At 39.6% G+C, this 144,179-nt stretch overlaps 3 protein-coding genes and 1 long non-coding RNA gene across 4 annotated transcripts; 1 reads left to right on the top strand and 3 right to left on the bottom strand.

The window, feature by feature from the left end:
* Nucleotides 1–3,899: 3,899 nt before the first annotated feature.
* LOC119728757 lies at nucleotides 3,900–18,524 on the bottom strand. Its single transcript, XR_005271140.1, has 3 exons — nucleotides 18,424–18,524; nucleotides 17,318–17,728; nucleotides 3,900–4,038 (listed from the first exon to the last, which is right to left on the bottom strand). It is a non-coding gene; the product is annotated as an uncharacterized LOC119728757 (long non-coding RNA).
* Nucleotides 18,525–19,260: 736 nt separating this feature from the next.
* Nucleotides 19,261–86,665, bottom strand: LOC119727498 (inverted formin-2-like). Its single transcript, XM_038199385.1, has 18 exons — nucleotides 86,025–86,665; nucleotides 80,329–80,935; nucleotides 75,104–75,219; nucleotides 53,015–53,174; nucleotides 49,333–49,366; nucleotides 43,363–43,507; nucleotides 36,211–37,008; nucleotides 33,137–33,268; nucleotides 32,544–32,605; nucleotides 32,236–32,338; nucleotides 31,809–31,894; nucleotides 31,436–31,536; nucleotides 29,578–29,648; nucleotides 28,163–28,270; nucleotides 27,732–27,802; nucleotides 26,904–27,033; nucleotides 26,431–26,595; nucleotides 19,261–25,990 (listed from the first exon to the last, which is right to left on the bottom strand). Exons 2-18 carry the CDS (start codon nucleotides 80,843–80,845, stop codon nucleotides 22,079–22,081), a joined length of 6,711 nt encoding a protein of 2,236 aa, XP_038055313.1. The 5' UTR covers nucleotides 80,846–80,935; nucleotides 86,025–86,665; the 3' UTR covers nucleotides 19,261–22,078.
* A 4,662-nt stretch (nucleotides 86,666–91,327) lies between these two features.
* On the top strand, nucleotides 91,328–97,892 carry LOC119727859 (progressive ankylosis protein homolog B-like). Its single transcript, XM_038199933.1, has 12 exons — nucleotides 91,328–91,446; nucleotides 92,154–92,367; nucleotides 92,708–92,826; nucleotides 92,943–93,026; nucleotides 93,628–93,795; nucleotides 94,165–94,299; nucleotides 94,902–94,994; nucleotides 95,395–95,481; nucleotides 95,659–95,788; nucleotides 96,828–96,951; nucleotides 97,360–97,462; nucleotides 97,878–97,892. Exons 1-12 carry the CDS (start codon nucleotides 91,363–91,365, stop codon nucleotides 97,890–97,892), a joined length of 1,356 nt encoding a protein of 451 aa, XP_038055861.1. The 5' UTR covers nucleotides 91,328–91,362.
* Nucleotides 97,893–127,746: 29,854 nt separating this feature from the next.
* LOC119727499 (kappa-type opioid receptor-like) lies at nucleotides 127,747–131,890 on the bottom strand. The gene has a single exon (XM_038199386.1). It carries the CDS (start codon nucleotides 131,720–131,722, stop codon nucleotides 130,619–130,621), a length of 1,104 nt encoding a protein of 367 aa, XP_038055314.1. The 5' UTR covers nucleotides 131,723–131,890; the 3' UTR covers nucleotides 127,747–130,618.
* Nucleotides 131,891–144,179: the final 12,289 nt, after the last annotated feature.

Below are 144,179 nucleotides of genomic sequence, written 5' to 3' on the forward strand. Positions count from 1 at the left end.
ATCGAGAGGGGAGGGGCGGTGGGGGGGGGGGAGACAACCCTTCGAAACACTAAACACTGCATATTTAGAGTAAACGTGTAACTATCTCTGTCGATTTTGAAAGAAGAGATAGTGTGTTTCAGATTGCAGTCGGCAGGGGATAAACATGTTTTCCTTTTATGACGCATCGAATGATAATAAAAGGATAACTTTGTACTGGTTTTTTTTAGCCAATGCGCAACAGTTAGGCTGTCGATCGATGAAGTATCTGCATTGCAACAGACTTCAAAATCTCCTCAAGGTCCCGGAGGTCTTATACGGATGACAAGGGGTACATCTTATTTGTCACAGCTCTTTAGTCTCGTCTTTTATGCACCAAGAAAACCTTATAAGTGCCTACCCTCGAGCGAGCTTAGTCTCCAATGGTCCGCTAAAAGAGAGAACAGGGTGTGACTGGGGTACATTTTCACAGCATGGAAAAGGTTGCATTGCACCATAGAGTAAAATCCCTTCCGTGCACGTTTCAAATGGAAAGTCTTTAAAGCTATCGTAAAATCAATAAAAGGAAAAAATATCAATACTTTTTGCATTTATACAGTTTCATTTTGCTGAAAAAGGACAAGGTATGGTAATTGGTATCTGCATCGGTCGGGGTGTTCATTTTACTGGTATGTATTAAAGCAGATTTCGAAGTCATTACAAATTCACTACCCATAGATATTGAGTCCTGTGCAGTTAAAGTAAGAACCACTGTGAATTAAGTTGTTTTGTGGTTAACAAAAGTTCACGGATGCGTAAAGAAGCAGACGAAGTGAAGGAGTAATAACCGCTTAGATCACAAAAGCAAAGATGATTAATAAGACTCTATACTGCAGATTCACTTAGGCCTAAACCAAATTATCAAGCATGTTTCAAATTAGTCAGCAAAGATGCTGGTTGTGCATCATTACAGTTGGCAGTGCATGCAGCGAAAGCGCGCGGCAGGAAATCTCTTTTGACTTTCAATAAGCCTAGATGCTTATTACTTTGTGAGTGCACTGGTTTGGCGCGAATACTTGGCGCCGATCCTTAGTGAGCATACTTTGTGATGCCAAGCGTGCCGTTTAGTTATTAGGTCCAATCTCAGCCAAATGATAATGAATTCCCCATTCGAAATAAGCGCTCTTTGGCAGAACTGCACCATCTTGTTGAGGTCGTCAAGCTTTGCATGCTTTTAAATTTATTACAATTGCTCCAACCCACTTTCGCACGAAGCATAATTAATTTTTTCATGAGGGCCGCTATCGAAACAACGCTCATTAAGTGTAATTTTTGAAAGAAGATTCTGCTAAGGCAATACATTAAATGGCAAATCAGAATTGTTATGCAAATTAAGTCTAGAGGGTAGGTTGATTAAAAATAAACGCATAGGCCTAACAGATCTAAAACCAGTAATAAAACTAAAACAATTGTATTTACATGGCACTTTTATTCAAAACAGAAAGTGCTTTGCATACAAGTCGACCGAAAGCCATATGGCCGATGAATATGGATACACATTTTAATTTCCTTGGGATCATTCACACGCACCTTAGGACTTTTAATTCATCACCGTCTTACAACAACACCCACGCTATAACCCAACCTGCCCTGCAGGTATTTGGAAATAGAAACAATTGCGTAAAAGGACTTTCTGCCACAGTGCAGGCATAACAACATCAGAAGAGAGCCATACCAAGGATTGCAAGGAATACATAACAACCATAGAGAAAGGACACACCTTGCTGTGACCAGTCCTCCATGCTGTGACGTGATTTGAAAACACTCCAGAAGTTGTCAGTTTCCGTGGTAGATTTTCTTTAAAATATACTCATGAACCTCACCCTACATCTGCATATGACAACAAACACGAACAAATGGGTTTATGGAAGATCACGCTCTAGAGAAACAAGTTACAAAAATCCTTTTCGTATCTTTTTTCTAAATGAGTTGATCTGACTTTAAAGGAGATTTGTAGAAAGCCTCTGTTTTTCCTTCAAATAATATTAAATGTTTAGCCAAAGTTGCTACCGAACATATTTCCAAGTTATACTCACCGATATTACGCCAGCAGTTAAAACTTCAAGCAGCGATGAGAATGAAGGTGCGACTGTCTGGCAATCCTATGAATTCGTTCAAAACTCACTTGATGCAAAGTCGGAAGTGGTCAGGGACCGCGCAAATTGTACACGATGCGCACTTTCCCCCAATGCCAGGGGAAAAAATATATGTAATATCCCGTTGATCCTATACGTGCAAAGCCTATCGTTAGACACAGTGCTTGCTCTTTTATACTCGGGACCGCACATAAGGCTACCGCCCACAGCGCACTGTGCTATGCTGCTGGCTGTCACAGTGGTATGCTGGCTGTCACATGCACGCATCATCCCACGACTTCATTGGCTGACGCAGTGAAAGCAGTGACACTAATGATGCAGCGTACACACCAACATGCTCTGCCGAGAAAAGGTTTCCCTTCGGATGGAGAATGTAGTTTGAAGTGGGCCGGCCGGGAATGGAGAAAAATTCACCAATTTTTAGCAGGTGCAACGCTTGGATTGACAGACAAGCCATTAGGGACGATCAATTAGAGAGAGAAAGACAGTCAAACTGACGGCAAGAATTAATTCCAAAGAAACAACGTAATTAATGATTTTTTCCCTTTGCGTTGGGGTTCGCGGTATTTTTTTTCACCTGAAGGGGTAAAAAGTTCATGGCACGTGTTTGAGAGTTTGCGTCAACAATTTCTCGAGTACAATGTCAAGTCATAAGATACCTCAAACTTGAAACAATGAGTGAATTTGTCAACTATGGGGACAACTGCGTCTGCCAGGTCTGACGCGTAGGCCCTGTATACAGTCCATGCCGATAAGGATTTGATTCAGTATTACATTTGTTGCTCATCTGCACTCATACCATAAATAGGGCTAACCCTCGAAAGCAACACACCTTTTGAGTACTTGGCCTGTTTGGACATTAAAATACTCGTATCTCATCGAATATATTGCTTATAGTGCAAACCAGTTTTAGCAATGAGAAAAACCATTAGGATAGGCCTAAGAGCCAATATTTTCATGTAATGCACGTTGCTTTTAAACTGGATACGCCATATTTTCTGCTTAGCGTATAGGTATATAGCGGGCGCCATGAGTAAAACCTTTTCCTATAAACCCATAACACATAACTCACATGACTTTATGTCCCCACAGGCTGACTTCTATAGGCTGGAAAGAGACTAACTATGATTAAGAAGTCCTTGTCATGTCACATTGGCTTACAGTTAATTCAAAACATGCGAGTGTTAATGCCCTCGACGAAGGCATAACTTTCGACACCTTAAGACGTCCTTTTAACTCTTGCCATCTTCAGGAAATCTTCTGCGTATCAAAATTAATTTGAAAAGACGCCATTTGATACTCAAGGTGTCAGCGAGGAATGAGGGGATGACACAAGGAGCTGACATAGCCGTAAATATTTTAAAACCTATGTAAATCTCTTTGGAAGTTTCGCGAAGGTACCAACGTAGCTGATTTGTATTAGCGCGAGTCATGACAAGTGACACATGGCCAAAGCACCCATGTCCTTGTGAAGCATTAATTAGGAATATTTACCCGGTTCGATTAATTACAATGCAATTATTATTTTTATTTGCGATGCGAAACTAACTTCAGTGAAGTCCTTCAGCAAATTAATAAACGCTTCATATTACGATTGATTTCAGTTTGGACAGAATTAGGAATGTAAACATATATTTGACATAATTTGAAATATTGACGTTATAGACTCGACCTTCAATACAACGGGTCGTTACCAATGGGAGGATGCCAATAATTTGCTACATGCACATTCGTGGGCAAAAGTAGTAATGCTTTCGAGTTCAAATAGAGAAAAGGTACTCACATTTTTTGCAGTCATGTTTTTGCCAGAAGTTACCAAACTTGACGATAACCATGCATCGAGCTCTCCTTCATCCAGGGAGGATGATTTGATGGAACATTTCTGGCACAGGAAATCAGTTTCACGTGAGGTTGGTCAGCAAACCTGGAATGTTTGAAGGGAATACGTAAAAAAACATCAGTTTGTTGCCAAAGGCTGTTTTCTTCTTCATGTTGAGAATTGAATGTCGGACTCCGTGGTTTACCTTTACGGGAGGTGTAAGGCATTGCGCGGCTCAAATGGTAAGTCTAACCGCTTCTGTTAAAGTATTGTAAAATAAAATAAAAAGAAAAATAATAGAAAACGATTATCCTCAAATAATGGTGTAAAAGAAACAATCATTTTTATTGCAAGTTTTATTTTTTTTTAAAGGCACTTCTTCAATTTCCCCTTCCTTTTCGTACAGTCCGCTCCGCGGCACTCATCTATAGAAAAGGGGATTTTTTTTTTATTATGGAGTGCACTTTGCGCAAGGGTGATACTTTCTGTGAAATCTATACAACCCGTTTAACATCGATCAAAAGCTGCCACTTATAGAACGCAGCTGACATCAAATATCTTTTTCCTTTGACCTGATTTCAACATTTTAAAAAAGGAATAAAATCTTTCCATTTTAGGCCAGCTGCGCATTCTTCACTCGTTTTAAACGTGGGCACACATATTGGTATGCAATTAAAATGGATACCTTTTATGTGCTACATGCCTTGTAGCAAGCTAAAGGGATATGTGTACATAAAGTTGAAATTGAATTTGGAGACGGAGCATGCCAAGCCAAAAGCACAGGGTTTTAAATTAAGAAATAGAATGAATGGCGCTCTGGAAATCATTACTAAATATGTCTCCATGGTGTCGTGAGTTGGGGATTTCGTGTGTCTTAGTCACCCCCGCCTTAGATATATTCCAAACGGATCGGAAATCAAAACAGGTGTACCGATGTTTGCTTCACTTTGAATTGATAAAGTTAAGTAAACTCTAAATGAACAGTTTCTAAAACTCTTTTGTAGATTCCATTTGGGGTGTAGTTTTCTATTTTAATAACGCACAGTGCAGACAATCAGTACAGATATCAATACTTGATAACCTTTTGTTTTGTTTAGCTTTCGAGGTTTTTCCAGTACTTGAACACGAGAAAGAGGCAGCTGGTCGGTTAAGTAACAACTAGACCTAATGTATGTCTATAAAGTGAATTCATATTTCAAAACAAAAGAGTGACTGATTATGTTTGAAACAGGTATTTTAACGACAGTAGGGCCTACTCTGAGTGTCTTACTTTCCTAGTTATCAATTGCAAATGTATACTATAGAGAAAATGACGGTCAGTGAATTCATTAATTACTGTTTATAAAACGCACGATTTGTTGTTGGTAAATATTGTCGTGCATAGTAATACACGAAGAACACAACATTTGACCAGTGTCAAAAAAATGTCAAAAACAATAGCAACAAACTTGAAACAGCAAGTAGCAGCAGTTGCAGCACCATGTACTATACTACCATTTACTTGCAGATGCAAGGCAAGTATCAGCAGCAGAGTAAGCACAAACATTATTATTAGTTATTGCAACATCAACAGCAAAATAACTTATATGAACTCCACAAGTACCAAGAAAAACTGCATTATACAAACTTGCTTTGGGAAATAAATGTACTCCTTTACGACCGTATCAAGGATCAGGACACTGTATAAACCAACAATTTACTGAAAACAAAAACCTTGTGCCATAAGAAGATTCAACTGTATTTGTTAAGTTACCGAAAGCAATAGCCAAATCACATTGAGATATTATATCCAAGATAATTGCAATTAAGAAACTGCTACCGAATAAACGACGACTCCCAATAACTGAGATTTCTTTTTTTGGTATAGACCTATAAAGAGGCTTCTCCCCTCCTCGATCCCTTTCTAAACGGTCATTGTACAGTACGCGTGTTAAATGATCGATGAAAACCCGTTGTGTCCTTGGCGATGTGCGTTTTGATAATAAACCAAATCAGTTATCAAAATAAAGATGTTGGCACATTGCGGAATGGAGCGCCGGATAAACGTATACCATGCTTTAGCTACTTGAGTAAATTGCACCTTCGAGCGCATAAACTAATAATATTGTAGCAGTATTGTTTATGGTAAACAAACTGTTTTCGTTTCTCATAAAGGTCGTGCCGATCGACAGCATCAGATTTGCAATGGAAAACGGAAATGATAAAAGACGAATCGAGACATGAAATGTCTTGTTATGGATGGGATGGCTTCCTATTTTTGATTAAAGGGTAAGTGCAGTATATAAAAGCATCATCCCTCATGTTCTATTATTTTTTTGGCAAAAAATAACGAGGTAAAATAACATCTTTGAAATTGAAAAAGGAAAATCTAATAATTTAATTTTTATGGCATGATTAATACCTTTTATTATAGAGCCTGCTAACTTTTTTGTATTGATAGACCTGGAGAAAACGAAAAAAACAATCGGGCGTGTTCATAAAAATCTTTCAATGCAAAATTTAACTTACTTCTTCGCCGATGCAATACACGCCAATTATTTGCTGTGTTCTTATTTGAACTTGAATAACAATCCCTATTACTATACCTCATACATATTCATGATCGAGAGCCGAACTCTCACTGGTCAATTCACGCACAGGGTAAATACGCATGCGTACTAGATTGTCGCACGGGTTACCGGTGCGGCAGTCTACTACGCATGCGCTTTACAAAGCAATCGTGGAACTGTCGCACGGGTGTAGTACGCACGCGCGAACATCGCCCAAACGAGCTACACACTTACGAAGAGATGGTTGCACGGCACGTTATTTCCCGAGCTCAATGATGCCAAACTAGAGAATATTTATGGACAAAAGAGATGCATCCTGTACAAAAGAATGTTGTACACACTGTATTTACAGCTGCACTGCATTGTAAACGTACTGAACTATATAGTGAATTTGAGCAATACGATTCTAGTGGTGAACTGGACAAGTTTTTCAAAAAAACGTTTTTGAGGTGCATACTGCAACGGAAAAAACAAACATATCGGCGCTGCATATGTATGAGGCATAGTACAACAAATATAACATGGTTTATTTCGCCTCGGGAACTAGTTTGTCAACTTTCAATACCTATGGGAGCGAATATCGACTGTCCACTCTCAAACCATGTTATATTTGTATATTGACAAAAAATATCAAATTATATGAATTGTGAAGATTGCCTTGAGATTTTCACTAAGATAAAGCCATACAAATTTCTCAGTGTGCAATTTTAAGACAAAATGAAACGGTCAAAATGGGAAAACAAAACGAGATACCTAATTGTGTCGATACCTAACATTTTGTCGACACAACGAAAACAAAATCCCGAAGGCATAATGTACACGATGCGATACTTGTTCTCTGATGCTGTTAAACATGCACACAGCACCATCTCAAGTCCTTTCTGAGACCATTGCATGATAGAGAGAAAAAAAACATTCGAAAGAAGAAGACAAGATACGGGACTGAACTTGTATAAGTTCCATCGGGCATGATAGATGGTGATAATGTGCCTCGAAGCAGTCACGTTATATAGGAAGGGACGTAATGAAACTCCAAATTACGGATAGAGGCATTGCAATGGCAGGATCCTGTGTTCTATTCTGGCATCCACTATACAACCAGGCATTGCAATCTCATCCCATGCAATCCTATCAAGGCATCATACAAATGATAAGCGCAATACAAAAGACGGGTTTAAATTTGGATGTCAATTCACAGTGCAAAAACTACGAGTGATTTTGATAAGCACGTTATGCAACTATTACAAAACTTCACATATGTTCCTGACAATTGAGATAAAATTGTCGAAGCGTGAAAAGGCAAGTATTGCTTATCTGATAATCTAACAATGAACAAAAACTAAGATGTGTGTATTTTGCATAGGCTTGGAATTACTTTTAAAATGTCAGGTTTATGATGATTTGGGTCATTTAGCCCGAGGCTTTTCATTTAAATATACTGAAAAGTCATTATAGGTGAGTTACGAATTATCGAGATCGAGGGTGAACTTGATTTAAGTAACCGCGCACGACCGTCTATTAAATTATCTAGCGTCGGATAGAATAGAATGATCGAATTGACAGCCAGTGCACAGTGAACTCATAAAGTGCGCGGTTTTTGGATGAAACAATAGAAAAAATCTCAAACAAATAAACGAACCGAAAGATAAAGTCAATAAATTCAACTTAATTTGAATTGTGAGTATTGCGACATATTTAACATGTCATAAAATGCAACTCGATAGTGCGACAGACGCAAAAGGGCAAGTTACGGACGGGAGTTGCACTTAAAATACACATTTAATCATAAGCTAACAACAAAGAATAAATGATTGATACAGTTGCACTATTAATTTTTTGTTCAAATCTTTATGCCTGTCACATTATATATAGCTATTCTAACGCACAATCAGAAAACTATTTCGTTGAGCCTTATATTATATATTATACATGGATCTGTGTGTGTGTTCAAGGGAGATCTAACTGCTCGTCAGATATGTTCATTGTCACGATTCTGGAGGGGAAATTGCCTGGAGCTGATCTAGAGCAGTTTGTGATAGTTAACGATTTTAAAATTGCAAGATTTTGTCCTCTGAAAACCTAAGCTTAGATTAGTGGTGCAATCTGTCACCGTGTTAATGTTCTCATGTGCCGTAGAATGGTATGTGTAGCCTCCGTACACTGACAAGTGGAAATCGTATGGTAAAAGGATCCGCCAGCCACAGGGACCCGGACGCGATAATTCCCCGTTCCCTGGACCATCCCGTACCCCTAGGCTGAAGCTTTTAACCAGCCAGCAGTGTCATGTGGCGAAGAAGGCGGGATGAAATTTTACGCATCATATGATGGCACCCAAGCTTCACAAATTAGCTCTAGATTCAGGCTGCATGTGTGAGGAAAACTCGCAGTAAACTCAACTCAACCTAATGTAATTCCTTACATTAGGATTTCTAAACTCCATGTGAGTATTATCATGTTACATGTTTTCACGGCGAGAATGGATACACATCATTAACAATGAATGAGAGGTCTACCCATGCGTATCACTGTTAACGATTAAAGCACTCACCTCGAAGACGGCCGCAGTGCACACGATCTATACCGAGTCATAGCGCTACCCCCGTATAGCACCTGTGTTAGATAATGCAGAAACTGCGCACTGGGCCCCATAATTTTCTGGGCAGTTTTTCTCCCTTTTTTGGCAGTTGAGCAGAGAAAATACTGATGTCAACAAAAGCAACAAGAAGATGTATTCGCATTATATGCGTCATTATTGAAATGACAACTGCAACATTTTCCATGTGGCTATTATACCAAGCAATACGCCTACACTTTACATGGCACATTATTTATCTGTCGACATCGCATAAATGATTATGCATATATCCATTTCCCAAGGTTATTATGATGATTATATCGTCGTTATGAAATGCAACCGTACGACCCCAGCGGACTTCTCAATTTCTAACACTTAAAATAATTGCTTAAGACGCATCGGACAACGTTTGCTATTCGATACGGACACCAAATACCGGCAGACCCCTTACGTACGTCTGTCTATAGTTCCTAGACTGGCGCCTGTAGTTCTGTTTACCTTTGATTACAAGGAGCGACCTTTTTAATTTCGAATTGTCAGTCCATATGCATTATTAATGACAAAACGTAATTGTATTGAATGATATCGGCTATCATGAAACGGGATCCTACAAGTAAAATATGATACTAAATAAGTGAGAACTAAATTATGTGACCTGCTCGCGTCGTTTGGTGACCCATTAATTACCTCCAATACCTTCTCCGGTTGTACGAGTGTTGTTTACATTCGACGCGAGATTGTTTAACCGAATCAAACGAAAACCGACAAACCGACAGGTGCGCAAAAAAATTGAAGGCGATGATAAACATCTGAAATTACTCATTTGGCTTGTGTATACATTTATAACAACGCCAGGGTTTAACTGTTCATATCGTGTGTCTTTGCTCAGGTGGAAGTAGCCTTCAATGAAGTAACGAGACAAAAGAGACCATTCACTTCGTTGGTGTGATAATGGTTTACATCGAAGACCTCTTTTTTTTTTACATCTGTTGCTCGTAACTTTTTCCGAACCCTCTCATATTTCAACTTAAGATGTACCGCTCGTCGAACTGCTTTCTCTTACGTATAAGAGAACATAAACGTTTGAAAATTATTAACATAACATCTAAATATGTATAATGGAGTGAATCCATCCCGAGTTTTTGATTACTTTCCAAGCAATACACAACTGATTTATATTATTGTGATAACCGAATTCTTATCAGGCGATTAGAATAACCTTAATGTCAGTTCGAATTATGTCATGGAACATAAAATGATACAATTGGAATTGCACAATTCCGTGTTCACTTATGCATTGCCAAATCAAAAAAGGCATTTCAATGCTCCGTCTTCGATCTCTGAATGTCCGTGACCATAAAACTCTCTCACAAATTAACAGACGCCATTTCAAGCATATCGGTGATGACAAAACATGATGGTGACTTAATGATGGATGGCGTCCATCCTTTCATTCATCCAGAAATTCCTTCTGTGTCTGCTCGGCGTGTTACGTTGCGGAAGATAAAGTGCGGTGTCGGTACGTGTCATGTTACGCGATGATAGCTTCCAATTTACATCTCTCCGTAAAAAAATAGTTCTACAGATGGTTTAATTACACGGAATTCACTGATTGAAGTAAGCCTAATACAACTTAATATATTCAAATAAATCAAGTCAACAACCTCCACATCCATACTAAAACAACTTCTTATACTTGCATCAGGGCTCGAAATTAGCGGGAGCAAGTGGCTATAAGGCCGCGACGCGGTTATTCCCCCCCCCCTACTTTTTTCCCCTTCAAATGTCGGCTGATGTTGCAGATGACGCTTCCATCCCCTTAAAACTTTCAAAAATATCCTTCAGGGTGGAGCTTGAGATGACCTCAGTAAGGCCATAAGGATTGAAAATTCTGCACCCACTTACGATTTCGACCGACACGAACATTCTTCGGGAAATTTGGATAGTCAAAACAACAATCAGAGAAAACGGTAGTAACGTTAGACCATGCAGCGACATCGACATCGTGCTTGAGCTGCCACGCTGGTCTTTAGTCTGCTCCCTTTTACATATTGCGCTAATTAAAAGCGATTACAGGTTCCATTGTACACGACCATCGCTCCCACAGTCTGGCTTCCAGACGCACAATTAAAAAATTACAACACGGTCTGCAAATGGTGCCCGACTAAATTTAGTGCAAAATATATTGGAGTCCAGAGAGGCCACATAAAGCTTATACGCGATCGTAACCCAATCTAAAAACACGTTAAGATTATGCAGCAGCAGGATTCCAGTCAAACCAATGAGTTTGGCGGTTTAATAGTTGAGACATTCAAAAAACAACTTTTTAAATTTTGCCGACGCGCATGGCTATTATAGCGACGCGCGCGCATACCAGAAACCGGAAGCTTTTTTTGGCCTAAAATGCGTACGTAAATCTCTAAAATGCTCCTACACGTTCTGATGTCGAGAGGAACCACCTATAGTGCCCGTCTCCGTTTCACCATGGAGGAACTTCCTGACTTATTTCATTTGCGCTACGAAATCGACACTGACACACAAAAATTTGCTTTATTAATATAGAAACATATTTGAGGTTGATGATTCTTAAGAATAATGGATAATTTAATTCGTCCTGACCAAAATGATTCTTAACGTTAGTCACAACGGCCGATGGACAACACCGTCCTTGTTGCTCATTATCAGCGTGCATGCATACTGTAACGGCAACGAAGCACGTGCTGCGGTAGAAATTTCACGGAAACACGAAACGCTGTATCGCTTCAAGTACGAGCGGAAAAACAGCGAGATGATTACATTAAATTGAAAAAATTACATACACTGAGATTAGAGATTACGTTCTGTGAATGTGACACGCAGAGCCACAGAAATATTCGTTTTCCATCGATGTTTGTTTGGCATTTTTGCAATGTCAGATTCGATATGTTATGCTATGTCGGCCATACACTGGTTCCTGTCCTTAGCTTCGGCCATTGTAGCGCGCAGCGGGAACCAGTCTAACAATGCTGCATGCATGACGCATGTGTGCTTTCACCAATGCGAAGCTTGCATGCTGCAGGATCGCGTCGGGGAAAAAAAAAAGGTTTCCTTCCGAAAATAGCGATAAGTAAGCATTAGAAATGTTACAGTCATTTTGATGACAAAGTTGTTCAGAAGCGTTTTTGTGAAGACATGATTTTTGTTTCTAACTTGCCGATAAAAACGGGTACAATTGTGTGACTTGCGTATTGCTAGAGCAAGTGTTTCGTCGGACAATGTGAGTTCATTTACACATTTTCATGAGGTTTTCAATTTTTAAAATAAATTTATTCATTTTACTTTCATGCCCAAAAAAGTATATTCGCCGACTCTATGTGCGGCCATTGTTAACGGTCGGTCTGGTAATACCGGAAACAAAACTGTTTTTTTGGCCTAAGCATGAAGCTGCAGCTGTGAAGCAGGTGTCTTGTTGGCATAGTACACAGATAAATATACAGTTTCAACAAGTTGATAACATTTACTTTTTCAAAGGGGTCTTTCGGTATAACAATAAAACAAATCGTTATTTCATGAAACTTCAGATGCAGCATGCAAAATTACGGTTCAAGGTCAACTCATATCATGGAAAGCATTTGACTGCGCAAGTAAAAGGCTTTCAGTTCGGCTCTTTCATTTTTTTCATGACTGTATTTTATATCACAGAAGTGAACTGGCTATGTGTATTGGATTGTCTAGCCGCATCGATATTTCTCACGCATATAAATTGGAAATTACTTTTTGAAAGCAAGTGCGCAATACCCACCTGTTCTTTAATGCAATCGTTGGCAATTTTTTGTTATAATTTCAAAATACTTTTTTCCTGGTTGTTTCATCACAGCTTTATGAATTTGTTTTTTTTTCTGCGGGAACGTGACGAAATCAGGCGTGGTGTGTGATCCAAGCAGAAATATGGTTTATCTCTTTTGGGCAGAAGTCAAAATTTACGGATTCACAAGAAAAGACACGAATTTCTGCAAATACAGTGATCAGATTTAAAGCTTTTTTTTTTTAATTAACATTGTAGTGAATGTTTGGTTAAGCCTCCTGCATATAAAAAGCCTTATTTGTTATGAACATGTCAAACAGACGAATCTTAAATTCGTCGCGAAAACCTTATCAATAAAAAAGTACTGGACTCAACAAAATGCTTGAGGAAAACACCGCCGGTTTTCCACTCAATTTTCAAGAAGATTATTTTCAGGGTTGAAGCTTATAATTTTCCTCACCAATTATACGCTTGGGCGTCATTTCTTAAGACGTCCATGGTATAAGTAATGGATTGCCACCTGCAAGCTAAATACCCATACCGGCTTATGCCCCGCTGATACTGGAAATACTAGCGTTTCATAGGGTGCATTCTACCCAAACCCGCGGCTTGTGAGATTCGATACGTGCTGAAGAAATTGAAAACTTGTCTCTCTGATGGATCAAGCCGATAGCAATAGTAACGCTGCAATCGGACACCAGATATTTAAGACACCTCTGTTTTTTTCTCAAAAGTTAGAATGGAGAGTTTAGAAGAATTTAGTCACTTCACGCTGTGTATATCGATCCGTAAACTCCTCCAAAGTTGTACAATGCGGAGCCTAAAATCACAGTTGTTATACCGTTTTCTGTGATTCCAACCGTTATGCTGATATTTGGAAAAGGAACTTATCAACTCACTTTCGAATTCAGCATATTACATCATACTTTCCATCGTGCAATAATTTTACTACACAAAAGGCTTGTAGTACAAAATTGATTTCAACGCGTAACCTATATCGTACCTTCCACGAATGATAAAATTAAGGGTATACCAATCAACATTACTATGATGCATCTTAAACAATATAAATATGGTTATACCAAGCCTTGCCGACAGCTAGAAACACCATCTGCAATTTTGTACTCTGCGATTGGCGACAAAACCTGGGCAATGTGTAAAAATCAATTGTCCGAACTTTCCTTCGGTCAGCACGCAACCTATCTATAGATTTTGCATCTGACCTTTTCATTAAAAGCTGATTGATTTTGATGCTGATGGGCGACACCTTTTTCCATTTTACCCCAAGAATTTAGATCTCGGTGAAATAAACGGTCCCCCATCCTGGCAAGAGCGGCATAAACTTTATTACTATCGATTCTCCGCTGATAAACTGTTCCTTCACCTAAATGTTTAAAAGTCTGGTTTCAGATTCCCCGACCCGGCCTATTTTGTAAATTTCACATCCGTGACACAATGTTCAGTCGAAAAAAGGGTGTATATATAAAGCAAAAGCAACCCATGGTAAGAACTAAGAACCCTTTTGAAAGGGTTACAGACACCCCAAAATAGTCTTTTACCACGTTCGTTAAAATAAAATCTTTAGGAGAAAACTTGATGACTTCATTTCACCGTTCTTTGTATCTCGCATATTCTCAACCTACATTCCATATCACCGTGACACAAAAATCAGTCTAAAACGTGTACCAAACTTTACTCATATTAAAAGACGTTCTTGTGGGCTAACAAATATTTAGGCTAGCTCTACAAATATCTAAAAAGAGTTCAGTTTGCAAGGAGCAGAAGAAAATTTCTTACTTCCAAAGATGAAATATTATCTCTCAGTGATTTCCTGCTACCTGCATGCTGCCTACGGCACATTAACTTTTTCACTGCACCTATTGGAAACGCCTCGCTTCGTATCGAGTTCAAGGTATGTCGTTTTACCTTTCTAGGTGGGTCAACATTTCAGCGCCAATGCTTTGTGATTCATGTCGAGAGCTTAATGGCCCGTTCTTCGCTGGTATGGTAATGACAATATGCGACGGTCCGTTACAGTAATGACCCATATTTCATCCCGATGGATGGATACTGAAACTCGGCATGTGCATTGAAAATGTCCAGACACTTCCAACACTACTCTGTAGTTCTACAACCTATTTGAAAAGAAAACGTACTTTCTTTCAAACAAAAGACTACACAATGAAGCTTCCGCTGTTTGACAATTATTTCTCGTTCACATTTTGAATTGTATCATTAAATTACCAGATTATCATTCTTTTTGGGGGGGGGGTTGCTTTTGATGGAATAAAACAGTAAACATGAATCTTGGGATTTTTGTTACAACGATTGATATGCTACGTCCAGCATTGACTTTTGTGCTTTATTATTCTCATTAAATTACCATTCACTTCAGGATGATAATTATATTATTAGCTGATACATTTTGTTGTAGTTGTTTATTAGGTAATGTATCAGTAAAACTGATTTGACAAAATGGAGGTTGATTGACGGGGCATCATTCAACAAAAGCCGTTTCCACGAATTTAAGTTTTGACCATTTCAACAGGTTTGTCAGGGCAATGCTTTCATGCAAGCTTTTTGTTTGTCCACCTGTATGGACTGAACGTGCATTTCCGTTCTCTCTCTGCCCGCGGACGATATGGCTTTACGGTTGAGTTACCCGAGATGTCATAATGGTGTATTATTCATAGCCATAAGCCCCAGCCCCAACATGCTAGGAATGATTGATGGCTAACTACTACACCCATTTACTAACTACTACACGCATGTGATGAGTGCGGCACAGTTTGAACATCATCCACATCCATACACTTCACGTCTGCATCAGGTTTGAAGATCACTTGTTCTGTTAATAATTAGCTCTCGATTTCCAATAAGATCTGAGCGAGAAATCTAACTCTCGCGAGAAATAAGCCAATTAGATATGTTCCTTTAAGACTTTCTAGGAGTTTTTAAGGGATAGGTATATGAAAAGTTTATGAAAATCCGTTGCGTTATCTCAATTTTTATAGTTGACAATTTACATAATCTTGAAGAGACAGGCACTTTGAGCACCCTACTTGGGGTGATAAAAAAATAATGGATTTGCCATTATCTAGCGAGAGTAATTTCAACAGCACTTCCATCCATAGTTAACGACAAATCATTATGCCTTAAGGAGCGGTTTCTTCCTGAAAATCTTTAATTGTGTGATCCATCATTCTCCACTCTGTAGAGAGCAATGCACGGTAAAAACAGCGGCATCGGTATATAATAGTGCACGACACGCTTCGTTGCATGACCAGAAAAAAAAAGAACCCTGCTCCTCTTGACCCAAGTGTGACCTCGAGTTATACCTGTGAAAATTGCTGTCTCAAATTGGAGTTGTAATTTTATTTAGTTACTTTTACGTTTAATTGCTTGTTGAAACAGTTAAAATCTATCTCTGACAAGGCCAACATCCAAGGCTTTCTGTTGATTAATTGCCAGAAGAAGCAAAGGGGGGAATTAATGCAGCATGCACGGTGTTTGAATATTGATGTGCAATTTTATCCGGGTCGCGCTTGTGTTCATTTCGTGGATGAGTAACCAATACTGTCTGTATCCCCAATCCCTTCGCACCGATGCCAACTCGAGATTGAAATGGTTCCGATGTCGAGCCATCCAATTACTGGCAATCGACCTCGAATCGTGTAGCACACGCGGTAAATATTTGCCCTCTCTCATTTTCTGACGATCACAAATTAAATACATCTGTTTATACAGGGAGATGGTTTCGCCAAAAGACAAAATGACACTGTGCAAACTTATCTTTTGTTAGTTTACTCTAGTTGATCACTTTCATCTATATCATCTGTCGGTCTAACTTTTATACGATTCCATTTTAAGTAATCTGTGTAACACTTGACAATGATTGGTTTGTTAACCAGTGCTGCTGTAATGTGCTCTTCACTCTACTATCGTGTGAGGGCGCCCTGCGCAAAAGTAACAGCCACATGGGCGAGGCATCCTTCATTCAAAATTAAGGTATCCGTGCACAATCACCCCTCAACGGTAACAAAAGTGAAACACAAAATGTCCCTATTGAAAGATACAGTATTATATACTGATATTTATCCGCAATGCTTATATTGTTTCGAAATTTGTTTCCCCCAAAATTGAAACTGTAACACATGCACATTATGTTTCAGACTGCGATTTATTTTCTATAGGGGCCTATCCCAATTTAAAGTTAATCTTTTTGGCGAAGTAAGCCACAGAAACTTAATATTTTACGGAAAATTAGCCTGACAAAATGAAGGAATGTTAGTAAATTTGATGAAACACCGTTATTTAAATACATTAGGTGCCGCTCCAAAATGTTTTGACAGAATGAAACAAACTACCTCAAATGTGAAGGAAAAAATCACGAGCTCTGCCCTAATTTGACTATTTTGCCAGAAAAAAGTACACAACTTAAATTATCCATGGAAAACGAGGGAAACGATATCTTACCTCCAAAATCTGATCCTCGTAGTTCAACACGGCTTGGACATTACCACCTCAGAAAGTTCAATCACACTACACGTAATGATGTCATTAATCAGTTGGCATACAAAGTATTTCCTGAGGACAGTTCTCGTTTTGTCACGGCTCCCTCTGTCGATGCATCTGTTGGGTTTCACAGTCAAAGGCTTTACAACCCGAAAATTAAATACGACGGGTTGGAGAAGTCAGGCTCAGGGATGATAAATTCATACAATTCCACGTCCAGTCTAGTTGTACTCCATCCATAAATATCCACGATTAGATGTGTGCTGGGCTTTTCTCAACGCTTAGTTAATCGTGTAGGTCCTTTCCAACTGTCTAGACAGTCCACTGCGAGCATCACAACCGTGGGCATGTCTGCAGCAAAGCTCAACTTTCCTGTGTAACAGTACACCAAAACAAAGCAGAAAACTAATGGTCAACTCACAACTCCGACACCTATTAAGCTAGTTCTTGGCAGCTTAATGTGTTGTAAACATGGTGAGACTAACGTGTTTCACTAATACCTCGTATATAGGCCATGCCTCGGAGGCCATAGCCATTGCAAAGGTTTAATGGCAACAATAGCAAAATAATCGTAACAATAAAAAGAATTTGACAGTCGTTCTCAATAGGCCTACTTTAATATGTGTGTGTTCAAACAAGTGGAGCACATTCTTTACAAAGCTTGTTGTTTACTCGCCTGGAAAAGACGTACATATCGATATCGTTCAAACATCGTACGTTTGGGTCAAGTGAAGATGGTATATCATAACGTTTAAAACCTTCATATTCCACTCTTCCGCGGGAAACTTGACGAAATTTGCATTGATATATGTTCCGACTTATCCCTCAATAAGGAAGAATAAACAAAGAGCAATTTCCAGTAACATTAGAGTATAGGTTAGCGGGGTTTAACTCACACAAAAGTATTATGGAGGCGTCATGCGCTGAAAACCACATGCCAAACACACGGGGTATGTTTTTGTCAATGTTTCGATTCGTTTCGTTTAAAATTCTGAACTCCAAACACTCAAAAGTTAACTTCAGTAGCTCAGCAATAATCTTTAATGAAAAACCATCATTATACTCACCAAATATCTAAAGCAGAGTCGTTTCAAGCTCACAATTTTGGTAAGAAAATTTTCGACGCGAGGAACACTTTCGGCCGACATTTTACAAAGTTCCGTCTCCATGCAAGAAATACGCATGCGCAGGGAAAAAAAAGCGCAATGCGTCTTTTGATTTCACAACAGGTGTTAGAACAATGGAACAAATATGCGGGTTTACGAAACTACGGCTTCGTCCCGCCTTCGGATTCCTCATGCTTAACATCGTTTAGAATGAGGCCTGCATCAAGTGGCGATACTCTATAATTGACCACATATTACATTTTTTGATGTTTGTGAAGCACAGCCTGTACCAATATGGGGTCACAGCCCCCCCCCCCCTCAAAAAAAGCTAGGGCCTTAAACCTTCTGAAGCCTAACCGGAGACGAAGCCGAGATTTTGATAACACCCACAGTTTGTGTTCCTGTGTCATATTCCACTGAACAAAGACCCGGATTGACATTATTTACTTATAAAACTTGGTGTACAAGAATGGCTTCTTCAGATTTTGTTTAAAAAAGTAGGCCAAAAAAGACTAATTCCATATTAAGCCTCAGAGAATTTAACAGTTGATTTAAAACATTACTGATACAAGCCCCGCCCCCCCCCCCAGGGTACCCGCCCACTCTAACATTACTCCACTGATTCACATGAATGAAACCACTAGTAACATTTTGTTAGTGCATGTTTTTACCTCATGATCAAATATTTTCAAACCTTTCAATTTTAACTGTTATGTCAAATTATTAAAAAGGGAAATGTAGGGCCTAAATGACATCAATAAATACAAAACAAAACAAAAATCGATTTCAGATCCAAAATTTCATGTAAAACACATCACAACCCTATGGGTTTAATATACATCATGCAGTTGTTCTTTTTTCGGTAAATATACATTAAATTTAGTTTGCATAAATATATAAAGTCATCTCAATAACAATGGAGGCAGCCGCTAAAATAATATCTCCATAAAATCAAAGCAATATTTCTTTAAAAACAACCATATTGTTCCCTTTACGCAGCTGAACATGACTCAATGAAAAATGTGACTACAACATAAGGGAAAGAAAATAACTATGTACATTTCAAAAAGGATAATCTTGAGCGGTGAAGCAGTTTCTGTGATGCAAGAAAATCAACCGAGAGGCTTTACTTTATCATCAGGGCGCCACCAACGTTAATTGTTTGCCAAGGTTTGGAGTATTAAAAAGTTCAGTAGAGTTAATAAAACTAGGAGCAGCATGACATTTATATGCATGCCTAAGTGGAAAGGTTATACAACTGAACTGTTTGGGTAACAACCAAAGATATTATAAGGTTTCAAGTGTTGCCAGTAATTACTTCCTTAATTCAATTTACAAATAGTTTACAATTCAGACGATTTTACATAAAAGTCTCATATTGTTACACAAAAGAATTGCTAGTTTATCGGCACAATATGGCTTAATTTATCATGCATTACAACCACTGTTCCATCGATTCGTGAATTTACTCTTGGATCTAAAATAAAATTGTATTATCTGTGATACTTTCTAAAGTACCTTTCGTCATGGATAATTTGTAATTAAATTAACCTACTATCTCAAGCTAAAAATAAAAAGGACTATAAGGAAGACTATAAGGAAGTCTAACTTCTAAAGTTCACCCCCTGTTAAGTATAAGCAATGAAATAAATATGTTTAAAATCTATGTAAAAACAAAGCTGTATGGAGAGTATATATTGTTTTGCTGACTATTAAGGCTTTAATATGTAATGGCCACTGGCGATTTTAATCTTAATTCTTAACAAACCCGTAACCCTTCACGATAGTTTATGGCATTGTGTTTTGCGCTTAATATAATTATATTACTCAAGACAGCGTTTCAATACAATAAAGAGCAATAAACACTTCAAGAAAATTGGAAAATTTTTAACAAAAAAATCCCAAGTAGCAGAAAAAACCTCTTAATTGATACAAGGCATGTATTATTGCTTTTCAAATTATCACATCCGAATTGCAGAATTTAAGTACATTTAAATAATTATGAAAGAACAAGTTTACAAAACAAACTAAAAAGAAAGCATACAAGCAAAGTGAGTCAACAGTTTAAGGGAAAAACCTATGCAGTCTCAGGTAAACAAGCTACTTTATAGGGTAAGCTATTAAAACAATGTGGGCCTTTATAAGTAACACATCACTTAAAAATAATATTATATTTTTGTTATATCAGGGGTTACTTTCATGGAGTCTAAACATTCACACAAGAAACTTTGGCTTAGCAAAACCACACAACTAACGAAAACAGCATGAGATATGAATTGCTTAACATTTTTTTTGCTAAGGAGCTTTATAAACTGGCTGAAAAGGTGTCATCTTTTATGAGCAAAGAATCATGCACCAAACTGGTGTATATAAATGATATCTCATATGAATTTTTTTTGTGGGCACATGGTGCTCTCTGGGTGTACATGTATTTCTTTGTGAAGTTAACAGAAAATTCGAAATCCCACTGGATTGTGAAATTACTGTCAAATATACTGACAGTTTCTAACTCAAAATATTAAGTAACAATGATGGACCATGATGGACAATAACAAGAAACTTTAAAAGCTTGGTTAACTAATAAAAGAAAAGTCCAGCGTAACAGAAAATACACATTTTTTTTTACATGACCAAAAAGCAGCTGAAATGTCTAAGCACAAACACAATACAATGTAAGCTATGACTATAGGTAGGTTCAGGATTTTTTCTCTCTCTATTCTCGATCTCCAGGGGAACATTTCTGGGAAAAAAATCTATTTAAAAATGTGTTCAATACTTATATTTTTAGTAATTCTGGTTGCACAACAGAGATAGTAGAATTTGGTTTAGGATACTGAAATGAGCATTCGGAATTTTTCAGTGAGAACAACTTTATCTTGTAAAAACAAAGACAGAAGTTAAATATTCAGAAAGTCCAGTTATTCAGAAAGTCCAGTAATTTAAGAAAAGACAGTGCAGTTACGAAAGATGGAATAAAACCTCACTTTTGAGGGAAGATGAAAAATGTTAGGATTGAACACAACACCTGCCTCCTTATTGCTGTTACACACCAAGTCTTTTATAAACAAAATATCTGCGATTAAGTTCCAAGTCTCTGATTATGCCTCAAACAAAAACTTCTCTCACTCAAAGGTTTGATGTTACTCTTTGAATTTGATAGACTCTTTTACTGTTTAAGACAAAATTTATATAAATTGGAAAGAGTTATCTTCTGATATTGTTATCATCTTTACTCAAGTTGACGTTTTTTTACCAGCAATGTGACAAAAAAATATTCTCCTCTGAGGCATTGTTTCCAATGGGGTTGGATATAATTTGCGAATTCAGAATTTAGAATTTCTGAGGCAGTTTAAAATGCCTCTTTACTGCACAAGAAATGAAAATTCCATAAAGCCAGTCATGGTGGAAAATAGCCCCGAAACTTGTCGAAATTATTATTTTCATTCTCACATGAGTTCAATTATTCGAGAAATGTCCGGAAAAAAATCTCAAAGCAGCCTCCAAAATAAAAGAGGGAAATCTCTTTTGAATACAATTGCTGGAAACATTTTTCAACACAATTTCAGATGTTTCATTGTATTATTTTTTTTGTTTTAACAAAACTGAGGTTCACATTTCACCTAAAGACTGGTTTCTTACTTGTGCTGCTGCTGATTTTCCTTCCTGTGGTAGAGGGCGCTTTAGTATATTGCTTGGCAGCACTTTGAGACGATTTTCTCCCTAGAGACACAGTCCTTTTCACTTTTGCTGGAGAACGTGGTGCTTCATCCAGTGAAGGGGTACTCCCATCTGTGCCAGCCTCATGCGAAGAGTCCAGGCCTTTGTCCCCCTTACGTCCCAATTTGTGAATAATTTTACTCAGTGTCCCTTTGTTGGTTTTCTTTGCTATGTCACTGTCCATTATTCCACGCTTACGCATTTTCGGTGGGAGGGAGGCTGCAGTTTTCCCACGGCTGAACCTGCTACTGGAGTCGGACTCATCAGCTGAGTCTTCAGAGACCGATATCGGAACTGGTTTGAGGTTTGCGTAAAGGGATGAAGTGCGTGGCATGTGTCGGGCCTCGTTGCTTGCTATGCTTCCCTCCTCCTGGGCCGATGCGTCCTCTTGGGACACTTCCCCTAAGGAGAGAGAGCTGATGCTACGAGTCTCACTACCATCGCCACTCGCTTCTACATCCATCATGCCGGTATCCACCGTGCTGCTCTTAGAAACATCTGATGATGATGCCAGATTCGAAGAAATGCTGGAATGTAATTTTGAGCCTCGCATCCTGCTTGGTACAGTGCTTGAGGAGGCTGGTTCTAGCTCACTCAAGCCAAATGTGGCCGTACCCATTTTCATTGGGCTCTTTGTCACTTGTGTTGCCTGTGTGGTTCTTGGTGACTGGGTTCCAGCTCTGGAAGCTGGAAGAGTTTTGGATGGTGTACTTACAGGTTTTTTGGTCACTGACGGAGAGTGGAAGCTATTGGGTTTTTTAACCGGTGATACTCTTGATGGATCTGAAGAGGCAGGTTGATTTGTTTTTGACTGTCCAGCAGGCTTAGGTGAAGTTGATCTTTTTGCTGGTGACGAACCAGTCTTACTGTCTGTTCTTGCTTTGGCAGTGTCAGTAACTGTTTTGCTAGGTCCTACACGACCAGATGATCTCACTCCACTACTTGAAGGTGTTTTGTTGGTTGAGGGAAGCGTGCGCCGTTCTGGTGCTGAACGTACAAAGGGCCCTGTCCTTTTGACACTTGATCTTGGCGTAGGACTGGTAGCTTTCAAGGTTTTAGCAGATGTTGGTGATGTTCTAGAACCAGTGCTCTTGACACTACTAGTCGAGTTGGTGGATCTCATACTGGAAGAACGAGGTTTGGGATCAGATCGAGAGTCAGTGCTGCATGATGAGGCGGCAGAATTTGACCTGCTGATTCGTGTTGTCACTGTTTTGGTTCCTCTTGGAGAGCTCAGGTTTCTGCCATAGCCAGAGGACCTCATGGAAGAGTTGCTTGTAGTTGAGACAGTAGATGAGTTGCTTTGAGACGACTCGCGCCTTTGTCTGGTCTCTGAAGGTTCTGACTTTGGAAGGGATTCTGCACTGCCTATGGAAGAGCGTAACATTCCTGACGCTGGTGGTGACTGAGCCGGTGGTGATTTTACCTGGAAATTACGGGAGTTCTTCCTAACTCGAGGGCTAGATCTTGGCAATGGCGCATTCAAGTTAACTCTTAGTGGTGTACTTTTTCCTGGGTAAACCCTAGGACTTGTGGATGTCTGCCTCTGCGTAATTTTGCCTGTGGTTGTCTTAGCCACAGTTCTATTCACTGCTGGACCTTTTTTAACATTTCCAATTTGAGCTGCGGATTTCTTAGGAGATTTGGACGATGATGACGATGGAATTTCATTTGCATTCTCATCACTCTTAGTTGGGAGAGAACTCCCATTTATTTTCTTGGCTTTCTTTTCAGCTAGTGTTTCAGATGCAGTACGTGGATGAGACTGGTCTTTCAGAACGTAAACGTCATCATCAGTTATTTTATAGACTGTCTCAGTTGCTTGAGGTTCAGTGGCTTGGGGTTCAGTTGATGAGACTGTTACTTCAGTTGATGCCGATGGAATCTCCTGACTGCTCTCAGCTTCAATATCCTCCACGTGAAGATCATCCTTAGTATCTGAGAAAGTTTTGATGTCCAGCAGGTCTCGTCTTATTTCCACCTGTTGTCGATCAATTGATGCCCATGTTTCCTCTTCATTGAATGCCTGAGCCAGTGCCTGCTTCTGTCTGAACTTTGCTCTTAGCGCCTCTAACCCTTTCATCCTTGATAAGTCTGAGGAGATTTTCCTCGGGGACAACGGACCATCATCACCATCCTCAACACCAGCCATGATCTTTTCAATGGTACGCCGCTCTTGTCGGATCTTCAGGCTGTAAGACTCTGCATAAGATTCCAGCCCTTTAGCTAAACCTGCTTCAATGGGTCTATCCAAGAAAACAGTGCTTTCGTGATCTTCATAGATTGTTGAGGCTCTCCTTTTTTCCGTACGCTCTTCTTTGTTTTTAGGAGTGTCCCATGTAAGGCTTCCTGTTCTCCACCTGGCATATCGTTGCTTCTGTGTCCTGTCGCCGTCAGGTGTGTCACCATCCCTGGAACGATTCTTCTCCCGGGATGATAGCTGTGACTCGACAGTATCAAGAGCTGCTTCAACATCCATGTCCTGGACTTTGCTTTGCCAGTTGGAGACCTTGTTGTCAACTGACATGCCTCCATCGGTTTCGTCCGTTGGAGGTGTGGTTGTTGGAGACACTCCCTCACTTTCTTGGGCTGCTTTTCTCAGTCCCTGCGCAGCTTTCCTCACGTCCTCAATGCTAAACTCACTTTGGCTTCGACGAAGAGGCCGCCTCTTGGGCCGAGGAGCATCTGTGGGGGATTCGGAACTATTTACAATACTTGGCTCTGATTTTTTATCCAATTGACTCGATTCATGGACAGTTGATGTGGCAGAGCTCTCAGCTTTTGCGCTTGGCTGGAGCTCTGCTGATGCAGAATCCACCATCTTGCTGTATTTAGCAAGACGGTCCTTCCTGATTTCCGCACTTGCTTTATCTGAACTCTGCTCCAGAGATGTATTTTGAAGCACATGATCAATGTCTGAGGTCGATATTTCACTACGAGATCGGCGACTCATATTGAGTGGTTGTGTTGGGTTCCTTACATCACCTCCTCTCATGAGTTCCCTAATCCTGTCTTTCTCTTTACTAAGAGAATGAGACTGAGAACCTGATTTCTGTGAGTCAGGAGATTCCGTCTGCTCAGTGTTCAACTTGTTTCGTCTGGACAATGTTGGTGATTGACTCGGCGAATCCTTTCGTTCACGTGTGTCACTGTCTATAAAGTCCACATTGTTTTTCTTGGCACGCCTTCCCCCACTCCTTCGTATACTTCCATCTCTTTTGAGAGTCTCAAACTGTGCCAGGGCCTCATCTTCATTACCCTGTACCAGCATGTCAAAAAGAGAATCATCATCGGCTGAAAGCGGTCGAGTACCCGAGGCTTGTGATCGCTGGCGCCTGACGACCATTGTGTTTCCAGGGGAGTCTTCACGACTACTAGTGGAACTCCACGTACTGAATCCACTAGATGTACTCTGCCTATCGTCTGAGTCCAACATTCCGTCAGGGGCATTGTTACCTGATTCAGCAGCACTCTCTGTAATGGCGTTCAGGTTCTGCTCAAATTTCTGCTTGGATCTTCTGATAGGTGTGCTCCTGGTGATCACTCCAGGTTGATCATCCTCAGGGCATGGAGACTGGGGTCGACTGGCGTCGCTAGAGTCACCATCCACCTTGGCCTTCTGATGAGAGAACCCTCCCTTGATTCTGCCCAGTAGTTTGTCCACGATGGAGCTGGTCTCCTTCCCGCCGGGAAGGCTCTGGCTCCGTGGAGCCTTGGCCTTGCCATCTTTCCGACGCTGAGATTTTTGCTCCTCACTGCGTTGTCTCCTCTGTTCCATCTTCAGCTCCTGAAGCTGCCGCGTTTCATTTTCCTGCATAGATTAAATAGGAATAGATAAAAATGACTTTAAATGCACACTTGTCAATTACAGTTATGATCCTGTAATGATGAAACCAGTACATGTATTTGCGAAGTAGTTATTTTTTTTTGTTATGAGAGTCGCCCATCACAAGGCCCTTAAGGGCCAATCAAGGTGAGGTATACACAAAGATGTGAAAGAAAAGGAAATCTAAAAAAAAATGCAAACTACTTCAAGGACTGACATTACGCTTGTACTGGGAAGTATTTCACCCAACACAAGAGGCAGTGATGGAGCACACAATATGCACTGGGTCACAACCGTCTATGCATAAAGTGTATGTTCAACTTATTTTCATGTGAATGCCTACAACCCAAAGCATCTGGGATTTCAAAGAGAAAAAGTAACAGAGGAATTTCCTGATGCTGGAGGTTTTCTGCCAATCTACTTACCATCACGGCTTTCTTGAACTTCTCACAGAATATCTTGAAGGTCATGATGCACTCCTCCAGTTTGAAGGTGTTAGTGTCCTCACAGAAATACTCAGCAATGTTAACTCTCATCTTCTCAACAAAGGCAAGCATCTCGCGCACTTCCACGATGTCATCTTTGGCTGTCTGTATGGATAAAAAGGAAAGTGGGTGTAAGAAATCTAGAGAACAATTATGAACTTTAATACTTGAAACAGACTTGTGAAAATTTTTCACATTTCATCTATGCTAAATAAAAGGACAAATTTAAAAAACAAAATTGTTGCTATTCTTCTTCACTGTAAGGTAGATGTTTCCCACTAATGCTTCCATTACACCATTGTTGTTTAATCCTTCGATTGGTCAATTCAGTTGATTTTTATAAGAGGTAAAAAAAAAATCTTCCTTAACTTTGTCACCCTTGATAAGGCTGTTTGTTGTCAAGTCATTCTTACCTTAAGAAAGGACTCGACTTGCTTCTTGACTTCTGAGATGGCTTCATCTTCAACTTCAAGCTGTGAGGCAACCACATCGACTTTCTCTTCTAGAACCTTGATATCTGATGCAAGCTGATCCAAGGAAAACCTGAACCAGGACAAACGACTATTGTTACCCATCTAAAACCTTGGATAAAAAAATGACTTCTTATAAAATTATAAGGCACCACCAGTGGAGGTTGTGAGTTTATCCCTGACTGACTTTGAACTCTTTGCATCTCTTCAAACGAGATGCTTGGATAAAAAGAGAAAAAAAAACTGTCTTTAACCCTAAAAGGGCCGGGGGGAGGGGCGGAATGCCCCCCTCAACTTTTTCCGTGATAGCCCTGTAAACTATTTTTTTGCAACCCGAGCTGTTATGACTTTTTAGCCTCGAGCCTTGCGCATCTTTTGATACTGAAAACATAAAAATCAGACCACGGGTTGCTGCGCAGCGAAAAACTTTTCGTACATATGAATAATTAATTAGCCATTATTCCAAAACCCTTTGACCTATAGTCATGAAATTTTTTGGGTATGTTCATGAAGAGTTGCTCTATGCATGTACTGAGTTTCAAAATATTTCGTCACTCGGCAGCTAAGATAGATGGTCAAAATAACCCGGCCCTTTTTAGGGTTAAGTGAAGCTTAATTCCTTAACCAAGTATCACATCCCTAATGTTTAAGTCAAAGGACTTGTACAGCTTGTCATGCCAACAATATCAACAAAATACGTCCTGAAATGTAGGATCTTTATGAATTGAAAACAAGATGTATTCAGGAATACTGTGTGGATTTGCTACACACCTCGAACCTTCTTCCATATGAGTCAACTCCTCTGGAAAGCTCAATAGCTTCTTGTCTTTCTGTTGAGCTTGCTGTAAGTACAATCAAAGGGTTAAAATAATGGATGTGATTCAAAGACGAGTTAAGAAATAAATGATAAATGCCAAGACAAATGTTGTAAAAATGGAATTAAAAAGGCTGTTCATCAGGGCTGAAAATTACAGTCTCTGAAGGGGGATTTTTCTCTAGACTCTTTTTTTGTTTGCAAATCATGAATTTTGCATGCTACTTTTGGCTTTTGATCCATCACTTGATAATTTTACAGATATGGAAGGACTGTCTCCCCCCCAAAAAAAATTCATAAACATTCTGCTTCTTTTGTCATTGTCTTTAGCAGTGGTTTCATCATTGAGCAAATGACACACAATTAATTTGTATAATGCCAGACTTACCGAGGCAACATAATGCATGAGATTCATCCGTGGTTTGTTGGCTCTTGTCTCCACTAATTTCAACAGTGATGAAACTTTGAAGCCCACAGCATTCCCGGCATAACCACCCTGCAATGCAAGCAAAGGCATCAACATGAACCACACTTGAAGTCACTCATTCAAAGAATTCTCCATCACCGTGAGTTACTAGTTGAAAGTTACTTGGAGGACATGATGACACGCACTGGCTGTTTTAATACACAGGCACGGCTGACGGGTTAAGATGTCAAGATTGCCTGGACTCGCCTCCGGGTGACGTCTAAACATGCTAATCCCTCATTCTTTATGTACACACACACAAAGTCTCAGAAGTTGTGGAGTCGGACCGTGTGTTGATCTTGAATTGGCCGTTGTGCACGGCCTATTGTTGTACAATTTACGCTCCAGTGCACACCCCCCGAGTATTGAAACATATGAGGTTTCGGCAAGAAATATCGTACAAATACTGTTGAAATGACCCAGTGCGATTCATTATTTGTGGCATTTGGTTGTATATCCAAATTTGGCTGGAAACTTTTGCCTTTTGCGAAAATCAAAATTTGCGGCAAAAATAATCTTGGCGCAAAGTGGTTAAAGGGAATGTATAACATTTGCTTTTGCTGCAATTTTAAGCAATAAATGGATTTGGAAGATTAGTATGTTATAGAAAATATTGTTAAACTGACTTGTTTCACGTTTTGGGCTTGAAGATGCTGGAAAAACCAAAAAAACCTATCATGTTCTTGTAGTCTGGCTCCCTGACCCCACTTAAGATGAAACGGAGCAATTAATACACTTTGGGGAATTGTAAGGTCAGAGAATCAGTCTAGCAGTCTTGTACCTCTTCACAGGTGTGTTATCAATTGCAAAGAAATGTCAGAATAACTAAATATGAAAAATCAGGAAATGTTTTTGCAAAAAGCCAGTTTTCTCCAACGCTGGTCGGCCGACCAGCGCTGGAAAAATACACTTTTTCTTGAAAATGTCAGCACACCAGGAGCCACGATTTTAAAGGATGCTTTAGACCATCAGTCCCTAACCATTCAGTAAGGTATTTCGTGATAATTTGATCATTTCGTTTTTTGATGTTTGCAAATGATGTATCTTCCCTTTAACAAGGAAGGTCCTTTTTCTGTTCTACACAATTTCGGAGTTTGATTTTAAGACAAGGGTGATAGCACAAGACCCTGCAAGTTTTATTATATGATTGAAGTTTGCTCTCTAGTCGGTAAGTACTGTGAAGCAGCTGTTTTAATTTCTGATGAATTGCCACTTTCTTCAAATTCAGATTGAAAGCAAACGAGGATATGTTTTACGCAAACGTCAAAAGAAATATATTAATAGTTTTACCCTGAACATCCTTCATTTTGTAACAATTGGAAGTCTTATAAACTTACAGCATTGAGGAAGTTTCCAGTGAGAAGTACAAGGTGCAGGATCTCTCTGAGGGATGACGAGGACAGGATTTCTAGAAGAGAAAAAGAACAGTTTTAAATAGATACCAATACTGGGACTAATGACTCATTCATAAATACCTCAGACAGTTTAGCTATTCCTATTGGTCGAGAGCCCGTCACGTGGCCGGTCTTAAACGGATGATAAAGACATGGCTAGCTGGTCTTAAACACTTTTCCAGTGTCACAATAAAATGTGGACTCCTAAAAATCAGTGCCTCTTACCGTTTCATTGGTTGAACGTTCACAATCCTCACGTAGGCATGCGCAACACTACAAGCGAGTCAGAATTTTATAGTTCTAAATTCAAAACGCAACGCCCCAGGTGCGTTCTGCGTGACATCGCGCAGAACATGTTTACATCTTACTCGTCAGCTTAACACTCCATTATTTTGCTAGAGGGATGTTTCAAAAAGCATGAAGTGAACTTGTTGAACAAAATCGGGATTTTTTGAACGAATTATTTGATATTTTTTTACGGATAAGGTATTTATGAATGGGAATAAATATGTGCTCAGTCGGTATTTATCACTCTGTTTAATACCGCTTAGAGTCTGGGTGCTGATAATTACCCTCGCCTCCGGCTCGGGTAATTATCAGCTCCGGCTCGGGTAATTATCAGCACCCAGACTCTAAGCGGTATTAAACGAGTGATAAAAACCTCCGGAGCACACATTTATTCCCTTAGTAATACACGACTCCTCCCCATCTATTCAATTTCACAAGAAAAGGTTAAACATGAGCCATGCATGTAGCCAGTGCTGTGTTATGGTTATGGTACAGCTCCCAAGCATGGCATACACAGCCCACGACTGTTTTTTTGCACTTTTGCAGCCTTCAAAACATATACTGTTCCATTTCAAAGAGTGGATTAATTGTTCCACGAGTGTAAGCACCCAGGCATATCCCCAAAATACACGGTTTCAGGGCAGTGCTTGATTTACAGGTAAATAAACCTGCTATCAAAACAACATGGCCCCGGCCTCATTTGCTGTTATTTCATCCATGCAGTTTTCATGTGAAATGAAAAAAAAAACAGCAGAGGACACAACTTGAGTTTATCTTTCTCTCAATGTCATTAACCGTGCTAAAAACGCTTTGTCAATATAAAGAATAGTGAAATTGATTAGAGACCAGTGCTAAATTTTGTGGATCTGCAAAGAAGCAAAATATTTTAGTTGTGCTTCTGCACAGCAAAGCCATGAATTTGACTCCAGTTCACTGATTGTAGAGTTAGTTTTTTTGTTTTGTAAGTATTGTTAGAAGTTAAAGGGAATATACATCATTTGCTTTTGCTGTCATTTTCAGAAATGGATGGAATTGGGGGGTTGGAAATATATAGCAAATATAGTTACACTGACTTTTTTGAGGTTTTGGGTTCAAAAATGCTATAAAAACCAAGAAAAACAATCATTTTCCTGTAGTATGGTTCCCTGACTCCATTTAAGAAGAAACAGAGCAGTTTACATACATTTGGGAATTGTAAGGTCAGGGAACCAGTCTAGCTGGCTTGTACCCGTTCATAGGTGTGTAATCGATTGCAAACAAGTGCGATGGTCAATTGGGGCCAGTATTTGAAAAAAAGCCAGTTTTTTTTTCCAACGCTGGTCGGCCGATCAGCATTGGAAATTGATACAAAAATACCACTTTTCTTGAAAATGACAGTATACCAGGTGCCATGATTTTACAGGATGCTTTACACTGTCATTCACTAACGGTCCAGCAAGGTATTTCAAAATGATTCGGTAGTTTTATTTTTTGATGTTTGCAAATGTTGTATTTTCCCTTTAAGTCCCAGTACCTTGGCATGCCTCGATGATGCAACCAATAGAGGGAATCAGGTAGTCCATGTTGGAAGCAAACTCCTCCTTCAGTAACATGCTCTCCACACGTAATTTGTAGCTGGAAAGATAATGTACACACAAAAATAAGAGGTTATGTAAACAATTTTATGCGACAGGTTGCGAGACTTGCACAAAGTTGCCTACAATGAAGATAATATTGGTCTTGGTTGCAATTGTTGAAAAGAAATCTTCACCATGATTTTAACATGAGTATATCACACGGCAAAAGCCAGTAATCAGCTGTTTATCTCTCTCATTAAATGTTTTATCGCTCTAAGCCAGGTAAGGTTTCACGGATGAACCACCCATACATGTAGTGCCAATACTTACAATGGGATTTCCATGAGCATCAGATAGAACTGCTCTGCTGGTCCTAGTCTGGATCGGTTGCCATCAAAGGAGTTCAACATTTCAACCTTTGCATGAAGACAAATAAGAGAATAATCAAATTGTCTTCAAGCCAGACTTCAAAAGGGAATCTTCACACATACCCTTCCACAAAGAGAAGTTGTTAAGTCAATTTATTTACACTGGGTATTTTATTTTCAAAAGTGCAGATTCTTGAAAACTTAAGCTTTGATAAGAAAACCAAGAAAAACACTTGTGCTATTTAGGTTAAATTGCAAACCTAAGCAACATTATTCGACTGCTAATTATTGATTGTTTTAATGCATGTTTGCATAAGGTTTTGCCTCTATACTTTGGCTGCAAAATATTTGTATAAGTCCCAAACAATGTATAACTTTGAACAACTCACTTCTTCAGACTCCGGAAGAACTTTGATTAAACTCTTGAGTTTTTCTGCTCCGATGGCCTCGCTCTTTCCTTGCACTATGAGCCGCACTATTATCTCATTGGTGCTGAAAATCAATCCACAATCACAGCTTATTAATTTCGTCAAATAATGCAATGAATGCAAAATGCAAAAGTAAAACAAATGAGTTTGTTTAAAAGAGATTGTCCGTTCAATATTTTAAAGATGCAATTAACATAAACTGACAAAATATTTTGTTTTTTTCATGAATACATGAGACATTTGTAAAAAAGACTTTAAATTTTAACTACCTCTTGAACTGTCTCAGGAAGATGTTGACGTTGAGACTTCTTCTGCCATCAAGAAGATTAATCTAAAAAAGAAATTAAAGAGAGAAAAGAAAGAAACAATTTTTTTCATGAGTGCGAATTCTTTCACAGTTGTGCGAAAATTTGTGACAAACATTTCCCATTCTTGAGTAAATACATTTAGTCTTGACTAGCAAGCAAATGAGATGAAGAGGAAGACGGTTCTTCTACAGACATTTCCGATTCACCTGCTTCTGTTGACTGTAATTGCCCAAGATCGTGTCTCAGGTTTTTTCATCAGCATTATTTTTTTTCATAAGCTGCCATCTGAGTGTCATGAAAACACTTGTATTCCTGAAAATTATCATTTAATCCATTTCTAAATTCTTTGTTATCATTTTATTATATATTGAATTAACTTAATTCAATATGAAACACTAAAATTGTGCAAGTCTCGAACATTTCCATAAATGTATTCATAGTTTTAAAAACAATTTTGGAAGTAAAATCTTACAAAAAACACTGTTGTTTACTGTTTAGTTTATTTTACAAATGGATGACAGACATGATTTCTTCCACTTAATCGTTTTGCTCACCATTTCCACTGATTCTTTCTTCTTTTTCTGAGATTTCTCATCAGTCCCATCAACCTGTGTCTTCTTAGCCAGATTCTGCTGGCAGAACAATTCCTCCATTGTCTCCCAGTCTGCGCTAAAACCATTCTGGATCTGAAAAGGGAAAATATTCATTAAAAGTATTACTAGTAATCATCATGAAAATCCCCTGGGCTTTATTTTTTTTCCTATATAATACATGTTTGTTAATCAACACATCCACCCAATTTGTTACTGAAGCCTGTATCATATCACCCAAAAGTCAGAATTGTTGCGTTTGTTTACGGTGTACACACACGTGCAACATCATCGGTGAATCGAGGACAGGAACCAAATCGAGGACGACCTCGATTAGAAAACGTGTACAAAACCAATGAGAGCTGTACAAAGGAAAAGGAAGAGGAACAATAAACAAACGTTATTGTGTGTTCGTGTGACTGTATACTTCTTGTGTGATTTTTCTTGTTTCTGCTTCCTGATTTGGGTAACTCAATGCTGTATTCTGAGTTAAGATTCACGCTTTGTACTTCTGTACTAGTGTAGGAACATGTTTGTGACTTGTGTGATCTTTTTTATGCACTGATAATTTCATAACAATTCATGCAAACACAATTCTTAGGAAACAAGAAGTCAATCAAACCAAAACCTAAACTGAACGGATGGATAATCAAGGATATCAGGATTCTGAAGCAAAGATCCGTGATCCAAGGCCATGCGGGGGAAAAAATCGACGCATAAATATTTTAAACAATAGTATTGTTCAAAATATTTATTTTGGTCTGTCCCCATTGGTTTTTCCCCTATTTAATTCCTCTTTTGTGTTTTTCTCCCAACCCAGCGTGCTTGTTTGTCCCCTCCATGTTTGTTTCTTGTACCATTGTCATTTTGTCTCCAAAAAAAACCTTGTTAAGATCGTGGAAAGGCATGGCCGCATGAAGTTGATAAGCGTTGTTTAAAAAAGTTTCAGTGCTTGATTGATTCAGAGCATGATTCCTTAACTTCAACATTCTTCTTCAACTGGTAGAACTCTTTCAAAACTATCCTTTTATATTTCTGTACGGTTCTTGACATTTCAATTTTTCTTTTCATCACGTTAACTGTACAGGCATCTCCCAAGCTAGACTATCTTTGTTCACGAATATCTCCAGCGCAATAAAACAAACTCCCACTTTGTTTAATCTACTAAGAAATCTCGTCCATAAACAAAATGATGACAAATATAACTCATAAATGCCCATTATATTTGTAAGTTGTTCCTTACTACCACTCGGCCATTGGTCAAGAGTTTAACTGGCCATTAAGATTCAAAAGACCTTAGTAGGTTAACCACCCCACATTACTCCATGATGACTGGGGGGAAAACCCACACCATAAAACTCAAGCCATTATCAAGCTACAAACACAAACACTGTAATTCCCCTTGTGTGATTATAAACTGTTATTACACATGCTTGAAAACTGCGGTCTGTTTGTATTAGGGGATTTACTGGTGGGGGATGGGCCAAGTTGGTTCCGGTACACTATTTAGCGGTGCCGTTTGTAGCGGTCACGGGCCCCTATTGGGTGCGCAGTGTGTGTTTGTTTTAGCCTGTAAAGGCTGCAACTTTTGAGTCAAGTTTCCGTAATTGTATAGCCTAGTTGGAAATAATAAATCCAAAGGTAAAGTGGGCAGTAGTAAGTACATAAATAAAGAAGGAAATCGGATGGGAAAGGGCAATTAACATTTTTGTGGGGTGGTATAAGTATACATTTACTCTGCGAATTCCAAACTCTCATTATGAAAGTCGTGGTTCGAATAAATTCACAATGTCCAATTGTCCTGATGATAAACATTGATTGTCAATGCCATTCTACAGGTCAGAGCTAACATTTCCCACCGAATTCCTCTTCTAACCAATGAAGGTCAAAACATCTATATAGGATGACTCAACAATTTACACTCTTGTGTCATTGAGGCAAATCCTGCATACACAAATGCCCGGCCCTTTCACATCGGCATGCCAGTAACTGAATACACCACAGGTGCTATTAGACCTGCTGTTACAGCTTCGATCAGTGCCATAGAATTCCAGCTAGGTCAAGGGTATACACTGAATAAATGACGGCATCCGACTACCTGAACAAATTCACACATAATGGCTTGTTTTTTGGGTGAATACAATTGCTGAAAAATAATTCCAGAAATATATAGAAAACAATTATATCAAACGTCAAGAGTAACTTTTTCATGAAAACCTTACAAGAGAATTGATTGTTTTGACATGACTTCATGTATACATGTACTTGGAATTTATTCCAACACATAGGACTTCTCTAAAATCTTTCCTCGAAATGGGCAGCTTATTCTTGTAATGATTAAGTAAAAACCTTACAAGATAATTGATATTTTGATGTCTAGCCGTACACAGGTAGTTACTGAGAATTTATATCATTGCAACACAGAATTTTATTTCCTTGTTATTTCCGGCTTATTTTTGGCTCGAATTTCCAAATTCCCATTTGTCAACTGATCCATGAAAGGTTAGGTAAGGTTACATCCAGAGAGTTACATTTCATTTGCAATGTTCTCACAGTCTGTTTCATGTTCATTATCAAAATCGGCCAAATTTTCTGCACACAAAGACCACCGACAAAAAAACCCAATAAGGCACATGCATTATGTTCTAACTTCCTAATGGTTTTGTGTGTTCGATTGTGAGACGATTGGTAAACAAGGTGTACAACCATCTGTTAAGGCAATTGTGTAAACAATGGTTGTGGTTTTAATGAACTATTCAGTGGACAAAAGACAGCAGTAAGCGGTATCATCATCTTCCTACTGTGCTGTGCATAAAACTCCTCCGTTTTATACTCGCACGTTATGTGTTTTATAGCTCCATGATTCCAGGAAGTATTATTTCCCAAGAAGATGATTGATATGGTCTCAGGAATGCTTTACAGACGAAAGCAGAGGCAATCATTATGTAGCTGCCTGCACACCATCTTTGTGAACTTATTTATGTATATTTTAACAAATTTTATGCGCATTTAATATTAGTATGTGTGTGCAGACTTACCATGTTGACTTTGGCCCATACACTGTTCCCACTCATCACTTTATGAGGTGGTAGTTTACTCCAGTTTAATGTCCTCATCCTCATTTTGGGTTTCACGGTTGGAATGGCTGATGAACTAGGAATTGTCTGAGCGTGAGGTGTGGTCTTCTGCAGAGCCCCTCCCGGAGGAGGTGGGGGAGGGGGCATTCCCCCAGGGGGTGGGGGTGGGGGTGGTGGACCTCCCCCTGGGGGTGCAGGTGGTGGGGGAGGCGGTGGGGCACCCCCAGGGGGTGGTGGTGGAGGAGGTGGTGGAGCAGGTTGCAATGAAGGTCCAGGTGATGTCACAGTCTGTGAGGTTTTCATAACCTCAGAATCCTCATCACCCTCAATCCTACATACATGAGGTTGGTCCTCCTTGTTAATCCCCATCATTCCTGATGAGCTTATTGCACTTTCCTCTGCTGTACTGCCAGACATTCTCTCATTATCTGCAGTAGTCCTTGGCCGGTTTTCCGAAGGGGGCATGGTATCACTCGAACCTCCAGCAGATTTATCTGACTGTCCATCCCGTGCCTCGCTCGGTTCAGCTGAAGCACTGCTCTTAAACTTGTCCTTGTATGAGGCCACAGCCTTGACTAGGTCTCGATCGCCCAGTTTGAGCAGCCGTTCCAGTTGGTTTTTGTTCTCCAAGAGCACGGCCTTGTGGACTAGTTTCTCAGCGGCAACCCACACTGTGTCACTGATGGGATCCCTGGGCTCGATCCGAAGCAAATGCTGCAGGATGGTCAGGAAGGGAGTCACGTGGGGTGTATCGCACACCTGAGCAAAGAAACCAAAGAAAATTGATTCAGCTTCAATCAATTAGCATGGACTTGTGGACGTGAGCTGCGGACTGAAAATAAATGTCGACGTGAGGAAGTTATATGAGGCAATTGGTGGAGTTGTTTTAAACACAATAGCCTTCATAATGCTTGAAGTACTTCCCGTGTTGGTGCAATATTAACCGTTCTGCCTATACTCTCTCATACTCGTAAACAGTTTGAATGACAAAGCAAGTAATGAAGAATGAAAAAACAGACATCGTTTCCTGATTACTTAATTTCAAGTGTCAAACAAATGTTGCAAGCGAACTTCGTAAGCACACTCGTCACGCAAGTACAATGTATATTTTGATACTGTACAGGTTAATACTTCAGACTTTGGAGATTAAAAGTTGGACAAGATATATAGACATGATTGGGAAATAAAATGGTTGGATATTTCATATACGGATATACGGTGTCACGTTCTTATATATTACCATGAAAGAGAACGGATACGCCGTGGCAGGATGATAGAAAGCGAAACAAACGCTGACATGAAAGCAATCATGAACTGAACTGAACAAATAAGTCATTTGTATTTCCTCGTCCATAGTTAATCCATATTATTATAGCCTCATTGAAAATATTCTAAAAATCCCCGTTTACTTGATGACTTTTCAGAAGCTCACAATGTTTGACATCAGGACCTAAAAAAGTGCATATCCGTCGATCGGATCTTTCTCAACTAATTTACGCAGTTGCAGCACTATGCAATTCCCCCGCCCTCCCCCCCCCCAAAAAAACCCAATTTTTTTTTTAAACATCGATAACGAAATCTAACATAAAACACCGAGTACAAGGAAAAGTAAGACAAATTGGAGCGAAATCAGAGTTTTCAATGAACCAACTTACCGTAACAGACGGAGAAGAGACAGTGGTAGGTTGATATCAAATTTAAAAAAAAAATCTACATTACGTATTTTTTTTTAACTTACCTTCTTGATTTTGTATAATGCAAAACAATTCAGATAAAGCTTTAATTATCTTAAACTTACAGCAAGCTTTTTTTCACAACAGGTTGCAGTGAGATTCGTCACTCAAACAGTCAGACATAAGTTACCTTCAACATCAGTTCACAATATTCAATCTATACTCTCATAATAAATACTAGTAAAGAAAACTTCTGGCCGCCTCTGTGATATTTCTGTGATAATAAAATGCCGGTAGCATGCTGGTAGCATTCTGTCATCAGACCTCTATGAACCGGGCGGGATCGACCAACAGTGATGACTCACGGGCATATCTATGACGTCAATTACGTCACCAGTCACTGATAATATCAGTCATACGATTGGTTCGGTGGCGCGAACAGTGAACACGTCATTGGAATGGGCGTGATGTGACTGGTCCACTGAACAAACTGTATGCATTATGCATCAACATTGTCATATCTATGGCATGCGTGAACAATTTATAACGAACCTATTGTAATACTGAATTTAAAAGAAATTTACAAGTATTTAAAAGAAATTTCAATACTGGACATTAAACAGAAAGAATTTAGAGCAGAGGTGAATCACATGACATACGATAATGCTGCTTCCACTGTGCCCGGTCCAAAAATAAAATACAAGTTTCCAGAAAAATTATAACCTGTCCAGCTTAAATAACAAATTTCCGCTTGATGTCATTATGTTGGATTTCGTTATTGTTAATTACTATTTTTTGTTAAGTCTTCTCCACATTTTTTCTTTGGTATCAACATATCAGTTTCTAACATTATAAATGTTAGATGCTTATATCCAATTATAAAAAGCAAAAAGTATTGATTTGAGATTCGTCTGCTAGATAGACGCAAAAGCTGCAGGTTCATTCAAACATAGAGCAAGGAGGTTCCTTGCTCTATGATTCAAACTTCCGGACTTCCTGAAGTGTCGTTTGACGTATAAGGTCTACAGTTACACGTACAAAATCGTCCGACTTTCGAGAAGTATACTCGGCAGTTATTTTTCCCTTCCCCCAATCCCTTCAATCATATAAACTCAATAAAAACTTGTAAACAGCCTTTACAGTACATTGATTGACTTAGGTCCTTGACTGAGGTTCGACTTTCAAACTGCTCTTCAAATTCGAAATGGGCATGGACTATTAAGGCTGACATTTATTACTCGCAATTATCCTAGATTTGTTTTGCAACGCCCTTGATTTGTGGATGAACTGAAGTGAACAATTGCGAAGTTCAACCTTTACAGTATATTCATTGAGTTTTGAAGGTTAACGGGTAGACCTATGCATTTATTGGCAACACTATCAACAGCAGCACTGTTGCGAAAAAAACCCAGCTATGATGAATCTACTTACCAAGTACGGTCAGTCTAAACGACGTTTCCCCATTGTGATTTTTTCCTCCAGATTTTCCATAAATAAATGAATAATGAAAGACTCAAACTCAGAAAAACGAGAAGCAAAGCAAATGGGAATCAACGCGCTTCAAATCGCATTTCCTCGTTAGGATTATTCAGAACGCCCCCACAAAAATGATAACATTACTGTTATTTCCAAACCACAAAATATAAAAACATCGTTTACCCATAAGCTATATTTAGTTATAAAGAATTCCCCAAAACATTTTGCAGAGTCACAAGCAAATCGAAACCAGTATGTGCGTCCAGTGATCCACTCACACTTGTGGTAAAGTTGAAAGACACATGATTGCATTGACACCAGTTGGTTATGACTGGACTGTGATTTCTGACTGGTAATTGTTTCGTCTGGGTCAACTTCCAAAATAACTAATGTATTAGTCAGCATGTATCTCACAATGATAATTAACTGAAGTGGATCTAATGTGATACGTGGTTTGTCATGCCATACAATCTGACCAATAATTCTGCGATAACATCCCCTGCAAAATATCTCGATACACGCCCGTCTACCGTTCTATAACAATGAATCTTTAACCCTTTCCTTACCATGGGCGACTTTTGTCGACAAGAAGTACCCCCCTGCTGGTTCCCATGGGCGACTTTAGTTGACCAGGAAACCACACACAAAACACCCTCTACACAGATATATTCACTACTTTTCAGAAAGGCGGCATGTTGATATGTTTGGCCGCCCATACATCAACTTTACACCAGCTGAAAGAGTATTTTCGGATCTTTCTATTGGTGTGGTTTATTCATAGTGTTACCATTACAAAAAAACGAGAAAAGTGCTTCAGAAGTATCCACGCACAATTTGAGGTATGGAGTGCCATTTGGTCATGTGGTGAAATGGCTTGCAGTTTGATAATTGGGACCAGATAAACAAAAAGGCATAACTTTCTTATATTTGCACGTATGGACTTCATTTTTACATCACATAAAAGAGTAAGGTTCAAGGAACAAACTTTACACACAACACCTATGATTTTAATCACTCCTTGGCAGTGAAAATCTGGGTTGAAAAAAGTGAGTTTTTGACTCGTGCTCATTTTTTTCACGCTCTAGTGATTTCCGCATGACTGAGCAAACAATTTGGTCCTGGGGAGAGCCAAGTCAATAAACAATGTGGGCATGAAAGGGTTAAGCGCTAAACCTCAAAGGGCCCCATGCAATGTAATTGTTTAATGCAGTCATTGAAAAAAAACCTTTGTGTCGCATTTAACATTATTTTCAATTTTTAATTTACCATTTCAAGGGTATTTTGGGGTTTCATGCTAATGCGAATTTCCATATTCATGAGCAAAAGTGTGATGTCATCTCAGGCAGAAACCTCACTGTTACAGTTATTTCAGCACCAAAAGTTGCAAGAATTTTTGGATATTTTGCTGTCGTAAATGTTGTGTTCTTTGGTGATTCGTTGTTGTGTCAGTACATGACAGTAGGGCAGTGAGCACACTTTTTCCACAGACGTTTTCAATTCTGAGCAAATATTTGAGTTCACAATAAACAAAAAACCCATAAAGTGAACAGTGTCTTCCTGAAATGACATCACAGCAACAGCGCCCGCACTTGTCTGGAAAAAAAACATGGACATTTGTAAATGTTTAAAGAAGTGCACTTTTCCATAAAATTAACCAAAAAGGGATATCAAAATAGTTTTTCATACGTCCAATATCGTCTTCAAACGATTCTCAAAGCATGTACCTTTATGAGAACAAATCCCAGCTCTGTTAATTTGGAACATAACACTACACGCCTTTAACTTAACTACCAACCACCGGACAGAGTAATGCCCCCCCCCCCCCGCAAAAAAAGGGGAAAAACGAAAGTTAGTAGAACCATTTCACACATTGTAATAATTAATCGTTCAATGTTCTCCTTCAATGTTCTTCTTCACCCCTCCCGTGATTTGTTTTTGTGTGTGCTAGATTTCGCAAACTTGTTTGTAAGTTGAACGAAACATGCATGACCGCACCGTTAGACAAATTATTTCTACACAATGACACATCCTACGCGTTTTCGGGAACAACCATACGTCATTACGTTTAAAAATAGCCAACATTGCAAAACATCGACAACTTCAAGTACATATTTGTGGTTCGATTGACCGAACATAGTCCATGTTGATGAATTCGGGGCAACGGACTTTAAGACAAGGATCGAAATAATTCAAACAGAGTAACAGATGGAAAATAATTTCTAAATGTTGAACTGTTAATGATTAAAACCGATTGGAATTTTATCTTGGTGACGTTATGTATAATAAAAAATAATCTCTAATTGGTAATTATTAAGAGTTGAGTGGAAATTTCTGAATTCAACTTTTGTCCACGGCTACAGACACACAATATACATTAAAACTGATGCGAGCTCATGCATCTCTGCATAACTTAAGTCAAGGTATATCTGTCACAGTCTTCCAAATGTAAAGCTGTACAATCATAATAACATACATGTACATACCCGGCATGCCCGGTGCCGACAAACGCCATTCTCTGGCCAATGTGCATGAACACACGGGCCAACTGGCCAGAGGCATCACAAATAACTTCATTATTCCTCTGCGAACATGACCCATTCCAAATCAAGCCTTCTCATAAAGAAATACTCCTGCAATCGAGTTCCCGCAAAGTTGAAGTTCATTTACACATGTATAGCTCTGCATGTATGATCCGCAATGCAGATACATATACACACATTTCAGTCCTCTAGTCTCTACCTTTGGCAAATTGACAGAAACTGCTCAACCATTTAGCGGCACTTCCTGCTTTTAAATACACGCGCATACAGCTCAGGCCAACCAACCGAATCGCCACCGCACCCAGCAAGCCCCAAACACCGCAGGATAATTTCTCTTTTTCTAATGAAAAAATAAAGAACTTCAAGTTTCCAAGAGATGCAGTCCCATGTGCCCTACGGCTTGCGGCTCAGAATTCCCCACCGCGACCAAAATTGATTGGGACATCGGCAACCTTAACAACCACTCCTGTGTTCGCTTCAAATACATCTCAAAACAGCTCATTCCTTGTATTCAAAATTAATAGGCCTATAAGTTCACGTTCTTGGTAAAAAAGCAAAACCACAATATCTGCGGTGAGTGCCGTGAATAGAGGAGGGGGCCCAGTTAAACTCAGTTTGTCGATTGTATCTTAGCATCTATGAAACGAATCAAGTATTGTATTGATTAGCATGATAATAATGACCCTTCTCATATCAACGCACTTTCAAATGCATTCCAGGTTTTTCGTGTTTGACCACCAACCGTTTGCATGCTACCAATTATGAAGGTTATATTAATTTCAGTGGGCGCTGACATATTGTACAACTTACAAGTTTGATAATTGACGAACCATATACGTTGTGGTAAAGGTCAACCGCGTTCGGATCGGCCGCACTGTGGTTAATTCAGCACGCCGTGCAAAATACTTACCGTAAAATGATATCTTTCTAGTTTTATAATAAAAGACACATGCACCACGGTTACCAATCCTTACTTCTTGAATGATCCCACATCAAGGGCGCTTTTTGCCTTTTTCAAGACATTTCATCGCTGGGTTAAAACAATTAAACAATTGTTTTTTTTATATACACATTTGTTTTACATCAAAAGAGTAACAGGCGAGATTCATGTGTGGCTTTAAAATGCCACAACTTCAATTGGTGCGGTTACGTTTGCATAAAAGTTACCCTTTCCACATCAATCACTTTGATTGTGAAGGAGCCTTGTTGGAATAAATTAATAAAGTCATCCTTACGAGCATCTCTCAATCCTTGAAGTCTCTGTGTAAGGCAATACAACCATCAGCACAGACTCAGGACACGCCCATGTTGCTCCATCATCCATCCCAGGCTATAAGAAATCTTGAGGGGAAAGAACACTGCCAAATTGATGGGCAGTAACAAATCAAGCTCTATAAACAGACACCTGTCTCAATCATTCTCACCTGTTTGTATATTGTGTTGAAGACATCCACGGGATTATTAAGATCGACATCCTGAGGTCCAGTAAACTGCTCATCATCGTTCACTTTGTTCTCATCAAACACGTCGAGCTGAACTAAGAGGTCTACATCCTCGGGCTCTGATTTCCTGTCAGGTCAAAGGAATGTCAAAGGTCAGGTACCAAAGGTCAAAGATCAAAGAATATAAATGACCCGCTGTAAGCAGAGTTTGACTCTGAAATCACATCACCAATAGCAACAATTTATCAAATGTGTAGGTGCAGCTTTAGCATTGGCAGTAATGGATGATTGATGTGTGGTTTGAATCTGTTAGAATCTTACAGCATCTTTGGGTTCTCGACTTCATTTTGTACCACCTTGGAGGTGGCATGCCAAAACTGGCATCTGAACTGGCACGTACTAACAGACCTTTAAAGGGAATGTACATCATTGGCTTTCGCTGTAATTTTCAGAAATGAACTAGTTGAGGGGGAGTATAATAGAACAAAATATTGTTACACTGACATGTTTGAAGTTTTGTGTCCGAAAATGCTTGAAAAACCAAGAAAAACAAAAATGTTCAAGTAGTCTGGTTCCCTGACTCCACTAAAGATGAAATGGATAAAGTTATAGATGCCGGAAAATTGTAAGGTAAGGGAACAAGTCTAGCTGGCCTGCACCCGTTCATGAACATGTAACCAATAGCAAACACAATTTGGACTGAAACAAATGGTAAATATGGAGCAGTAGTTGAAAAATAGTTAGGTTTTTCCAACAGTGGTCGGCCGACCACCGTTGGAAATGCATACAAAAATACCATTTTCTTGAAAATGACTTCACACCAGGTGCCATAATTTTACAGAATGCTTCAGACTGTCATTTACCAACATCCTAGTAAGTTATTTCGTAAAACCTTGGTAGCTTTATTTTTCGATGTTTGCAAATGTTGTATTTTCCCTTTAACTGTAAAATTATGCTTGTGTGAAACATTTACCACCAACAACATGCTGTAAAATTCAAACTTCAGATTGTACAATAATAGAATCATGACTGCACATTCCCTCAATGAACATGAAAAGTCACACAGGGCCGTATATGGTCTTCGTTGTACAGCTTCAAGTGCTAGCTTTGCGCTAGAATGATGGACGGTGGTCTGCAGCTTTGGAGACGTTTCTTGCCACAGAGCAGAAGTCAAGGCTTTGCTCACCCACGTGTTGGTTCATTATTGGTTAGTGCCCTCCCCCTTTGACATTTAGAAACACACGAACTGCAGACTAATACCCCCAGCTGATAGCAAGACACACGATGAAATATGGGAAAATATATTGAATTGGAGCTCGCACAAAATAGACGGCGAGATGACAATTATATTGGACTGTCAAAAGTGATCAGTCTGTATATCAATTTAGCTTTTTGTCTCATGCATTCTATTTTTACACATTAATATACTCTCTAAAAACTAAGTTGACATTTTTTTGTAGAGGAGAAATACATGTCTCAGCCATTGATGGAATAGCCATTGATATGGTTGAGAAAAGGCCCCAGCCATCCATATTTTGAAGACCATAATGACTTAAAGGGAATGTACATCATTGGCTTGTGCCGTAATTTTCAGAAATGAACTATTTGAGGGGTTAGTATAATAGATCAAATATTGTTACCCTGTCATGTTTGAAGTTTTGTGTTCGAAAGTGCTGGAAAAACCAAGAAAAACAAAAATGTTCAAGTAGTCTGGTTCCCTGACTCCACTAAAGATGAAATGGATCAATTTATAGATGCCGGAAAACTGTAAGGTAAGGGAACCAGTCTAGCTGGCCTGCACCCGTTCATGAACATGTAACCAATAGCAAACACAATTTGGACTGGAAAAAATGGTAAATTTGAAGCAGAAGTTGAAAAATAGTTAGGTTTTTCCAACGGTGGTCGGCCGACCACCGTTGGAAATTTATACAAAATACCACTTTTCTTGAAAATGACTTCACACCAGGTGCCATAATTTTACAGGATGTTTTAGACTGTCATTTACCAACATCCTAGTAAGATATTTTGTAAAAATGTGTTAGTTTTGTTTTTCGATGTTTGCAAATGTTGTATATTCTTTTTAAAACATTTTAACGTCAAAACTACACTGTGACTATACAACTATTTGGTTATTTCCGATGAGTCTTTCCGTATTTCCGATCGATTTCACATTCATCGTTTCACTTCATTTCTTTAGTTTGGTATTTCTTGGTCGTCTCACGGAATATAAAAGACAGTGGATACCAAGCAACACTACCGAGTATACAAAAATTCCTCTACGGTCACCGGCCTAAATTTAACCCTCGTCCAGCGCTCAATAACACCCCTAGCCTCAAGCACCGCAGACGTAACCCTCGCGACCTCCAGAAATTGACAGATATTCATGTCCGATTCTCCTGGAAGAGTTTCACGTCTCAAGGTCTCATCCATCATTTTATTGTGTTTCACCGAATTTTACAAAGGGAAAAGTACGCGAGCAGCAAGTAACAAAATGACAAGGTTAAGGTCATAAACAATGAGTGACTACATTTAAAGGCGAAAGTTTGTTTGGGTATTGTCTTGTTTTCTATTTTAAAGTCCAAAAAGGTTAATGGTTGTTTTAGCCTTCAACAAGTTCCAGCCAGCTCATAGCCACCTGCATCTGCCTTAAACTTAACTGTTCGGCTATTTAGTTTTCGCCCTTCAGATACACTGCTCAGTTTAGATGTACTATTTTTTTTAACTTAGACCTTATTTATAAACTCAACTTTCACAAGAACAATTGAAATCTGGAGGTCAGGGGCAATGGGGGTTTACGATAGTCACAATTTTAAGTGGTTGGCGAGTTTGTGAATCGTTCCGTCCCTCTGGAGACTGGGGAGGGTCATAAGTAACGGTGACCTCACACTAGCGACAGGTTGAGGCTAATTGCATCAACTGTTGAAATGTACATTGCGAATTACTGGGGAAATGATGGAATGTTAAATCACGCTGCAGGTGGAACCAGGTTGTCCCTGAAATACTTCGACATTCTAAATACATATGCCAATAAGAGTTCAGACTTCCTAATTTTCTTCATTCCGTCAATCTCGCTAATGCGAATGCAGACCGTGCCACACCAAGATTAGGTGCTTTGTTGAAATCGATGAGAGGAATCAATTTTAGTTTGAATTGTTTGAAACGACTACCTTAGAGTACTAATTGACTGATTAATTGAAAAATGTTATCGATCGCTACCATCCTCGCCAATGCATTTACACTTTCTAGGGAGCATGAAATCTTTTAAAAATGGACCACATTCTGCAGGTTGAGTGGATTTTTTGTCGGAGCTTGTTGCCCCTTTAAGTCAAAATAGGTTAAGTACGCAGAGGTTTTCCACACACTTGCATAAAGCGCCCTCTATGACATTAGAGCGCCCGAGTCTCGTGAAGTCGGGATTGCTTATACATGTATATCTCGAAAACGCTTTATTCGATGCTTTGCATTAGTGCCTTAAAAAAAACCTTATTTATCAAATTCAATACACTAGAATAAAAATCCGGAGAGTCACATGTGTTAGATCATCTGTTACCTTCGTAAGAAGGACTTTAAATCCCAGGTGTTAGGACTACATTCCAGCATTTTCGGAACCCAGGGTTCGGGGTACTAATGTACCTCCCCTTTGTTCACCGCCAAGAAAAAAATGTTCTAGAAAGTCCTCATGGGGAAAACGGTATGTTGATGACAGACCAACTTAAAGGGTATGTACCTCCATGGACAGCTTTTCCTATCCGTGCAGATAAAACACAGTCTGGTCGAAAATATCAGAATCAGTTGTCAAAATCTTACAACCTAATGAAACCAATCAACATCGATGCATGATGCATACACCTGTTTTAATATCTCATCATTATCCGTACAGACAAAATGATGACTACATTTGTACATTCTTATTCTGATCATCTGTTCAGACAGATTTTCCCGTTAAATGGCAACCTTCCGTGTTTGCAGACCCCAGGGTTTTGTCTTGTTTGCCAGCATGGCAAGGGACCTGAACGCAACAGGTCCCGGGCCGTGAAAGTGTTGAGAGTGATGCATTGATCTCTCACTTATACACAATCTCTCGCTCCTTTTACCAGACACAGCTTCTGGCAATTTCTAGCTTACCCTCAATAAAAAGGTGGGTCGGTGCCATTACCCCTACGTTTCGTATACATGTATAAAGGATAAGCAGTACAGTCTCCAGTGGTCATCAGAAAATGACAATGCAGGAATAAAGAGCTTCAAATTTCCGCTTTTTCCTAATTTTCTGTGGTAATTTTGTAGACATGGCTTGTCCGATCCTCTTTGCCCATGTCTGTCGAATGCCGAACTCTGCGACGCAAAAATCCTCACTTTCGCTGTACCGAAAAAGTGCAAAGGGAAACGAGGCAGAGACGTTGAAACCCCGCGCACAGTTGTGACAAAAACGCAGTGAAAGTACAAGTCCGAGCAACAGTTCCTGCGCGAATGTTTCGACCGTTGTTACTAATCTTTGGACAATTCATGGACTTACGACTCGAGTCTATGCCGAATTAGCAATGAAGTTTCCTGGTGGAATTCTGTATGTATGTACATGTATGTACAGTATGTATGTTCACAATTTTCCCCAGAAAATGTTCCTGTGAGAGCAAGATCTATGACCCCTAGTGACCCTTTGACATCACATACCCATTGTTTGGTAAACAAAGACGGGACCAGTGATTGAATGTACCATCAGAATATAATGATAATTGCACGGACGCTTCTGCCATCCGATCGTTTATTTGTCTAGAAGGCACGTGTGAAGCCTCCCAAACAATTGCCAAAAGATGGGTTCTATTTTGTCACGTTCGGCACGTTCCTTAACGAGGAAAGTGACCCCCTCGGAGCACCTCTGAGAGGTTTCGTTATGCTACGCCCTTGCCGTGGGGTACATGCGGAGATAATACGGAAAGTGGACAGAAATCAGCAGGGATGTCATTACCCTAGACTACCACCAGTCAGTGGGCGTGGTTGGAGGGGTGTCGGTGGGTGGACGACCTCCTCTCCAAACAACTATAGAGCATGAGCAATGAATGGGCTCTATGGAACAACAGATGTTTGTGGTGGGATATTTTGTTCCATTTGTACTGATTCTCCATGTAACCGGTAGCAGTATCACGCGTCTGTACAATAAGTTAGGCTGTATTTTATGATTATAATAAAGTCCACAGTACAAATATAACTCTATAAAAGTTTGGAATGATACTTGTGTAAGTTGTGTTACACATCTAACAGGTACTGGACGTGAAAATATATATAAAGATCAAATACGGTACGTCTAATGTGTACTTCCTGCTTCTGTTAAAAATATTGCATGAAATACAAGTTATATAGATAGACGTCCAGGCAAACAGATCGTCCCTGTTATGTATCAATGTAGCAAAGACTGGGGCCCAGGCTTGATAATTAGATACATTCCAGTCGAACAGGTGTGGAAATAATTGCATTCCGGAAATCCTATAAATATAAATACAGATGTATGTTCCCAATGCAATATTGCCAATCAACTCCTGTATTTATGAGGCGTACACAAATATAACTCATGGGTCAATGTCTTTTCGGAACTTCTAGTTGGAATAAGAAATGTTACCAGTTTTTGTATTCACGTGAAAATATGCGGGCTCCATAGTAACAAATCCTCAGTGCTAGTGCTACATGTACTACAGTTGCCACATATAACAAACATGTTGTAAGCAATTATGATCATAAAACGAACGCAAAAACGGTCACGCAAAAACGAACAGGCAAACAATGCGGTTCACAGTGTCATAGGCCAGTGAAAATAATAGGCTAATTTCCCAAGACGGGCCTAATTAACATTTTGAAAACATTCCGCCTAACAGTAACAGAAGTAAATTGTCGAAATAAAGTTGTAAACTTGTAATGAATGTGTTAAGATTTTCTGAAATAATCTCAACTTAAGTAACTCACCTGAGTGAAGTCAGTACATCCAGCAGTTTGAGTCCTGAATCGGGAAAAGAGCAAGAAGATTCCAACATTATTGTCAAGATCAAAGGAAACAATATTAAAACTCCCAGGACCTCGTCGGAATTAGTCAAATCTCCTGCTCTCAGAAAACCTCATCTTCAGCTTGGCATCCCAAAAATGTTTCCGAAGTTAAAATTCCAAGATTAGATCAGCGAAGGAGGAGTAAATGTAATAAGCAGCTCAGTTTGAGTTGCAAAGACGACTGGAAACTTCACAACGACTCAGTTGTTGTAACAGCGGGAGCGTTATCGGCGCATGTCGAGCTCCGATTGCGAAGCATGCGGGATCTGGCATTAATGTTCCCCGCTATGGCATGTGCTTTGTGTACCGTACCAACCACCGCTCTCCAGGAGTTGGGATTCTTGTGTTCTACCCCCACGGCAACTCGGAGGTCAGAGGGGGTTGGTTGGTCATTAGGGGCCGGTTGTTGGCCCTGTCACTGCCACCCTTCGCCAGCCATCCATCCACCGACAAGTGGTTCGGTTTGCTGGAATGTCAGGCTGGCTCCCGTCTAACTCGTTACCATGGTAACCGCCCGTGTATAACGCACCCACAGCTGACTAGGGTCAGACCCTGACCAGACATTACGTCCTTTATGACTGTTTTTGTTTGGGTGTTAAAAGAGGAATCTACCCCCCAAAAAAGGCTGTGCATAAAAAAGAGTTAACATTTCTTCCTTATAAACTAGACCAAAATCTTAAAATCTAATGAACACTCGAGATGAAAATAGTTTGTACAAGGAGGAGAAATGATTTTGCAATTCCCTCGGAAATCTTCAGCCTTAGATCTTGGATTTTTTGTCACCATAACAGACTCGTCAAAGCATTCCAATGGGAAAACACACTAATAATTCATTCTTCAATGGCATCAACAAAACACTTTGAACCACTTAAAATAACGCCACGTGCGCGTCGTCAACGGGCTGTTTATTATTTTGTTCCTTGATTTTTCCCTTGTCGATCGATTGATTATATATGTCCATAAATGGTGCTGTTGTGGATGATGTTTTCCTTTTGTTCTTAACTCTCGGTTTTATATTTCCTTTTGTAATATATAAAAACGGACGTTTTAGACGAAATCTGCTCATATTCTAGCTTGCGTTTGGGTTTGGTCTCGAAGGATTTCAACGCAATTTCTCCTTACGTTCTTGGCTTAAAGCTCGGGTTCTTTAAAGTTCAAGGAAACACACACAGCCTGAGGGTTGAAGTGGAATGAAATATTTCCGAACGACCTTGACTGAATCGCAGAGAATTTCCTCCACGATCGGCTGAGAGACAAATAGAAAGACAGTCTAGGATTTTTGTGAGACAGGTATTTTCATTAAATGTCAAGTAAGCTATTTGAAAGTGATTGTTTTCCATCTCATATAGCTTAGGGTGTTTATTTTCGAGGTGTACGTTTAGCCTTGCCCCCCGGCGCCCCCCCCCCCTCCCCCCCCCCAAAAAAACACAAAAAAGTGGAAATCAAAAGGAAGTGGCGATTGCCGCACCGCTTAACACTTTTCTTGATGACCAGGTGAGGTGCCTGATCAGCAAAATGAAGTGAAGCATGTGATTGTGTCTACTGGCTATCGTTACCATGATTGCTACTTCACATGAAGAGCCCCCCTGTAGACTGTAAACAGGTATATGGCAGGCGCAAGAATCAAGTGCTTCAGCCTTGTTTGGATTTCCATGTCATTTCTATTTCTTAGTGCTACTGGAATTGTTATATTTTTCAGTGAGCAAATCAGTGATTTAAATGAGAATTTAAAAGGTCCTTTTCTAAGCACCAACCGTGACAAATCAAAGCTTGGGTCAGGACCCCAACATTCTGGGGGATTCCGTAAGGACTATACCCTTTACCCTGCATCCATGACCCGTGTACGTGACGATACGCGCGTAATCCACCCGACTCTTCTCTAGGGAATATTGATAACCTTATTCCAGTTTATTGACAGTTTTATACGATATCAATTCGGGGGCCTGAGAGTCCGTGATAAAACGGCCTGAACTGATTTCGCCACAAAAAAAAGGAAGTTTCGATGATGGACTGCAATGATCGGGAGTGGACCTGTTGGCTCATTTATCACAGCTCACTGGATTTCCCCTGCCGTATGAGGACGCTATTCAACTTTCCAGCGAACATCTGAACACAAAGTACGGCTCTGTTGTTGTGTGACGTCTTCATCTACTACTACTAGTGTTTCATGAAAATTGCAGGTTTTTAATTGTAAAACATTTCAGTCTGTGGTTTTCAAGATGACTCAACCGATTGATAAACAGTATATCAGTGGGGGTCCAGTGGGATAAATTCCATCAGTTTTTGTTTGACCAAGTTTAGTCAAAACAGAAACATTTACTTATTTACAGTCATTGACTGTAAATAAGTGAGAATTCATTCCACTGAGGTAAACCCGACTAGCTACCAGACACAAGGAGAAAGTGTTACCAATATTTGGCATAACTGAAATAGTTTGATTTCAAAACATGTTTACAGGAAAATGTCGCAGATCGCACCGTCCTTGGTCGACTCGATCCACGTGTAGTAAAGGGGCGTAGCGCCATGACACCTAGCGTGATTCTCATTGTGATGGCGCCCTATCAAAATACCGTCCATTCAAACCATGAGGACCAACAACTCGGCTGTGTTACTTCCACTTCATCAGAGTTCAATGATGCCCCGACGAAAACAGTTCCAGTTTTGCCATGGTTTCCACACAACAGTAACAATTTTCGCGTGTGAAGGTACCTTCGGCACGATTAGAGTCTATTTACTCGCAGTTACAACTCATAAAATCGTGAATGCATTTTCACCATATTCAACAACTCTAAATAGAACATGTTTCTAGATATTGAATTCGTAAGGTACTGATGCGTGGTCTTCTTTCAAGGCGTGGGAGTGTCCGCATATTTGCAGTCACAGCAGGTGTAGGGCGGGGTGTCAATGCTACCCATACCTGTTTTTTTATGCTGATCAAAGCCTTTTGCTTATTTAATCTGAGATATTGACATTTTTTTACGAAGTACAATAGAAATCATGCGGGAACGGTACTTTTGTGGTATGTTTAACTTTTCTTTTTACAAACAACCTTTCACTGCATTCTTCAAATGTCTGAAATCGAATATAAATTTTTGAGGACGCAAACTCACCTCCAAACCTCATTGCTCAAAATCAATCTAAACATTTAAAATTTAACATCAAGGCCTATAACGTCCGGTTTCCACTGAAGTTGACATCTCTTTATGTCAATCATTCAATCGTTGACCGCGTCCCAGTTCCTTCAACAAACGGAGACAATGAAAAGATGTCCAGAAATACACGCATAAAATTTAAAACAACTTTGTTGAGCTTTCTTTAAATGGAGGAGTCCAACTCCAAGGTTGTCTTCACACTATTTTCTGGAACACAGACTAACTGCGGAAAAACTGAATGAGCGAAGTTGTATTTTGATTCAAGGTGCACATGTTGTGGGTTTTTGAAGATGAAAAAAGAACACTCAAAAAGTTGACAGCAAAAATATGAAATAATTTGTGCATGGGGTACTTTTTCATTGCCATTTTCCCTAATTTGTATTAATTAAACTGTATTGATTTGTGCAAAAGTGACCATGTTTTGAGATGGTGTTTAGATGAAGATAACTCACCTATGAGTTCATTTCGTAACCTGATCCTGTCTGGCAGGCTTTCCGTTGCTATGAGAACGCAGTTGATAAACGCCACCAACGTTGTCTTGTAAGACGTAACCTCTGACCTCTTCAGCTCATCCAAGACCAGACTGAACCGAAACCTCTGATCTTTGAGATTCTGTTGAGAAACAAAGTAAACAAACTGAGGAAATATTCTCGCAAAAGAACTTTGAACCCAACTTCGCCCTTTCCGACGCGGGAAAAAAATGTACATAACGTCTACGAAACTATTTTTTCAAATGATGATTACTCATGTTTGCGGCTCCGTCTTGCCCACCGTTTCTTTTTATGAGGAACTAAAAAGGCGACTCAACGATTTTTCTTTGATACCAAAAATTACATACCACAAGAACACCAAAACACATTTTCAGTATCAAAGATAACATTTCCGCAGCTACAAGGAAGTTCTCGATTCCAATTTGTTAGATTTTCTTTTTACCGGTTGACAAATAGTGCCGTGTGTTAAAGGTTAAACCTCCAGGCTTTACGCCTAGGATTTACTTGTCAAGTCTTACTCAGAAGCCAGTAGGATCAGTGGCCTAAAATTGAGTTATGGAAGGATACAATGGAACTCAAACGTATAGAGAAGACAATAAATAAGCGGTGAAAGTGGTATAAAACTGATGGAGAAACACACGTTCCACTTTGATTTTTATATGCACCGCTTTAGGAAGTGCAAATATAAACTGCATATATGTAAAATTACTTCCGAATAAACACTCGTGAACTTCAGCTGCATTAATAGATTTAAAATAATTAAGAATTACATCCAAATACAGTCTAATTACTGAGATTTAGCTTGCTGCAATATCATGCAACGCTACGATACCAAAATAGTGCGATTTCATGGCATTGATGGTAGACATTGAACCCGAGTAGAGAGACAGACACACCCCCAGAAAATGACGTCAAAACATGAGTAACGCCAGCCACCTCAAATAATGAATACATTCATGCAAATGTCGCGTGCACATTCAATTTATTTTCCTGGGTCTCAGGTTTTGTGCTTGAGTCAACACAGCAGGTTTTTCTTAGCATTGTTGATGGGATTTTCCCATACCCCATTCAGTCGCATACTGAGCCCTGGATGTCACACGTTTGGAGGTTATACGTCTATTAAACCCATTTTCGTGACACAGACACATCACAACAAGAAACTTTTATACGTGTCCTCGTTTTTGGTACATGGTGGAGATTTGTTATACCGCCCTCTTGTGAGAACTCGCTGGCAGCTAGTCTTGAAACAAGAAGTCATTTCCTTTTAAGTTCGAAGCGGCACTGGCCGAAAAAAGAGCCACTGTCTGTAGAGTGTGTATATTAGTTGGCAGTCTTGTCAGCAGACTAGTCCTACTCCACACTCTTTCTTTCGAGACAGAAAGACACTACCGTTTTTTGTAATCATTGCTTAATTTGCTTTTTACTGTTTAAATGAGTGGCACTGCACTGCTTATGATGGCAGTATTACGAAATACAATGGATCTGAAAAGTCCAAAACAATTCGTTGAAGACAACCCTCACAATCACAAGAGAAACCTAGTGGGCACAGCACTATACCTCAAGTCTTGGCACCAATTATACATGAAACTGAATGTAGGGAGGAAGGCACACAACCTCATGCAGGCCACGGTAATTACAAATCATCCCACTGGCACACAACCACTGATTCAAATCATCATTACATTCCCAAAGAAACCGACTTATTGTGTCTCTATACGGTCTCTAATAAACACTAACATCATCATTCAATAATATTGATCTACTCCTATTTGTCCAAAAATCCACAGAGACCGACAAAATCTTAAGCCCCCTCTCGTCTCGCCTCCTGGCTTTTGTCCATCGCACACCGACCAGGGAAATTGGACCTAATTGGGTACCCGGGATCGGGTCTCAAATCAAGGGGAGATTCCAGACTGTTTGCGCGGTGGTTCTTCATCTTAATCCCCGGTCTTTTTCTCCTCTTTTGCTGTTAGTGTCCTCAGTCGGCCACCCCTATGGTTCCTCTTTGACATGCTAAGTCGACCGTCCTTGGTTTTTCTCACACGTTTCTCTTCTAGTTAGGATCTTAGGATCATTCGTTGGCCTCAGGGCATTCTTGAAGTCCTTTGTGAAGGTGTTGGCGATCGTTATGTAGGTATTAGCTCGTGATTATCGAGAGAACACTTCGAATTTCATTGCTTTGAAGTCTGGGCGACATAATGTGATAAATTATAACATGTGAAATACATACAATAATGCATATTTTTCAGTAAAGAATACGGTTTGTAATCAAAGGATGGAAAGTGTTTTTATAGCAATGTTATGATTTGCAGCCTGGCTTAAAACAACTCAAGAATTGACATATACCATTACAATACTGAAGCTTTGAAATCGAATAGTAATAAAGGTTTGCTGTTATTTCATTCAGGTACATCATGGTCCACAATTATACATGTACATTAGTGTAATGTGGAGAGATTAGACAAAACAGACATATACACACACACAAAACTGTCCCATATGATTTTATGCTGGTAATCATGGCAGGTGATTATAAATCGATGTAGGGGGGCTATTTTTTTCCCGCCAAAAGAACCGAATCTGTGTCATTCCATGACAAAGTCTATGATGTCACTCATAACTCTTTTCATGTTGCCAACCCTCACAGGAAAAAGAAATTATCGCTCGACAAATGGGTGATAATCCCGTACTTATATTTCCTAATCCCGGTTGAACCCTGAGGGGTGATGTGGGGTCGGCTAGAAAGGACTCTTACACCCCTCTAACTACTGACGTAAATATCTGCAAACGAGTAAACATTTATGACAATGAGAACACTCCAAACGGCGCCTCCGACTGGAGCGAATTGTGTCAGGGATTCACCAGGTATGCCATAGGTCTACATAGTTCGGCCTCTGTGCATTGTGTGCTCGTGCTCAAGTCTAGTCCAAAACGGTGTTGTCACAAGAGACCACTTCAAATTTTTGGAGGAAATCAGGAATATTTCTCTGGCAATATGCTAACATCGACGGTATGCACTTTTATTGACGCTTTGCCCAAAGGCACTTACGTTTAAACAGACATAAGGGACAAATGTTTTCCTTCAGGTAAGGCTTCGTATTCAAAACAAGCTTCGTTTAATTAAAAAGATGACAAACAACTTTGTAGGGTTTCGCTCAACAATTTGAAGGATTTCACATCTCATTAGAGGACCTAGGCCACTGGTACGTGGTGAAATGTAGCTTAAAAGTCAATGTTTTTATGACCTTCCAATCGAATCCATGGACTACGAAATATAGCATAATTAGAAATATATACTGAGCGTAAGGTGAACGACCGATCATCTTTCTAATCATTTTATTATTTTTCCCCATCAATTACTTTATTCAGACAACTTTTACAAAGGAGAGACTTCCTCCAAAATAACAACATTTTAGATCAAAGAAACCGATATCAACGGGGAATAAAGCAGATAAAACGGCTGAGTGAAGAACAGAGAAAATCTCTACGCTAGCAATAACACCATTCATATATCAGGATTTACTTTGGTGGCACTTTTCACATAATATCCCATTGAACTTCAGTAATCCATCGCCACAAATCCCACGGCCAACGCGGGGGGAAGTTTTGCCTCCCGCAGGCTGACAATATTCAATGGGGAACTAAAAAAGGGGCTGAGAAAGAAAAAGGGGAACGGCATAGGGGCTATACCAAGCTGTCTGAAATGAAATAAATCACTTTCAGAATACGAGAAACTGTGGCTGCTTAAGACAGTTGCGCATTGGGTTTGTGTTGTACAAAATGTGAATTGTCCAATGATAAAATGGTATCAGCGTATTAAAAACGGCTGGGCAATATATCAAACATTGGGAACTCGTGACAAGGAAAAAGTTGTGCTTTTGACAATCTTTTGTGCCTGCGGTTTTCTTGTATAGGGGGCTAGGGAAGTTGCTCCCGATAACCGTAGGCCTACCAATTTATTTTCAAGTTGTCTGATTGTCATCATGATTTATGCAACATTAATTACTCCTTACCCTACCTTAAAAAAAGGTAAGCGACAGGTGTGATATTTGAATGTTACAATACAATGTCAGTGCTGGTAATGTTTACATTAATGATGGCCTGCTATTCTACCTAGACAAGGATGAGAATTGAATGCAACATCAAATATCAATTAATTATCGTTACAAGTACGATTGAATTGTCTGACACGGGGTGGTTCTACTTTCTGGGGAGGGTTTTCCTGCGACGACCTGGTATGTGGCGGTTAAGCCTCCATGAGACAACCACTTCAGAAATTCTATGCAACGGATTTTTTTAGGTCAATATTTTCGAGAGAGGTAGCATACCGCATAGCAAATGTAATGTAGAATTACTAGTCAAGGATTGCAAGTTTGCAAGTTTAAAGCTCAATCATCCTTTGTAAATATAAAAAATGGGTCGGAAGTTTCCATATTTAAGTGGGGCAACGATTAATAGGATATACAAAATGGGTACAAAACCCCGGAAGGTACCGTATGAGGTTTTACCTTTTTATTAAAAAGCACCTGAATAGCACAATATGTTATTCAACGCCGCGTGGGCCACTGACATCAATTAAACCATGCAGTTCATGGGACAGGATTTCAATTACGACGGGTCATTGTTGTAACACTGTAATAACTTTGCAAAATCGGTTCTATTTTTCCTTAGAACTCCGCGAAATAAAATTTACAAAGTGGGTCCCCCCAAAAAACTCCAAAATACAGGGATATTGATTTTCCGGAAGTTCATACCAATACTCAACTTGTAAGTTTAACCGATGCGGTTTATGTCAAAGAGGATATTCCATGGCGTAAACTTTGGCTTTTAAAGGCATTTTGACATGATTAACCATTAGTTAGCTATGTATTTTCGCACTATAGACACTTTCTTCTATAATCCTCTTAAAGTTAGCACAACCGTGTCTATGTAAAACGAAAATCCACCTCATATTCAGCCCAAGCGGTCTCCTGCTAGACTTTTTATTTGCAAAATGAACAAAGGCTTGTCACAACTTATTACTGCAAATCCAAGAGTAGCTGAATACACTGTGAAAAGGTTATCCACAGAATTTTGAATCGCGCCCGTGGCCCTCTGTAAAGGTTGTTAAACTGTTTGTTAAACTGGTCTAGGGGCTTGACTGTTACACCCTATGAGATACGATCTGAGATTGGTCCTGATACGATTCTGATAGGAAAATGAAAACATTCCTTTCATTATTCCTTCAAAGTTTGCAGGAAGCTTGACTATACAGATTCATTTTCGTGTACTTTCGTCTGCTGCCCGTGTTATTTTCATGTGTAAATGTATTTAACTATTGTGTAGGGAGAATTGGCCAACCACAGACTAGGAATTGCTTATATTACAAGGCCAGAATATCGTTGTGTTTAACTAGCTGTATCCAGAGAGGGAAAAACAAAACAAAAAACGGGCTTTAGTGAAAGCTCAGATGCCCTCCAAAATCATCTGAACAGGTGTAAACACGCGTAGGTCCGTAATGAAAGGACCAATTTGTGGTCGTATTCATTCCAGATGCCTAATCTATACAAGGATGGTTTAATTGGATATTGGTTTAGCCAAGACAGACAATAGGACACCCATCTCATCCTAGGAATGCATCCCGTGTATCTCTTTGCTCCTCCTGAGCTGTACTGCCTGCCTCCCCGGCGCCTGAGCAAACACGGAGACTGCAGTAATTACAGATGATGCGGCTCCAGGGATGAGGCGCTCAGTCTCCGTCTATTGATTCGAGATGCTGCAGTGTGGGTTTTTGTCACTGTCAAGGTCAACGTGTAAAATGGGATGTTTTGGCGGTGGGGTGATTTGGAAAATGGTGGGCTTTATGAAGGCGAGCGTGCATGACCTTGATCATGCTGAACACTTAATGGATACCGGATTCAGGGGGGGGGGAAATATGTAAAAGAGCAAATTTTTCATTTTGCTGCGCTGGAATCCGCCCTGGAAATCCAAAATGCCACTAAGAATGCCACATAAAGAAATACATATCCCAAAATTGTGGACAAATTTAAAGATGGAGCGCATGGCATGTATGTGTTGGTAAACATTTAAGATTTTTACTGATAGACTGATTGATTGAATTCAAAAACATAAACTGGTAAATAATCCGACACACCAGTAACATGTACTTTCACTATCAGAAAACATGATTTTGGCTCTCGACAGTTTTTTTTTCAATAATCCCATGAACACGCGCGCTACCTTTAATTGAAAGTGACTCATAGTTCTTTGACTAAGTGAAATGAGTGATGTTCTGTCGAGGCAATCACAGCGGAGGATGGGCCCACTGGAGAATATTCTTATGAATGGACGAACGTGACGAAAATAAGACACCACGTGACCAAAACACACGACTCTGCGACTGGTCAATGATATTATTAATCAATGCAGACGGGGTTTTTTTAAGTACGGTATTTTTGCTACTGTTGGCGCACCGTAGATTAACTGAAATGGATTTTGATGAGCTACTGGGCAGTGCCTCACTTTAATACGTGAAAATAAACTGTCGAGAGACGAAATCATGTTTTCTGATAGAAGTACAGCAGGTTACTGGTGTGTCAGATTATTGGCCAGTATATGTTTTTTTTTTAAATCGATCAATCAATCAATCAGTCAAAAATCTTAAATGTTTACCAACACATACATGCCATGCAAAATGAAGGATGTGCTCTTTTACATAAATTTGATTTGGCAGTATCCCTATCTTATCAAGACCAACGTTTTGCTGAAATGTCAAATTCTAACTTAGTGAAGAAAGATTTATTACATAATCATTTCAATTTCCATTGTGAAAAAAAATGGCGAGAAGCACGAGAGTTACAATTGGACATTCAGGCTATACCCGCATATAAAGCTAGCTTTTCGGTCTATCTATAGATATCGACCTCTCTGTTATACTTGCTGTTTACACGGTAAACCATTTCAGCAAAACGCTGGTCTTGATAAGATAAGGATAAATTGCCAAATCAAATTTGTGTTCCTCACACCATATGTCTGCACTCTGCACCTTTTGGAATGAAACTAAGACAAATTCTGGCCGATTTGCAGTGATACCATTTGACAAATCCCGTTAAAAATACTCACAATTTTCGGCCCCTTTAAATCAATTGGAACGATATGCATACACCCAGCATGAGGCGATTCCAATTTTGAAATTGCCACGCTGTAGGTGCTGACTCACAGGCTTATTATACTTCACTACACACACCAGTCCCCAGACAAATCTACCTGATAATGTCGGATAAATATTAAGTTTCTGACTCATGACGCCCAAATATAGTACATTACGTACGCCATCTGTTCAGTTTTCTGCAGACATCATAAAAGGCAAAACTGCCTAGCGGTGCGTGTCTAAGGCAATGCAATTATGTGTATAATGCAATTTGGTGTCAAATTTACCATTTTAGATATGTTCTTTGGATTAAAATAAGCAGGCCAACAACGTGCAATGAATCTCACTGTCGTAATAAGCACTTGCAGTGCGAACCTAGGCTATACTGCTACATAAGGTTCAGTTCAAACTCATCACTGAGTATATATTTGTTTTCAAATTGCAAATACCCATGTAAGGTTAAAAGCTTAAAGTTCGTTGATAATATAAAACAACTGTCATTCCACATAGCTTATAGTTAAGAATTGAAGTAAGATATCGGTGCGCCTTTAAAGGCGCCGAATTAGATTTAGAATTGATAAACACATACGTGTAAATGTTTTTGGACCACTTTTCTTAATTTGTTCCTTTCCATCTTTATTAAATGAAGTGTTTGTTATTATTTGTGATTAATTGCCACTGGCAATCCTTTCTTGTATCGATTGTATGTGCTTCCTCGTTGTGCATAACGCCAGCAGGGTCTATTTGAAGTGTGTTGTGCTGACGTCACGTGTCTGTCGCGCCCGTCTTGTCCGTAGCCTTTGGTGCTATCGTACCCCGATGGTAACAAACAACCAAGGGTTGCATGTTGTGTTTTGCCGAAATATTGCTCTCTATAATTATTTATTTTTTAGGCGTTGGCCAATGTAGGTACGCCATAATCCAACTCACCTCTGTATATAATATAATTTGACATCCAATATTTTCATATAATTTAATAGGCCCATTGACATGCCCAGGTACTAAGTAAAGGTATTTATTGTTCAAGGTAAATGGACAGGCTCACTGAGGTATCATTATAAGCTTTTCAAAAAGAAAGGCATGACGACGTAAAAATAAAACAAAAAGATGGAGGACGGACGGGCCAATCAAGCAAAAATCTATACCAAAATTGTTTCGATATTATCTAACGACGAATTTTAAAGATAAAAATTGAGTTTCTGGAACACATGGGGGGGGGGGGGAATGGAGAAAAAAAATTGAGTGGAATAATGTAAGATGTTGAGTTGAATGATTCACCATTTTATACAAAGGGAATACATTATTCGAATTATATAAGTAGGAAAACCGCCGTCTGCCGAAAGACAATGGCAGTTTACTTGGAAAATGACTATCCCAGGGTACTGTTTTTTGTTTTTCAGAAACTGACAAGGAATGCTCTAAGCTAATTGGCGAAGAAGCAGACCACCAAAGTGAGCTAAGGAGCCGTGCCTAATCGCGTTATGCCCTTCATATGAGGCGGGGATGCGGAGGTATATCGCCCCGGGCGATAGGCCTAGGCACTAGGTCTGCTTCCTACCGATAACTCGCATGATTAAGATATGATTTGCAAGGCGTATACCAACCGAAGGCAATTATATGCTCCATACTGGTAAATAACCCACATCAACTTACGGCGTGTTACTGTGTAAACTCACCAGACTTATTAGCAGCTCAAAAGTGCAGTCCTTCCAGACATACCACCAAACTAAACCCAGTGACTTCTTAATCATTTAATCAAGTTGGCCACTTGGGAAACGGTGAACTCCTCCTAAATACTGCCAGAGCTCAATTCCCTACCACCTCGACAAATCCGAGACAAACAACATTATTGCTCCATTAATGTTTATTATGCATATCAAATTGGAGTTAAAATAGTGAGCCGTAAATATTTGCAACATGCGCTTCACGCATGGCAGTAATATCCAGTTTGCCGAGGATTCGGAATAATTCACAAGTCACAATACCTGAGCCTTAAACAGTTTATGAAAGCTGAACAAATAATTGGAGACACAATAGCACCGGACCGTTTTCACTTAAGAATAAGTCTGAAAAATACTGGGTTGTAAGGTGATGCAGCACTGACAATGTGAATCTCGTTAGACCTCTTGCTAAACCTTCCATTAAAGCGTGTTGTAGGCATGCCTCAACAATCACCTGAATTTTAAAATCACCAAAATGCTTGACACTTTATTTTAACATGACTTCAAGCCAAACTGACGGCATTCTGTGAGCTAGGCAAGCCTGGACAGTTTGCCGGGAGGCCTTCGGTGTGTTTTCTGCCTGACTGGACTGATTCGAGAGAGCAGGGCAGAAAATGCGTTTGACTTTGCAGAAAGCAGCCAGGTAAATTCGTCAGTCTCGTGGAAAAGCAGGGGAAAATTTGCCATGGTAGTGGGGTAATGATATGCGGTCCTTGAACTTCCCATGAACCTTGAACTATAAACGCCCCGTTTTCCACAATTACATATTGTATTGCTCAGCAATACAATATGTATTGGGGGGATTCCTTCTATTTGTCAGGATTCAATGCTGCACAGGAACGCCAACACAATGGTTCCTCTGACAAACCTTATGAAGAGAGTCGTTTGGGACTCAGTCTAACCCCAAACGGGGGGAGGAAAGCGAGAAATTTCATGAAAGAAGTTTTGCGAGTGACGTTCAAAGGTTTCTGCATCCAGCCATTATAATTTACTGAGCTTTCATTGGTCATTTTCCTTCGCACTCCATACCTGACGATGACAATCTATGTAGGACCGTAACGACACACTGAAAAATTGCCTGGGTTAATTTTACCCAAGAAAGGGTGAAAACTGCAACTACCCAAACTTGGGTTTGTTCTGTAATCAATTGTTTGGGATAGAATTTTTAACCAAAATTTGTGGTAAAAAAGACCGGATTTAATTTGGTCTTGTATGACTACAACTTTTTGTTGAATTTAACAGAAATTCTAACCCGAACAATTGGTTATAGAAAAGCAAACCCAATTTTGGGTAGATGGAGTTTTCACCCTTTCTTAGGTAAAATTAACCCAGGCAATTTTTCAGTGCAGACATATCGCAGAACCATGATGATTAGCCTAAGGAATATCAATTTCGTTAGGTATGCTCAGTAACAATTTAATTCAGTGATAACTAATAAGTTAATGCTACTTTTTGAAACCAAAGCACATCAAATCTACTACTACATGTAGCACCGCACGTAGTAGGGGTACCACCCCTAGATCGCACCAGACGAGGACATAAGGCGTGCGAAGTTATCTCACACGTTGGTGATAAATCCCATACACTTGCAGTGCATGCTTGGCCATTGATGGGCAATGAGCTGCCCTTGGGCCTTCCTGTCAACTCCAAAAGTCCGGACAATAGGCCTCCCACCGGACCCCAAGGCCAAAACATTCCGGCTGGAATATTACCTGGCGTCTGCTGGTCGCATCGGTTGACCGGTCTCTGGCAAAAAATCATTATGATTTCTGAGCTACAGGTAAAAAAATGATAAATTGCTTCCTGGTCTGAAGGATATAATCAGCAGGAAGTTGAGTAATTAGCTCAGTTTTTTTGGGTGAAGATTGTTTGCTTTATCTTATATTCCGTGTAACGGTCACAAAGGCCCTCTGTTGGCAAATGTGGACTACGTGTACTCGGCAAATATACGGATGACAGTTTCTGGTTTTGGTAACTGGTGATGTTGTCGAGTTAGGTCAGTTTGCATCAATTCGAACCGTTCATTTTGATTTCTGTACTTTCGTTCTTTTGAACCAAACACACAATTATCAAAAGAAACCAGATAAAGGACTGCAAAAACCACAGAAATTCTGACAAACACCCGATTTGGCCTCGCACAAGTTGTTTTGAATCAAATTCCAATAATTGGAAAACTAATGATGAAGGTGAACTTGGGCGGACCTAACACGCTGGCCAAATGGAAGCCCACGGTATTATCAAAGAAAACAATAATAATTTCTACCTAAACACACGATTGTCAAAATATCAGCTTGTATGGTCATGGTCATATTACGGACAATATTATGGACAGTTCATATTATCGACAGTCCACTTGATTAAGTAAACTCAGTCCATCACCCTTTTCTCTAATCTCTTAAATTAAAAAAAAAATCCTAGGTTCGGCCAAGTATGCCATTCTTATGATTTCCCACGTTACATTTTTCAATGGTTCAGTTTCTGGATTTTCATCATCACCGTTTACTGCGCGTTCCAAGTGTGACTCGGACAAATTCTTTCAACCGTGGATCACGGAGAGAAAAAAGTGCTCGTGTTAACTGCAGCCCTCCTTGGCGGAAGTTGCGCGTAAACGTTACAAAGGGTACAGCACCAATAAATGAATTTATGACCACTTCTTGCATGTCGACAAACATAGATAAATCACGCAGGTTGTCATGCAGGGTAATAAACTGCACGCCTCAGACTACTGGTATTACGCACCTATATTTAGCATGATGGAACACTATCCATAACTTGAAAACCGTGCACATCCAAGGCTGATATTATAAAACATCCAGGGACAATTTTATGAAGATAGGTGTGACCATAGATGGATTAGCAGTGCATAACAACCAAGAAATCACTACGGCAAATACGAATGTCTGGGAGTGGTCCCTCAAAACATGGATTATGTTAAAGGAGGTTTTAAAGAGGAAACATGTAAAGGAGTCTATTGAGTGTATCGGCAACTCAGCATGTGATCTAAGTAGTGAAAACAATGCCTAGATGGGTATTATCATGCATTGTTTAAATTGCATAGAATGAACCGTAAACCTATTGAATCACGTGACTGCTTTCATTGAGGCTCTTAAACGTCTTTAAACACTCCATCTATACCGAAATTAATCTTCTAATCGAAATTTGGAATCGTTCACTCTAGACTTTCAGAGTACATTCGGTTCATTAATTGCTTGTACATGTACAATCTCTGAATATCAGCTATATTACCAAATTTAAATTGCAGGTTGGTCAGACGACTTATCTCAATTCAATAGTATTATATTTACCCCTTGCCTGGTGTGTTGTAAATCAAAAAAAGTTTGCAATTTCTGCAGGTCGGGAAATCCTGCACAGAGGAAACAAATGTGACTATAAAACAACAGAGAGCACATCAGGAAGACATCCTTCAATAAAATGCCATGCATGCGAGTGAAACAATCGCCCATTTGGAGTACTCGGCTTATTTTTGGTAGATGTAACTTCAGGCAAAGAAGCTAGGAAAAAATGGCTCCTCAATTTTCATTTTTGGTTAAAACACTACTTTCAAAATAATAACTCTAGCTTTGTCAGCATCCTAAATAACCACACCAGTATTACCTCAAAAACATGACACAAATACGGCTATGCGCATGCGCACTTCATTGCGCAGTACGTGAATTCCACAGTGTGAACATCTCCTATAATGGTGATATGCAGTGCACAGATTCAAAGTTCAACAATGAGGTTAAATCTATAGAATCTAGCCCAACAATGTCAATATTTGAATAACCCATGCACACCTATACGCTGGGTTATGGTCATGTTTGAACGTCCAGGCGACGGAAAACAAAACGGAGATAACGGTGTCAACTGTACTTTAAATACGCGGCAGGCATTAAAAGTAAACCCCATTTAGAACATATGATGTTCACCCACTGTCGTTATCATGATAATGGTCAGATGCCAAAGGGTTGTCACAAAAATCGACCGACTTAAAATATAACACAATGCACCAATGTACAACATTTTTACTAATTAAAAACGAACAGCATGACAATTTGCAGGTAAAGGTCGTTTCCAATGGCTGAAGTTTTCGATCACATAAATCGATCATGGCCATCAACACCATAAAACATGATAAAATATGCAACTATTTTACATATTTTATTAGTAATCAATACAAACTGCATTCCAATATCGTTGCTGTGAAACTAATATTAGCGCCTTGATCTTGTTTTGAAAACAGCAGATGTAAACAACATGTGCAAAATGGCATTATGCCAGTTTCAACGTATTATATCAGTTAGTGAAATATAACAAACAAATGTCTGGTGATATCACTTACAAGTTCCAGTAACGGTGAAGCCGATCTCAAAGTAGGTGGATGATCAGCGGTAGGTTTTCTCTTTTAGTGTTCTGCTTAAATTCTGGTGAAAATGACATCATCATCATCAGTATCACCCTTCGCACACTTGAGACAGGTGTCATGATAGGAGAGCAGGGAGCACACTAGACTTCCACTTGCCCCAGACAAAAAAATGTGTATCTTCTGGGCTCTCCCACAGGGTTCAAGCCTGACATTAACTTTGGCACGAACATGACAAAAGATCGCGTTTCTAGCATGCATCGGGTTGGCGTCCCATGCAGTTTTGGCATGTAGAGGGATAAATCTAATTAAATTTTATTTCCATAAGTCGTGTCTCATTGTAGTCACCTCCTTTAAACTAGACTTCACTTCAGCCTCCTGTTTTTTTTCAGTTGAAACTCCCAGAAGGCTTGAAATTGGATGCCAAGTAAGACCTCTTTAATATTCCACCACGCCCACCCCTCGTGGCCTCTGTGATGTTACTAATCAACGATTGTGTCAGGTGGTGTAGTCTACATCTCAAGAACTTTCTAAGACCCGTGCCCGCAGGCCTGAACTGCATAATGCATGAAACACTTAGGATTATTCACCCATCCCGTCCCTGATCATTAGGCGACGGCAGGGGATAAGACTAACATATAATTGCGTTTTACCAGCACTTTGGGTTTTAGAGGTTGTCAGTGTAATAGAATCTCTTTTGTCTGCGGGACCTGGATAACACGAGAAGGTAGAACTACTGGATCGAAAAACCACGTGAATAAAAATGCGAAAAACCTTGCCATATGGGGCTAGCTAATGGGATTTGTCTATTCAAGCCCGCGTCTCTCGGTAGGCCTTGTATTTAATGCAATATTGAATCCGCAAGGAAATGGGCCATTTCCTTGAGCCTCGAAGGAAAAGGAACAACATGCCTTATAAAATTGCAAAATTTGAAATATTAGATTTTTCCCCGCCTGTCTGCACAACGAAATTATGGTGAAAGCCTACATTTAAAACCAGCTTTAATAATGCAATGACAAAGTAGTGTATCTAGTACTTCAAATCACATTTTGAAGAAAGGATTTCGTGATATTTTAGGACGACTTGATTTTGTCATATGCATTCCTATGGAGGACAAATTGTTTTCTATTTGAAATACAATCTGCACATTCAATGTTAATGTATACAATAAGTAAGCCATGTTGAAATGTAAATCTCCTTCAATGCAACAAAATGAAAGTTCATTTTAAAACGCGAATTGCAAAAAGGTCTCTCGTACTTTTCCTCATCAAAGTATTTCTTGCAATCAGCTCTCTGGGATTGACATCTGAAATTGGTTCCAATAGTGAAGTAAATACCACAACAATTCATCGAAAAAAAATTGTCCACGTCATGATTTTGTAACTTTTCATGGGCTTTGACCCTTTGCAACCCCCAACGAAAAGGCAATGTTTGAATGGACACAATCGTCAAACACGAGGAAATAATATTAAAATCTTACCAAATAACAATCTTTCTGGTGCACATGTGAACGTCAGATCGTATAAGAGCCAGTCACGGTTAAAGATCCAATTCGACAGTGCATATTTATGATGATAATGATGATGATGTTAAATATAACACTCTCGATTAAACCCTCCAGACATCTCGTTATACGTGTGCAAAGTCCGATTCCCGAGGCTCAATCTAACAATGGTATCATGCCATGGCTTTGTTGTGTCTGCTGGTACACGACAACATGATAAGCGCCTGGTTTGCATCATTCAGACTGATTCTCATATTCACTCCAGGGAGACCGAAGATGCGAACGAGAATACGAAAATGAGACTGCGGCGACTGAAGTGTGCATGCTTACAGCGCCCGAATGGCTACCACACGTGCCTGGGGTTTTCGGCGTAGCTACAGACTAGTACATGTCTAATATTTAGTATTAAAAAAAAGATGAGGTCATGCGGCTTTACGCTATGGACATTGTATGCCGTTGGAGGCGGCGCTCGTGCACGGCCTGGGAATTAAACAGGTCGGAAAATACGTGGAAGATGCTGAATCATTGTTTGCAGTGAAAGCTCACAGATACTTGCTGCTGAATGCAGATAGTGCGAGAAGCACAGTGCCACCGATAGATGGCGCTGTGCATGAATCACATCACTGTAAACCTCTAAAACAATGACTTGTTTGTGCGATACTTTTTGTTCATATCTCCCCTTTCAAACGTAGGAATCAAATAGTTCTTTGTCAATTGGACGAAGAGTGTTGCGATTTTTGGTACATCAAATCCTTTACATAAAACGTATAACATTGATGTTCAGTTCAGCGTGGGGTTATTACCGCACCAATCTAGCGAATATCAAACTTTCAAAATTGTCAACAACCCGATAGGCCTTAAAGTGCATTAGTACACACACCATTTCTCTCCCCCGAACGATATTTATTACCTAGACGAATCGTAAAGTTCACTCGAGGCAATCGAGTTTTGACAATTATTTTCCAGTCTTTTGGCTCCCTGTTCCCGCCTACGTACACAGAGTTCGTCTCCAGTAAGAAAAGGGAAAAATTGTTTGTATGGTTTAGAAGTCATTTCAATTCAATATTTTGGGGGTTTGAAAGAAACTTGAAAAGTGCATTTCGGTTCACAGTACTTGAGCTCATAACGTCAGCATAAAGAAATTGGAATTGATCTGGCTATAATACCTCGTACGTGAGACTAATATGTATGCACCTCTCTGTACCATGGCGGTCGTTATAAACAGCTTAAATTAGGTTAGGGGTAAAAAAAAAAAAAGCGCCAAAATATCAGTGTGTACTAGGAAACCCCAAAGTACCGCCAGCCCCCCAGAAGGGGCTTGCATCGATAAGAACAATGACATGTCGGCCATGTTGTTGGTCTTTAAAACAAACCATCCCAATGTTAGTGGTAGTGACAACGTATACATTGTCCGCCAAGTTGCATATGTTGTCATTTGCATTTGGGATCGGAATTGTTCGAATGTTTGATTTCTTTATCGATTGGTTTAAGGTCCACTTGAGTGTACATTAAGCCGACGTGACAGGGTTGTACAACACAGTTCTAATAATATCATGTTCGTTTTCCATTATGTTTTAGTGACTACGAAGTTAGCTTACATGTTTACCGTTAACTTTTTTTCCAATTTTTAACTGACGCTATTCGACTGAATGTGCGGATCTTTGATCAATGAAAGGAGAGGGCAGTTTATCGTAAGAAGAATTTAGAGTTCAATATGACGAATGACTGGCATGGGCCTTGCCAGGATTTTTTCTAGGGGGGGGGGGGGGGCAAAGCACACTTTTCCCCAAAATCCTTGCACTTTCTCTAGCATATTCTGAATGGAACATTTTGTCGAGGGTGGGCGGGGACATTTACCCACCCCACCCCACTGACACCTCTGCACAAGCCCATTTTGTTAAATGTGTATTAAATTAATAATAAATACATCATACATCTTTTCGCTCTTTGCTTTTTCTTTTTTTTCCTTTTTTTTCCTCACTTTTTGTTCAATCTTTTTTTTTGGCTTTTCCAGGGGGCCCTAGCTTGCCCCATTCCGGCGACGCCCATGGTGGTGTGATGTATAACGTATTGGATTTTTTTCGGATTCCGATGTAAATACGTCTGAAATCCCAATTAAGTCAGCGTTAAGGCTAATCATATGAATATTATTTGTGCTTCAGACATTAGGCCCTAGAATCAATTACTTAACACGCAATCTCACACGTAAACTGTTTGTCGGCAACACTTCAAAACAAGTCTCCATAATAGGAGTCACAGACTACGGATCCCTTTGTTCGTATTTGTATACAAAATCAGCAAAGAGGAAAATTAACTATTTTGGTATTTCTCCCATGATACATTTCGGTATAATTAGATTGACTTGACCACACATAAATTTGACACGCAATTTTGCAAGGAAAAGAAAACGTTTATCGCCGACACCTCAATAAACAAATATCCATAATATGATGACACAGGTCAGAAACTATTTTGTTCCATTTCAATAGGAGTGCAGGCATGCAAAATATTAACTTTTTTGCTCTCTTCTTGCGCGGAGAATTGTCTGTAATTGGACTCACTGCATTCCAGCCCTGACGTTTGTAGAGCAGAACTGAAGTTCACAACTTTGACAATTTAGACAATCTAAACTAATACGATATTCAATTTAACAGTCATTAAAATAAGCATTGAAACCCAAACAAAAAAATCTAAGGAAGGCTAAGGGTGTAATAAGTTCAGGAATGCAGAGTATTGACTCTGGACGCCTATTTTCAAGACTAATTTCGTTCTGGACGGTGAACTTCAAACTACAGTTTGTGAAGCAGAACAAGAATTGACAACTTCAAAAGACTCTAAACGAGCAATCTCACACGAACAACTGCTTATCGTTGACACCTGAAAACAAATCAAGTAATATTGAGACACAGATCACCGGTGATTTTCTTCAGACTGAATACAAGTTCAGGCATGCGGAATAATTAATCTGGGCGCATATTTCCATGCAGAATGAAGGATAATTAAACACGACATTCCAGGCCAGAGTTTGTGAAGAAGCACAGAAATTAAAAACTTAAGAGCAAACACCTCAAGCAAATACGATATCCAATCTGACAGCCATTAAAATACGCATTCACAACCAATCAAGTTAAGGCCAAAAAAAAATTAAGTCGGTCTCTGGTCAGCGCACGCGTCGATTTTAATCATGCGCGTCAATCTTTTTTTCCAAAATGTTCCGCGGTAGCTCCAACAGCGCCCTCTATTGCCGCACCTCCTCAATTTTTTTTACCAAAGAGCACCAAGGAATGGGAAATTACACCACGGCAAATGATCGAGAGCACCAAGGCAAATTATGGAGGACACCGATGTACATGAGGACACCAAAAAAGCAAAATAGTACCCCACCTTGTCTGTACAATCCAAGTTTGAAGAAAGAAAAAAAAGAAAAAAAAAAGAAAAAAAAAAGCCGCGTTCCCGCGTCAATTCCGGAACTTTGGTCTGACCACAGACCGAATATTTTTTGGGGGGGGCCTAATCGTACAAAATTAAACTTTTCATCTTTGATTAAAGCGTTATCCATTGTTAATGTTATTTAAACGTAGGCAAGCAAGAAACTGTCGAAAACAAGCCTGGTGGTCCGTTTGATTAGACAGGCAAACTAGAAGACGTTTACTGGAAACCAAGTTAGAATCTGAGACTGGTGAGAACAGTGAATTGCGAGGAAGTCCATGTGTCTACGTTTACTTGTACAAAATAAACAGGTGCCGCTCGGAGCGGAAAAATAGAAATTCGAAGTTTCTCGTGTAAACATCGCTTCATGCCCTGGAATGCTGGTTTAAAGGCTTCATGCTCTAAATGCAGCTTATACGACAACTGCAAGTTCAGGTTGAAAGTTTGGCCATAATGGGTAACGTCAGCTATACCCAAATAAACTGTAAAGGTTAGGTACGATACACACTAGCGACTCGATTCTGATCCATTATGGCGATTCTGTATGCAAGCGACTGATTGATTAATTTGTTTAATTGCTACGTATATGGAGAGTAGAGCTGGAAACAAGTGGAGGTATGCTCTCTTTAAATGATCACAGACATGACAGGTGCCTCATCACTAATGTTTACTTCAAGCTTTACTCAGCTGAGTCCTACACTAATGTACACTGGACCAAGGGTCAGACAGTCAGACACCGATGTTTATGTTATACCTCCCTGCTCTAATATTTCAAACCAACATACCTGGTCTTCATCGTCTTGTTGCCGCACCGGACAAAGGTCTATCGCAAGGTGGTGAGCCATAACGATTTGAAGCAACGGTCCCTACTCCTCCGAATCTGTCCCTTAAAAAAATCACTCCCCACCAATTCCCAACTCTGTCAGAGCTAGAAATGATCCCATTCTCAGGTGAGATCCCATTTTAAACATCGGTAGACTCTGTGTGTATTCATCCAATGAACAGTTTGAATTATCTGATGATTGAGAATTGCGTGGATATAAATATTCTTCCATCTACAGTCACTTCAACAACAAAGGTCTTACTCCATAAAATTAACTGCGGAACTTCAAAGGTGCCAAAAAATATGTAGAAATTTAGGGGGTAAATACAGAGAAATTGTACAGTCTTGTGGAATTTGTAGATGATTGATATCTTACTATTATGTATAAGCTGACAACTGTGACTCCTGTCGTACTGTCAAGGGTGATAGTGGTGACAATATGCAACAATGCAAGGGTGGAATATGGAATGTGGCGGTTCGACTGATTCCAGGAGATACTGAACCGCAAAGTCAATTCACTGAAAATTGCAAGTTATTATTCCGATGAAATGGCAGCGTTCCTTTCTTTGCCTTCTTTCTGTATATTACTCGTTTAAACGGGGGGGGGGGGGGGGTTTACGCGAGATAGAACAAGCTGACATCTAACCTGTACGAACCATCATACGTCATATTTTTTTATTTAGTCGTAAACTTTTGTTTGAAATGTGTAGGCCGAAAACCAAAACTCGCCAGAAGAGTACGATCACACATGAATGTTATTTTTCATATTCCCAGCAAAGAGCTTCCATGCTCATCCCGATGGTACACAGAGAACGAATTCGTTTTAAAAGTGGTGCTACGCTAAGAGTCGGTATTTGAAAAGGTATATTTTCATGACCAATAAGGATAATTCCATTTCTGTCCACAGACATACCTCTAGTACAAACATTAATATGATGAACTTAACCTGCATGTACGTGTTAGTTTCCCATTAGCGTCCACTGCAAACGATGGACTGCTTTTGTAAAACTCAGTTTAACAGAAAGGATTGAAAGGTGCATTGTCATGAACCTGACCGGTCACCACTGGCCAGTTGTTGATTTGTACCAAACCCTCTGCGTGGGAGACGTCTATCAATCATTTCTTAGTGTATTATTTAATTAACAGAGTGTGTCCAGTACCAACAGTACCAACAACTTTGTCACGGGAAAACTTTGCCGAATCATATTGCTCAGATCGATTTGTTTATTATGAACCCCGGATGTGTTTGACACAATATTGGCAAGCACGTACGTTTGGAAATACATCATGTAAAAATCATAGATAAAGTATGTCACATAATTATCATAAGCATATATTAAAGACATAAGATTAGAGCTAGAATGTCCACATTTTGTTATGCTAACCTAATGACAAGAAGTGATCCGGGACTGGATTAAACGAATTATTTCCAACTTTCGTGAGAATGCATTCACATTTAAGAACTGTAGATTTCCTTTAGTAAATGACGTCAGGCAACGGCCTCACTTTCTGAGATTTCAGTGGTCATGCGCAGTAAGATTCCGCCTTCCAAAAGGCTGATTGGCCTAATGTATCAAAGTACGCATGGACTTTTTCTCTGTTTGCGCGCAGATCATAGAACTAAGTTCTTTAATTTAAGAAGCTATCATGACACTCATTGTTCGCTAAACAAAGTTAAAGGGAGCGAATTTTTATTATTCTGTCAAATATCCACAGTTCCTGAAGGAAACAAGTACGAGTCACAGGGTCTTGATAAGAATTTCATGCCTGAAGGCAGTTCCTTTAAAAGTGCTTTCACGACTTACCTGCAAAGCCTTCATGACTGATTGCCTTGTCGACCACATTTTCTGTATAAGATCGATGATGGAGCAAGACACCATTTATCAAGCAACGTATTGCTCCTATGTTACCCCTTCCAAAAATCAGGAGGAAAAAACAAAGATCTTTGCCTGTGCTAGGCCTGTCCTTACAGCACGGTAGAGGGATCCTGTTGTTAACAATGAAAGTCTCGTGCTTTTATAACTTCGATTTATCATTTGCATTTCAGTTCAATCAATGTATTATGACACAGAAGCTGCCTCACGCGAGAGGTTCAAAAGGTTAACCGTGGCGTTTTTTCCCTGAAAAATACGACCTTCAAAATGAAAAAGTTACGAGGTTTTTTAAACAGAGTACTCTATAGCTCAAATTGCAGCTGAAGTTACAAAGGTTGTTATTTTACATTCAGATCCAATCAAATCCAATCTCTTCAAGCAATGTTATGAAATAAGACACTTAAAAAAAGAAACACTATTTGCAAGCAGCTTTTAAAAACATATACTGTGGTTAGGAGGTAATGCACCACAATCTTGGAAATACATATGAATTTTAGATTGTGTCCATACAAGGATCCGACAGTGAATAATGGTATAAAAAGGACAAGCCCTAAACTGTAACTTCTCTTCAGGACATCACTATTCCTTTCAGACATGGATTATTATGATTACCACTGTTATATAACCCGATTCTGAGTGACTGGGCAAATATTCATTTACAAAAGCTCAGTGGATTTATTTCTTCACGCTTATCAATCATCAGCAATAGGGGAGGATCAGGAACGTCAACCATGCTTGCAAGGAGACCACGGTGTGAGACGGTCACGGATGAACTCAATGATTTACACGAACACGACACTACTGTATTACGGTGTCCCCGGTACCTGACCAAGAGGGCCACAAATTTTACAGACAGGTGTTCTTTCAGCTACCATGATGCTACAGTACGATTCCTCCCGATTAGCAGTCGGGAGACACGACCTTGATAGCCACAGGTTTAAGTAAACACATCAAAGTATTGGGTGTCTTTTCCTTGTAATTTTCCGAGAGTGAACACGACACTACTTTGTGACGATTTCTTTAACAGTCAGGGGACAAGACCAAGATGACCACAGATTTAAGTAACAGACATTAAGTATGTGGGTGTCTCTTTCAAAAAGCCAACAAGGAGCTACTTTGTAACGGTTTTTTTAAACAGTCAGGGGACACGACCAATATGGCTTCCGATTCAAGTAAACAGGCATCAATAATTATTGGGTGTCCTTACCTTGTAATGTTCCAGCGCATCGATAGCTCTATTGTACCCCTCGGCATTGTACATGCACAATGCCGAGAGGAGCTCGAAGACCTGTTTCTTTACGGTGGCATTGTCTGCGTCCAGCGCTGCGTGAGAACAGAACAAAACGAAACAGGGTTAGGTTAGAACTTTGAGCAAACACCGCGGAATTATAGGGTTTCAATTCTGGAGGGTCAGTAACACCCTACTTGGCGCTACCTCGTCTTGTCGTCAATGAAATCAGAGCAGACATGGATACTGTATCGGTGTTTCGATTTGTTTTATTCAGGTGGACCTTTGGTAATTTGATCGCACTTTTTCAGTCTATAAAGTTTAAGTTTCGTACCTGCATGCATAAAAAAGTTAAGGTCGTAATGGTAAACCATGTCAACGGATTGGTCAAACAGGTTGGTTGACTTTTGATTTACATGAGTGAAAAGAATCTGACCATTCTGGTTCAGATTTGACGTCAGATTTCAATTTCTAGTGTGAAAAGGCTGCGATGAATGCCTATTTAAGGTACAATATACATGTATGTTACATAGCTTAGCAAGTATAAACTGTAGACATTTACTTCAAGGATAGGCTAACTTTCTAGACGTTTTAGACTTCAAGTTGACAAACTTGATGTCTAAAAAAGTGTGATGCTCATCACCACAACAAAACGAAACATCAGATTGTTAAAGAAGTCAGTCATCCGAATTTGTCCATCAAAGAAACGAAAAACGGGTACTACTCGTTAAACTGAGAAGGTCTTCCAATATTTGAAATTATCCTGTCTGAATAGTCACCCATGATATTCTTCCTTTCAATCAAATTGCCTTTCTATATCCACCCAGATTCACACCACAAAACCAAGGCCACGGCGTACTAACCACCTGTTTTAGGACTAGTCCAGTCATTTTGTCACCACGATCCAGAGTACACATGCGTCTCCTAAAATAGTGTTGGGTGCCATCCTCATGTTTACTTTCACTTTGTCCAGTCCTTTTTGCACTCTCAAGTAACGGATGTTGCCGGGATTAGGGAATACACTGTCGCTTTCACATGTCACAGAAGGACTGCCCTATGCTTCTCAACAAAACCAAGACATGGATTAACGGAATATATAAGATCTCAACGTCTTAGATACACTGACGCGTCCAACCTTGTTGATGAAAGGGAAGAGTAGGTGGCCTCCCTTGGAGGCAAGAATTATTAGGGATCGCGAGTAGAGCTGGGATTAACTCAGGATTATCCTCACGTGGTAGGAGATCGTCATCACTTTTGTGAATTGCTGGTGAAGAAACCTGGATGAGAGAATGCATAGTACGCAAGAAACTGGGGATTCTAAATTAAAAACGCGGCAGGATTTTAGCGAGTTAAATACGTGAGCAGGAGCTGTCACTTTCGATTTAAACGGACAATTCAGCCGTTTTCAGATCGTGATGATCTGCTGGCCACAACATTGATGGTTTAACTTGGTAATGTATGTTATCTGCAACATTGCAAATATTTTGCTATGGGTAAATTGATGATGGAGTGTGTATAAAACGCTATAAAAAGAGTGACTCTACGCGCGTAAAAGCATTAATGCAGCTTACTGTGGAGGCTTACAGGGAGGAAGGACTTCTACAAGTTACTTGAATTGGGAAGTTCCCAGGTCACGTGCGTCTCCTTGGATCAGCGTTCAATGTTTGATTTTGTCTAAGGCGATGTTTAAAGTAAACACAGCTTCCACGATACAGATATTTGCTCGCAACTCGAATGCCAACAAAGCATTTCTCAATACCAGGTGAATGAGAGGTTTCAAAGGTAAAGAAAAAGTGCAACATTATTCAGACTTACATGTAATGCAACTTAACGATACTAAGAGGCAGGCTGTCTTCGAACAAACTAACGTATGTTTGTTTAACGCCATCTTGTCGTATACGTTATTGGAAATGTAACTGTATGGTTTGTTGAAATGTAACGTAACCTCATCTTAAGGGGACACCCTATTTTAATCACAGTTTGTGTTCCATCGGCTCTGTAAAGTTTGGTCCTCACCAAAGAAATGTATTAAGTCGTGTGATCAGGAGGTCGAAATGTTGAATTGCAATTGTTCAAAACGATACAGAGCCAATACAATCCTCACCCATTAGGACGACCGTTTGCCAAAAAGAAATCAACGTCTAAAAGTTGTTTGTAAAACTAACTTCGAGGTGCATAATCAGCCCTGGACACAAGCCCCTTTTGCTTTTTGTCTGCCTCTTTATTCAAGCGGAAGATTTAGCAACCGACAATAATTACTTTTCCCCTTCAATTAAAGGACATGTTCGCTCACACAAATGTTATCGAGCCATTACCGTTCTGTGGGGAAGACGCGACGGGGTGGTTGGGAACTCTTTTCAAGAGCTCAGGGGGTACAGGTAACGAGGCGGCCCCTTAGAACAGAAAAGTTCCCACCACTTATACCTGTACTTTAACCCATGCACTTTGGAGTAAATGGAGACTATTTTATGTAACTGCATTGCATATCCAAAACTAGAGAATCTCTCACTAGACTGATTTTCCCTAATTATTTCTGATTATCTGAATACACGCTTTAATGTATAAAAACGAATTTACTGAAAAGGTGTTGAATTAGATACCATTGTACGATTTTAATCTAACCTTTACAGGAGCAGTTACATTCTTATTGTCGTAGTCTGGATACATTTAGTTTTTAGCATGTAGTTACAATAACCGACAGTCGAGCAAATTGACATGCAGCTGGCTCTGAGTTATGTTGCCACGGATCGGGATGTTCTTATCCTTCCATCGTACCAAACATAGGTATCTAGCCAGCTACGCATACAAACACACACCATTTCATTCAGAGCTTATTTGTTCGCAGGATGGTGTCCGAAAACAACCCACAAAATCTCGGGGCAATTCGCCTATGCACTCCGGCCATTGAAATATTTGTCTCCATGCTATAAAGAATTTTTCCCTCCGTTAATAGCGCACTGCTGTTTACTCTCAAACACCATGACTAGGGGCAGATAGGGTGCGAGCTTTTGGAAAGGGTGCAAAACCACCAAAGTACCAAGGACCCTATATAGGCCTATGTAGCAACACCCTGAGGAAATACTCTGACGAAACTGCTAATTAAAAAATTGGCGCTCGGAAGTGACTTTTCTACCAAACACTCGAGAGGGATGCAACAATGCGATTGAGTGACCACTAACGCACTTTTGAGCAGGTGTGCCCCTCTTGTTATAATTTGCAAGAAATTACTGCTAGCCTTGTACGGCCTGAGGGGTAAACCTCAGTAGTTGCGCTCAGGCCGCAATTTGAGGATTTATGAATGATGGTTAGGTGTAAAGTTTGGCTTCTTTTGAGGTTTCCTGCGTATTGGGCTCCTTACTATTGATGCTTATCTTGCCAGTAACCTCAAATCGCTGAGAAGACACACACGGCCCAATAATGACCGATTATGATCGTGAAAAACGGTAAAATAGCCTTGATAGGTGACCTGCAAATGACATCCAGTAACGTATCTGGACACCACAGTAACTCGTGTTTAACCTGTGCCATAACAAAGGCATTATTAAGGGAACAGTTTATTCTTCTGTTGTTAGGTGACCCATATGCAAACCACTAGAGTTCTCTTCAATTACACGAACTTCATTGACACTGTGGGCGCCAGTTGAAAGACTGTCTTCTGCGGCCATATTGAAAGCGTTCATACCACCCTCCATAACCGCACATATCTCGCTTTATACGCGGCAGTAGAGTGGAAATGATCCGAAGGTACAAAATGAATATAACTGACTCGTTCTCTACGCTCCAATGATGTCAGAATTGATTTTCTTTCTTGGGGCAATAATTATGACACATGTGATTCGTGCAATGATTTTCTTCGCAAAGAATGTTAATGTTCCACTTAAATCCAACAAACGTGGAATGAAAGTGCTCTAATAGGCAACTGAATTCTGCATGGCTTTGTGGATTTTTTCCTCACCAAGGTGCACTTAGCAGTTGCAGCTGGTCATGTTTTATGTATGTCGAACAAGTTTTCTTTTGTTGGATCAATAATTCATCGTCCTTCGTGGCCGGGATTTTTGAAAAGATTACAACCAATTACAATGTGGGTTTTGTCCATCCTTTTGAAGGACAGGCCAAGGAAAGGGATGACCCACGCAGACAAAAAAAATCAAAGAATATGTAAATGTTTGGTACGTGCAGCCAGTTTTTATTTTCTGAATATTTTCATGGTTCGAAAGAGTTGCTACTCCAAACTTGCTGGATGAGAAACAAAGATGGCCACTCTTACGATGTTTTAAGCTGTGTCCTGGATGAGGAATTAAGCCCTAAAAATCACACAAAGTAACAATGTGAAGTGAAAATGGCAGACCCACAGGCACATTAAGACGTAGATGATAGGGAGTAAATGAAGCAACAAGCAAAACCTACGGAAGAGGAACATCATCTTGACGACTAGCAAAGAAGCTTATTGAATAAGGAGATGGCGTATTGGTTGGGATGTATTAACTCTTAAGCCCTAGTCTAACTGCGTGACAAACTAGGCGCCTAAAACTTGAAAAGGCCTCTCAGTGTTTGGGATTACGCGGCACGGCTCAAGCTTTATGTGGTTTTGGATCTTGCATCGGTTTAGCACTGCACAGTTGCCTTTCCTAAAACGAAGACCATGGTCTTCTTTCTTATTCAGCCTAGTTAGATGGAAAGAAAAGGACAGAAACTCCCCTTTTCGTCAATTAAAAGCATTGTCCTATTGCCAAGTGAATTTATTCCAAGAGAAATGATGGACTACCGGCAAGGGGTCCTCACAGGGGGTCAATATAGCTATATCCCTGTGGATTTGGAGCATGGACCAAGCATCTTAAAATATGAAACATATCACTGACTTTCTCACTATGTCTGGCAGTAAAAGAGACTTTTTGAGCAGCCAATATTTTTTCTCTTTCAGAAATTCAAGTTGTTTTACTTTTTTATCAATTGCTGGAGTCGAGGCGAAATTTATTGTTTAAGCAATACGGGAGACTACGGGGTTGCTAAAGAGTGCAACTGCACTAACGCACGGGTTAAAGTTGAAGATCCAGATATGATCGCAAAGGGTTAGCTAGGTTAACCCATAGATACACACAAACCAAAGGTTGTCAATCATTGTATGTTAGCACGGGACCAACGTGTGTGTGAATGCGCCACACGGTCCCCGTGATGTAACGGGTCTCGTGTGGGCTACAACTTACCTGTTGCAAGCTTGCGTGTAAATTCCGGATCGTCGATGATGTAGTCCAAGCCAGCTTGACTGTTCATCACGGCTTTCAAGCAGGCCACCACTTCCACCTGAGCATAAGCGTGGGCAATACTCGAAGTGGCCGGCTGGCTGAGTCTTGCCAATGCACCGAACAGTATTTCCAATCCCCGGTTAAGTTCCAGAAAGTCCAGCATCCATCGCGAATCACACTGCGCCAGTTTTCTTTTGAGCCATGTAAAACTTTGCACGAAGGGTGCAATGTGCAAGAGGCGCACGTAGTGTTCCGGTCCATCGCTCTCCAATGGGGGTGCCACTCCTATTGTTCCCTTGGGCTGGTTGCTTCTGGTAACACCGTCGTGAGATCTACGGCGTGACTGTTGCAGGAGCCGGGTCCATCTTCTGTGGACACTGCCGCTGCTTCGGCGTGAGTCAGGATTCTCAATCGGTCCTCCCAAGTCCGTCCGCTGCTTACGAGATAAATCTGGGGAAGTTGGCATGGATTCACACATGACGATCCACTGATATGTTTTGTTTTGTAGCTATAGCAACGGTCCATCGCTCAGTCACTTTGTATCCAACCATGTCGTCATATGCATGTGCTGTTAAAACAAAACCAGAAACCATTTTTTTAAAGAAAAGTATCTTGTAAAATGTACGATCCTTTAACACTACAACGGACAAGGCGATTAGATAAACAAACTTTGCCAATATTCGTGTCCCTTACATCTCACAACTCCCCAAAGTGTATTTACCAACTCTTTTGGCTCCGTGAACAAGAAACTTCCGCAGAGGGAACAACCGTAAATTGAAGTGTTGGAACTACCCACTCCAAGTCTTAAGTGTGTTTGAAAACTGGTTTAGCTTTGATGAAGACCTACAGGAATGCATCTTCTCCTTGGGAAATTCACTTCTTGAGTGTGTGGTTTTAAGTGAAGACTAATAAAGAACTATCCGAGTTGGGACATATACCCACAACGTAGGCATGGGGGACCTATCTACTAAGACGATAGTTGTCACTGGTGTAGTTTTTTTCTTTTATTTTTAGGCATTTGTTAACATAGAAATGAACGCAGCATTCGTGAAACTCGAAAGAAAATACTCTTGTATCAGTGTTTTTCATGCAATACATGAAAAACTGATACAAGTAGTGGGTTAACATCATTCTTTCTCAACTCTTATTAATTTTGGGAGAGAATAACTATCGGACATACTGGAGTGTTTCTACCCTTTTGAATAAACATGTAAGGAGTTGTTTGCTTTGGTAAAAAAAAAATTTAAACTTTAAAAAGGGAAATTGCATAACTTCGTCATGATTTTCCCCATCATAGATGATTGCTAATCCTAACCTTTTGCATATACACTTTAAATCCGATTTGATGCTGCTTTTAATCTTTGGTGCAGGCACAGCAAGTGTCGATTTGTAACAAAAGCCGGGGTCAAAGGGAAGGTCAATCTGGATAATAGACAAATCCCTTTGAAGAATAATAACATTTGCCGATTTGTAAGGAAGGAAAACAAAATTACTGCTTTACAATTCTTTGACCTGAAGTGACATGCAACTCAAGCAGCCTGCCCCTTTCCACACAAAACGCAACCATGAAGCCATACTGAAAATGTTTACAAAATAGAAATGGATATATACCTCTACCTTGAATACCAAAAGTGAGTTCAGGTCCAATTACCTTGATATTCAATATTTGAATCTTTAGAGTGTGAGTCGCCTTTCAGATATGCCCTTGCCATTATTTTGTACAGGACAGAAAACAATATCGATTTCGTGGACGGTGACTTAAAAACTTATGCAGCCTGAAAATGGTTGCATCCCTAGAATTTCTCCTCATAGTGATATCTACTTTTTATAATCAAAGAAAACAGAAACACTTCCTCGGTACGCTCTACGAATTGAAACATTTGAGGCAAGCAACCTATCTCATGTGAGCCTGGAGTTTCTTGCCAGTTTATTGCTCAAAGCTGCCTTGACTTGTATGATTTTCAAGCTCACTTACACCAACGTGTAGCACCTTTTCTTTTTGGTTTTTGTTGAAATTTATATTGCAATTTCATGTCAACACAGGTTTCCACAATCTACTTTGTATTTGTATACATTTGCAATTCAACAAGGGCGAGGGACCAATGACCAAGGATCTTCAAGGCACCCGAGCTCATTAATTTACAGCCTTTATATTAGGAAATAGTCGATACAGCTAGAATGTGTCTATTGTATTGTCGATTGTGATTGATACTACTTGAGTATGCCTAAAAGCCGATTAATCGATACGGCTATAAAATACCAATGTTTGCCTGTGCTTTGTTGAGGGAGAAAGAAATCAATGATTTTGCTGGAGAAGAATGTGAGTGTGTGGGTACCCAGTGCCACTTATAAAGTGGAGAATCAAGGCATGAGTCCGGTGGGTAAAGCTGTGATAAAAGCAGGTGTTTTGGTGTGTGCCTTTGTCGAATGAGGGCGCTGTATCCAGAATGCACAATAGTTCGTCGGCAAAATTGCCTGGGGGCTGTGCCTTGGGACACACGCAGGTGTCCGATAACAACATTATCGGCTAACATATTAATAGAGCAACGCGGCAAATTAGGCCAACTGATTGGCGATATCTATGTGGTTATGGCTGTAGTGCGTTGGTGCAGCTTATCAAAGAAGAACACAAAATATCCCCGATTTAGACATAAGTGTATCAAACGGCATCAACTGAAACCTTTGTTCGCAAAACCTAATTAGAACATAACTAGAAACAACAAATGATGATAACCAACATACATGTACACACCTCTTTTAATATCAACCTCAAACGTTTAGGCCTAGCTATGCCTACATAATATTCAGTAAAGTATAAGAGTATCTCAAAATGCACCTGCGCTAACTAAAAACAATTGACGTTCTGAACGACACTCTATCGTCTGTATAAATACACTATGGTTGTTCATGATCTTACCAATTCATGCCATCGTAACCAATCCTTTTAAACGTACTCCGCTAAGCAGGTTAAAATCGCTCGCTTCGTCTGATCCAACTAACCCGAATACTAAATCATCAGGTCCTATCCAAAGTGTTGATGACATTTGATAGAGTGACAAATTACTAAAATACTTCATACGATATTGACACGTATAATGTGTATCCCTCAACTGCCATTTCGCAACAAATTATAAATTCCTATCTGGTTTCGCATTGTTTGCCATCAGTTTAATTATAGATTTATTAAATATCCTTGACAGGATCCACGCACCAATTTATACAAGTTTATCTCGATTACCCCAGCGATTTAGTACAGTCAACTTCTTAAACACCTGGACTCTATTTTGCTAAAATACACATACATCGGCCGAGTTGTTATTAATTATTAAAGGTGTTTATTAATGGTATTTTTGGCGCTTTTGCGCATGCCCATTTTAGTGTTTTGTTTTACAGGTCACGTGCAATATGGCATTAACCTGCAATGTTCACGTCTCAGAAGATACCTGGAATTGAAGCTCACATACTAATGTGACCATTATTAAACTTCCAAAAATCTACAATTCATTTAAAAGATTTCCAAACTATGAATTGTTTGGGCCGAAACCTATACACATGTGCTGTTCCAAACAAGCAATAAACTCGTCATATCTCCATCTCGCATGCAATACAAGGCTCAGCCGTAGAATGTTCGTGTCCCACATATTAAGGTCATGCTTACTTGTGTTGACATAATATGCTTCCGCATGGATTGTTTCATTATTGGTGTGGTTTGACCGAGGTTGATTAAAAGGCAACCAATATTTCTAATGAAACAGTCAGACTCCAAATTATGCTGGCGATAATCATCCTGTTATTCATCGTGTATAACATTTTTCAGTCAACATTTTGGCAGTAACATACAGTTTGTGTACTACACAGTTTCAAAAACTTTATTTAAATAAAAGATCACGAGGGCGCTTCACTGCTTTCACGGATCACGAGAGGGAGCTGCAATGAGTACAAATCACAATGTATCATTGATCAACAACAGATTAGATCTCTAGATTTAATGTAATGGTCACGTAGACCTCATGTTTTTATCTGTAAGGGGAACAGCACGTGCAAAAAGCAACACGTCCTACAATAATAGGAGAACATACTCAGGTTAAAGATCAAACATGGGATTGCAGAGTTTGGAAAAGGTATAGAATTAGACAATGGAACTTTCGACTTTGAAAATCATGGTTAGGCCTACATGTTGGTTTTAAGTTGTTTGCTTATACAAGAGGAGAGAGGCACTAATTATGTCCCAGTCAAGATCATCCTGTGGGCGGGGGAATGGCTAGGTTTACAACCATAAACATCAAGTACATAGGCATATATTGTGTTATGAGTCCCTTTAAAGTATGCATTACTTATGGCGATACATTTCTATTGAGCAAAGTGAAGCTTATTATCTTCTGCTATCTATTCCCCATTGTTGATGCCGCCGTTGTGACGGGGATGTATGGTTGCATTGTGGGAAAACAAACGTGCCTTTAACGGGGCTAACCATGTCAGTTTAAGCGAACAACTCGTTGCTATGGTACCTCATGATTATCCCATCATTGTCTTGACATGGGAACCAACTTTACTACCAAGGTAGTTACAATTTCATCTCATGTGGTCTGATGTCATTTGACGTGATGGATCCGGTTTATGTCAAACCCTGACAGGTTAACTTCAGAGTTCCTTTAATAATGATGACGACGTCTGGAAAATTGTGATGGTACATCCATTCATTTCAAAGTGCTATGTGAAGTGACAAGTCAACCATCATTTTTATTAACAGAGAGTCATTTGCCATAACAAACACTATATATAGGTCTTATATGCACATTAGAAAGTCCTTTACGAGTCATTAAAATTTGGGATAAATATATGCTGGTACTGATACGGTTATGGTGCTCCTCCAAATTAATGTATTCTGTGTAAGGAAGCCGAAGCAACCCACCCTACTCGATCATCACTTTTCACAATCTCCTTTGAATTAAAAAATATGGAGAGGGAAATGGGGAAAGATTGATGCAGAACGGTGTGGAACTGTGTGGAACCAAATGAAACGTGGTGAAAGAAAGAACCACTGAAACAGAACTGCAGATTTGATCAAGAGCATAATGTAGCGGGTTTAGTGGGTGACAAAAAGCCGGATATATAATCAAAGTGGTTTGACTGAATCAATGTTTGCTTTACTAATTATTATTTTTTCTAAAGGATTCTTGCTCTGTTCTTCACAACCGAATCTTTTCAAAACCTCGATAAACATTCAGAAACAGTTTGAGAGTAATTTTTTTCTATCGTGTTCATGGGACGTATAGCTAGAAAATATTGAGGAGAGATAAAAAAAAAAACCTTCAAAACCATTGTATTTCTTATACCTGGAAAGCCACAATGTCAAGGACCTGTTTTTTTTCCTATTCAGACGAGACACTTGGATTTCGGAAGAGGAAAGTGTGTTGTATCCACAGCATTACACATTAACTTCCAATTGTGTTATTTCGAGGGAAAAAAATGTACTTGAATATCCAATTATAAACAGTACATCTAGTATGTAATAATTGATCAGTGAAGTCAATCAAAAGAATTCATTTGCAGAAATGAAAGAAAGCTGAACGAATGACAATAACATTTCTCGACTTATTACCTCCGTTGTTAGTCCAGTGTTGAAGACTTATGAATACAATTAGTAATGCACTCACCTGCAGCTGGCTTCCGAGGAAATAGACCACGTAATAGACTATCTCAGTTGCAGTATTCCAAAATGTTCTTGGCTATTTTGTGGCCAGCAATGTCTTCATCACAGTAAGTTCGTCAAAAGTCCACATCCTGGAAAACCACCAAACGAGAAAATGCTGCTGAAGAAAACCAGGTTTTGGTCAAGTACACGGGCATATTGACCTAAAAATGAACAAGAGAGGCTATAAGAGACAGAATGCTGCGTCTTTGAACCGCTGGTTACAAAACATTCACACTTACAAAAGGTGTGCGTCATAATTATTAGTATGTTTGCACAACGGTGTTGAATAGTGGCACCATGCAACCCACGAGAATGATTTTGAGGAGTGTTCGAATCTCCGACTGTGGGCAAAGGCAAGAGATCAGAGGTTAATTCGGCATTACAATGATAACAATGCGGCTGGGTTCGGTGTTTTGATAGCGGGATACGTTTGTAGCAGCCTCGATGTGGGAGGGGTTGCAGGTGCCGGGGCGGACCGACCCAGAGGACGGGCAGTGGGCAGTTTTTCCCCGGCCCAGGTAGCCAACGAATCACGGTGAGATTGTCGACCTGGGAAAACAGCCTCGGGCTGGTAGGCTAGGACCTTTGACCATCCATGGCTCCCGAGCAAATATAGCTTGGATTTGAGCCTTTTTGCCAATGCGGAAGTTTGATATTTTGTCTTTTCCTCTTGGGAATTGGTTCAAAGAGAGAAGTGTAAATACGAGGTCTTGTGTTTGGCAAAGGGGAACCTTTGAAAACTTCAGCTAGTGGCACGGGCCTTTTGCCAACGAGACGAAAAGCGAAAACCAGGGAAACGAAAGTGTTCTGAAAGTATGAATGCAGCTTAAATCTTTGAAAAAAGACGTGAAAATCGTACTGAAAATTTACAAATGGGTCACCCAAATACTTATCTCCCTTCCCAAACGTAACAGGAGTACATGTCTAAGGTTGTTTTCGCTTAATTGTGTGCTCTGAGAAGCGACCACTGCGTTACATCCTCACAAAGATTGTCATGACGTTCCCGATTTATCCTAGCATTTATTTTTCGCACTGACCAACGGAGACACGTGACCCCACCCGTGTCAAATGAAAGAGGTCACTGTGTTGCCACCTCTGAGGGTAAGATGAACTTCAAAATGAAACACCAAGGTCCGACATACTTCCACATATCCGAGCAACAATCAACCGTCGGTGATAACCCCAACATCCCATTTGTTACTATGCAAGAGAATCCCACTTGCAAGTGCGTTTATCTGAAATGACCTTCGCAGAAAGATAACCCAATTATTAAAACCCACTCCACGGGTGCAATTCCATTCTTTAGCCATATTTGCACAAGTTATCTTGTGAGGCACCAAATTGGTTTGCTCTGTTTTATTTGGTATATAATTCAAATTGGTAAAGATGTCAAAATATTCCGGTCGGTAGCAGTTAGCTGTGTGGCCAAAGTTTGATAAATCGTTTTGAGAATGGTTTGGTAAACAAAACTGCAGATATGGATACAGACTTGATATTGCAGGCAAACAGAAGAAAAGTCCAAACAAAAAGTACTGTCCAAATGTACTTGACCTGAATCAAATGGACGAAATAGTGCTATTATGCTTACGGCCGTATTGTTCATTATTCAAGAAGTGCAAGTAATCTTGCTCTGCAAGAGACTCGCTGTTGCTTTCTTGTTTCATAAAAATTGTAGTTAGGCATATTTATTTGCCTAAATCGCCACCACAGAGCCAATTAAGGACACCCCCCCCCCAAAAAAAATCCAACAATGATATCACCAACCAGTTAACCAAAAATGCAACCATCAACAAGCTCGTATAGGCTACAACGGAAAGCAACTAATCAGCCAGTTGACCAGCCATTCAGCCAGTCATGCACTAATCAATAACATTACTGCCACCATCATTCACATTATGGTAAGTTAATCAGACAGTTATAATACTTTTACCTTCCAGTATGATTAAACACAAAATGCACACAACTTTAACCCACTTGGTCCTTTCAGCGTCAACACTGAAAGTGCGAACCCCATGGTTGACAGATGATTTCTATTTCAATTATGCGATTTCCAAGATTTTTTTCGATTCCCATTTCGGGCTCTTACAAAGAACCCCACAAAACATTTGCGTAGAAAAAAATTACAATTAAAAATGTCCGCTCATTCACAGAAAAGGCACAACTAAAAATCTAGGTTACAGGGATCGGTTCTGTCTTCTGTGTAACATTTTTCGACGTAAAAAAATCAACCACTCAGTCAGCCATAAATCATACACAGAGAATACAATAATCATAAAGAATTGAATTTTCCCCATATTTTTGCCCGCCATACGCGCCAAGCCTCATTGAGCAAGGGCAATCTTTGATGAATGCTGCGCACTTTTGCCAGATGAATTGGCAGATTTTTTTCAGTAAAGGCTGTCGTGTGCCTTCGGCGGGGTTGGAGAGGCTTTGCACGCGAACTGCGAGCAGTGGCGCCAAGCCCAACGTCTCTACGGGTTTCCAGTATTGTTGTGTACTGAGTAGTGTTACCCTGGAAAGTAACGAGCGACATAAAGACCTGTACAGGGAGCGAGTCGGCAAAAACTATTGAAAGTACGGGTCAAACAGGTATTAAATCATTTGAACCACAGACAATAACTGTGATGAATGGGAAACAGACATGACGTGATAAGATTGGAATTCGGTTGAGATCAAAAAGCCTCCATGAGTCCTATACACTTTGGACTTCCATGTTCTTTTCACGGATAGAGGGCGCACTCCACTGAACATGGATGGAATTGTGCAATTTCACCTCTCTGAGATTAAACGGTCCGGACTAGATTTAATTAAAAGAAAATAGGGAACATAGAAAAATAGTGAAAGGGGGAAAAGACTTTTCTTGAGTTTGATCAGTGACTTTGAGTGATCGTGAAGCATAAACAGTTTTCAGTCTCTCGATTTTGCCTCCTTGTAAGTCCTCATTCCCAACTCGGGACGGGAACCTTGGCCTCGGGTTCGCCCTCCCACGAAGGAAAACGATCAATTAATAACACAAAATGAGCGACAAAACGATTCCCGTTTTGCGAAAATGCTTTCCGTTTTCATATTTTTCCAATGCACGTTTTATAGCGGGGCGCGTTCACGCATAGTCTTCATAAGCAAAAACATGTACATGTTTATTCAAGGCCGCCTTTGCAAAACAAAGTAACGGTCGCATTTATAGCGCCCTCTCGCGGTGTTCGATGAAAAAAGCGCCAGCACACGTTCCGAAAAAAAGGATTTTTCCATTATATGACGGATGTGGACCAATTTACTTCAACCCATTATACTCGATGAAATAAACCATGATGATATACCATGATGACGATGTCACAAGTCCTCATTGTTCTGGCATGCGAGGATAAATATTAATCTAATAATCATCATCTGTAGTAATGGCACGGATTGACCATTGACATTAAATACAACCTTGTTGAAAGCGCCCTCTAGCTCTACCAAAATTCAAATCCAGTCTTTGACCAATACATAGTGAAAAAAAATTATCTGTAAATGAATATTCCGTGTGTCAAAAACAAAATCTTTGCACGGGCCCATCTTAATGACTTCTTCCCACCACGGTGGCGACTCATCTGTAAAAAAAATCGTCACCGACACCACGAAGTAACACTCCACGTGTTAAAGATATAGTCCATCGTTTGTAATTTGTGCATTTTGTTCGTTTGAAGCAACAAAAGTGTTCAAAATCTAATGAAGGATACTGAACAACTAACCTGATGAAGTTTCAGCTCAGCTTCAGCTGTATATTCCGAGAAAAACAGCATTCTAGGATCTCAATTTCAAATCAAAAGTTGCTGAATCATGTTTTAAATTGTTCATGCCATGTTTTTAATGGGGAGCGCCAATAAAATCATAAAATCATTCACACTATATTAACTAATGCACCCTTGTCACGGCTATTTCTTCTTTAGGGGGAGACCGTTCGCATGTACATCACAATCCTTCTTTTTGCTAATGGCATTTTTTTTTTTACGGAATTTATTTTTGGGGGGGGGGGCTAGACAAAATTTGGGGGAGGGGGGCTACAGCCCCCCCCCCCTAGCCCCCCCGTAGAACCGCGCCTGCATCGGTTTTTTCTCTTATTTCTTGTTGTTTTAATGCACAAACTGGTCAAAAACAGCAAATTTAATGACATCAATACATCAAGTGTCCACAACGAGAAACCCAACTAAAACTACTCTGCAGTTTTGACGCAAAGTGCTGTTTTAGAAGGCGTTCAGCTTCAGATGCCGTTTTCTACGATTGCTAGTTTTTACTGGTATGTACATGAGTGTTACTTCGTGGTGTTGGTGACGAAATATATATATATTAGGTTTCCTATATAAGCGGTTAAAAAAATCTACGAGTCATTCTTATTCGTTAAAGAACCCGCAGTGTTTATATAGTGTTTGACAAAAATAGATTGCGACTTTGCTTTCTCATACTACTCATAAATTTCCATAATTAGATCATCCAACTATGTTTCACCCAACGCAAATTGGGCACTTCCTCTCCAACATAATCTTATGTTTTTGAAGCCACTTTCACAATTATAATCTCCGTTTTATTATACATTGTATTTAATAAAATTAAGTTTTAACGTAATCAATTCCTGCCAGCCCTGCCACGGCTAACTTCGAATTTAAAACCTCATCCCATGAAAAAGACATATATACAAGAGATATAAGAGAATATGAGCAGATTGAGCTTAATTAAAACTTCAAAGAAAAAGCCTAAATACGTGGTAGGTATATAGGACGTCTAAGAAGCTCAGTTGTGTGAAATATGGGCATCCTTGAAGCACTGTAAGAATAGACCATTATCATGTTGCAGCCATTCGATTTTTTCCCATTCAGATCAATGTAACCAAAACGAGGCTGGAAGGACAAATAGTCTGGTTCCTTTTTGCACAAAAACATAATCATTCAGTACTGTTATTGGATATGAACATGACTAAAATGGTGGAAGCATGATCAAGGTCTATACCCTCCCTTTGAAGGTTGCCCGATGAGGTCACAGTGAGGAACAGGCTTATAGCAGCTGACAGGAAACTGCTGTCATATCTTGTATATTGTTTGATCTCTTCTAGCACCAGTGTACGTGAACATGAACAAATTGTGCGTCAAATGTTGATACTAGACCGCGCTGTGTGTATGCGTAGAACGCTCGTCGTATATTTATTTAGGAAGTTCGGGGCGAATTGGTCCAATGCAAATTTATGACTGGTGTTTGTGCATCCGCTATCCATAATCAGTGGTGCAGATCAAAGGTGTAGGTCATCAGTAGTGTTGGTCATCTGCGCCATGGCGTCCATTACTTACACACAAATCGTCAAGTTTATGCTACCGCTGGCGTTCACCAAGTTAGTCGTCATATTCGGCAACCAGGTACGTAGCCAAACAAATGAATGCAGCATGGTTGATAATTGGTAAGAAGGCGTAATAATGCATTGACAATTTTTAAAAATATTATAATTTGGGGCCGGATTGAAGTTGGGCAAGGCCCGGGCCGTGGACCGGGGCGGGGGGTTACAAGCAACACGCAAGCATTAAAGCGACACTGCGTCCTGAAACAAGCCCAATTGGGCTACAAAACGCGCTTTGAACGAAACGATGTTAAAAGTAGGATATAAACATCCACACAACCATCCTTTAAAACAAGGCGTTTTTGTCGTATTATTGTGTTAAACGTGCGAGAATTTCTGGCTGTTCATGCTAGTTATGATTCCAGCTGTAAAGTGTTTTCGCCTTCTGTGGACGTGTAAGAAACCACATTCGTGTATTGGTGGTGTTGTAATTTATGTGACACACGCAACGTGTATCGTACATTGACTGAAAACGACAAGAAAAACAAATGCGTACTCCGTCGTGTCCGATGTAAACAACCGGTTTTTTCCGTCTTTTCCCGGGAACGGTAAGACATTAGGTTGGTTTCCTTTCAACCAGATGTTTGAAATAGGATAAGAAAACATTCCAAAACATGAAAATATCGGGGATTTCAGGACGCAGTGCCCCTTTAATACTGCTTACGTGAGTGACAGAAATGGATACTTTTATTGACATAAAAATGGAATCCAGTATTTCCTTATCCTCAGGCACTAATTAGAGGGCTTACCCCTGCGGAGAATGCTGCAGCGGCTCTGGCCAGTTTTGGTATAGCTTTCTTCATCTGTCAGTTCATGGTCGGTATCGTCTTTGAGTTTACCAATGTTAGTATGGTCTTAGTGCGTAGCAGGCGGGATGCTCTACTGGCACTGGTCTGCATGCTTGTCGTCGGCCTGTTGATCGTTACTACGGCACTGCTAATTGGTAAGAACTACAACTGATTTTTGAAAGTGTTTACCCGTATCAGTTACTAAGCTTCACCGTCCCCGTCCTTGAACTCCATTACATGATCAGTTTGAAGTTGATTCTCTCTTTACAAAACGTTATCAAATCCAGAATTTGATGACACAATATTGTGGTGTTAAAAAAATCGCTTCTACAATGTTTCATTTTGCTAACAATCAAGGAGTAAAAAATACATTGTTGACTATTATTATACCCAAAATACTTATAATGTCGTTGGAAAACACTTCAGTTGGAAATGCCTGATGTTTTTTTCTCACTTTGCACTACTTGATTTTTCTCTGCTTTTCTTCGTCACTAGGTTTGACGTCATTGGGTACCTTTCTCACAGACACTGTCTACAGCTTATCGGAAGATGTTGCAGTTGGTGTGAACAAATGTATGCTCTACTTAGCAATGTGGCCGCTTATTGAGGGATTTGTAAGTTTGTTTCTATAGTTTGCTTGTCATTTTTATAAGTTGCACTTAATTATAATAAATTGCACTACTTTGATATATTTATATATATATATATATATAATTTATTTGATGCACAGAACTGGCTGGTTTTTGGCCTACTTCTTTCCCACAAGCACAGTGTGTTGGTTGCGACAGCCCAGGTTCTGGATATTGCAGTTCGGGTAAGGGCACAAAACAATATTCAGAAATTTTACCCTTTTGGGGGGGGGGGGTTGGATTTAGTCGGGGGTTTAACCCGTGTATTTTTTTTCAATTTTTGCAATAGAATGAAGGAACGCATAAGTGGTGAAATATTTAGGTTGTTTGACGTGCGCAATAGAGATTTGCTATTCATAAGATGGAATTTGCGTCGGGTTTTGCCCTTCACCGACGTATACACACTGTTTATTAAGTGTGTTACCTATATAGATTTTATTAGAGTCATCATCTGCTCAGTTATAACAGTCACAAATGTACGGTATTTGTCTACAGGTACGGTACAAAATAAAACAGCTATGCACAACAGTGCATTATTACTAACCGTCACCTGACAGTCGAGGTCACAAACTAACGATAATCCAGTTGAATGGTATATGAAGCGTTATCGCGCAAACAAACCAAAGTTCGTGACGGGCCTACAAGTAAGTATAAATAAATAAGTAAGTAAAAACGGGCCTACACTAGACTAATAAATTGAGATGCAACATGCTAGCAGAATATAAATGAATTATATATTTTATATATAGATTATGATGTAGTTTTTTTCTCTGTGTCTCCCAACAGGTGGTTTTCATATTTGTGCTTCCTCTGACTGGTTTACCAAAGACTAGACCATTTCTCGTTCCAATTCTATCCATGTACATCGGGATGTTTATCAGAGTCTGTTTGGCTTTGATAGGTTATTTTAAATACCTGCATGGAAAACTGAGGAAAGACACATCTTTAAAAGAGGTGGGTCTGTTGACAAGAGTAACGACAATAATTGAGGTCAATTTGATAATTTGTTTATTTTTTAAGAGCTTCTTTCTTCCCAAATAGCAAACAACGTGTGTTGGAAAGTCAAATACCAAGCTTTGGTTTATGGAGTTATCATGTATAAAAAAACAAATGAAAGATGTAGATTTTTAAAAGCTTTATCTTAGTTGCAACTGTCGTTTGAGGGTGTCATTCGCTTCCTGGAGCCCATCAATCAGCTGTTAGCTAATCATTTATTAAGAATATATAGTATTCTTAATTGCTTGCCAAAATCATCAGGCCAAAATTGTTGAGTTCACACTGACTCACAAGGAATCCATACAACGGCAATAATTTATCTTGCAGCGTCTGACAGCCAGACAGGTGTTTTCCTTCTGGTCTCCCTTGGCAGTTGTCAACATATGCCAGAACATTAGCTTCCCACTGACCAACCTGCTAGTTGCTCGGGATCTGGCTTCAGCCCCGGATGAAGCAGCAAAGGTGGGACAGGATTTAAAACTTTGAAAAGAAGCTACCGCAGAGTGATGATTATCAGTTACCAACTTATTTTTTGCTGGTTGGAAAGGACCAGCTCCAATTCTCTTTGTACCTGACGCACTGACTCACTTGTACCTTGGCCCGCCCCCCATAATTTGCCTCATATGGCTACCTATCGACCCAGGACCACATAATTATTGGGCTTTCTGGTTAATGGAAGGATGCTTCTCCCACTGTTTTTTTTTAGAAGAGTAGGACCCTGTCCATGGTTTGGCTACTTCATGATTGATTCGTGCTTAATAGCTTCGATCGCAACCTACGTAATGGCGGTTAGTTTTCAGGCTTACTAAAGCCTTGAAACGCTTACAATTAGTAATCTATCAGCTGAGCGAAATATATTATTGTGTGTTCATAGATGACCTCCATACACGTGTCTCATTTATGCGGTGTATTTTTTTTTATCTTACTCTTTTGTTTGCAGGAATAAATACAATCTATGCTCCTTCTCTGTGATAACTTACCTGAATTGTAATGATCTTTGATTGAAGCTGGTCGGTGGTTCGCATCGTTTGGCTAATTGCTCACATCATTGTTTTGTATCGCAGGCTGTTGCTACCCTATCCATCTGCTATACGACCTTCATGATGACCTACCACTGGCTCATCGACGCAAGATATCTCTTTCCGCTCTACCTAAATGTAACAACCATAAAAATATGATTGATTATGCCTTAATACAAGGAAAATAATGTTCACATTAACGAGGCAATTAACAAACGTCATTATTGATTATCATAGTGTTGCTTATATAAAAATGTTCCTGGCAAAGAATGAAATAATCTTTCAGCTTTCAACTTCAGTTCCGCTGATTAAACTTGGCATTTCCTTGCTTGTTGTGACTTTTTCATTTGCATGTCTGATTATTGTTTCTGCTTACAGAAGCTTCGAAACTGTCAAACTGGCCAGAAACCCACGCTATTTCAATGACAAACAGATCTTTTTAGGAATATGTACGCCTACCTAACCAACAATGTGTGGTCTCACTGCGGTAAAGGTCAATTTCAACTGAAAGTAAATTGTACAATTTGTTAATCTACAGCCAAGCAGAAAACCCACTGAAGAGGACGAGAATATCGTCAGACACATTACGCGTTTCAACATTGGATACTTTCTGATTTCAATGATAGTGAGTACAAAATGCTGGAAATAATTATTATCCACTTTGTCTCAACTGTGATAAGTTTCTGTGAAATACAAACTCAACTCGGACACTCTATTAATCTGTAATAATAAAGGAAATATTCTCTTTTGTTTTTTTTTTCATTTTCCTCCAACCACTTTCTTCCGGGACCTTGTTCCACAGATTTGTGTGATTCTCTTTTGGATACCGGGAGTTATTACCAATGTACTGATGGCATTATTAGGACTGAAAAGGGACATAGCTGAAATGTGCATCGTTCCACTCAGAATCCTGACTGCACTTCCAATTACAGGTGTGAATTTACATGTCTTGAAAACTTAATTTACAGAGAATTAAAAACAGAAGGAGTAATGACTTACGCATATGGGGAATCATTTAATTTGAAATTGTTAACCACTGTTTAATGGTCTTTCATTTAGCCAGCACTACTGATCTTGCATGCTTAATTAAAGCCCGAGTCCATCATTTGCAGCTATCCAAAAAGTAACTGGCGTAATTATTGTTGAAAAACATACTTGGTTGAAAGATAGTAAGGGGACTAAACTCCCTGTGAAATTATTATTTCTAGCAAGCTGTCTTTTTGAAGAAATCAACGAAAGAAGGCCTTTTTTCCAACGGTGTGTCTTAAGAAGCACCGTTGGAAATTTCTGTTAGTAGTTCGTTTTTTTATTCGGCGAAGCGCGCGCAAGTGTTGGCACGATGCACACGCGCGCGCAGTTGCTATAATTCGTCGGATCTGTGCGCGACATCGCGTAGCTGCAATCGGCTAGTGAGAACGTGTCTCGGACGCTGAATTCAGGCCCAATTCAAAACATGATTCAGCAACTTTTGATTTGAAATCGACATCCTAGAATGTTGTTTTTCTCGAAATATACAGCTGAAGCTGAGCTAAAACTTGTTCAGCACCCTGCTTTGGATTTTGAGCACTTTTCTTGCTTCAAACGAACAAAATGCACAAATTACAAATGATGGACTATACCTTTAAGTTTACAAAGCTTCAATGTGGTTTATGGCAAATTATGAGAGCTAACTGAAACCTTTAATGGAGGGGGAAAAAGCATTTGCTTGATAGTGGTAACATAACAAAACTCTTTTCAAGTTTAGGTCAACTTTAACTGACATTATTTTTTCAAGTTAAAGTCAACTTTAACTGACAAAAGAAATTATAAGCACACACGAATTTAAGCCAAGTTTATTGAGAGAACGGTACATATTATTTAATCAATACTTTGATTTAATACGAAATACTGCAGATATCTGTGTAAATTTAATTTGGTGACATTCATCATGATGAAAGGTCATTGTTTCATATTTGTTATTTTTTTATTTAGTGTCGATCAGAACACACTTTACATCCTGGTTGATGTGTCTCAGGAGAGTTGAAGTCACCTACCCTAGTGCAGTAGCACGACTTGTGTTTGCAGTAGCTACAGTCTTCCTGCTACCTCTTTTGGGGTAGGTTGATATTTCAAGAAGACCAAGCAAAGACTCCTTAAGAATGTCGTGTGTCTTTACTCTTGGAATTTTTGCTGGACCTGAAGTGCCGGTATATTGACCCCTGACTGACCGAGTCAATGACTGGTCGACCGACAGAGCGAGTGAATGAGTTACTCAGTGCAAATATCGTCCTTATCTGGGACTTACGGGTCAAGCTAGACTAGGCCTGCCTACATACAGTCTTGTTTTGCTTAATTCCAATTAAAAGTTACATAAATTTCATCAAAATAGTTGACCTGTTTCTGTCCACGAGTCATTCCCTGTATATAGTATCTGCATTCGGATTGATGAGACAAATTAATGACATTTTGGAGTAGTTTGCAAAGTTTTCTTTGATTTAACAATGTGTGTGTTCTTTTGTTTCAGTATGCATGGTGCTTCAATGGGCGCCTTATCTCTGGTCATCTGCTTCGCAATCGAGATGGTGGCAGTGGTGATTGCAGCTGCTTTCGTCAAGCATTGCAAAAAGGTGAGACACTTTGCGTCATATCTGGTGTTTATTCAGCTCCTTAGCAATCTTGAAACTTTTTTTTTTAGACACGAGTAAATCCAAATTCGCATTTTTAGATTTAATTTATGCATATTAAAATAGGTTTATTATTTTCCGATGTTTTTGCATATTTTAACAGTGGCAAAGGTCAGACGAGACGCCTGATTCTCCTACATCCAGTCTCCATTCTTCTATGGATCAATTTAATAGCAATTACAGCTATGCAGTCGTATCAAACAAAGAGACAGCTGTATAGCTGTGGCTTAATTGTACGATTCGTCAGACATTCGGCAGGTGTTTGATATCTAATTTTCTAATCCAAAACGATAATAGGATATCCGCACAAATATCGATGCTTTTGTCTTTCTTTGCATTCGCTTTGTATTCTATTCAGCGCAAGACTCCGTAATACAACTGAGTTGTACCCTACAGTATTAAGAAAAAACAAGGGACATCTATTCCCAGTGTGACATGCTTCCCTCGGCAAATGTCATATATTGATTGGATGTAAAGGATCTTTCAGTTAAGCAAACTTAGTTGCTACACGTACACGAACCTGGTTTTTGTTAGTCCCCACAGACTGTTTTGATGTGTATTTATGTGAGGCAAGTTATGTGCACGATTGGTCATCATTATGAAAATTGCACAATTCCTATCAAATAATGGTGATTTGGATGTGATAATCTTATTTAATGGTATTTAATGTTGAATATCTGTATTAAATATTTGTATGTATATATTATTTAAAGTAAACCACTATTTCGAAAAAAAAAATAGAAAAAACGAGCCTCGATTTCTTAAAAAACGAAAAAGAAAAAGAAAGAGCCTTTATATTGTAGGCCTATATTTAATTTTGTTTTTCAATTTAGAAACGTCTAAAGACTCACTGTAAACTTGTTATCGCATTGAAACATTTACCGTACATTTTATGGTGCAAAGCTGCAGATTTTTATATCTACCTAAACTCTAAGCAGTTTGTTTTTCAAGAAAAACATGCACGTTTTTATTTTGGAATAAAAAAAATAAACCGTGTTCGAGCAGCGTTCAACTGATATCAACAGCGCCACCACGCTTCGCGTACTCTTCCGTAGATGGTTGAGGGATTTACACAGCGCCGCCAATCTTCAAGAGCAGGCTCGACGCGAGTCTGCGTCACTTCATAGGACATACGTGATTAATTTACTAACTCGTTTGATGATTAATTGACAGGCTAGGCTAGCCTGCTATTTCGGAGGAATCACTCAAAAGCAAGCATGGGCTGAGAACATTCTCCACGTCATTTTGCACCCTCTCAACGAAGCTAAGAAAAGTTATTTGAGGCAAGTATAGGCTACTGTTTTTCAGGTAAACATGCGGTTGTTCGAGCCTATCTGCTGGTGTTCACCGGGAGTTCAATGAACTGTTTCGATAACAGCGCAAAAGAAAGAAACTGCTTTTGTCAGTGTAGACCTCTGGTTCCAACTTACACAGACGACCAAAATAAAGAGGAAAACTGAAACCCCTCGACAAATCCAAAGAAAGTATTCAAACCAATCTTATCCAAGTGAGGAATTAAACTTAAAAAAAAAGTGAAACAAATAAATAATCGACAGGTAATTTTTGTATCCTTATTCGATTTGCGGTTAGGCAGGATAAATACATATTTTTTTGTCATGCGGTTATGGAACAAGTAATTGTGTCTTTATACGCTGGATGTTGAAACCACTGCAAATTGAAAAGTTTGTGATTGAAAGTTTGAGAAACACGACCCTCTGACCTTAAGGGTTTTTTTCTTGTCCGGAAACATGAATGGCTTATACAAGATGTCAACACGTTAGCAATGAGAGTCGGGTGTCCATTGCCTCGTTCCCCGCGGGTGGGAAGCGCGAATGGGGGCGGCAAACAACACTAACAACATCCTGGATAGAGGGCGGAGAGGAGGTATAAAAAGATATTTTGTAAGGATATAGACTTCCGCTCAAAACATCAGCAACATGGGCGGTCATCATACTCTTATCGGGAGGAAATTTAAAGCCCTCCGCGCCTGAGCTAACTCGCGCGGGCACATGACAATATTTGCTTGTCCTTTCGCGCCTGTGTTTCTTCCGTCTTATTTGAAGAGTTTTATTTCTCGATGTTTGAGGGTGGAGGAATCAATGTAAACATGCTCCCTCCGACTTCCAAAGGGATTACTGAATGAGAAGACAAACAACAAAGTTGAAAAGTTAAGCATTTGGGAATCGTTCAGTGACGTTCATCCCTCGATGAACAAATCTTAAATCAATAAGATATAAACTCAAACGTGATGCACATTGGTGTTATTTTAACTTTTCGGTTGACAACTTCTCAGTGTTGTATTTCAATGTATTGTAGTGCAATAGTTGTGATAGTAATGTTATAGTGATGGCAATTGTTCAACTTTACTGAGGTCGCTCCACACTTATTGGCCAGTAGGCCTATAAGAGTGACGTCATGCATCTTATCAACCAATCATTACAGGGGGCAGATGCTCCTCTCTATCTGTTGCATTTGTTAAACAAATTAATTTTATCACGGCCGAAAGTCGCCTCATAACTGTAATGTTTTACGACAAGGAAGTGATTAATGAAATATATATTGTTTACCTGTCCGTGGCTCGACGGAACATTCGATAAGGTCAAAATCGATACTTATCGACGACTGACTCTTATATCGACAGTCTTCGAAAGTATCAAACAAAACGTCAGATTGACGTCACAGAACTAATTTTAACAGCGAATCGAAACGTGCGTAGACTTTCTCCGGACATCGACAAGGAAACATTGCAGGGTCACTGCATTTTATTTCCCATGAGACGCGATACACACGTACAATGTGCAATATTTCACCTTGACAAGGAACAAGGATTCATCCGCGCAAATTGGGTGGCCCGTAAACACTCATTAGGTTCAGTGGTTGATTAAAATACGCACCTGGTGCCCACCTTTATCCATCATCGTGCTTGACGTTTTAACCTTGGTACGATGGACTCTTTCTTGAAATGGGCGTCTTGACATCTTCCGCATGGAGGATATCCTATGGTACAAAGAAACAGAAATGTTTCCCATTACTTTTTACACGATAGTTTGAACTCTTTAACAGTTATGCTACGATAATATAGAATGGTGATTTACGATTAAAATATTTTTCAAATTTTCTGGGGTAAAAATGCTCAAACACACAAAACACAAACAACCCCACTCAAAAAAAAAATCCTGACATGCAGATTCCATTCATTTTCTTTTTGTCTGTATTAGGGACTTGATTGGAAAACACGCAATGTGGGGTTGCAGGCTATAACGGAGTATACATACAATATTGGCGTTGGAGATAATGACTTTGTCACACGTCAACCTACCTCTGCTTGCCGTAAGCGAACAATTGATGTTAACTTAAGTAGAAACTTTAACTTCTACACTTACGTAAAGCGCATTTCAAGGTTTGGCTAGGAATTTGTTCAAGCGGATCCATAAAACCTGACTTTTTTTTAAACTATACGATTTCGAGCTACAAATAGTGGAATAGATACTAAAATTCGGTTTGTGGAAAACGCCCCGTGAATCTTATATATGAAGAGGTATATTGACAGCGTTTGATACACCCAGTCCGTTCCCAGCAGAAAGCTGAGAATTCCGTACTTATAGATTGAAGATGAATTTCTGCACGCAATAGAAGGTATAATCACAGGTGCAGACTTCCGCAGAGACATGGAGCCCGCATCACAGGACGATTCGTCTTCATTGTTCAAATTTGATGAGCTGAGATGGATTAGGAAGGCTGTCTCGATTGGCGTCAGCATTATATTGGTGTATGCAGAGTGTAATCCTGGACTCTTGCTTGATCACGAGGAGATGTCGATACACTTCACTCCATCGTTCTTTATCTCCTACAATCTTATGCATCGCCCTAAAGGCAACATTTTTAAAGTGTTCCTTCAAACTCAGTAATTCTATGCTGGTATACGGGTAAAGATCGCGATGGCAATTTAAAGAAAGATCTCAACGGATTATAGTATCAAGTCTTTTTGTATAAAATAAATACATGTTTCAATCCATCAATTTCATGGAAATGTATAAGAAAGATTAAAGATGTATCGATATACTGCAATTACATAGAAACTCTTCCACAGTTCCCTAAAACACCACATCATTCTCCACTTGTTTACCACAGTCACTTTCTTCTGAGTAGCAGCTGAGTGTTGATATTCTTGGAACAAGGCTAAGAAGGAGAATCACTTGTTTCTCCTTAAAGGTTCATCCATAATACATAACTTGACGCCTTCGTCTCCTGTGAAATCCGGCTGCTGATGGAAACGAAGTAGTCCACATCCAGTATAGATGTCTGTTTTGATTCTCCCCTGAACTGAGTTGGATGGATATCATAGCGGGAAGATAGCGGGATAAGTTAGCAAGAAAATATGTTGATAGTTCACCACAAAAATCTGGTCGACTTGTTAAAGGGATTGCTTGAACATTACAGTCGGGGACCAATTTTAGAAGTATGATTAGTGCTTCAACAACCAAATAATTATTTTATTGAAATAAGGTTATATATCCGTTCAAAAATAAAGACCTCTTCAACAATTTGTTGGTCAGTCAGAAATTCATTTTTTAATTAAGCAGAGGACGAATATATCGCCTTTAAAACACTAGAAAATCTTCCATTTGTTTCCCCATGATCTCGCCGGAGAATAGGAGAAATTAATTCCATAAAGTCAATCGGTGCCCGGGGAAATGGATTTCCGTCCGGCCCGCCGTCTTTCCGCTTAAAAGCAAACACTGATGCCCAGGCTGCCTTGAGCCATAGTGGTCCGCATTTGAGGATTACCGCGGCCCAGACATAAAAGCTGCATGCAGGATCATTATACAGTTTATTCTTGTCAGGTTCATGGAGAAATGTACACATTCAATAGAAAAGGGGTAATGGGAATGGGCCTGCAGGTAGAATACAGAGTAGACATGAATTGGCATGAAAGGATTATTGTAATAATTATGAATTAAAAGCACAAAACAAGTTTGCCAGAGTACAGAAATTGCTGCATGCAGTCAATAATGAAAACGACTTACTTGTCACAGTTAATAAATTAGACTTAATTTGCAAATTTAAAGAAATGAAAGAAAGAGGAAGACAGCAGTAGTAAAAGAAAAAAAGAGAGGTGAATTTCTGTTTTGGGGAAAGGATGAAACAGATTGGCTGCTACCTCTGATCTGGCCAGCGGGTTGTTTTGAAGCTCGACTAGGGCAACCCTAATGCAACATAGTTGCCAGGAGGGAATTGGTCTGATTGATCTCCAGGTTTCAAGTGATGTGTGTCGGACATACAGCTGGTCTAACATGGCAGACAGTCGTGTTTGAACATCTTCCGCAGTTTCCATCCCTCGCGGTGGCTTGTTTTTCAGTTGTACCATGAGGCAAGCCTCTTGCTTGCTCCGCGGTTATATCAAGAGGGAGTTGAGCGAACGAGGCAACTGACAACTTGACATGAACAATCATCCAGACCATCATGTGCATTTCGGTGTGAAAGTATATACTCTTTACTTTCATGGCAATCCCAGCTAACTTATCGTGTCTGGGACACATTGGGTATGTTGGTTCTAAGGGCTTACAAATATTTTCTTACCGGTCTTTGAATAATATTCCAAAGCAAAGTGTATGAAATTGTTGGACGCAGGTGTGTGTACACTCCTATCCATTAAGTTCTCAATTACAAAGTTCTCTCCAAATGCAAACGTTCTTGAAGAAAGCAAACAGGGTTCGTCCATGTTCACGGAGTATTTTTCATTCTGCAAGAAATACGGTAAAACCTGTGGTACCTTGTTTGGTACACGGAACTTTACAGGTGGCACAATCGCAAAAGTTTCTTAACTGATAAAAAGGACCTTTTTGGCTTAACCTTTCACTTGGTCGTAATTAACAGTAACCTTGATAATTAATTAAAAGTAACCGCGATAAGTCACACAAATGATGCTGAGGCATAACTTGGTCTGCAAATCTCTAAGGTACTAAACGTTTCATTTAAATGTTAGTCATGCTTGTCAGTTTCACGCCGGTGAAATAGTTTATGCGCCGTGCATTCCTAAAGGCGTCGAATTCTGTCAAATTGTAATTGAAGACTGATGCGAGAAGATGGAGAGTGCAAATCGTCTTGAATGTGCCGTTCAGACTCATCAACCCCTCCCCCGAGTCTTGGTATGTGAATGTCGTAATTGGATGTGGCAACTCAACCACATCTATCCATTACGCCAATATGCAATCTCACTCTACCATGCTCTATTGACATCCGCCGTTAAAGATGTCAACGTAGACATTGTATGGGAGTTGATGAAGCTATTTGAAACGGCAAAACCTGCAATGTTGATCAACCTCTTGATAACATTAACAAAAACAAAACCAAAACACAATCGCAATAAGATAAGTGAACCAAATATTCAAGGATCATGAAGCTGTTTTCCTTTTGCAACGTCCTCCCTCTATTAGCCTAATAAGTGTTAAGAAACCATGGTGTACAAATGATTTTATGACAAAAATATTCACTAAGACGAATCTCTTGATTCGTCATCGTCCAAATCACCTTTGAGGGAGCAAGTGCATGGAGGCCTGTTTCGGGAGATTATTCTTCTAACTTCGACTTTCTATCAAAATTTAACATTAAAATTGTCGATGTTAATAAGGGCCTATAGCATGTAAAAAGTTTGATGGCTTTTTAATGTACACAATGAAATCTTCATCATTCCATAGTCAGTGCACCGTAATCCAACCGTTGCAAATATTGATGAGAAACAAAATCACTAGTCATCCGAAAGAGCTTGGTAATGGGCTTGGTAATCGTGTGGTAATCTCAGCATCAAAATTAAGTCTTTTCTACCTTTGTTTAGGAACTGCTAAATTCAAATTCATTATGCGCATACAGAAAGAGCAGATTCGGATTGCAAATTTGCGTCCCGAATGTTAAATGCCTGTCAAAAAGGGTAAATGTCCCATAGGATTATTTGCACTTACTTGAAAATAGACCTACTGGCATAATAGAAACTTTTCCTTTACATAAAGAAACCCAAATCAGTCTGAAAAGGCCATCATTTGGCACTGCGTTCGTTTTCGACGAAATCGCACTGTCTTTTTAATTTCAGCAGGAGTTTTCACTCTCGAAAAGGGCATTGTTCATGGAGCTGCAACTTCTTCAGGTAAATATTAAACATCTTTTCAAATCATATATTCGTGTAATTTCAAAACAAGACACCAGACATCGAAGTGGTCACACTGAGCAAGTACATGCATTGAAATATATGTAGTTGGCAAGAGTATACACAAATATGTTGCACATCAGTGAATGATGTGACGATGTGATGTACAATGTATTGCAGATTTTAAGGCTGGCATCAGCGGTTAATTGAGATATATCGGGGATCTCCCCGGATAAGCCGAGAATTTCTCCCGCTTGATGTGTTTATAGTCTGCATGATAAATGGCGTTATAATGATGCCTATATATTAAAGTCATGGTATCATGCACTTTCCGCCTCCCCTATCTGTTTTCAGTTTATTATCCCACCGGCTAAACGATCAATAACACTTCTCAGCAGTTATTAAATTTCGGCTCAATTATTTTCGCTAATAGGACAAAAGTCAATATCATATGTTCAAAATGAGGTTCTTTTTATAATGATAATGAATATCAGACCCATCATCAGACCTAAATGATTTTTGCAGACGTACAAATGACATTCTAAAGCTTAAATCATTAACGGATATCTGGCATTTGCGTTGGGGGAGATATTAAGAGACTATTCCGGTTGATGATGATAGTTTTACTTCTCGATAGGCAATTTATCAACTTTTTTCTCTTTCCTGCGAGAACTTCTATAAAGATAATGAGTACAAACGAACCAGAGGATGAACATTTCACTTTTTAGCATTTCAAGCGTCCAATATGAAATTTTGAAGTGTTTTTTTTCTTGATTGTGATCAGCGTTGTTTTAGTGGTATGATGCATGCTGTGACAATCGTTCTGTTATGCTGTTTTTCTGCATTCTCCTCAAGGCTTCGCGATTGCCAACATGAAAGTAATTACAAGTGTTATGAAAAGCGTGTGCCCACGGAGCGAAGACAGAAGCAAGCTCTGTTGAGAAAATTTACTGCTAAACACGGAGATTAAATTTTAGTTTTCCAGGAGATTCCGCCTGTGGGGTTCGGTGTAAGCCCTAATTATCTCAACTAATCTGGGAGGGAGCAGGTGGATTTTGGAGGGATTTTTAGACAGGAAATCACGGTGTAGATAATAAGATAAGATAGGAACACACGCTGTTTGCATTGTGGTACCAGAGGGCAATCAAACGAAGCAACCACATGAATTTAACAAAGCTGAGGAAAGTAATTGTGAATCTAAAAGGGAAAATAAAAAAGCTTGTATTAGTTTAGAGGAGTCTGGCTCTCAAATTTGCTTTTGCTTAGAGTGTGTTTTTTTTCTGAGCAACCAATCAGCTAAGCAGCTCTCTGAAATTGGATCCTTATAATGAACAAGATATCCGTCTGATTGAGATGGTACAGGCGAGGCCGAGTCACGACAGGTAAACAGACTAGTACTATGGTGAACTTTCCTGGTAATATAAAACACACTGTCCCTGCCCGCAGGACATCTGTCATAACAAAAGGGATGACAAGCTGAGACAAAGCACGCCAATTTTGAAGATGTATCGGAGAAGACTTATCCAATATCTCGAAGACAGAAGGGCAACACACAAGAAGCCATGCACTCGGATATCTAATCACTTTTTGGTCGTACTGTAGGCAATTAGGCGTACCATGTTTCAATGAAAATTGAATACACTATCTGACGATTGGAGCAAAGATGAAAATAACTGCTTGGTGCAAAAAAATATTCCTCTCAGAAATTGATTTAACTGTTTTGCCTTGTGACAAATTTTGTTCTTTAATTTGAAAAGTTGAGATAAACATTTTGCTGAAGGTTCATTTTCAGAAGACTTTTAAAGGGCATTTATGTAACGACAATTTCAAAGATAAAACAACAGTTTTGTAAAATGGAAATTAGACTTTTCTGATATGTATTTTATTGCGAGATTTTAACGTTTGTCATATGGACTGAATTACGGAACTTTCCCTTCAAACTTTTCCCAACTCAGGTTCAAAGGCATCAACTTCATGTCTTGCAAGTGGCTCTTGGTTTCAGGTAAACCGCTACACTCTCTAAATTCCGAAGAGTGAAAATTCACTTCATTCGAGTGAAGATTCATTCCCACAGTCGGAAACTAGGGACAAGATTTTTTAGAGTGAAATTTCTGTAATCGTAAAGATCGAGTTTTCACTCTAGCTTCGACTGAAGTGGTTCTTTTTTCATGATTTCAATCGAAAATGAGAGTGATTTTCACTCTAAAACGTCTAGTCCCTAATTTCACTCTTAGGAATTTAGAGAGTACCCTAAACGAAACATGTAACGACACAAGTACATTCTGTAGATATAGACGAGAATGTCGGAGCTGGGAATCGATAGATAACGGCTAAGGAACGGCGTTGGAGTTGCTATGCGTATAGGTGAGACAGATTATAAAAAGAGTACGTTGTTCATCTTGGATGATGAATTACTTAAGGGCAGTTTACCGATGGCTTGGTTGATTAAAAAATGGGTTGATGCTCGCCAAACAACGGGCAGTCACGAGCGAACTCGACGCACGGAGATAACAGACCCCTGCGAAATGAATAGGGGTATCCAAACCATTAGTAAAGACCTGTTTGAAGATTTTTTGTTCGGTTATCCGGAGGCGATGTGAATCATCAACAACCAAACACCGTTTTCTATCCAAAGGCGGATGAGCTCCAAGGGAGATGGTTTTTGATCAAAAGTCCTGACAAAATAATTCATCAATCACCAGTGAAATGGACATGTAGACTAATAAGTATCTAGCTTTTGGTTATAAACTATATGGGCGATAAAGGTCCGGCGATAATGACAAGGAAAGATTGGTGTTGAGACAAGAAATAGGAGATAAAGAAACAAGACAGCGTTAAGTACTACGTGTAATAAGAAGTTAAAGGGATCAACAAATGAACAGATGATCAGATAAGGATACGAGGTAAACACGGGGCAGGAATAGACAAGACAGTTTTTCTGTGGGGTTGAGTTCCATTGCCATGCAGACAAACAAGGTGACAAAATACAATTAGTGTGGTATTGTACTTTCGAATTCGGCCATGCAAACCAATATGATACATTTAATTCCTGCTGACATAAGCAGGAAAATCGTGAGGCCACGAGTTTAAATGATGAAATGAAAAACAAAAGCTGGTGTACAAGTCAAAGAACAACATGCAGACCAAAAAAACCCAGGTAATTAAAAGAATAACAAGTAGAAGACACATCGTAGATTTTACCAAAGTCCATCATCCTATTTTCTCAGATAAATGAAATCAACCTAACTCTGAAAAAAAAAACCTACACTTCACTGTCAAAGGAGTAAAACGAGGTAATTTTATTTGGAACATTATGGTCACGTATACGTTCTGTACACAGCCGCCAAGGCACAGTGTGCATTTACAAGCATGCATGCATAATAAGCGAAAGGCAGTAAACATTGGCCGAGGGAAGGCTAGAGATCATTCGCGAATGAACAGGCGACGAGCAACCGAGGTTGATCATTGCCCGGAGAGAGGTTGCTTTTATCTAAAAACAAAAAAAAAATCATAGCCGAGATGACAAACAAGCATCTTATAGGAATCACAGCCGGAACGTGCTCGCCGTGGCTTCCTGATGAGTGGGTTAAGGAACCAAGGAGTTACCCCGCGGCATCTTCAAGACAAGGCGAGGGGTTGTGATGCAGCTGCCGTCACGATGGAGGATGGGAGGAGGCAAGGAGAAGGGAAAAGACAGGACTTGAGTCTCGAGGAGTGGGTGGTGCCCTGCCACTCATCAGACTCGGTAATCATCTAGATATCACTGATGATGAGTGGAGACTGTGAAAGCCACCTCAGGGGGATGAGACGTGTTTACAAGACGGCTCTACTTCTTCCACAAATCTGATCTTCCTGGTGTGAGCTCAAGCCACGGCTCTACCACAGATACGTCCGCAGGCGTGACGGTCTGCAGCCAGCTTAAGTGCCCTTTCTCCTGAAATAAAGCTTTTTCTTACACATCTATGAAAATATTGGCATGTAGAGAGGTTGGATCTCAGATTACAAAGACTACATCTCCTTGTCAGAATAAGCTCCAGCAACATATCAGCTGTGCATATAATCGGCCTTCAGCTTTCCAAATCCATTACAATAAATAATTTGGGGCGTCCTAATTTATTTGGACAGAAACGTAATCACATCACACACAGTCTCACACTCGGAAAGAATAATTGCTTTTGCGTCTTCCAAAAGGCCCCTTAGAAAATAAACGAAAACAAATATCGGCACGGTAAAAAAAACACATGAGTTGCGCAAAGAAACAAAGAAATTATAATATTTGTAATACTAAAATAGGCTGGTAAACTTTAATAATGTCATCCTGACATTAAAAAGAACACGTCAACCGCGGATAATGAATATAAAAGGGAAACGATCCTGATTGAGCAAATAGTACGTGTTATCAGTGGGGTAGAGACATTGGCGTCGCCAGGATTTTTTTCTAGGGGGGGGGGGGCAAAGCACATTATTTCCCAAAATCCTTGTACTTAATTTCTCTAGCATTTTCTCAATTTATCAATTTTTCGAGGGTGAGCGGGGGACATTTGCCCACTGCACCCCCATTGACAGGCCCTGCGGACGCCCATGTTGTTAATATTAATGTGCATTAAATGCACAGCAATAAAGAACAATTCTCAATTTTTTTCAAAATGGCTGCCAAATGGCTGCCAGCACGTATCAAAGGACAAATCTTCGATGACCCTATAGCCAAATATCTTTCTCATGACATGCTCTGACTGTGTGTCAAATTCAATGCTTTTATCATAAAAGGCACAATCCCATCACAAATATCTGGCGTACTATACACTACATTAAGCAAGAATATTTTCAACGCGAAAGGAACAGAGTAACATCCAATGAATCGTTGTGTGAAGACCAAACATGCAAATAGGATAACTTAATAATAGTTATGTACACATTTTAGGTTCGAAGACCCCAAAGGATAAGATATCTGAGGAATTGTACATGCATAAGGCTTTTGAGTGGCTCATCCAAAATTGACAATCCAAGGTGAATCTTAAAAGCATTTACTCAAGCGGCGATGGTGAAACATATGAAAACTATGTAGGTCGGTTTGTTAGCATTTCTGAAGGAGTGGGGGATGCACAAATAGCCTGCAAGCTCTGAAAGGCTTTATTAAAAAAACGACTACTTTTTACAAATCCTGTTGAGACTGCCAATTATAAAAGTGGGTTTTGAAAAAGGGAGCTTTTCCTGTACCTACTTTATGCGTGGTTTAGATTTAATGTTCTGTAAGGTCCCCGAAGTGCTACTGTTTGCTATAAGGACAGAGGCGTAATGGTAAAACACTTATAGAAAATCCACGTCGTAGATTCTCTCCTTAAGCAACTTAAATCACACGGAGAAAAGGGATTGTCCCATTTATTCCTATATATGTTTACTTTTCGGCTTAGGTATAACCAGGATTCAGATGAGCACGAGTAGCACACCATAGCACAACCATCATGGAAAATATGCCCGGGGTTGTTTACTCGTATCAGGCGGGGGAAAGGTAAACAGAACATTATTAAAACAGGATTTGGTCAAATTTCTTTTCACAGTGCCCCATTTTTCTTCCTTAGCTAGAAGCTCAGTTCATTGAGTTCTTGTACTCTCTGAATATTTATCCGAACCGCTCGCTCGTGTTATTCTTCTCGGGGATACAACATTTATTCAATGAAGGGAAGTATATTTTGTAGTAGCAGTGCGCATGAGATGTTCCGGGCCAAAGGGGTTCGGTCTGGATTAGGCAAATGTAAACATAGAGCCATCAAAACGCTTTCCCGGTCCCTCTGGCGAAATATATACGAGGCCGGTCCTAAAATTGAAAAGCCTATGGACAGAAATAAGGGTCTGCAATCTAAACTTACCACCTCCCTGAATTTCAATAAATTCAGAATTTCACACAAACACACCTTTAATAAAAAAAAAAAAAAAAAAAAAAATTCCCCCCGTTTTTTGTAGCATTTGAAAAGTTTTAGGGGATGAGCTTACTATTTAAAGACGCCAGCTGTATTTCAATTTCATGAGATAGAATCATCAATACCTGTGATTAACATAACGGGCACCATTAATGTTGCTGCATAATGGCGCTTTAATTTTTACCCAAAGGGTCGAAAAGAAACAAGGCTTATGGAGCTCGAGATGCTGAATTAAAGACACGCCGTTTATATTTGCTTCAATTCCATTGTAAACCATACTGTAGAGCATCCACGCAACCATAAGTATATGCTTTTTCCGTTACCAGGGTTCGTTTTTACAATTTGATTACATGGCTATCCCCCAGGCCATTGCAGTGGACATCAGGCTCCCGCCGATGCATGGATTCTATACTTCCATGTCCTAAACCCCACAGTCTGCGATGTAAGGCTCCACGGTGATAAACCACAGAGACTTAGAAAGCCCCATCAATTACCCCATAAGGTACAGCAGTTATCCTTGCCCTTGAGTCAGAATCAAATCATGTGCTTTCAGAGCAAGGTAATAAAACCAATCCAGCACCCCACGCTTCCCTTCTCACCGCCTTAGGGCGTGTCCCTGCACACATCACTCCGTTGGAACTACCGTCTTCGCATCATTTACAGGATTGATTTTTGATGTAGCTCTCGTCCCAAGCTGCACATTAGCCGACATTTCATGCAAGAGGCCCTTATTTGTCTGGACGGGAATGGCGGCAGAGTTTCGTGTCAGTATCAATTCCTCCTTGGCAAATATAAGACAGTATTGTCAGAAAGGCATCAAGCCTGATAGAGACTAGTAATGCACCATTAGCCACAGACCGAGACAAATTGTCATCACATTGGGTGTATAACAGTGTACCTGTCTCAATGCTTGACTTGCACTGCTCAATTCGGGACTAAATCATGTCGTGGACCAGGCGCGGTTCTAGAACCAATATTGGGGGGGGGGGGGGCTAGCAGGGTGGATCCAGATTTTTTTTTTTCAGGAAGGCGTGCTGACATGTAGACCAGTTATTTTCTCCAGACACTTAGGCCTCCGAACATTAATAGGGGGGGGGGGGGGTCATGACATATTTTCAATGGGGAGCGCCAATAAAATCCTAAAATCATTCACCCTATATTAACTACAAATGCACCCTTGTCACGACTATTTCTTTAGGGGGAGACCGTTCGCATGTTTATGTACATCACAATCCTTCTTTTGGCTAATGCAATTTATTTTTAAGGAATTTATTTTGGGGGGGCTAAAGCCCCCCCCCAGCCCCCCCCCCCCCCTCCCCCGTAGAACCGCGCCTGTCGTGGACAATACGAAATAGACAAGAATTGTATGAACTTGGAAAATTTACAGGTGTGGGTGATGGGTCTAGATTACCAACTAAGAAGCATCGATCCTTCTCAAATGCCACAGGCATTTGAGATTCACAAGAATTTGAAATTCACGTGGTAAATGCCAGTTTATCTCAAAACCTTTTCGTTTCCCGGGTAAAGAAAATCCACTTTTAAGTCGTGCGAGTTCTCAGTATAATCTACGAATTTTACGGCGTGGTCAAAGTATCAGATTTGTTTTTCATATCCTTGGAAATATTGCAAACTCAACATGACGAAAGCAAAGGCAAGACAGAGGCGTCGTTTTGCTTGAAAGGTTAATGTAATCGTTATGGATGCCTTGGGAGATACTTTTATGGTCGTCAATAAATGAAACTTCATTTTGAACTTTTAGAATAAGCATCTTGAAGTGTTTTTTTTGTGTTTTTGAAAAGGGCCTTTGCATACTCATTGTTGACATTTGAGGGGTGGGGGAGCAGTGCGTGGCGCTGGGATTATGCTGTTTTGACGGTTGAAGATGCATTAGTTGGTGGTATTGTGAAGGGCCGATAACCAAGTGCGGTAATGAAGTTTTAATGGCCACTTATCAGGCACATGCCCAGTTCTCACTCCACATCTTTTCATCAATCTCCTCACCCGCTCCTGGAGAGGAGAACAACGCCGGATGACCACACTTTGTTTTATAATTACTCCCATATATCACACCTTTTTTACAACTCTTCTTCTGGGTTGGGAGAGCATTTTCGGGGGCATAAAACAAGCCAGAACATACAAACACATTTTGAAGACATGATTTTGAGCTTCGACCACAGCAGCCTTGTATTCAGCATAACATGGGAGAGAAAAAAGTTCTAGGAGGAAAATGTTCTTCTTAATTGCTGGAGCAGCCAGTGTATCAGACTTCAGCTGAGCTATGCCGACATGTTGTACGAGAACAATGGACAATGGTACGATTACTGTTGAAATCAACTCTGTAAAGAAGAACAAGTGAGAAAGATCCTCCTCATCCGATAATGATTGATGATGACACAGCAATATGTCAAGGAAGATGTATCGAACTTATTTATTTGTTTATGATATTTAAAAAATAAGCGAACTGAATCATCATTCTATTTGCGAGTTGAAGGTGCATTGCAGCCAGCTCGCTGCTACCGTCTTGTTGCGTTGGACATTCATTGTGTCCCTTGTACATTTTGAACATGTGCAATTTAGGGTTAAAGCAACAACAAGGAAGCGAAAAAAATTCACAATCATAAATAGTGGTGATACAAAAACGGGGTAATAGATACTGGTTACGTAGGCGTAATTGGAGCAGGAAGATGCAAGCAGGAAACTTGTGGGCGGCAGGTGAGGTATTTTACGTCTATTTCTGGCAGTTTGGGGAAGTAGTAATGTCAAAAGTCATGTATTTCGTAAAAAAGGACATCAGGCAATTAAAGTTTTTGGCTTTTACGTGTCCTGCAAGGCTACACGACTAATTAGTGTACGTTTTCCAATACAGAAGACGTGGTTTCCTGTCACGTTTTTAATATCGCGTGTGGCCTTAGGGCTGAATCGTCCTCCGGACTTGTTCGAAATGATGACGCATAACTCGTCCCGCAAAAATAAGGTTTTATCCAGTAACTGTTTTCACAAAATCTTCCTTAGAAATGGCCTTACATCGTTGAATCCTTTTTCTCTTTACAGATAAAGGTGCTTATTTTCGTGGTCTAAATCTGATTTAAGAGGGATGTAGTCGAACCCTTTCGTTGAAGCTTTGAGGTATCGTCGTGGGATTTACAGAAAGGCTTTGTTACAACTTTGGATATTCCCAGCAAACCAAGAAAAGTGATGGGCACTTAAGTCTCCCGTTTTCTCGCCATAATTCGTCTCAGTTTCTCCCAAGTTTCCCGCCGAAACGCCTTCGGTTTCGCGTAAATCGAATCACGGGCACGGCTAAAGAAAGCAGCGGAGAGTTCGGCCAAATCCCTGAGACAACACCGGATGGGAAACGTGATACCACTCACAACCAGCGGTGGAATACAAGTAGGCTTTAATTGTAGTGGATAGAAATTGTTTGCGGTTGGTTGTGACGTCATATTAAATCTTTCAATTTCGTAAGGCCTACGTTAAGTATTAAGTTATATGGTCCTATTTTATTTATAGATTCATTCATACTCATTCAATGATGATGAGGCAACAATCTTGAAGCGTTGAGAAAACACTGAAAAAAATCATCTTGAGTTCGCCCGGCATGAACTTATCATGCTTTCGGTAAGCATTGTGGTATTCACGAAATTTAGATGATAACGTTTAATTTATTTCCACAATTTGTATTAAAAATATGGTTTTAATTTATCGGAAAGTTAAAAAAGAAATCCCCTCGGCGGTGTACACGATTTTTCATTGAATCTGATTACTATTACTAATGAGAATAATGAGGGCAACAAAAAGAAGAATACAATTTCTCATTTCTATGCATTAAATCCAACTTTAAAAGGGGGTTATGATGTCTTGATTTCTTATCCTCTTTCACTATACTCGAATGGGTATTCGCGCTTATCATCTCTATTACCTGTCAGCCCGGGCGTTTTGGGGAATCTCCAGGCTGCTTCCATCTTTCATCAAAGCACTGCCTGATTCGTCCCAGGATACACTTGCTCTCCGGCAGGAAAAATCTGCACAAAATATTATAAAGAGGAGAGAGAATATTTTGCATGTCGGAAAAAAAATATCAGAACTGCAGTAACGTCTTTTGGGGTGTGTTACAAAGCCTGTTTCCCACCATTAATGGCGTAGCTGGATGATTTGTTCCATCCGAACTCTAGGGGTGTCTAGCATTCTGGGACTCCATTGGAAACGTTCAGTTATTTGATGGATAATAGTTAAGCAATAGCAACCTGCACAGTAACGACAGGAAAGAGTCGCTATTATGCAAGTGCATTCAACGCAAGTTGTTTCAATTTATCGTCTTCGTGCAAGGAGCTAACGGAAACAAGGTGCAGTACATGCACCATGCACCAGCATAAAGTTTGCTAAGCTGATAGATGGGCGTCTCTTCAACTGGTCGAAGCTTTGTAACATACTCAGCCTTTCTTTCACCTCAATCTTACAAAGTGGTCCTCATCGTGAACTTCTGCGTTAGACTATTCTAATTTCGATTAAAAAACCGACGTCCCCAACGATCAGAGGAAGCTTAACAACTTGACTGTTGCGAAGATCCGCACTGATCCACTGATCAAACAGACTAATGCTAAGAAAAAAGGCTCTTTCATCCAGAACATGTTAAATCCTGGTATTGATGTCAGAAAAGGCGGAGGAGTGCGGAAGAGATTAGAGATGTAAATCCTGCTGATTTTTAAAACACAGGAAGATGAGGGATGCAGATGGACGCGGGGTTGTTAACCTCGGTGAAAACAAGCTGCCATGGAAACAGAGTATTCTAAGTCAAGACGGCTGTTTGATACCTCATCAGAGGGAAGTACTAATCAGTGCATTGAAGTTACTGATGGAAGAGCGTGAAATAGCAGTCGGGTGCGATGTGGAGACGTTACCTTTGGTTCAATGACAAACTCAATAAAACGGACCTCATTTCTTCAATTGAAGGATGGATGTACGCCTCTCGACGTGTCGTTCCCATAATGTAGACCACGTACATGACAGTATTATGACTGACACTGCAAAATAGAACAGTTGAACCGACAGAGAATTTCAGGTTTGTTTTGTTCACGACATCATAAGAGGCAATCGTGATCCCAGTAAATTAAAATAAGGAAAAAAAAGAAGACAAAAAGGGGGGGGGGATTCGAGATGAGCCTTGAAAATAACAAATACATGAATACATAAATAAATGATTAGCGCCACCTAGAGTCAAATGGTGTTTTTGTGTTTGTTAGGTTTTTTCCCCCATATTTTGTTTATATTTTCGAGTTTTACCTCTTCTAATAAAAAATATTAGCCACAAAATCCACACTGCTGGCGACTTACAGCTTTGCGGTTTACCTCAGATAAACACTGCCTTCAGAAAATACATAATACATGTAATAATCTCATCGGTTACTGGCGTTTAGGGGGGGGGGGAACCCATCGATATGAACCGTCCTCAAATCGACAAGTGTTGATTCCGTTGAATGGCCCAAGGCAGCCATCTTGGCTCGGAAGGTTTCCAATAGCAACGGAAGCTGAACTATGGGACTTTTATAACGCCGCTCTGTAATCCGAGTGTATGGGAACATAAAGCACATTGGTTACGACTTCCACTGTGTAAAGTACCGTAAGCGCGTGTGGGTTGCGGGAGATTCTTCGCGGTGCAGCAGGTAGACGTTGATTTCCGTACTCCCCTTAGGGCAAAAGAAACAAAATCCCTCAGACTGCGGTCAGGTTTTGTTCGTAACTCCATCCATATCATGGATTGGAGATTGATGTTTTCTTTCTCAGAACGGAAAGCATTAGTTTCGAAAACGATCCTTACATCTGAGCAGATCCTGTGACTGCTCGATGAGGACAGAATGTAACGGCACATTTATGTTTAGTAATTGAAGACAGTTTGGAATTATCTCATTCATTAAGACATCTGCTTTCATCGTAAACACACAAGCCTGTTCATTTCACATTGGTATTACTCTGATGAAGGAAACAAAGATGACACTGTGCAGTAGTTCATGTAGTTGTCAACAATGTGGAGTTATAAATTGATTTTGACAACTCGCAGAAAAACTCATTCAACATGTTATGCAAATCTGGGACAAATAGCCATGTTTAATTTTAACGTGAAAACACATCGACACCAACATTGCCAGAGTTAGGCCTAACTGAAAACGTTAGGCAGAATAGGGAGCCTGTGGTGGAAGATTTTGTCACTGCTGGAAAGAGGGGAAGGTTTACTAGCAGTCATTTCTTAAATTGCATGGAATTGAGTGCGTGCAGCGGGCGAGATTTCATTCGATTATTCGCTAGTTTCACCAATATAGAAGGAAATTTTAATCTCGCCTCAAAAGAACAAAACAAGTCGGACCCATTCAATGCAAAAAACTTACGCCGTAATAATATTGGAAACGGTGAGCCTTGAGGACATTGCAATTTGAATTTATATACGGGTATGATTTTGTCGAAAGGGAACATATAGGGCATTTTAATAGTTTGGGTTGATTTCCGTTTTACCTTCGGGCATTACTTTCCCGATATTATGTGAAGGCAAAATGAACATCGCTTAGTTTCGACGCAAAATGTAATATAAATATTTTGTTCGAAATCTTTCCTTCTTTAAATTGCCTTTACTAACGGGAGAAGGTATATTTTCAACCTTTATTGGAAGTTTGCATGGTTGATTTCCTTGTTTGTTCATGTTTGTTTGGTTTTGGTATTTTAAAAAAAATGTTTTCTCCGGTGGAATTCAAGGCTGATATTTTGTTTTGCCAATACTTTTCTAAGTTGTGCCGTGTATCACAATTTATGAAAATTCTTTATTTTTTTTTTTTTCAGCACTAAAGAAACCAACACGCTAAAGCACTTTGCGCAGTTACGTTGTATACTATCCAAGAGAAAGTTAGTTTATAATGAAAGCGAGACTTTCAAAAAATGGGATGGCTCTGGCATGGAAGAGCCAACATTTAGGAATAATGTAGAAAACTGAAATTATTAACACCTGGAAAAGCCATAAACACACTACATGAATTGATTCTTGAAGCAAAGAAAGCAAACGAACATTATAAGAAAACCGGGCTATCGAAAAACGTTTTAAATAAGTATTTATTTCTATACGTAAAATGGAAATAGCGCTAAACAACATTGATTAAAATTGAAAGTTTGGATTCCTGATTGATCAGGAAGTTTGAATGTATCTAGGTTTAAGATCAAAGTCAAGATCAAGTGTCTTGCCTTGAAGTAACTGTAATTGCGTTTATATAACTTGAGATGGGAGATTTAAAATTATTTGGTCTATAGAGTAATCGAAAGTAGTCAAGGAGATAAGTTCCTGGGAAATCCAATCGTACCAACATCGCAGACGCGTGCCATCTACAATCACAACGTGTCAATAAAGAAAAAAACTAGATACTGAGAGTCAAATCTGAAATTGCCTGTGGAGGTTCTTAGACTGAAAGGAGAAACCTGATATGAAGGCAAATTTCATAGATTCTCCGGTGTCCGGTACAGGAGAGAGTTCCGCTGAAGACTAAATGTTTTGTCGTCCCTCTTGAGGGTCCCCGTGTCATCGAGCGATATTCTGAGGCAGCTCGCTACACCTCGGGAGATTAGTGAGCTGCGATTTATAGGTAGATGGACGGGTATGAGACTGATGATGAGACATTCACCTCTCCTTCAACACTGCGTAAAAGAGCGTGCGTACCAAAATGTACAGTACCAAAGCAGAGGCTGATATTACAAACGCATGTTCTATTTCATGTCTTAAGCTGTACAGTTTCTTTCTGTCGGTTTCGTTTGGCAAAGATAGTCGGAAGTCGTCTTAAAAATCGTCTTTCAGATAATCGCCACTTAACCTGGAAGTATTTGTATGTCTCGAGAGGTGATGGATGCAATTACAGTCAGAACTTTCAATAGGAATCCGACGAACTACACGCCGATTACTTTTCGATTCCATTTTCAAAAGTGCGCCTTTGTAGGTTCATTCCCTATGGTAAGCATATGGATTAATCTCTTGATGCGAGATTTGCAGAATTCTGTTTTTCGCAAGATAGTCTTATTAATATTTCGCTCGATAGGGACAATGAAGCCGGCAGAAGCCTTGTTCGAGAAGACGATGAAGAAACTTTTTTCTTGCCGATGTGGTGACCATTCTTTTGCTCTTGTGTGTTTCACGGTTCGCCCGTGTTTTTTTTTACCGTTACCTTAATGAGGATTTTCCTAAAAGACCGGTGAACGGCTTCCCAAAATCACAATTTACATTGTAACTTTCAAGGTTTAAGAAATCTATGGTGAGAGAATTCAGATATGAAATTGTAGGCGGCGTTACAGAAGTGGTAACAAACTTCTCGGTCAAACCGGAAGAGTCAGAGAGGAACCGACCAATCAACATGACATAACTATCGGGGTTCCAAACTGTGTCACAGATGTGGAAGGCGAGGGAAATACCGCTACTCCAAACTTTGCATGGATCTTGCAGATAAGCAATGAGGGAAAACAGCTGCGTTTCAATCAAGCATGCCGTATATGCAGCAGCTGCATCGTGGACACCAAACACATTTCCCAGACATACCGGTCTTCCCTGAAGCTGTCAAAAGTTCCAGCATTTTCTCACACCCCATATCCTTCTTCAGAACACTGATACGTTAGCTTTGGAATATAATCAAGCTGTACACTATACCCAATCTGTACTCTGTAATTTGCTGTATTTTTTTTTAGTAGTACCAAACCGAAATACAATGTATTTGGTTCTGCTTAGTAACACCTTGGATTAATATTTGACTGCATGTCGTAGAAGCGTTGGTGTCAATCCCAACTCCCAACCATCTTTTCCTATCACCTTATCTTAGTCCATCTGTGAGGATGTCTTGCCATCTGCTTCGGTCTTATCTGTCAAAATTGCCCCGTCTGAATATTCCTCCCCTTCCTCTGTGTCTGACGGTCCCTGCCATTTCCCATTATTTCACAATTCACCGGGTGTGTCTGTCTTCATTCGCATCATCATTCGGCGAGTCTCTAAGAGCAACGTCCTCGTCATTTCTTACTTGAATCTCCGGAAACAGAGTATGTTCTTCTGTGGAAACACCACTTCATCAAATTTGTGAGAGGTATTTGTGATGAAGGGGGATGTTTGCCAGACGCTGTTAGCAGTCACTTCAAAATAATTGAATCTGAAGGGTTCAATGAGGGCCAATTGATGTTGTCTTTTCCGTTTGGTATCGTCGCTGAGTGAACGGAAATGACATCTCCTCGTTGATGAGCACGTATGGGTTTAGCTTGCAAACTGCACTTAACGTAGCAAAGGACATGTGAGAAATTCAGAAATATACCTTTTTCTTGTTATTTATTGACAGATTTTTACAAAATGTGAGATCACAAACAATAAACAGTGAGGTTATTTATACAAATGATATAACGTTTAATGGTTGCTAGTTACTTATCTACACTTTAAACGGTACACTTTTAATAAATACACGATAATACAAATTACTGGAGGGGCCAAGATGTCAAGAACGGTTTTTGAGAAGTTTAGAAAATGCTCTTTTCAGTCAAACAGTTTTGAATTTTTAGTCAAAAATGTGTATAGCTATAAAATTCATTATCTGACAATTACACTGTATTGATACAATAACGAAAAAGTCGAGGATCAGGAAAGTATTTCAGCAAAACAGAATCAATCAACTTGTTTATTATCTTAAAACCATGTGCAGTATATACTGAGATATAGTCCACTTCTACCAAAACACTGTTTCAATTGGTTAAAACCAATAACTGACTCAAGACGAAATAAAATAGAAATATAATGTTACAAAGTGACTCGATGGTTTACTGCCGTTCTCTCACCGTTCACATTTTTTTCATAAAAAAAGATGGTGAGCAATCGGGGTTTTGCTATAAAAGAGTCTCAATCGTTAGTAACAACAAATAAATTATCCGAAAAGGGCAGCTGGAGAAATTAAGAATACATCCCGGGGCAGGTGAATAACATTGATCATCACTTAGCTCGATTTGGGTGGATCGACACGGCCCAGTCAGTGCTAGAATCAGATGAAATGGAATCATGTCACCTTAGGCTTGAGATAATCATCAATGTTTTACGAGGTTGTAAGAAAGTCAAGTTGCTCTTCTACTCCTCAGAGGAGCCGCTTCTGAAAATAAATTAAAATGCTGCGAGGGATATCGACGAGGTCCATCCATAAGGAATGATGCACGTGCACGGACCGGCCGGGCGATTTGAATTAAATAGATGGAACAAGAATCGGTTCCGCTCGGGAAAAAAGGTCTTTCTAGGCTATTTACAAGAACAGCGCCGACGCTTTCGAGGAATCAATTTGGCACAGTAGCCCGTTTTGTCTTGAGCAGCAATTTCATGCTTGACGCATTTTTGGAATTGTTTGACGTGCTAGTCATCTGGATGTAATTTCCTGGCGCAGTTCCCCGGGAGGAAAGAGTGTTAGATTCATGAATTAAAGGGAGCTAGCTATGCAAACATACACCCATCCTCATTTCATATTATCAGTGCCCTATGAAACTGTGCCTTATACCTTTATGTCTGATTGTGTCCATATTACAGTTTGCGGAATCGGAAAACTGAATCAGTAACATGCTTCAAAAGTTCCAATCATCTTGGTTAAAACCGGAGTGGCTACACACAAGGAAAGGCTTGGGTTCTTGTTTGTAAAATATAAATGTAAATTTATAATAATAAAAAAACCGTTATGCCACGAAATTTAGCAATAACTGAATATAGGACAAGATTTTGCCAGCTTTCATTTCACTGCAATGAGCTACTTTACCCCAGATCTAATATAAATTGGACTTTTAAAGCTTGACTACAGAGACGGATTGTTGTTTTCATACCTGATTAGCTTATCTACGCGCGTATAATAGATGTATCTGACTCATCAGGCCATTTCCACCATCAGTTAACCAAATTTCAGGTCAATTTGAAACGGCAGACGATGAGACAACACACAGAGAAAGGTGCTACATTCAAGCCTACATCGACACTCAGGATGATCTCCACCTGTGATACTGACGGATGGTGATCCCCCAATGTCTTACATAGGCGCTATTGCCTGATGCCTGAATAATGATGTCAAACAGATAGAAAATACAATAATGCCTTTAAGATTCGCCCCAAGAAGTTTTCTTACTGTCACGACACATCGACATCCCTGAAATATAGAGTGTCGCGCCTACTGAAGAACTGTCCCCACATTGGCGCAACAGGAACCGACCAATTATGAACATGAAAGTCAGTGATACTATGGGAAACTAAAATGGTGACACCGATACATCTTCTCCGGAGGCAAAATGATCTCGATTGAGAAAGAGAATGCACTGAATGATAAGCCAATTGCATTAGCCTAGATAACTCAGTGTTCCGTACCACTAAGAAGACGACGGGATTTCAGGTAAGCTTAGAATATCTCCCTGCAGTCAGTGTATGCATACTTGGCATCACGCGATTCATTTAAAAGTGCTGTCAATACTCAGCAACAGATTTTCCCATTTAAAGGTGAAAAGAACTGCCTATGCCACCGATGATTAGATACATGACAAATAATAAACAGTAAATTAAGCCGTTGGAATACATTTATTGACACGTCACACCACATGATTACCAAAGGCAGATTTCTCAGAGGAAAGTTCTTCATAAATATATAATGTTCAACAATATTTACTCTTGAAATCCGCCTCTTCTTTTATGTCGCGCTGACCTAGCTTTGTAAACTCTCAAGATACTGTATAGATGCCCCTTCCCCACAACAACAAAAGGTGAACATGTGAGGTTTATAAATTAAATTCCTACCAGTAATAGGCCACAGGGAGATGGTTTTTGAGAATCCAATCTTTGCCATTCATGGCATCGTTCATCACTAAACAATTTGCAAGATTCAAATTCCATTCCGCCAAAGTTAATGAATTTCCATGAACCTCTGCATGTACAGCATAGCACGGATCAACCTGTGAAATCCCCTTCTTAGTTTTAATGAAAATGCTCTTCCAGCTGTAATTACTGGCTGTCTTTGAATATTTCCAATTTACCGTTTAACCTTGGTCTTAATGTAATGTAAACGTACTGGGTTTATTTCTGATACTTGTGCGTAGGCATCAGATAAGTGCGGAAGTGGTTTTCTTGTTCTGTCGAAGAAAGAACAGGAAAACAGGTTTTGTAGTATTTACAAGTCATGTCAGATAGGTGACATAGGTCCGACTGGTTGCTCCAGAATCGATAACCAGAAAAGTATTTTAGTGCGAATATATACAAGGCCTAAAATTAGTCTTAGAAATTAAACAAAAAGCTAGGGCTTTGTATTTACCCACACCAAGACTAACATTTATATTTACATTAATAAAGTTTTTAAGCTAATCAGAAATGAACGTCAATAATTACGGTACACTTCGAGAAAGAGGTAAACGAAGGCATTAAAATACAATCCAATTCACTAAAAGGTTTCAAGGATGCATTTCATAAAATTATTGGTGCTTTTTACGGACGCGCTAGCTTTATCATCCTGCTTTACCCTACTCGACCTATCAGCCGTTGAGAAATGTATCAAGTAGGTTTGATTGAATCCTTTTAAAGTTTATCCCAGTAAATTCATAATGGCCAAGCACTCACGGTGTGTCAGCGGTATACCTAGAGGAGATGCCGAAAAATATCCAATGCGTCGGGGGACGTGCGCTTAATTTAAACGGTGTTACAAAGAAACGCGGTTCAAGGCGATCGCATGGCCACTGAATTGGTGTGGCTTCTTCAAGTCGAACAGGCGGGCACGGGTCCACGGATTGAGGAAATGCACGGGCTGTTTTCTACGCCTCAAGAGACTTTTCCTTTGACGAAATGAGGGTCCTATATAGAAAGGAGTATAGGTTTTCTACACATAATCAGGAGGCATGGGAAAGAGGGTGAAGCGTCAAGCAACGGATAAACTGGACATGCAGGGACACTAACTTTGTGCTATCGATTGCAATTTAAGACCGTGTTGATGGAGTGACTACTTGTTAAGATATCGATGAAGTACAAGAAACGCAAGCCACAGCATTTTGTAATTAGAGGTTAGTGTAACGTTAGCTTGGAAAAGGCGAGTAAATGTTAATTGGCAGTGAAAATATTCAGTCCAAGCAAAAGAGCATGCATAAATAGCGTTCTCTACAGGACAATCTCCGATCATGAAGATTTTTGAGCTGGACATCCAATGGTCTAAACAATCATGAGACTCAGTTCTCCCTGTTCGTCATTTGATTAACAGAGATGCCATTAAATTGGATTTTTAAAGAAACTCTTTACGATAACAATGAATGAAAAATACAATAACAGTGAACGAAAAATTTAATTTCTCAGAAAACAACTGAAACAGAATCCTCATCCAGATTTTGAACAGGCCTTACACAAACATTATCCAACACAACGCCCCGGCCTTCTTAATTTCAATTCGCACAAGGTAGACATAAACGCGCCGTTCCTTGCAAAAATTGGAATATGACACCGAACAGCACACCAACCATTGAAGAGTGTTGTCATTCACAAAATCCATAACAACGGATTGCTGAGATTATATGATATATCTTGCAAATACAGGCCTAGGGGTAAAAGTGAAAACTGAGGATGCTGTCTGTCAAGTAAGACGTTTAATATTTGCAGGTGTCTCAAACGCTAGGCCTTTGTGTTTAGATTAGACTGTCACATGCAGGAATGCATGGTTTGATTGCTTAGGAAATGGATCTGGACAAAAACTTAAATAAGACATCTGTGATTCTGCCTGAAGTGTTTTCCTTTCACGCTAAACAAATATTTAAATACACTTAAATGTTTCATACAATGTAACTAGGTTTGGGATTTAAGGTTTTAGGTTTGGGGTGATTATTTCATATCATCATAAGCAATTTACACCCAAAAAAATTGATTTAAAATGTTCTACAAAGTTATATTTCAAAAAAAAATTAAAAACAAACACCACATCTTTAAATTTGGTATGACTTATCACAACCAGCCACCACGTCTCTTTCAACTTTGCCGTTGAGAAATGTCTGACCCTCTAACTTTTTCAAGATGTTCATAATTTCATGTCTGTTATAAGGTTCGTCCATCTATACCTTAAACACATCTGTATTCGACGATTATATTCTCATTTAGGAGTTTGGATTCTTTTGAATGTTTTTAATCACAAATGTTCGCATAATTTCTTCAATCCTAGGCCTACGGTAGCATTAATTATTACTGCAGATGTCGATCTGTCAAGCTGTCCGTATGTCATTGTCAGTAATGTCACTGAAAACAGTATGCCGGTATTGTTTCCATCCCATTAATTAACAAAAGCAGATATGGGCTCATGCGACTCAAAGTAAAAAATATCCATAACACGATTTTATCATAACGTCATTGCACCGATTTTTGCAAAGTTCCACATCAATGATCTAATTTAGTCCCATTTGGAGTGTTTAAAGAATACAAACATGTCATAGGAGGTAGGCTTAATATGCAGACATCGTTTGCATCATGAGATGAATATTAATTCTCAATCAATTTCTTTCAGTATAAACGCACAGTATACTTGTAGTGGATTGACAATTGGTGTCACAACGACCACTTACCCCTTCCCGTGTTGTTATTACAAAACGTAAGAAATGTTTATCCAGGATATCATGAATAAAAAAAATCAATTCCTGATCCTCTCAGCTCCCACTTCAGGAAACGCCTGTCTTCCTCTTAAGGCTGACAAATACACGAAAAGGTACACCTCAGATCAATACTTTAAAACAATCAGCCAAAGAGACCCCCAAAATATCACAAGGACCGGACGGTGCGATTATCATTTTATGTCACATGGTTGGATTCAGATAGTCAGTCCCATAAACCAATATTATTTTTGCTTGTAAAATGAACTGTGCAAAACCCAAGCTCCTGCTGATGTTGCCCTTCCCCCCCCCCAAAAAAAAAATTATGCACTCTGAGTCGTCATCAGCTTGAATTGCCCGACGAGGACCAAGTCGTTTGCACTCTCTTTTATTGTTTAGTTGTAAAATAAATTCATCAATATTTATACATAAGCTAGATTGCAGTCATTCGTTCGTTGGTCTGTCCATTTGTTCGTTGACAAACTGAGAGCTGCGCCACTTATTTCTTCTTAGTGAGGTTTGGTGAGGAAACACAGGGATTATAACACACTATACCGGACAAATAAACGAATAACTATTTTAAGTCAGATGCATTTCGTATTAAAACTAATGATATATCACGCGGCTTAAGGAAAATGACAAAGAGCTGTATACTCAGATGTAATTGTGCAAGTATAGGCTAAATGGTCCAACAAAAATGTTTCCGATAAAGGGTGAAAAAGTAGATACGTGAACAAGATTAAATAGCCAAAACACTGATTAATGTTTAGTGTGCCACGGTGTGCCACGGGATATTTGCACGTACCAAAGAGCAAGACACATATCGATTAATTTTCCCAGCATCATGATGAAGGAAACGGGAAGGGAAAACAGCCGAAGCATCAACCCAATAACCTTATGTACTGATGACCTCTGACAACAAATTAAAGAAATCGGCATACCAGGTTTAAGTTTATACCAAACCGACCGAACCATGCCTACAAATGCGCGAAGCGCATAGTATCACATCCTCTCGCGTACACTATAAATATGGTATCTGTACATGAAATCGATGCCCAACAAGTGAAAGGACAGTGATGAAACACGAACACAGTTACAAGTGACATGCCGGTGTCTTGAAGAAAGAGGCAATCATCATTCGCCACAGTTGTTATGACTTTGTAAACGAGAGGGGAGCGACAGTGGGTCTAATTACTCGTAAAACCGATACGATGCGGTTGTATACTCATCCCAGGGTCTGCCTGCGCCGAGTTAGCAGGACGTACTGTAATATAAACTATACCCATAAGTCAAGCGAGGCAGATTTCTTTTGCCGATGAGCCATATTCTCTTCTCATCTCTAACCAAACAAGTTCTTTTGGCGACGTCTTCTGAAGACAGACGGATGTCTTTGGCGAGTGTTCGCGCGTGACGGGAGCATTATTGCGTGACAGGAACAATAACTTTCTGTAATTTAAAACCTCCCGTGAACTTCAGAGGACTAGAAGAATGTTGCACATGACATTAACGTATATACACGCGGCGTCTCCCACATGCTGAAGTTTCTTGTGTTTATCATAACCACACGGTGCGCGGAAACGAGTCTGTTTATTACCAGCGCGTCCTGTCATCGTGTCATTGACCTTAATTGCTAGGACGGTAGCGTACCGGGAAACCTTTAATTTACCGTATATCTGTTAATCAATCAGTACCACCTCCCCCTATTCCACACCTGCTGTCCAAAAACAAATCCTACTAAACTGAATATCGGTCAAAATACGTGGTATAACACATACTGTACGGTGCCATATAACAATTAATGAGTGGTGCATTCTACATAATAAAACCCGAGAAGTAAAATGAATACTCAGTTTTACAGTGATAATAATAATGTCTTGCAATAGTGACACTGACATGAAATATAAGACCATGGCATTAACACAGCTGAATTTAACATTTTACAACATATTAAACATGAACATAATTTGAATACTTTCGCTTATAAACGCACATCTATTTTGCGGACATAGATAAATGACGTGACGTGTTTTTCTTAAGAGTGAATAGTGAAACAAAGTTACAGCGGATGTCTACTCAACAGCTTTTACGGTCATTATCTGGTTCTGGCATGCCTTCCCCAACTTAACTGTGTTTCAAATATTCATGCGTGCGACTCGTCGCGAACCGATGTGGTTTACTTGACCTGAAAATGTATTCGATTCAACACCTCATCTCCGCTCGTGTTGCGTTCTCTTCCTGTTATTAGGTAAAACAAATATCTGTATCCGGGTGTACTGTCACGAAGCGGACGAGTTGAAAGAAGCGGAACGGTTCTCAAACACGCACCTTACTTGGCTTCATTCCGGTCAAAACACATTGGTGATGATGGAGGTTACTTCCGGTCGAACAAAACAAAGAAACCCGACCAACATTACAACGCTACGAATGATATACCAATATTGAAATGGAGCAATTATGTACAAAAAATGTGTTCAACCTTTAAGGCCAAATTAAAAAAAAAAAACATGTTTAGCGTCCTGCTTTAAAAAAAAAAGTAAGGGGGAGGCACTTCATTTTTTTTTTCTTCAAAAACGACCGGCCGGGCTATTATTCAAAATGACCGCCATTTTCTTTTTTAAATTGCCTCCACCTGGACTCAGGAAATAACATACCAGCTTTACATAGGCTAGATGTAGCAGACAAAGAGGCCAAAATGATGTCACTGTTTAATATATATCATTTTTTCGGTTTAACGCATAAAAACAAAGTAGGCGGCCTCCAAAAAGGAAGCGGGCGTGGACGCTAAACCTGTTTTTTTTTAATATTTATTTGGCCTAAGGACAAGAAATGTAAGTTCTGGCCCCACATAAAAGTCCAAAACACGAGAAAACATTATCTTATCTCTTGGCTGCAACAATTGGACATGTTATCGTAAGCTGCATGTTCCACCCAACGGCCAAAAAAAAATACACAATGGCCGTTAAATATCAAATGATATAACGAATAAATTGGCTTCAGTTTTTTTTACTTTCAGATATTCGTGCACGTTTTTGGTCATAGCAAAGATGTAGGTCCCATTCATTTTACTGGAAGCGTCACGCAGTGGCGTAAATCCGTGTTGGCCATCGAGTGGGTGGGGGATTGGGGATGACCATACGGAAAAATCAGAAAATTGCCCGGCCGTGGAAAAAAAAAAAGAGGGGGGGGGGGACACTAGGAGCGCTGTTCATGATACAAATGTACATGTTGCGTGCATAACCGTACATGCAAACAGTGCAAGCTTTTGTACTGTTTGATCTCCGTTTTTTCAAAATTCTTTAAAAAAAATGGGACCGTTGGAAAGCTGAAAAATAACGTCAAATTCAGCATATTTTGTTTCCCACCATAAACAATCTGGGGGAGTGATCCAATGCCCCCCGGTCAAACAGTGTGGGGATATATCCTCCTCACCCCACCCGGGATTTACGCCCATGTAGTCACTTGATACGACCTGCATTAAAGGCACTATATTGACCGGTGCTTATGATACAAACTGGAAATGTTTAAATATATACACCTGGAGACTATTACTTGGCCCCTGTTAAAACGGAACACTGAAATAAAATATGTAAGTTTGGTCTTGATCAGAGTGGTAATCATGGTATCATTTCATATAACACTTCAATTAAGTCAATCCATTCTCTGATCTTTGCGATTATAAAAAGTGAAGTATCCATGTCAAACTTCGTCAACTTGTTGATATTTGAGCATCATAACTTTGCACTACAAAACGCCACTCTTTGCAATCATATAGATGGGATTATTACTCGTCTTTTACTGTGCAAGAACAACAGCAAGGTTCTTAAAACAAATCTGTGTCTTCATATCCACAGATTGATTTATATACAACGTTACTGGTATGTCTTTCATTGCAATGCAAGAATACCGATGAGTGATAAGAACGATAAAAACCTGACTGATTTTAATAACCGATACAACACTACAACTGAATTTTTTTTTGCAAATATTATTTTCGAAACAGTTCTGCAATTTTTTTTTATCAATATTTATATTTTTCATACGTTTGTTTGTTCCTTGTGAAATAATACACATAATACAATTATATATATATATATACCCCATCTCCAAATTGTACGGGTTACGGTACATTCTGAATGTTTCTATCCCTGCACATTTTGGGGTTGAGAATTATTTTCGGTATAAAAGATTGCGATATTGAGGGACCGCAAACACTTGAAAAATTTAGCATTTCCCTGAACGAAATATGCTGAATTTAATCTAGCAATCCCAATATCTAACATTGATTCGACATTCTGTTGGTATCTCGTATTGGATATGTACATGTATATATTTGTTTTAAAGAACTCGTGTTACGACAAAATGTTATTTCTGACATGTATAAAATGATTAAGGCATCTTAATTGGGGACATACACGTTGCAGCCAAAATGCAAGTCGCAAGCGTAATGCCAATATTCACTATCAAATTCAAATCAATCTCTTAAAAAAATTCTGGAGGTGTATTTAGAAATATTGTTAAACATACCATGAAACAATTTATATACAACGTACAGGGTGGAGAATGATAACAATATAAACTCTTTTTCCCCTCAAACCCAAACACTTTTCGGCTGGATTGCAGCGAAAGGATTCTATAAATTTAGATATGTACACATGCATTTTAAATTAGAGGTGATTGTGCGTGTGACTGAACTATTACACGAATATTGTGTGTTTTAACTCGAATACATTTGTATATTCTTAATTAACAATTTTGGGTGTCGTCACATACAAGATAACAGGGTGATAGTTTAACAAATTCAATTCGATTTCTGTGTTTGGTCAAAGAGTTTCTAATTCGCCGATTTCTTGCTGTCCCAGGTAGCGTCAGTTCATTACGCCGTTTTGCGTCCGTAATCATAGTGTTTTGAGGATATGGTTGGAGCAGTTTATCAAAGTGTGGTTACAAAATCAAATCCGCTGTCTTCGGAGGTGGGAGTAGAAAACAGAAGGTGTCTGCTCATGGGCGTAGGAGTTCTGAAGTGATTGGGAGCTGTTTAATATAAAAGGTAAACTGAGCTGATGTATCAGGTGACGTCCCAGAAGAGGATATCAAAGCCATCATGATGACCTCTTTCCACGAGTCAGTAGTTTACCTGACTCTGGTGAAGTCTTCGCATCAGATTAACTTACCTTGGCGGGATAAAGAGCTCCTGAAATTCTTTCAGATCCACAAACCACGCTCTCGACGAATCCTCACACTCTTATTGAGGCACAACAAGAGAAAGTTAATACTAAGTACATGACCCGAAGCCATGCTTTTGCGGAATCCCAGAGATCCAATTTCCACAAACACTTTTGAATGTGAGTTTTACAGAGTAAAGAGTCTGTCGTTCATGTCTTGGCGAAACGGAGAGGATTTGTCCATGATCCCATGTCGATGGTGTGCGACTCAAACCTGAGAATCCCTGCAGATGTCAAGCAGGCTGGATATGGCGCTATTCTGCGAAGCATTGTTAGCCTTACGGAACTTGTTCTTACCAAAAGGCGGGATGAACACAAGCCCGAAGGCGGCTCGATATCTGCTGCTCATCGAAATGTAAATCACTGGGTTGATGGCTGAATTGACGTAAGACAAGCACTTGAAGAGCTCCTCTAAGACGGCAGTTGAACCAGTTGAACCGATGGGCACCGTAGCTTTGACCAACGACAAGATTTCGTACGGACCAAGCAAAACAAAGAAGACAAGGCCATTGACAATCAGCATCCACGCAATCTGGTTGCGCAGTTTGACGTTTTTGTCCTTGATGCTGGTCAGACGCGCGCGTCTGACGGACGCGTTAAGGCCGCGCACTATGTTCACGTACAGAGCCACGTTGATGAACAAAGACACGATGAACGGTATAGTTTGTGCAACGTGTTTGTAAATGGTCCACCATTTCTCAATCGGAAGACACGAGCTCCAAGTGTTGGGCCAGTGACTATATTCCTCGGGCCATATCATGCAGACTGTTTCATATCTTAGGTAGCTTGGTATAAAGGTTGCCGACACCATTAGGGCTCCGAACCATGATGCCAACAGCAGCCAGCGATAGGTTTTCTCTCCCGTTCGATTGTGGCTTCTCTGGGGATGACATACTCCCTCGTAGCGTTCCATAGACACCAGCGTGACGGAACACAAGGCAGCCAGGTAAGTGGTACTTTTGGTGAGGTTTCCTAACTCACAACCAATCAGCCCTATCGGTGCAGCATCAGCGTAGATAGGCGACTTACAGTACACGTATAGACGCTGTCCTATTGCTGTTACCAAAAAGATGATATCGGCAACAGCCAAATTAGCTAGACAGGCATTGGTCACCGTTTTCATGCCACGTACTCGGAATACAACAAAGAGAAAGGCGATGTTGTTCAGTACACCAAATACCAGTAAAATAGGCAGTATTACTGTAATGGTTGTTTGGGCAGCTGGCGTATAGCTCAACAAATCAGTGGCATTTTTTACCACAAGAAAAGTTTGCGAACAGACAGCATCCGTATCATTCATATTCCAACTCATCCTTGCGTTGTTGACCTTAACTCACTCGGGGAAAATCAAGAATAGTAATATGCTTCAGCGTCCGTTAACGTTCTGGGCTCATATCTCGGAACACAGCGCTGATATACGCCCTAATATACTAACTCGGTGCTATCTTCCTACGACGAACGCGATGCAGTGAGCGCAGCAAGTACACACTGCGCATGACCGGGGGTGTTGCTGTCCGTGCCTGCTTTCTCGTCGCGTGTTTTTAGATCTTGTGAATTTCTATCTTGCACGGTCGCCAGCAGCGCATATACTCGGCTAACTGTGAATGCTTTCAACCACGCCTTGCCTTGCACTAAGTGCGCCATTTCCTCCTCCCGGCCATCCCTCAATGCATGCTTCATAGTCAACTCAGGTCACGTACTGCTCTTATGGATTACCAAACAGTCACGCCATGGATTTCCCTTTCTGTCCGTCTCCATTTTGTCGGGTTCTCTACTTTTTATCGATCTTGCAATATTCCGCGAGAGTTGATACAAGAACTCTCTCTGGGAATCGAGAAAACTAGAGACCGTAACTAGGTTTGCGAGCGAGGTGCCGGCAATGTTCGCTCGCGCCTAACATTAAAAAAGTGCAAGTGGGAACGAACTAGGTTTTTTTTAATTTCCTGAGTTTGGCGTAGTTCGTTCACCGCTTACACAAAAGATTTACCTTTTATGAATACATATTATTTTCTTCTATACCTAGCCAACATACTCTAATCTGTTATATGTAACACGTTAAAATACTGTTTCGTTACTTCATTCTTGCACAGGGAGATGACAGACGGAAAAAATACCGATGTCATGTTGTTGTAGTCAAATTTATAGATACAGTTTTGGTGATGTTAGTCTTGAGTTATTATCAAATAATAATTCGGTATTTCAAATCGCAATCTGCCACACGAAAAGCAACCGACCACATTTCCACTCTTGTAAAATCTCTATTCCCCGCTGGAAATCAAATTAATATGTTCCTACAATCGCCACGGACATCTTGTGATAAAATTACAAATCCGTTTTCTTTGAGGCTCACAATTATGATTATTTTTATCATATTTCACCCTCGATCTGAAACGATGTTGCCAAGGCAACTTGAAGTGTCCTATTTTTTATCGGTTAGAAACATCGAGTAAGGCAGCTTTGTGTTTCCCAAGTGGGAGCAGGGATTTCGGATGACAGGCTTGTAACGGGGTTCAGTCGATCGTGCCATGGCATTTTCCTTTCACATTAAGCGAGTCATCCTCTGCATTGAATTTCAACATTCAAAAGGACTTGGAGTGTCCCTGAATTGAGTGTCTCGATTTTGAAAATGTTAGGTTAATGGACAAATACAGTTTACAGTGATGGGGCGTCTGCAACATCACTGAGTAAACCGTAACTAAATTCAAATCAACATATAAATCAAGACAAAACATTTGCTATTGCTATTCGATATGGATGGCACGAGTGCAAATCGGTTACAAATCTTCCACGTTGAAACTTGACAAATTCATTTGGATGAAAATGTGTCGTTCCAAGACACGAAAGGCAGTGAGCGCTGATATAGGCAAGGGGTGTCAGCAGGAAAGTCCGTCGGGAAATCAGGACAACCATGTTGGGGAAAATCCATCACGTGACTGGGGTCATTTACGGATAAATTGGAAGAGATAGAGGCGTACTATAAATTTGAACTGACTGGTTGCATTCGTCGAAGGAAATATGAATCGTTTTAAAAAACGCAGCAGTTAAAAGCGTGTTTGTCGAGAAACATTTTGTCATAATTTTTGACCCACAATTTTTGTACCTACTATTTACATTTTAAAAGTTACAATAAACAGATAAACAAGCCTTAAACTATTAGATGAGATATATTTGTTTAAACATTATATATGTATTTTAACAAATTATGCAGTTCTTTGACTCAAGCTTGCATTTATTAATCGTTTAGGCTCCCGGCAAAAATATATATATTCGCGTAAATCTGTTACTGTTAGAATGCAGCACCACTCGAGGTTTTCATATTGGCATATTACAAGTCAGAAAAGGTGAAATATTGATTTTGGCTCAAACGAGGACAATCAACGATTAAGGGTCTAATTTACGCAGCCTTCGTGTATATTTATGCGGTGCGATAAAAATGGAACGGATTCTTCTCAAGCCTGAATACGAGCAATTAAGAGCTAATTCTATTTCTGTAAAACCAATTTACGCACAATATAATTTGGCTGGCATTGAAGCTGGGTTGCAACAGCAGTTTCACAAGAAAAATGAATAAGTGCGGCGCGTAATTGTTTTGCTTGGAGATTCATAAGGTAAGTCTTAATTCTTGATATTTTTTTGTTGATCGGGAGAAAGCAACTCGCAAATAGAAATACTAAGAGAACCAACATTCTCTACGGTCACGCTGTCAATCTATAAACTACTCCACGAAATGAATTATTGGAAAATGTTTTAAAGGTGATTATCAGTTATGCTATAAGAACATAATCATCCACCCCCTTAATTGTGTGGCCAATTCGCCTCATGAACACAGTTCCTTTAAACTTCGTATAGTTACTCCTCCCAGGGTTTGTGGTCAATATCCAAACATATACTTCAGGGAGGTTGGCCTCAAGCCTGCAGGCTTTGTCAATTCTGCTACTCTGAGGATACCTTTCATTAAGAGTCACGTGGATCATGGAATAGTCCACGACAACATCAGATATCGGGCTCGATTCCCAGGGATTTTTTTCACTGAAAAGTCAGGGGAAATCTAACTGTCTCCTGAACCCCTTCCCGTGAATTGTTTTGTCGACAGAAAGGAATACCATTACATGCGGCAGCTGTAAATCGATATTCAGTACTGTTTGTGTCTTGTAATAACAAAGTTGAAGTTGTTTCATCATTTTGCCTTTGCCGTGCGTAACACAGACCTCAAAAATCTAATAAAACGTCTCCAAGAAATGTGATATATTTTGTATTTCTTTTCATGAATTAGGGACGAATCAACATTGTCATCAAGGCCTAGCCACGAATTGTCAAGAGCGAAGGGGGAAAGAGAAAAGAACGGGACACCTAATACGTACAGCCACGGCAGGATTGGTTTTGTCCCGAATTGGAGGCTAAGGTTTCTTTGATCAAATATCGCAGTTATGAAAACCCAAATTCACAGTATGGATTCCTACACACACTTATCCTTGCTTCATTTTGTCAGGCTGCTTTATGACCATTATAAGCACTGAAATGAATACCTAACCTAGCTACTGATATGAAACACAATCACTGCATCATTTACTCTGGCATGAATTATTACATTTCCCGACAATATTTGGTTTCAAGTGCTTTTTCAACAAAGTTACTTGTAAAAATAATAAGCTGCTGAGTGGAGGCGTCGCTATTGCATATGCCAATATCGTATTTCATGGGGATTTTCATCAAAACTGTATTATTTTGCATTAATTTAAAGTACAGGATGAGTTCAGATAGGACAAGTCAGAAGAATAATTACTCAAGCTCACGTTGTTCTTCTATGACTGCGACTGATATCACATCAGATGTTTACATTAATTCCACCTTTGATTAATAAGCAGTTTAATTACAGAGTCATCCTTAACACTCACCTCCACATCCCGGGGGAGCTCAAGATGCAAACGTCAGAGCCCAAGATGTCATCCAAGATTGTGGTGCTCATTATTTTCTTCTTGTTCTCGGCGTAGGAGGCTGATTGATCAAACTCTCTCGGAAACCTCATTGACCTTATAAAGGATAGGTTACAATAAACAATCAGACGTGCCCTGTCAACGAGAAATCAAACACGAATTTGGTAAATCCCTAAGTGCTTTCAAGTAGTTGTTGTATCAGGCAAAGCTATTTTACACAACCAGAATTTTGAGCGCTGCCCGTTATTTTACTTGACCAGCATGAAGTTAAGATTGCAGACCAGTAAATAAACTGCCATACAGACGTCAGTGATAATTACACCCATTATGAAAATACTTATAACTCTCCAAGGTGTTTGAGACACACTCATCAAAATAGTGAAAGCTTATTTCAACATCTTTCAATTTCTGTTAAATTTGTTGGGCTTAACCAATGACTTTTGGGAGAAAATTCCAACTATGACCATTAAACCTCGTTTCCATGGTGTCGAGCAGTACGCGCCCACTTCCTTCTCTCTCACCCTGTTACTGGATCATTGTATGTTCAAAAATCTTGCACATGCAAATTAGGTACAGAATAGTTTGGTGCCTTGCCATGCTTTAAATCAGTGTTTGGTTTTTGTATGCGGTGTCCGGTGTACAGACGGAATTATTTCAAGGCGGCCGCGAGGAGTGGATGTAAACAATTCAGTTGAATGACGTCTATTGCCTTCCAATTAATCTGTTTGCCGCTGCTAGTTCAAAGACAACCGACATGCCCTATTCACACTCGAAAATCCTTCATTTCCTCATCCTAAATTATAAACTAGCTTCTAACACTTGCTCTGCCTTGTTTATCACGTTTTATAATGAAGTGCAGATTGCCACTACCATTCTTTGTCCCTTGCAATTGGACTTAAACCAGCTCAACCATATTGGTCGGGAAACAACCTGCATTTATATACAAGGATACAATAGTTGCCAAGGTAACTCCTTTCAAGCCATGGTTGCAAAAAAAATATTTATATAACTGCAAAACAAACAAAAACACACAATTTTCAGCTGTACTTTTTCTTTTACCCACACAGCCCATGCTTTATGGTCTTTCTCGCTCTGTATAAGAAGGATATACATAGTTCTTTGTAGCTGCAAAGGGTGCCAGCGCCTAATACGCTCATGGTGTCTGGGATAAAGTGATATGCACCTGATCAATGAACTCAGCTTGATTGGTTGCCATCCAGATCTCCACAGACGACAGGTTGGCACTTTCACACCGACCGCCGCTCATTAAGAACCTAAAGTAAATCACCCTACATGACGGATCACCTCAGCTAATAATTTTCGTCCATTAGTTGCTGGTCAGCCATGTAGCAGGTGTTGTATGAAAGAGGAGGGGGTGGGAGTAGATTTAAACATCACACTTGTGGCCAGAATTGTATCGTTACTATATCGGTATATACGATACTTTCACGATACGCACGCAGGTATATAATTATTTGTTTCCCTGGTTGGTATACTGAACACGGAGCTAGTGTGGTTTTCGCGATTCAACTGCACAATAAAACACAGTAATACGCCAGACGACGAAAAATCCAAAGAAACGTAAACGTGAACGTTATTTTCGTCCCGATTGAGACACTGATAAAACGTCGCAATCAAATTAGTTTTTTTCGGAGGTGTTTTTTTCATCAAGTGTCTTGGCAAAATTTCACAGTCCTATCTGATAAAAAAAAATTATAGTCCTTTTGCTGTCGATTTATTGTTATATCTCCAATATCAAAAACTTATTTGTAATATGAAAAAGTGATTGAAAAGACGTCCTCTGGTGAGCTGTTTTTACCCCAAAAGAGACTGGATACAATTCGGCCACAAGAGGGCGTGTTGTACGAGCAAAAGCACGGACATGCGCACAAACCTTATGTTGCCCTGAAAACAGCGGTGGATTTGGTCAATGTCAAATCAGGGCATAAATGATTATAGTGCGCATGCGCAAAATATACCGCCCCTAAAGTGGTAACAAGCATTTTGATAGACACTTGAAACAAAACTAGGGTGATAACGCCCTAAAAGCTGCCACCGCTGAAATGCTACCACATATTTTATCCAACTCTGGAGGTAAATACATTGCCATTAATCGCTGATACTCTTGTTTCCCTCATTTGGTATCGGTGGCCAGGCTGATGGCCTAAAGGGCGTTGCACACATAATTATCACAGTATGCCATTTATTTCGCGCAAGTTCCGTCGAAAAAATGATTGTGCACAGGCTAGGCCCAAAAATCCTATAGCGCCGCATATGTGAATATACGTACCGAATTATGCTTCAATTAACTGAATATCATCTTAAGAATGCAACCTGATTTCCCACAAAATTATGATGAAAACTTGTCAAGTTGTTGACTTTTTAACCACGATAAGCTGTGCGGAAATTCACGTGAGGGCGTCCTGAACACTGCGACTCAGCACTCTAAAATGGCGGCGGCTCGGCTCCATGACGAACATCAACACGGCATTTGTGTTCAAAATTCCGTAACTTGAAAAAGTACATGAGTGATTTGGATGATTCTAAAACATACAAGACCAAATTAAATTTGGTCTTGAATGACAAGTTTTGGTTAAATTTAGCAGCATGATGTTACATTTGCTGGAGTTAAATTTCATTCCCCAGTATACATGTATACATTTTTGGTTGTGGGTGTTCGACAATACCTCGAAATCCGATATTTTGTCCTCATCCGAAAGGGGGGGGGGGGTCGATTCAATAGCCCATTACCCTTGTCAAAAAGTGTTGGGGGTTACATACCCCCGTCCCCCGGGATTTTCGCCCCTGGTCTTGGGCCACTTTCCTTGAAACGGAGTTAAACACACAAAGGATGGGTCATTATGGTTCACTTTATCATTTAAATAAAGGATCTTTGGAAGAACAGGAGATATAATTTCAGACTAAAATGGCTTAAGTGGTTTTTCAAGTCCCGTTTTGCTCTACTATCTTTTGAACGAAACATCTTATAATGAAACCAACTAAAAAGCATTTGGAACGGTCCTCAGCAACAATTAGACATCAAATTTGAATACTGCCCCCACTTTTAAAAACATGCCCGATTCGAAGTTATATTTTTTTGTGGGACAGACATCCTGTACACAATTTCTTCCGCCCAATTTAAACATGTCAAACAACAATCCTGGAAAAAATTGGGGTGAGCAGACTATCCACCGCTGTTCCAGAGGCTAACATTCGCTTGGTCCCCCCCCCCCCCCGCCCGCCCGCGAATTTTTTTTCTCCCAAACGTCATCCGCATGTATGGTTGTTTAGCGGAAAGGAGTCACGTTTCTCAATAACTAAGGTTAGGTAGAAATAAGCAAAGTGAGCAACTTTTCTTACTCGGTTAATTTATTTATACGCAAAATAATTTTCAGATGTAGGCCCTACATGTCATTTCAAACATTTCTTTCCTTAAACTTTATCTTCAAAATCTCTCTAAGGGAAATAGAGCTGACTTTACCCCCTTTTCACATTAATTTCACAAGGGTGGGAATTGAAGTTGCCGATAAAAATGCATTGATGGTATGATTATGAACATAACTTGCTACTTCAGCCAGTGTTTCATAATTATGTTTACGCATATTGAAGACATGGGCGGATTCTATGGATATCTTGATGAATGTTCAGCGTGTGAAACTGGCCTGCTTATATAAGGTCGTTCAGACAAAATCCAATTAAAACATTCTGTTGGACGTTTCCTCTTACGAAGCTGCTTGCAAGCATGCGATTCAATTTCAAACATTTGGTCTCGTGTTATTCAAAGCCAAATTTGCAGAGCATCAAACATCTGTTGTTATCAATAAACGCGATAAATCATTTCGTATAACACTCCCTATATTTTGTGACATCAATCCGTTCAACATTCAAATCAATATGCATAACAGCTGACATGGCCCAGTTTACTGTTGTTTTGCAAATGTCCAAGAATATATCTTTGTTCTCTTTATATGACGGACTGATTGAATCAGAATAACAGAGGTAACAGATGGTCCGTCAAGACTGGCACGAAAAGAGAGACATAATTATTCCTTCATTTCTCATTGTTATTCCTACCATTATAACAAACCATTAATCAGTAAAGTTATATCCCAAGCATTATACACATTATGGTGTATACAAAAAAGACATGGATTTTATTGAAATTAACTTTGATGGACAGATGGACGTATCGACTTGTATGACCGCCTACTTTGTCATTCCGTGATAATGACGACTTTCAACAATGAAAGCAGTAAAATGATAATGAATTCCAATAATGTTTTTCAACGCGGCTCTAGCAACTGATAAATCATCAGTAATCGCTTGTCGTTTTGTGTTTCCAATAAAACCCGTTGAAAAGCTAATTATAATTATCTCCATACGGAAGTATGCATCACGTAAACAAAAGAAAACTGAAATTAAAAAAATGTCATGTTTCAACTTCAGATGGAGCAAGTTAGTTGTGGTCATTGCACTAGATGAAAAAGTGTTGAAATTTCCAAAAATTATTGTTATTATCTTAATTACTGACTCATCTTCATTCAGGGTTGTATCACTCTTGTAAGATTGTACAAATATTCAAAGATGGCCGACTGTAAATAAGGAAAATTGTGCCAGCAAAAGCACCACAAAGTCGCATGAGCTGGTGATCCGCAAAACGCTCACCAACAAAATGATAAAATTCAGACACTGTTCCCCTTGCAGGAAGAAAGAAAATATCAGAAGAGTCATACTGAAGACTAGAAAAATCAATACAATATAATATTCGCGGCATATTGCCACGCACAACCAGAACTGAAGGTATTTTGTCTCCTACTTGCGAAGGCAAGAACATCCTTGACAGCATCGATCTTCTGATAATGGTCAGGTTTACCAGACCAAGCACTCTGGTTTATTATTCAATTGCTGTTGCCGTTTCAGCATCCTATAAAGAATTCCGCGTCGATGTGTGCTGGCTGTTGATTAAATTATGGGCTCATCAGATATTATAAACGCATTACAATTTTTTTTTTTGCATATTATTTGAAAGCATATTATGTAAGTTCTCTATGTAAATATATGACAATTTTTTCTTCAAATGCTTTTGTTTCAAATAAACAATGTATAGGTTATTATATATTTTTTTAGAAATTAAAATCACCTTTCTCGTTATTTCTTGTATGTTTCATGACTCTTATTTACAGCTGTCATTCCCAAACAAGTTTATAAAATCTCGTTACAAAATACATTAACATTTTTGAGACGCCTGAAATGATGAAAGTATTTTTGTATTCTCTCTGCATTTCTACGTGTGTACTCGTTCGATTGTCAATTCGTCAAATTCAGACTTGAATAAATCGGAAGTCAAAGCGCATGTAAGCCCACTAATTTGACACGTAACAAAATAATACCAGCTATTTTTCTAGAAAATAGTATTCGACATTAGCCATCAGCGTCAGTTGAAGTACAGCATTGGGTCACTTATCGTGTTATTTCGTGTGACTACGCGCGATTTCAGAAATTTCAGGAATACAAGCAATGACCCGTGTCGCATTGATACGCACGTTATTTATGAACACTCCTCTCGCTTTGAGCCTAACCAACAAGCACTGACGAGGTTACAAGTGGACAGAATGACATCGCTGAGAAAGATAAATTTAACTTATTCGCAAAAACAACGATGGATAAACGCAAACAATATTTTTCTCTTTGTTTGAAATTGAATCACTGTATAAATGTTTTCTCTTCCAATGTCTTTGATATATTGAAAAATACTGCTTTAGCCGACCTGTATCTAAGACCCGTGTCGCATTTTGGACGTTCTTTTATAATGAGTGGCAATAGTGCAGAATGATAAGCCTAAATGCGCTCAAAGTACACATTATACCCTGTACTATCGAAAAGTCGAATCAGTGATGATAGAGAAATGTATCTAACGGACGTTGACGGGTCAGCGAAACAGATATTCCTATCTCATGTTACAAGTTCCCACATCAGAAGCCTCCAGAACGTTACACTGATCTATAGAGATTTACATTTGTTTCTGTAGAGATATCGCAGAATTTTTTTTTGTACTTGCCAGATCAGTTGAAAAGTAAACATCCGGATTTTGGAACAAGATTGCATGTCTTCTCTGCTTTTAACACAGTACACTGACAACAATTATCCGTATACTGTAAAGCTGTCGTGGGTGCAGGCCCGAAATTGCCTACGCCGGCCACAATTTGATTTGCATGCCCATCAAATTCTCTGGTATTAGAGCATTTTGAGGGGCATGAACTTGAGGGCTTGTACAAATTTGTAAAGGAAAGAAAGGTGAAGCCGTATACAGAGGACTGCGAGCTCGTATTTCTAGGAAATTCGGATGAAATTAGACCCTAAAACGGCTCGTTTTGCAATGGAGTGTAGGCTTCCTTTTTCAAAATGGTGATGGGCTTCAGGACTTACAGGGGTGATCATCTTTGGATGGAATTTTCTCCAAAACTCATTGGTTAACTCCCAAAAAATTGAACAGAAAATAAAATATGATGAAATAAGCTCTACTTTGATGTGTGTCTCAAACATCTTGGAGAGTTGTGAGTAGGCCTACTTTTAAAATTTGGGAATTGCGCGTAATTATCACTGAGGTCTACGGCAGTCTTTTTACTGGTCACCAACCACATTACGATCTGCTGTGAAGATACAGTACAAAATGTCGATTCTGCAGTTATTGTTAAAACAAAAATCAAAATGAATGAGAAAAGTACAATTTTCTAAAGGGCAAGAAATCTGAAGTAAATGTGATATTTTTTTTCAGAGTGCAACAAGAACTAGTGACGAATCATGTCTCCAACATCAACCTGTCATAAAGGGTGCCTCTTGGATTAAGTGCGCCAGTGAACCGATGAGCTGCTGCTCAGTCGTGTTTCCGTTGTCCGGAACCTTTCTGTAATCCATCAGGCGATGGAATTACTCTATGCATCTTGAAGTCTCAGCTATATTATTGATGCCATCTCGTAGAGAGGGATTCGATTGCTATTCACAGCAAGTATATTCCCAGGCACTCTGGTAAATTTGAAAGGTTCTTCTAATGACATATCAGGGTCTATAGACGTGACGCCACACTATTTAACCGGATCAGCTGGATACATATTCAGTAATTTCACAAGCCTGTTTTTTTCTTCTTCTCATTCTTGATACAAGACGGTTTTGTCTGACTACACAGGTTGATGTATGGCTCCGTTGGTAAACTCCTAAAAGCATCGCAATACTTGAACAAACATTGCCAGACAGATTCTCATTTCATTCTCGGTTAAAGCATATTTTCACTTTATCTTGAACGAATCATGTTGCTTACTTCTGTAACACATCACGCCTACCAACAAATGCAACGAGCCTGCTGTAGAAAGTTTTAGCCATTTTTATTGCTCCGTTGACAGGTAAAAAAGTTCAAGTTTCCTCAGGTCCGTAAGCCAGACATAACCCTGGGATCTGTATTCCAAATTGCATTGCCATGTGTTTGTACGGGTAGCAAGAGTGTCCGAATAAAACATTTTCACACAAATTATTTATACCCTTGATTTGTGTTCCTTATTCAGTTGCCCATAAGGAAATATAGAGCTGAAGCAGAAACCGTCACCGCGGGAGAGACAGGTTATGACCATAATAGCTCAAATCAAATTTGAAGCCACAGATCTGGCAGACCGGATCATTTCAAATGAGCCGTTGTCGGCTAATGCATTTCTGGAAAGGGGTGTACCATGTTTACTAAGTGCAGTTTCACACAATTATCATAGATAGGTCGGTGGATAGCCAGCATTAGGCCTGTTTAAAGGCAAACTACCCATTGAAACTACATGATACAATAAACGTAGGCCTATACCCTTTCTTGATCAAATCCTGCTTCAGAAATGACTTGATAGAGTATTTAGAGCAAAAGAAATCACTTATAACTTATATATTCTCAAAACGTACAATACAATGATAATCCTTTGGATATTATTGTATACGTTTGAATGAATTGGAGGGTATGAAAACAAAAGTGTTAACAAAAGGAGGTACGTTCTTCTTACCTCAAACGCGTCCTATCTCTGTATAAGTCGTGCACTGTATTACTGTTGTCGAAACTTTTCTCGTGTTTTCAATAAAGAACAAGAAACTTCGATCTGAGGACAAAAAATATATGAAAATTAGTGCAGACACTAAAATGATACTAAAGATTACGTTAACACATGCTATCATTTGAAAGACGCTATGAATTAAAAATATTGAATTAAATTTATTGAAGTAGATGAGTTTAGCTTGATTTTTAAACAAACGCTACATGTCACTGAAGAGCATCCATGTTTTTCAATTTTAAAACTAGAAAGTTTTTGCGTGGGTCAAGCTGTCAATACACGCAAATGGGTTACTCCATGAAGTTGGAATAATATCTGATAATGCTGAAATTACTCTCTTTGTTATCAATTTGTAAAAATTTAAGTCTTTCAAATCCTTCAAAGTAACATTTTCCTCAAAGGATATGATGTTACTTTTAAAAATAAAATCAAACTAGGACTTTATCTGCCGTCAAATAATTTTTATTAGGCAATATGTGTGCAAAAACCACTAAAAATGTCAGTAAAAAGTGTGACATTTAAATTAACAGACACATGTGTTTTTATTTTTTGTGTTTTGTTGCAAAAATGCCAACTGATCAATCCTTTTAAGTAATTTACTATTAGATTAAAGTCATATTCACCCATATCTATGCATAAAATTGTACAAAAGCTGCTCGTGTTGATATTACATGCATGTGAAAATTATGTTACCTATGCTACATTTGGTGTCCGCACTTTTTGTGTCCTGTAGCATAGGTACTAAGGCTTGCTATCTCCA

This window comes from Patiria miniata, unplaced genomic scaffold (genome assembly GCF_015706575.1).
Source record: "Patiria miniata isolate m_02_andy unplaced genomic scaffold, ASM1570657v1 HiC_scaffold_20, whole genome shotgun sequence".
Lineage (NCBI taxonomy): Eukaryota > Metazoa > Echinodermata > Asteroidea > Valvatida > Asterinidae > Patiria > Patiria miniata.

Bases quoted from the DNA above. Each gene is read 5' to 3' on its own strand.
- LOC119727498 (XM_038199385.1), bottom strand. From the start codon at position 80,845: ATGTGTGAATCCATGCCAACTTCCCCAGATTTATCTCGTAAGCAGCGG. The intron at 32,606-33,136 runs GTGAGCAAAACG...TTTCTTTTTTAG, and splicing joins AGAAAGAATCAGTGGAAATG to ATTAATCTTCTTGATGGCAG. The intron at 27,034-27,731 runs GTGTGTAGCAAA...GTCCTGGTTCAG, and splicing joins CATATGGAAGAAGGTTCGAG to GTTTTCCTTGGATCAGCTTG.
- LOC119727859 (XM_038199933.1), top strand. From the start codon at position 91,363: ATGGCGTCCATTACTTACACACAAATCGTCAAGTTTATGCTACCGCTG. The intron at 92,368-92,707 runs GTAAGAACTACA...CTTCGTCACTAG, and splicing joins TACTACGGCACTGCTAATTG to GTTTGACGTCATTGGGTACC. The intron at 94,300-94,901 runs GTGGGACAGGAT...TTTGTATCGCAG, and splicing joins CCCCGGATGAAGCAGCAAAG to GCTGTTGCTACCCTATCCAT.
- LOC119727499 (XM_038199386.1), bottom strand. From the start codon at position 131,722: ATGAGTTGGAATATGAATGATACGGATGCTGTCTGTTCGCAAACTTTT.